Raw genomic sequence first — 117420 nt, 5'->3', positions numbered from 1 at the left:
AGATGGAAGAAATACTCTTTTAAGAATAAGAGTAATGTAAGAAAATCAACTCTATATGCTCTAAAATTTACCCAGATTTCATATTCAACAAGAAATCAATTTGCTTGATGTGGAAATTTATATCCAAAAGTGGTCCTTTTGGATTTGAAATTTGGGGAAATAATATGGAAATGCCACTTAGGCCTGTTTGTAAACTATCCAAATATTCGCTAAATTCTAATTCTTGTTCAATCGCCTTGGGAATCGAATTGCATTTGGTAAAGTTTTTGGTCCCTAACAAACTGTTCTCGAAAACAAATTGAGAGTAGAATCAAGAATAAAAAAAAAAAAATGATTCTTGTTCTAAAATCAGAAAAAGAATCAAACTTAACTATTCTTCTCTTTTCTTCTTCTTCTTCAATCGTGCGCCACCATCCGCCCCATCCACCACCGTTCGCCACCGTCCCGCCGCCGCGCCGCAGCTGGCAACCGGTCCGACGAGCTCGCTAGAGGCTCGTCCAGCTGGCGAGGTCCGGCGAGCTCGCCGAGGCAAGCCCAACCATCAACGAGGCTCGCCCAACCTCGTCGGTGGCCGGGCGGGCCTCGCCCGGCCCCAAGTGAGGTCAAGCTCGGCCACCGACGAGGGCCGCCGCCGAGGGTTGGCGACACTGAGGTGAGGGCCGGGCCGACAACCGGTCTGAAGAAGAAGAAGAAGAAGAATAGGAGAAAAAGGAAACAGAGAAAGAAAAAAAGGAAAAAAATAAGAGAAGACAAAATTATAAAATTATTTAAAAATTAAAAGATTTTAATTTTAACAAAATCAATGAAGACTGTACCAAATACAATTCTATTCCGTAATAAATTTTTTTGGATAGTTACAAAATGGCTTAAAATGTTTAAAATCGTTCTGGAACAAAATAAAAAAAAATAATTTCTAATCATAATCTACTCCCAAAACGTAATTGTTACCAAACGCACCCTTAGAATTACCAATGACAATTTTAGATGTGGACCTAATGGGGTAGACATGAGACATAAGTAAAAATGAGCGAGGGTGATTTTTTATGAGATAAAAAAGTTTATAATTGGGATTATACCTAAAATTTGAGACAAAAAAGGTTTAAGAAAAAGTTAGGACTGAAATTAAAGTTGTGGGGGGTGTTTAAGGTTATTGGGCCTTCAATTTTGATCCTTCTATTGACAAGTTTAAGATAACGGTTCTGTTTATTTGTTTGTTTTGTTTATTTTTTATTTTTGTAAAGGGAAGGATATATTGAGTTTTAATTAATTATATAAAATATTTGGCGCCAAAAAACTTTCACTCATAATGACAATACGTCATAACGAGTGGAAGGGAGCTGAAAAAAAAAAGGAAGCCAACCGCGAAATGTAGCAGCGAGTCAAAACAGAAAAAGAGAAGACGAACCGACAGGCAGAAAGAACAACAAAAGCAGCCTGCCCAGTGCCAACTAACGAGAGCCACCTTGCTCAAAAAAAAAAAAAAAAAAGACTAAAGAGAGCCACAGCAGCTCCAGACACAACAACAGCTAACCAGCACCAGAGCGGAGGAGCTAAAACACATTCAAGGTAACGGGTCCGTTTGTTTGGAGAAGAGTCATTTGAGAAATTATTCCACTTTTTTCAATATTCGGATGACAAAAAACTAATCAATTTACGAAACCATTTTTCATTAATTAGAAACAATAAACTTAGATTAGAGGAGAATGAGTCTCCTTTTAATAAGAAGAAAATTATTCTCCTTAAACCACCAAACAAATTGTGAAAAAAAATTAGTTAAAAAACCAAATAAATGAAAGCTAATTATTTTGTTCAAAAATGATTTTCATGGAAAATAATTTTTCATTGTAAAATTTTCATCTAAACAAAGGCACCCAAACTCCTAAATGTGTTACAATAGTTAAAATGTGGAGTTTTTGATGTCACAAAAGAAGTTTAGGATAAATATGTCACAATGCGTATAGTTTGAGTTTTTTGTGACCCTTTTTTTCCCCATAAATTTATGATCTTGAAGCGTAAAGATTTGAAATTCTTGTTTTATTTTTATTGTAATTAAGATTTCAAATTCTTTTGTTCTTTTATTGCAATTAATATTTAAGGGAAAATTTCAAATAAAAATTTGAAGTATCATTATTTTTTAAATAAAAGCTTGAAGTAAACATTTTTCCAAACAAGACCTTAAAGTGTCATTATTTTCTTAAATAAGGGAGTGAAGAAGATTTTATTTTAAATAATAATCTGAAATGGCTATACAAGTTTTAAAAAAGGGTATGACTTTCCATTTTTTTTTTTTTGAATAATTGTGACTTTCCAATTGGTCATAAGTATTTTCGTCATTTTTCTTTTTTGAATTTTTCATCCTTTTCTTTCTTTTTTTCTGGTATTTTCTTTATTCTTCGCTGGTGGCCGGTCTTAAGCAATGGCCAGCCATTGGTAGTGCTCAAGAGGGCTAGGATAGGGTTGCCCTTGCCAGTGCTCACCGAAAAGGAAAAAAAAAATTGAGAAGAGAACAAAGAAAAAAAAATTTAAAAATAAAATTATACTTTTGACAAAAATATCCTTGACTAACCAAAATATATAATCGAATCGGTGATCGGAGAGATTGGGCCCTTATTTGAAATTTAAATAGTTACTTAGGGTGTGCATGGAAACGTTTCGTTTCCTAACACTTCTGTACGGATTTTGTTCCCAGAACAAAAAAAGAATGTAAACGCGTTTGAACGCATTTACTTCTTTTTTGTTTTTGTTTCTGAACGAAATAAGAACAAAAAAAAAACAACAATTTGTTGTTTCTTGCTCCAAAAACAAAACGAAGGAAACGTTTCTTCTCTCTCTTCTTCTTTTTTCTTCTTTTTTTTCTTCTTTTTTCTTTCGCCGGTCGCCGCCGTCGAGGCTCGGCTCGCGGGATCCGGGCGAGCCCGAGCTCGCCTAGCCAAGGCGAGGCTCGGCCCGCCGATGATCCGGGCGAGCCCGAGCTCGCCCGGCCCAAGGCGAGGCTCGGCCGTCGCGGGCGTGGGCGAGCCCGAGCCTCGCCTTGGGCGGCGAGCTCGGCCTCGCCAGATCCGCGAGGCCGAGCTCGCCCTGGGGCGAGGCCGAGCGTCGCCCAACCACGGAGAGGCTCGGCCTCGCCGAGGGCCGGGCGAGCCTCGCCATGGTCCGGGCGAGGCCGCGCCGGTCGGCCGGTCGCCGCACGGAGGCCTGACCGGCCGAAAAGAAAAAAATAAAAAGAAAGGAAAAAATGAAAAATAAAATAAAAAATGTTTAAAAATTAAAAGAAACAAAAAAGAATAAAATTTACCAAACGTGTGTTTCGTTCATTTTTTATTCCCGACCAAACGTTACCAAACGCGTTCTTTTATTCAAAAATTGTTCCCCTAACAAAAACACTTTTTTTGTTTCTTCCCTAAAACAAAAAAAAAGAAACGTTACCATCTCGCACCCTTAAGATCTTTATTCAACACGATATTTAATTCAGATAAATGAGGGCATTTCAAGCCCTTATTTAAAATTTTCCCAAGATTTAAAGTTCTATTGCACAAACTTAAGAATCTTGAACTAATTTTAAGACGTGAATGATAATTATTTTGGCCAAAAATTGAATTATGTAACAAGAATAGATATTTTTTTATTTCTATTCTTGAATGAATTTTTGAGTAAAATACTTGTTTAATAACAACACAATTTTTTTTTTTTGAATAGAAATTTATTTAATAATAATATAAAATTTCTCCCTCTCGGATAACGAATGCATGGTGATCCCAAATAGTCAAGAAGTCCTCTAATTTGCTTGATAATTGCTATGGCTCTGCTCACCTCATAAGACGTCTTTTGAGGATGAGTCCCATCATATTAGTATGAGAGCCATTTCAAAGTGGATCCAGGTGCATGTTGATCTTTGTCCGCTGTGGCTAGTGACCGGTGATCCACGCTTGGCGGTGGAAAAATAAAATTATGTTATTGAATAGTTTTTGTTCGAAACTTATTTTTGGAATAGAAAAATAGTGGTCGCGCATAAATGGAATGGTTATTAGCTTTGTTATTATCCCGGCCGAGAAATTATCACGGTCACTTCTCGCGCTGCAAGCTTTTGTCCGGAAGAAATCATCAAATGGCTCGGAGTCGGCCACACCTCCAGGAGCCACTCTCACCACACGAACCACAGACCCTCTCGCATGGCACGATCCAAGAGCCAGAAAAAATCCAAAATGGCTTCGCTTCTTCTTCTCCAAGCAATCCCAAGTCCGAAAACGTACCAATTTCTCGACGTGGTCGAGCTTCCTTTTAGTCCCCAGTGCACCTCGCGTACATACAGAAGATCCCATGTCTTCTTCTTGGGCCGTGCTCCCTTCCGCAAGAACCGGCTTCGTGAACCCGGGTCGCCAGAGATCGTTGCTGCCCTCGAGAGTTCACGAGCAAAGTAATCTTGGGTCCTCCTCTGAATCTGCTGTGAATTTTTGGTTCGCCAAAAGTTTTTAGCTTTATGCGTGCTCGTGTCTTACGTATCTCGGGTTTCCCTTTTTCCGTGTTCCCTTGAAGGAGGCAGATGTCACTTGGGTAGGAGGAGCTTCACGTTCAGAGGAATCGTGGCGTCGGGGGTTACGATGGCAGGGTCGTCCCTATTGACTGAACCCGCCAAAGGTCAGTCGTTTGAGCTACATGTCATGGAGCTGATAAAAGATTTTTTTAGCTTAATTTGCGAATTTTACTTAAATACACGCGACTGTTGTGGCGAAGTCCACTTCTAATTCTTAAGATTGCTGGGGCGTTGTGTGGCGGATTCTCAGTGAGTGCCCATGTTGATCTGTTTGTTTGGTGGCCTGCTTTATTCTTTATCAATAAGAGCTCCGAGCGGGAAATTTGTGTTGTTGTTATTCGACTTTTTGCCTGTAATTGAATTTTAGTTAGATTATGCTCAAAGGTGGTTGTGTTGTTTATTTATCCTGTAGGAGCTGATAGGTTACCTTTTAAGCCGGAAGGGTACAACTACTGGACATGGCGAGGTCGTAAAATACATTACGTGGTGCAGGGGGAGGGGTTTCCGGTTGTTCTGATTCATGGGTTTGGTGCGTCAGCATATCATTGGAGGTTTGTCATACGACTTTATCTTCTGTAATTCCCCAGTTTTAATGTGGCCGCATGAATTAACTTTGCACGAGGAAATGGGAAATACTGGTTAATAGTTAGCTACCATAGGGCAATTCTCTTTAAAGTTGTTTTTTTATGACTCCTGCTGAGAAAAGAGAAGTGTTGGCAATATGAAAAAGGTTGTAGGAATTGGAGTTTCTTAAATACAATGTTAACCTGTGAGTTCTTCTAGAGAACCAGGTGAAGGAAGTCTGATAGGATGAGCTTTGTAGCTAGTGAAATAGAAATGATGATAGCTAGGAAACTCTCTGAACATATTTTCTTGGTTTGAGCAGTTTGAGTCTCCTGCAAAGAATCAGGTCTATTTCCAGTGAATGGGAATTCTGTTAGGGACTTAGGATATAACTTGTCAGAGAAGAAGATTGGTTTCACATCTTGCTAGGTCGGATGCCTTAGCGGTAGATTTTCCTTTTTACAATGTTTCGGAGTGGATCAGGAGCATTATGCACCAGGCGAGAAAGTTCACATACCCACTTGCATGGCCTTGCTTGGGTCTTTTCTTCAGTTGTCATAAGTGTCCGTCAACCCATTTGGGACCTCTCATAGTGCCAAGCCCATCTAAGAGGTTTCCTCTCTTTTTAACACAATCAAATACAGTATATTCTGCCGAGTCACTATCTAATATCACAAGCCTACAAAATTTGGCTTTACTATACTCACAACATTTGCTCTTAATTAGCCATTTCTGTTGCTACATTAGGACTAACGTGTTCATTCACTCATTTGAGAATGCGTGGATTTTCTGTCTGCATATATGTAGGTATAACATTCCTGAATTAGCTAAAAGCTACAAAGTCTATGCTCTAGACTTACTGGGATTTGGTTGGAGTGAGAAAGCACTGGTTGAATACGATGCAATGATATGGAAGGATCAAGTTGTTGATTTCCTGAAGGAGATAGTGAGGGGGCCTGCAGTTCTTGTTGGCAACAGGTATTAAAGATTGTAGTAATTGAATCTCCTCTGTTTTTAGCCAACAGGAACATATGTATTTGTACTGTCTATCTGTTGCTTTTACTGTGAATAAATAATTGATATGTCGTTTTGATAGAGAATTTTTTATTCGTATACTCCTGCTAATCTGATATGGAGTTTATCATCTCTGGATGTTGGTATCAGTAACAATGATAATAAAATGAATGAACCACTATGATGCATTGGGTCTTGAAGTTAAAGCACATGTGTATGAGATAAAAGGGCTATATGTTGAGTATGGACTGAAGATCACTCCAGAAGCCGGCCATACCCTTTTGTAGAATATTCCAGGATAAAACGAGTGACCTACCTCATTTTCTTACCCTCCTCTGCATTTCCCAACTGAGATGGATTGGTTGTAAGGTGGAGATTTCCCGTTATCTTGTTCTTTAGATTTTCAACCAGAGTTATTGGGCCAAAAAATACCATAACATTGTTATAAAGAAAGCTTTGTGAAAAGAATACAAAAATTTATGGATTGAAAATGGTTTACTAAACACATATTGGAAATCGACGAATTTGCAACTTGATTAATTGAAAAAACCTTTTGAGTAATATCTCCAGAACCAAACACAACTCAACTCTTGGCTCTCTCTCTCTCTCTCTCTCTCTCTCTCTAATGTGAAATCTTGATTAGTTCAGCCAAAAATGTCAGGTCTGCTTTCGACTTCTGTGGATTTATTTTAATTTTTTCCTCTTTCCTGATGAATTATTGCAACTCACAGTCAAAGACATGATGAGAAGCAGAAGATCTTCACCCCCCACCTCTCTTTTCTTTCAAGTAATGTTTCTGAAACTTGTATGTCTGATATAAGGTGACATGAGCCCCAATTAAAAAAGCCCAACTTCAGATATCTCGACTTTCAATGGATGCTTTGCATGAAATACTTTTCTATTGGCACATATGCTGTTTCATACAGTGAACTATGGGGCCCCATTCAAGAAAGCTTCTTAGTTCAGGCACATTTTAAAATGAAGTTCTCTGATTATTAAATTAGGCATCCATTGAAATGTTCAAAAGTTGGTTGAGGCCTTAATGGTGTGCTCTTTTAACCGTAGCTAATGTTTTAACTTTTGTTTGCTTCATCATCAGGAATACTGGATCCCTTCTTTGTACGTAACTAATGGGGTTTCTATCTTCATATGCACAGCAGTTATTTTTTAACACCAAACATGTTCACTTCTTTTTGACCTTCCACAATAACTTGTCTTATCACATAACGGTGAATTCTTGTAAATGTACAGCCTTGGAGGATTCACTGCTTTGGTATCTGCTGGGGAATTGTCTGAGCAAGTCGCTGGAGTAGTACTGCTCAACTCTGCAGGACAGTTTGGAGACCCTAGTGCTAAAGCCAAGAATTCTGAAGAAAGTCTCTTGCAGAAGGTTGTCGTGAAGCCACTGAAGGAGATTTTTCAGCGGATATTCCTTGGGTTTTTGTTCTGGCAAGCAAAGCAACCAGCTCGTATCCAATCTGTCTTGAAGAGTGTATGTTGCTCTCTCGCTCAATCTCCACTCTCACAAAGATTTGAATGGCTTAGGACCATATACCTGAGAGGCTGCATCACCTCCCAGCAAAGGGGAATGGCGAGATCTAGACTTGATCATGAGATGTGGGCTTTGGGTATCTAAAATTTGAAGAAATAATAATGGAGAGAGTAGGGATAAAATTGAAAAGAACTAACTGTTTCAGGCAAGTCAATGCCATAAGTTCTAGTTTTAGGTTCTGTTCAGGCTGCAGAAGCCAACAAAACAATATTCCATAAATTCCAGTTTTAGGACCATATATCTGAGAGGCCACATTACCTCCCAGCGAAGGGGAATGACGAGACCTAGACTTGATCATGAGATGTAGGTTTTGGGTATCTAAAGTTTTAATAATGGAGAGAGTAGGAAAAATATTGGAAAGAACTAACTGTTTCAGGCAAGTCAATGCCATAAATTCCAGTTTTAGGTTCTGTTCAGGCTGCAGAAGCCAACAAAACATTATGTCTGAATTAAGCTAACTACAGAATCTCCATGCCTTTAATTTCATAATCTTGATTAATTAAGACAGACTTCCTTATGCTTGTTAATGAGTGTCCCAGGGTACTTTTTGCAAATGCTTAAACACGAAACTTTCAATTTCCAGAACACTAATTTCATATAGTACAGAAGTAACAGTGCCTTGAAAACTGTAGATTTTTGTTATTTAAATCGCTTAAAAAGTGCCTCTGGATGCTCTTTAACAAAAATCCCTAGGAAAAACTGACAGGCTGAACTTGACTGGTGTTTTCTGATTATGTTTGTGGGCCGACTTAAGTTATGTGGCCACATTGTAATTTTACTTAAAGTACCTCAGGATTTGACTTTCAAGCTAACATAACGTGTCCCAATTGGTTGGTGCCTCTGAATCCCGAAAGGAGCAGATTGGGATTGCAACTGGTCATGCCAGCCTCTTTGCCGAGAACATGATAGTTGAATAAAACTCCACAAAAGAAAATCTTTTGAGCTGAGTGAACCTGAATGAGGATGAGCTATCTGGAGTTACTGAGTTTCAAAATTCCCTAAGTGGTTCAGACACTCTGCTCTGACCAGATGAGCAAAATATTAGATCCTCCATTGCGGAGGCAGGCTTGTCACGACAATTGGGTCAAGGCCTCTGATGGTGTCTAGAAAGGCTCTAGCTCTTCATGTCTAATAAGTGATTATCTTTTTCACTCTTAGACTCTATTCATGCTATGCTGATTATGCTATGGCCGCCCCATGATTCAGTTTTCTGCTTCTCCAGGTTTACATAGATTCCTCAAATGTAGATGACTATCTTGTCGAGTCTATAACTATGCCGGCAGCAGACCCGAATGCTGGAGAAGTTTACTACAGGTACAAATTGATGTTCCCTTCCTAACTTGATCTTCATAGGGTAGTCACATGGTCATGAATTCTTCAACTTGTTCCATATGATTCCCTTCAACTTGATCGGATATATGATATCCATCGGTATCCCAGTTTTCCTTTTTCTAAAGGTATTTTCCGTTTATGCTGAAGTGAAGAAATATATATAATGGGTGCAGATTAATGTCACGGTTCATGATGAATCAGACCAGATATACCCTGGACAGTATCTTGAGCAAACTCTCGTGCCCGCTGCTGTTAATTTGGGGTGATCTAGACCCATGGGTCGGTCCTGCCAAGGCCATTCGTATCAAGGAGTTCTACCCGAACACATCCTTAGTCAACCTTCAGGCGGGCCACTGCCCTCACGATGAAGTCCCGGAACTTGTCAACAAGGCATTACTCAATTGGTTGCCAACCATAGCTCCAAAGACCTCCCTTCCGGATTTGTAAATACAGATATTAATTTTTTCCTGCCAGCGCCACTGGCCCTGCTTCATATCTGAGGATTCAGCTACTACAGTGTAAATTCCATTTAAAGGCATTAATAAAAGTTTTGGCAGGTTAGGTTGGGAGCTCCTTCTACTTGGTAGAGGTCAATCACATGTTACTCTATAAGAAATTAGTTGCCGAATGATTAGCTTGCGCATCTGTCCGTCTCAACTACCAGTTTGTTTGACCTGTAATGTCGTCTAATACCTACAATCAGTATCCTCAAACGTTAGTGGGACAGGTCTGAGACAAGATAAGCCGAGCCCTTCCCCTGCCATCCCTATGCTAGACTAATGACTTGCTTGAGATTGGCTCGATATCTTTAGCTCGATTGAGTTCGAGTAGCTTGTTGAGTCGCATTCCAGTAGCCTGTTGAGTCAAATTCGAGTCTAAAGATACTTGACTTGATCGACTCACCAGCCCAATTGGGTATCTCATTCTATACACTTAAAAAAGATCTGACCCCAGCTGAGTATGGGTGCGTTTGGAATCAGCTTTGCAAGGGACTTTGGGCTTCTAAAGATACTTGAAATTCAAAGCTGAGTGTTTAACAATTTTAGAATTTTCATTAGGCCAAAGCTGGCCTTCCCAAGGCTGAAAGCCCAAGGCAGGTGAAGGGCGCCTTGGGCTTCGGCTTTCTCTATACAAGTGATCATCGTTCACTTTTTTTATTTTCTTCCAAAAATATCCTCGCCTACTCGATTTTTCCGGTTTTGCCCTCGTTGTTGTACTGTTCTCTTCTCCGCTGAAGGCCGACGGCGTGTTCCTCGAAGCCGAGTGAGTGGCCGCCGACGGCTCGACATGGTTGCGGTGGCCCACGGCCGACTCGCCGGAGTGGTGCGACCGCCGCCTTGTCTCTGGTTGGAGGCGATCGGCGTGGGTCGCGGCGAGGTCCTCTCGCGACCTCGCCGCCCCTGATCTTGGTCATGGCGGTTGCCGGAGGTCGCGCGACCTCGCCGCGACCCGATCCGGGCGGCACGGTCGCGTGACCCCGCCGACCTGGATCCGGGCCGCAAGGTCGCGGGGACCTCGCTGCCTCAGATCCGGGTCGCGCGGGGTCGCCGACGTCCGAGACCCTCGGCGATGGTTTTCGGTGGTCGCCCGACGTCCGGCGACCCTCTCGTGATGGTCTTCAATGGTCGCCCGACGTCCGGCGACCCTCGCCGTGGTCTTCAATGGTCGCCCGACGTCCGCGACCCTCGCCGGTGGTCTTCGGTGACGTCCGGCGGCCACTTGCCCTTCCCCATCTCCGCCCTTCCGATCAATTTTTATTTATTTTTCTTTTATAACTTTTTTTTATTACAAAGCACTTTGCAAATATAATTCCTCCAAACACCATTTTGTTTAAAGATACTTCAAATGGGCTTTCAAACTACAATTTTACCAAACACACTTTGCATTTTGAAAATACATTAAACTCAAAGGTCTTTGCATTTTGCTAAGGACTTTTCCCAAAAGCGTTCCCAAACGCACCCTATGTCGAGTATTTGCATTGAGTCGAGTGCGAGGGGGAAAATTAGTCCATCCAGCTCAAGTTGATTTTCGCACTTGGGGTTGAGCGCACTTGGAGTTGAGCTTAAGCCTTGCAATATGTCGGATTGACTTGAGCCACTGCACGCCTACATGTCATCACCAACCAAGAACTTTGAGAGATAAATGTAGTTATATGCAATAATTTCGGCAAAATACAGCTCAAATGCCAAAATTTGGCACGAGGAGACATTAAATGCTAAAACTTTGAAAAAGCACACTTACGTGCCACTTTCTTTGAAAATTGGGACACTTAAAGTGCCACCTCCGACGAACCTTTACGTGGAAATCTTACGTTATTTTTTATTATTTTTGCTTGACTACGTGGCTCACTCAAAACGAGCGACTCGTCTCAAACTCACCTAAAACCACTGGCAAAATAAAAATTAAAACTGGCTAAATAATTAATATAAAATTAATTAAATTTAAATTTAAATTTAAATTCTAAAAAATAAAAACTTAAAATTAGAAAAAAAAAGGGGGGGGGGGTCAAGGAGGCGGGGTTGAGCTCCTCGTTGGAAAGGCTGGGCGACAAAGGGGGAGGGTCGGCCGGGGTGGTCGGCCCCTAGTCGCAGCCCTTGCCGCCTCCTCGCCGTTGCCGGGAAGGATTGATGACGGTGGGGGGGAGCATTGGCCGGCGATGCCGGCTGATCGACGACAAGGGCCCGCGAGCCCTTGCCTAGATCTGGGGTAAGGGTCACGGCCCTTGCCGCCGGTCGGCCGGCGTCGCCGGCAACCTCGGCCGATGCTCCCCCTACCGTTGTTGGCCCTTCCCAGTGATGACGGGAGGCGATGAGGGCTCGGGCCCTCGCCCAGATTCGGTGCCCTCGCCGCCAATCGGCTAGGGGCCGGCCACCTTGGCCGACCCTCCCCCTCCGTTGCCGACCCTTCTCGGTGGCGGGCTGGGGAGGCGGTGGCGGTGAGGGCTCGGCCACCTCCTTCAGCCACCCTTTTTTTTTTTAAGAATATGATAAATAAATTTAAGTTTAAATTTAATTTAATTAATTTTTATATTGATTATTTACACATCGACACAAAATGATGTCGTTTTTGTATTTTCTTACCATGTTAGCGTGCAAAACAACGCCATTTTGCACTCACCTCCCCGGAAAATTGCCACGTCAGCAATTTGATTTAATTTTGGCTAAAGTGGCACTTACGTGATCTATTTTACTCCGATTTTGACACTTAAGTAGTGTACCTTTTTAAAATTTTGGCATTTAAATGTCCCTCCATGCCAAGTTTTGGCACTCCAGCTGTTCTTACCTCCAATAATTTCTTGCCCAGGAAGAATTTTATTTTCCATTGACTGAGAACTTGTTGCAGCAACAGCCTTAGGTTGACACTTCTAAAACGTGGTCATTCAAACAGTCTTCTTCTCCTTCGAAGCATCCCGTAATTTGAACGACAGGTGGATTCAAGCTAACATTCACCTAAAAAAAAATCGATGTCTTTTGTTTTCGAGGATTGCGTTTATTGATTTGCCATTAAAGAAAGACCTCAGCATGGTCCACACTAAATAATCTAGAGGCCTGACGTTAGAATATGCAAATGCAAAGATGGCGGAAAATGGCTTGAACCTGGACAATAAGTTAGAGGGGGTTCTGCGGATGGATCTTAGCTTCAAATTTGGTCTGGATTTGGAGTTGAAATCTGCTATATTCTCCCGCTGGAACATATAACAATTATCGACATTAAGAAAAAAAACATAAAAAAAGGTTGGACTGTGTCGGATGCATAGCAAATTTATTGGCGTGCGACGAGCGCCATAACTTTGGCCAAAGGGACACTTAAATGCCATAACTTAAAGCGCACACTTAAGCGCCATCTCCGGCGAAGTTGGCCGAAATCATATGTGGCATTAAATTATTAATATTTCGCCGATGTGTCTCGCCGAAGAAATGAGTCGGCTCGACCGGCCAAAACGACGTCGTTTTGACATCATTCGAATTTTATAATAATATATAAATTATTTAAATTAAATTTAAAATAAATTTATTTAAAACATTTTAAAAAAATTTAGAAACTTTAAACATTAAAAAAAGAATTACAAAATTACAAAAAATTTACAAATTTACAAAAAAATTAAAAAATTACTAAAAAATTTAAAAATTTACAAAAAAATTTAGAAAGTTACAAAAAAATTACAAAAAATTTAAAAATTTAGAAAAATTTAAAAATTTAGAAAAAAAATTTAAAAAATTTAAAAAAATAATTAAAATTTTAAAAATTTTAAAAATTTGAAAATTTTTTTAGAAAGTTACAAAATTTACAAAATTTATAAAAAAATTCACAAAATTTACATAAAATTTACAAAATTTACATAAAATTTACAAAATTTACAAAAATTCAAAAATTTACAAAAATTCAAAAATTTACAAACAATTTTAGAAAGTTACAAAAATTTAAAAAACTTACGAAATTTACAAAAATTTAAAAAATTTACAAAAATTTCAGCCCTCAACCGGCACCCTTTTCTTTTCTTTTTTAAAATTATTTTTTTGTAACTTTTTTAATTTTGCAAATGTTTTTAATTTTTAAAATTTTTAAATAAATTTATTTTTAAATTAAAATTAATTAATTTTCTAAAATTTTAAATTTTTTTAAATTTTCTAAAATTTTTGAATTTTTTTTTTTTTAAAATTTTAATTTCTTTTTAATTTCTTTTTAATTTTTAAATATTTTATCAATTTTTATAGAATTTTATAAATTTTTATAGAATTTTATAAATTTTTATAGAATTTTATAAATTTTTATAGAATTTTACAAAATTTTCTAATTTTTTTTTTAAAATTTTTAAAATTTTAAAATTTTTTTAATATTTTTAGTTTTTTGAAATTTTTGAAATTTTTAAAATTTAAAAATTTAAAAATTTTTAATATTTTATAAATATTTAAATAAATTTAGTTTTAAATTAATTTTTATTAAATTTTGGCCACATCGCATTAAAACGACGCCTGTTCCGCACTTGTTTCGCCGGAAAATCGACACGTCAGCATTTTGGCGGAATTTTGGCCTATTGCACTCAAGTGATCCATTTTACTCCGATTTTGGCACTTAAGCAATGTGTGTCCTCTGTCAGAAAGTATAATGCCCAAATTTATTGCATCCGAAGATTTGGTTGTTGTGCCGTGTCTTTTCCTTCTTTCTTTTGTCCTCATACAAGAATCTGCTGCTTCTGTTAATAACCTTTTGGTACAATATAAGAAGGGACATAGAGATGCTAAGTAAGGTAATTAGTGGAATTAGCTGCAGTGACAGAGATACTAACTAATGTCAGGTGGAGAAGTTTATAATTGTAGCATTGACCTGTGAAATCTTGGAGTAACCGGTGGGGAAAGTGAGCCGCAGCACGTGATAGTCAAGTTGCCTTAATAAACTATAAGGCGACAAAAATAATTTCCTAATTTAAGATCCACTCAATCAGGTCTATTAGCCTACATACATCTTCTGGGGAAAAAGCCCAGCCTGCAAGGTCAAGTTTTCATCTTCTTTCTTTAATTCTTGTGCCTTGAGAAAGTGCGATAAAAATGGCAGAGAAGAGCAGGATTTTGGTCATCGGAGGGACTGGATATATTGGCAAGTACCTGGTGGAGGCAAGTGCAAAAGCGGGTCACCCGACTTATGCACTGGTTAGAGAGAGCACGGCTTCTGATGTCGAGAAGTCGAAGCTCATCGAAAGCTTCAAGAGCTCGGGGTTTCGATAGTTTATGTATGACTCGTAAAACATTTTTGGAAAATAATCCTATTTGTTGTATTTCAACCACCTGGCGGCATAAGCTCACATTAAATTCTGTTCTATTTGACTTTCAGGGAGATATGTATGATCACAAGAGCTTAGTGACAGCAATCAAGCAAGTCGATGTGGTGATCTCGGCGGTGGCAAGAGCGCAGCTCGCAGATCAGGTTAAGATCATTGCAGCAATCAAAGAAGCCGGAAATATAAAGGCAAGTGACAGTATTTGACAGCTTTTGAAAATACTCATCGGAAAAATGGAATTGCTCTTTACCATCTTGTATTATGGAAGGTGTTGTTTATAATGCTCTTGGAAACTCTATTCAATATCTCAAACTATCCATTTTGTCACAACGTTTCCCATGAATCATTCCAAACGCGTTCATTTTGCATCGCAAAAATGTCGGAAAATAGAGATGTATACAGTGACAAAAGCTTCTGAAAATACAATCTTATAGTTGCACAACTACCATTCATAACTACCATCCATAATTGATATGGATATATTTTCCATTTTGTCATAGCATTAGCTTCTGCTCCATTGTCTAGAACTCTTTTTAGAGATGTTCATGAATTTTGCAGAGGTTCCTTCCTTCTGAATTTGGAGCCGACGTGGACTGTCACAATGCAGTTGAGCCAGCAGCGAGCCTTTTCGGGGTCAAAGCTAAGATCAGGAGAGCAATCGAGGCTGAAGGAATTCCTTTCACTTTTGTTGTATCCAATGGCTTTGCCGGACACTTTCTTACGACCTTGGGACAGATGGGTGCTAAAGCTCCTCCGAGGGACAAAATCACAATCATAGGTGATGGAAATCCGAAAGGTAATCGTTCTGAAGGCCAGCCCTCTGTCTTGTTCTTCATGTTGTAGTGATTAAGTACATTCACATTCCCAGAAGACCCTATGGATCCTCAGGCATAATCATTCACACCTCGGGAGACTTTGTGTGCTGTGGAGCAATTAATAATTTCAGTTGTCCTATAACTCATTAAACTTAAACTTTTGAGTGAAGATGAGTCCAGTGGATTCAGGTTCGCTCTTGGTATCTCTCATTGTGAAGCTGTTGAGCTTCTTCAGCGCATCCCACTATTATGCATATCTCAGCAGTGTAGACCTAGCAGATTTTGGAGGGATGTTTGCCTGAAACGCATCTAGTAGACTAAACCCATCATAGTTTAGAATACACATTAGATGTTTGCTGAGGTGTGAAATGCTATTGATCCCGAATTTTTATTCGCAAGTAGCCGCCTGATTGTTGTCGATTATAAGCAATGTCATCACTTGAACAGGGAACTATTTTGGTAGCTCTCGGTCTGATCTTAGCTCTATAATTGATCAATCATTGCTTTCAGGAGTGCGTGCTCAATCTGTGTTCCCTGTTCTATTTGTCAGTTGTTTTTGTCAAGGAGGAAGATATTGCCACATACACTATCAAGGCAGCGGATGACCCAAGAACTCTGAACAAGATCCTCTACATGAGACCGCCAGCGAATGTTCTGAGCTTCAACGAGATTGTTTCCCTCTGGGAGAGGAAGATCGGGACGACCCTGGAGAAAACATATCTCTTGGAAGATGAACTCCTCCAAAAGATCCAAGGTTGGTCGATACGCATAAACAGCATAAATAGAAAGCATATAAAAAGATATCAGCTTTCCTTTTCCTTTGATGGTTTCTTGGTTAATGCCCAATATTTACTCTCTTCTTTTCCCGAATTTTGACTGATGCAGAGTCTCCACTCCCCATCAACATCTTTTTGGCCATACGTCACTCAATCTTTGTGAAGGGAGATACCTCAAACTATGAGATAGATGCTTCGATTGGAGCAGAGGCTTCAGAACTTTATCCGGAAGTGAAATACACAACTGTGGATGAGCACCTCAATTTCTTTGCCTAGTTCCCTCGTGTGTAATTGTCACTTGCTATATATCTGAATCGCAGACCAGTCTCAACTCACATCTACTGAATGACTTTCCATGCACTTTTATAACAACTTCGCGCATCCACGTACCAAAAAATTTCTCGATTGATACTGGCAGGTCCTCCTTTTCCACTCGCTTGACATAGCTCGATGATTAAATAAACTATCATAGAGAGTTTGGGCAGTAAACGTACTGCAGAACGAATGAACTAACAGTTTCAGGATGCTCGACTTTTTAAAAATGAAAAAGCCATCAGAAGGTTGCTCTGCTCTTGCCAATCTTTTCAAGCAATGTATGAATCGGTTGAATCAGCAAGACTCGTGGTATTGCTGACGAATCATCAGGTATCGACAATACTTATTGCAGGCGTAGGTTATATCTTCATAAATAAATGAAAATTACTGTCAGGTCAGCCACACAGTAGAGTGCTCATGCAGTTGTTCTTCTGCGTTAAACAGAACCATGTTACATCGATTATCTCCATCTTAAAGTGACACGTTTTTGAGCCCTCACTTATCATCGAATTAGTCTTCTCTGGTTCTGACTTCGTCCTCTTGCCTAACTTTAATAGGAGAAGAAAAAATAAAGAAAAAGAAAACAGGTTGCCTAGTTCTATTGAGGGGTCACGGTTATAACAAGAGAGGGTCATTGTAAACTTTAATAATGTCATCATGACTATCATAATTTCTATAAAAAAATGTTACTTTCAAATATTTAAAACTGTTGAAATATTTAACAAAGAAAGTGTCTTGAAACCACTGGAGGAAATCTTTCAGCGGATCTTCCTCGGGTTTTTAGTTCTGGCAAGCAAAACAGCCGGTTCGTATCGAATCTGTCTTGAAGAGTGTGTGTTGCTCTCTCGCTCAATCTCCACTCTCACAAATATTTGAATGGCTTAGGACCATATATCTAAGAGGTGACATTACATCCCAGCAAAGATAAAAACGAGTCCTAGACTTGATCTTTAAATATAGGTTTTGAGCATTTAGAGTATGGATGACAACTATTATTGTCAGAAATTAATTTATGAAAGAAAAATGTTTTGAGCATTTAAAGTGCGGGTGATAACTATTATTGCTAGAAATTTATTTATGGAAGAAAAATGGATTTTTATATATCTAACTCTTAAATAAGTTTTTAAATAAAAATACGCGTTTGATAATGACACAAAATTTCCATTCTTAGAATAGAAATACGAAATTTCTTTCTTTCGATGGTGGCAGTGGCAACTAGAGATTGGCAACCAACAACCGATGACCAACAGTGGAAGCGGTCCACGACCGACAATTGACGGCTGTGGCGGCGGTGGGCGGCGACCAATGGTAGCGACAGCTGATGGTGAGGAGTGGCAACAATGGGCAGCGAACAATGGCCGACGATGACAAATGAGCAATGGACTAATAGCAATGACAAACAATGAAAAGAGTTTTTATTTTTCATTTATGTTCCATAAATCGAAAACTAAAAGTTTTTACTTCTAATTTTTATTTTAAATTTATTTATGGAGTAGAAATCTATTCCAGAAATAGAAAAACGAAATAATTTTACCAAACGGATTTCTATTTCAGAAACAAGTTTGGAATAGAGAAATTGTGATATTCGAAAATAGGTCCCTATTTCGAAATATATGAAATTGTTCACTTTACTCTAAACTAATCACTCACGAGCTAATTGATTTATTGGACAAGACCATATAAGGTTAAAACGCGAGAGACTAAAGAATTCGATCAAGAATAGACTACTCGACCATAAAAATCGACAATGATCAATACTACGTTGTATAAATCAATTAACAAATGGATATAAATCGATTCGATGAAAGTGTGTAGTCGATTCGTGTGACAATATGATTTTCCACTTCTGTTTTCAATTGAATAAGTCGGACTTTTCATCGACATGCCTATAATGCTATTCTCTAAGCCGATTACTCATGAGATAACTAGACTATTTTGGGAAGTCATTAAGGGATTTTAATGCAACAAGCTTGAGAATTCGATCAAGCATCGGTTGCTCGACCGTGTTAGTCTACAAGGGTCATTGCAGCGCGGTCGAAAATCTATCAGAGACTAGAAGTAGGTCGATTCAACTGAGGTATGTAATTAGACATGGGTGATTCCACCTAATTGCAAAAATTCTCGTCGATCGGTATTAAACTGATTTTTCTATCGTTTTGGTACCTTGTGCCCGTAAATGAAATCTCAAGATTTTTACGACAACCGAGAGTCACCAATGAGTTGAAGATGTACATTGTAGTTCGAAAATAATGACTACGAGTCAATTGCACCGAAAATTCCTAAAAACTACTCGGTAGTTTAGATCATGCTAAAATCGCGTCAGATTGAAATTAATCGCGAAATTTAATCCGATTTCAGAAATTGAGAATTCTACCATGTCACAATTAATTCTAAGAACATCGATGCATCCTCTCAAGACCTTTTGACGAATTTGAAATTTTGGTGGGAAATTCAAATTATCGTAGGCAAAGTGAAATTGGGAAATGCTGTAATGTAAAGGAATTATGGTCTTTAATGTGGAGCCTTTGGAGACGTGGGAGTTACCTCTACCCCTATTATTTTAACATCCTCAGAGTATTGGCATCTAGACCGACCCTCGCCTCCTCCTTTCCATAAGTGGAGGCCCCTTCATTGGCCTGGGGCCAGTTATACCACTTTCCTAGGTGGGTTCATACATATATGGTCGAGTTTTACAATAGTTCTTGTTGTACAAAGCATATGATTCGCTAGTGATGTTCAGACATGGAGATTGGCTATGCTACCAAACGTTATGTTTGTGCATGGTCACATACGAATATGCATTTTCATGTTTTGGATTTCTTCTACTCAACATAGCACATGACATTGACCTAAAGCCTATTAAAATAGGGAAAATTGTCTAAAAAGTTCTCAATCTATTGCAAAAAGTAAAAATGTTTAAAATTTAATTAGTAAAATTGAATAGTTTAAAATTGAATTGGCAAAAGTGCAATAAATGTGTGACTTTTAGAAAATTTTACCGCTAAAATGCACGTGTGAGTTGTGGATGTAGTGTGAAGTAATTAATATATCCTAATTCGCTCAAAACTTATTGACTTAAGCTTTTAAATGAAAGTGAGTCTAACAAATATGCTAACAGGCTCGGATTTCGACTTCCCCTTGGTGATTTTGGTGATCTTCCTCAGTAAAGGTGCGTTCCAAACAAAGGTCCCAACAGAAGTTAGACTTGATTGCATACATATGTTCAACAACCATTCATGGCATGATCTGCCTTGATATCCATCCTTATGTCCTGATCTGCCTCGACATGCATGACATATATGCTTACGTACTGACCTGCATTGATATCCATGCTTACGTAATGCTCATAAAATGTTACATATGGAAATCAAATGTTGCATTCTGCAAGCGAATTGCCTGGGCAGGTGATCCCGACAAAGTTACTATCGAGCTGATTTCTTAAGTAAGTCATCCCACAAACGAGTCGGAGAAATCTATAAACACGGTATAATATAGCCGACAAACATTTTGGGATTTCGTCTTCGGAGCCTTGCGGTACATCGGAAAGCACCTGGAGGCAAGTCGGAAAGCAAGATAACCCACTTTATGTTTCTATGAATCATAAAGTTTATACAAGAATCGAAAATTGATGCGACAGTAAGGGATGAACATGGTTTTAGGATAGAACCTAGAACCTGAAAACCGGACTAGTAGGAACCTATAGGTTCTGGGTTCTAAGTTATGTAAAGTATGTTTCAGATTTCAAAAAATGAAAAATCTATTTCGAATGTTAGGTTCTAAGCTCTTAATTGGAGGAATTTGGAACTTGAAACTCGGAACCAGTAACCCAAAACTTGTAATGTTTTTCTTGGTCCATATTTCTATATGATCCTCCAATATTTCATGTCATTCGATGATGAGTGTATAATTTGAAAGTATTAGTCTGAATTTTCATTTTATGACTAAGATTTTTACTTTATTAATGTTCATGTCTAAATATAAATTATGATTAGTGAATTGTAATCATTCAAATAATAATATAAGTGGAACTTAAGTAGACCCTGGAATCAGTGAAAGAATAGGTTCTAGGTTCTAGAGAATGTATGGTAAGTTCTAGATTTCAAAAAATAAAGAATCTATTCTAACGAGTAAGTTTCAAGTTCTAAATGAGACCCGTATGGAGCTCGGAATTCCTCACTCTTGTTGTAATTATGGTTAATGGATCAACAAAAGCTAATAAATAAATATACGTCTTTTCTATTCACGTATCTCTTTTGGATTCATGATTTCCTAAATTGTTCTATGCACGTATCTATTGAATTCATGAATTTCCTAGATTCATGTATCTTTTAGTTAATGTATTTATTGAGTTCACGAATCTCTTGAATTCACGTATCTCTGGATTCGTGAATCTCTTGATTCATGAATTTCGTGGATACATGCGTCTATTTAATTCATGTATCTCTTCTGTACATGAACTAAAAAGCTCTATATATAGATAGGAACATAGAGCTTCATGGGTGGTTTTTGGTTTTTTGGTTTTCCCTATTCGATTCCAAAAGGAGCTTTGATACCATTTTCTACTATTCTGATTTTTCTGGGTGTGCTGGTTCAATTGAACTGTTTGACTGAGTCCTGTTTGCATAGTGCTAATCCAAACAGATTCGAGATGTTGTATCTTGGGAAGCATGGTTCATGAATCTGCGGAAAACCTTTGGCAGGAACTAATCACCTCAAGGAGATTCGGATATCCGTACCTCACCTCCACTATTTTATGTTATATCTTATTTTCTTCTTCTCCAAGAGTTGTAAGTTTACATAAAAAGAAGAATATTATATAGCTGTTATCGTCTTTTTTATATTGATGTTCTGATTACAATAAACAATGTGTATTCTTTGGATTAATTTCCAACAACTCTTACTATCTATCTTGTGTTAGACAACCTTTTAATCAGAAGTTCTATTGAAGAAAGTAGTCATTGTAGTGATTTCGAGAATCCATGGAGAACCCGACAAGTTTTACGATAACTTAAGTGGGGGATCTGGGAAATACTCAAATGTTAGTGGGACAGGTTTGAGACAAAATGTGCTGTCCCAAACCCGTCCAGCTGCCATCTCTAGCTCAACTAATGACCTGCTGAGGATCGCCTCGATTTTTTTCGAGCTCGAGTCGAGTTGAATTTGAGTCTAAAGATATTTGATTCATCAACTAGCAGGTGTAATTGAGTATCTCATTTTTTATATAGATTTCGTTTTTAATTCCAGGGATAGATAATATTAAATAGACGTTTATTATTGCTTTTTTACATGCAATTACACTTTCATCCTTCAATATAATTTTTAACACTAACAAAAAGAGTGAATGTGAGTATTTTGACTTGAAGTCGAGTTCAATCGAGCTGGAAAAACTCAATTTCCTGAGTATTATATATTTAAAATTGAGTTGAGTTGCGTCGAACTTTGGTACAAAGAGCATTAGATAGAGTTGAGATTGAGCAGGAAAAAGAGTACTTGATCGAGCTTCGGTCAAGTTTCCATATTCGAGTACATGATTCGCATTAAGCTTGAGCCTAGCACTGTGTCGGTTCCACTTGATTCAATTGCACTCCTATATCTCAGCACCAAACAAGAGCATCCAGAGAGATAAATGTATAAATTTGCAGTTATTCTTGCCCAGGAAATCGAGACCATGCTTGGGTTGACACTTCAAAATTGTTTTCAATTTTTTTTTGAAATATTAACGAAAACCATTGCCAACCATTCTAAAAACTTAAGTTATTAAGTAAAGACATGATTTATTATTTAAATATTTAAATATTTAAATATTTTTTTCTTATATTTAGTTTAATCTTTTGGCATAGTGCTAAGCATAAAATATTCAACTGGGAAGGCAAATTGGGAATTATAAAAATTCGAACTTTTTAATAGCGGAGCATTAACCTCTGAAATCTCGCAGTGATTGGCTAAAAAGCGACCTGCTGCACATAATCCAAGCCTGCACAGTCAAGTTTTCATTAATAATTAAGTCGTCTAAATAAAATATAACGCGACAAAAGATTAGGTCAACTTCTCCTCTTTTAAAAGCTCCTCTCAGTCCGGCCTATTAGCCTACAACTCCTGGAAAAATCCTCCAAGCCTGCAGAGTCAAGTTCTCATCTTCTTTCTTGATTTCTTATGCCTTTAGAAAGTGTGATAAAAATGGCAGAGAAGAGCAAGATTTTGGTCATTGGGGGGACTGGATACATCGGCAAGTACCTGGTGGAGGCGAGTGCAAAAGCAGGTCATCCCACTTATGCATTGGTTAGAGAGAGCGCGGCTTCTGATGCCGAGAAGTCGAAGCTCATCGAAAGCTTCAAGAGCTTCGGGGTTTCAATAGTTCATGTATGACACGCAAAACATTTTTGGAAAGTAATACTCCTTGCTGTATTTCAACCACCTGGTGGCATAATCTCACTTTAGATTTGTGTTCTCTTCGACTTTGCAGGGAGATATCTATGATCACCAGAGCTTGGTGACGGCCATCAAGCAAGTTGATGTGGTGATCTCGGCAGTGGGAGCAGTGCAACTCGCCGATCAGGTTAAGATCATTGCAGCAATCAAAGAAGCTGGAAATATTAAGGCAAGTGACAATAGCTGATGGTTTTTTAACATATTGTCATTGAATAAAATGGAATTGCTGTTTACCTTCTTGTATTATAGAAGCTGTAGTCTATAATGGTCTATGTTTTGGAAATTCACGTCCGTTGTGTAAGCTATTCATTTTGTCGCAATTTTTCCCATGAATCATTCCTAGCGTGTTCATTTTGCACTGTATATATGTCAAAAAATGGAGATGGATACACTAACAAAAGCTTCTGAAAGTATAATTTCATAGTTGCACGACTCGTGTCCAAAATAGATATGGATATATTCTCCTTGTACTCCGGATAATGTCATTACATGAGGCTGTGTTCCCTTTTTTGGAACTCTTTCTAGAGATGTTCATGAATTCTGTAGAGGTTCCTTCCTTCGGAATTTGGTACCGATGTGGACCGTACCAATGCGGTCGAGCCAGCAGCGACCTTTTTCAGCACCAAAGCTAAGATCAGGAGAGCAATTGAGGCTGAAAGAATCCCTTTCACTTATGTTGTATCGAATGGCTTTGCGGGATACACTCTTCCATCCTTGGGACAGATGGGTGCTAAATCTCCTCCAAGGGATAAAATCACAATCATAGGTGACGGAAATCCGAAAGGTGATTGGTTTGAAGCCCTGACTTTTGTTTTATTCTTTGATTGTAGTGATTAAGTACATTCACATTCCCAGAAGACAACAACGATCCTCAGTCATAGTCAAACGCCCTCCAATGCATATTGAAAATGCTCTGAACTTGGGTTGGTTTCATGAGCAAAATTTAGATCAAGTAGATTTTGGGAAAAGTGCAAAAAAGTCATAAACCTTTTGCATTTATGTCAATTTAGTCCTAAACCCTTTTTAGATCTAATAGATTTCGGAAAGATGTTTGCCGATTTCGGAGAGATGTTTGTCAATTTAGTCCTAAATTTTTCTTGATTTTTGAAAAAAGTGCCAAAAAAGTCATAAACATTTTGCATTTATGCAAATTTAATCCTAAACCTTTTTTTAGTGCCAATTAAGTCATAAACATTTTTATGCTGTGCCAATTCAGTCATTTTCGACCAACTTTGGCTGGATTTTACTGACTCGAACGCCGGCCGGCTAACGTGGCTTGATTGGCCCTAACGTGACAATTTTTAATAATATTTTAAAATTTTAATAAAATTTTAATATTTTTATTTTCCTTTTTTAATTTTCTTTTTTTTTTCTCCTCTTTTCCTCTAGCCGATCACCGGACCTTGGCGACCGGCCAAAGGCGACGGCCGGCTAGGTCGAGGTCGACCTCGCCGACCACCTCACTAGTGGCCGCGAGGGCGGCCTCGCGCTGGGTGGCGAGGCTTGCCCTCGCTAGATTCGGCGAGGGCAAGCCGCCCGCCCGGCGCGAGGCCGCCCTCAAGGCCTAGGTGGCAAGGCTCGCCCTCGCCGAATTTGGCGAAGGTCGAGCCTCGCCCATGGCGGTAGGGCGAGCCTCGCTAGCTTAGTGCAACGCCAACTCGACAAGCCTCGCCGCCCGCGTGAGGCCGCCCTCGTGGCCACCACCGGCGAGGTGGCCAGGCGAGGTCGACCTTGACCTCGCCGACTGTCACCTTTGGCCGATCACGAGGTCCGGCGATTGGCTGGAGGAAGAAGATGAGAAGAAAAAAAGGAAAAAAAAAATAAGAAAAAAAAAAAATAAGAAAATTTCAAAAATATTAAAATATTATTAAAAGTTGTCACATCAACGTCGATTAGGCCACGTCAGCTGGCCGACATCCAATAACAAAATCTGGCCAAAATTGGCCGGAAATGACTAAATTGGCACAACATAAAAATGTTTAGGATTAAATTGGCACAGATACAAAATGTTTAGGACTTTTTTGGCACTTTTCCGGCAGATTTCGGAGAGATGTTTGCCTAGAATGCGTCTAATAGACTCAAACCGTGATAGTTTAGAATGCACATTAGATGTTATTTGTAGTGTGAAAATGCTAATCCTCTCAAGTATTTTTGTGAAGTGGCTGGGAATCATTGTATCATGTTGATTATAAGAAATGTCATCAGACAAGCAAGGAAACTATTTCGGTGTCTCATCTAAACTCTACGATTGATCTATTTCTCGATTATGCCAGACATGTTATAGTCGACTTTCAGAAAAGCCTGCTAAATCTGTGTGTACTGGTTCAACTCGTCAGTTATTTCGGTCAAGGAGGAAGATATTGCCACGTACACTATCAAGGCTCTGGATGACCCCAGAACTCTGAACAAGATCCTCTACCTGAGACCGCCGGCGAATGTTCTGAGCTTCAGCGAGATTGTTTCCCTCTGGGAGAAGAAGATCGGGACGACCTCGAGAAGACATATCTGTTGGAAGATGAGCTTCTCAAGAAGATACAAGGTGAGTGGATACCTGGAAGCAATTTAAACAGGAAACACATATAAAGATATCGGCTTTTCGTTGGATGGTTTCTTTGTTAAAGCCCAATTTTTACTTCTTCTTTATTTCCCTATTTTTGACTGTTGCAGAGTCTCCATTTCCCAGCAACATCCTTTTGAGCATAGCCCACGCAACCCTTGTGAAGGGAGAGTACACAAACTATGAGATAGATGCTTCGATCGGAGCAGAGGCTTCAGAGCTTTATCCGGAAGTGAAATACACAACCGTGGATGAGTACCTCAGTTTCTTTACCTAGTCCCCCTATGTTACTGTCTCTTGCTATATGTGTATCACAAACCAGTCTCGACTGGTGTGCCGAATAACTTGTCGTGCACTTTGATATTGACTTCGCGCATCGATGTACCAGAACCATTCCGTGTGTTCCATCAAATATGTAAATTGATACTCGCAGGTCATCCTTTTCCACTCATTTACCGTAGAATAAATCGAGTGAACTAATAACGACTTCAGGATGCTTGACTTTTGAATGGCGAAAAAACCATCAGAAGGGTTGCTCAGCTCTTGTTGATCTTTCCAAGCAATGTTTGAGTTCCATGGTTCGGCAAGACTTGAGCCGGCCCTAGCGAAGCATAAGTAAATGAAAGGATATTGTCAGGTCAGCGACATGGAAGAATGCTTATGCAGTTCATCCTCCGCATTGAATCAGTCGTCGCTAGTTCTAAGACTTCGTGCTCTCGCCTGACTTTGATGAAAATGAAAAAAGCTAAGAGACAAAAGGGTTGCCTGCTTCAATGGAGGGGTCACACTTACACCAAAAGAGGGTTTTTGCAAGCTTCGATGCAATGGTCACATTGTCGCGACCTAACCTCTTTTGGCCAATAGGTGAAATCAACCTAGGAGATTTGGCTAATAAATTAACTCTTCCGAGCCTATATCAATTCACAACTTAGGTCCATGTTCTTAACATATAAATCATTCGCCACTAATCAATTTAGTGTAAATCAATTAGACACCAAGTAAAACAATATATATTCTTACGAACTAGAGATTTCAATTAGAGAGACTTAATTACGCTAGATTTCTTGTACTGCTACAGTTCATCTGAAAATAGCACTTTTTATGTGCTGTTCCTCGAAGAATTGTGCATTAATTAAAACAAGAATGGGTCATTAGCGACTCCTTTTTCCTTCTTAATCAAATCCCATCTGAGCAGGGAGAGAGAGAGAGAGAGAATGAAATGATGAGAGATTTTTTCTACATGCATGAGTTCCACACTCATGCGCTCATCACTGCATGCTCGAAGCTTGAGGAAATGGCAACCTCGAGATTTTGTGACTTGAAAACATCTCGCGACCATGGCTGCCATGAGCTTCTCAGCTCAATAAGATCCCGTGGCCATGACCACAAGCTTGAGTGGACCAGGATAGATCTCTTGTGGAGTTTGAGAATGCCAAAGTCCTTGTAACTGATCAGAAGATTTCAGAAGACTCTTGTGATATATTATTTTCATGAAAAAAATGTTCAACACCGTCATTTTCATAAAAAAAAATGTTTGGCAGCAGCTTAAATCCATTTTATTATGGTGAGGTGACGCGGCATGATCGCACCTCGCCGCAGGTAGTGTTGGTTCTCTTGGCAAGGCTGCAAGGACGCCAAGGAAACTTTGACCAAATGACAAACTCTGCTAACTCCCAAACTCTTTGTCTGAATCTTGCAGGTCTTGTGACGATCATCTTTGATTTTCAAACTCCCTCTAAAACCCACGATCAAAGTTTTCACTGGTCTCTCCTTGATGGCTCCATGTCTATCAAGCCGCGTGTATGCGTCGTGAAGTCAAGAGGGAAGACCATTTGCACCCGTGAAGGTGTGCTGTTTGATGGGACTTGAAGAACAGGAGCATTACCATACACGTTTCCCCCTCTCTATTTCTTTGCGTATCACTCGCGAACGGTTGCGACAGAAAGTGCTCGGCGATCTTCAGCAAGGCAGCAACTTCTCAGCTTCGAAGGGCAGCAGCGATTGGCAGCGATTGGCAGCGAGGATTCTGATGACAGCGGTGAGGATCGGTGGAGGCACGGCCTTCAGGTGTTTGGCCATGAAGTACTCGGCCGCCGACTCTCTCTCTCCTCTTTTTCTTTTCTCACGTGTATCGCTCAATGTACTCTGAAATTACGATTTGCCGGCTTCTAATTAGTGAGGCATAACGCTCTATTTATAATGCAAACTAGGTTAACTTCAATATCCTAGGCTTAACTTAAGCCTTTTTCTAATTTGATGGGTTCTAATAACTTAAGGCTTGTCCCTAATTAAACTCTTGATGGGTTGAATTAAGTTCAAATTAGGCTAATTAAAGCCCTTCAAGCCTATGAATTTCGGCCACTATCTCCTCTAGGCTTAGCCAAATTTTCTCCTTCCGCGGACTCAATTTATCAAATTTTAAGCTCAAAACCATTAACCATCGGTCCAATACTAATGCAATTAATTAAAAAAAATATAAGCTGAACAATAAAAGCTCCTAAAACTATATGCTACACAATTTAATTTTAATGTTTTTGTTTAGGGGTTAAAAAATTAATTCATAATTTTCTATCTAATAAATGAATAATTGGGTTACTAAAATTTCAATGTCAACATAAACGACTAAGTTACAAAAAAAATCATGAAAATTGAGAAAGTTGTTGGTTTGGAAAACCATCATGTCCCACAATTCTTAATCAATTTACCATGAATAAATAGCATAAGAAATTATGTCTCGGTTTGACTCCGTGTACGAGATCCAACCTGATTGGAGATTATAGACCGACCTATGATGCAGGGACGATCCATTGTGTTTCAAGAAAAGTCCAACTTTGACCGTTAGAGGCGGAATACATATACACACAAACAGCAGAAGATTTATTTTTGCCCACAGATTTCACTTTTTGGCCGTGCAGTAGACGCTCCTTTCCTCTGAGTGTTTGTCCTTTGACCTCTTGAAGCCGCACAAAAGTTAAAAAAAAAACGCAGGACCTTTTGTCTTGGTCGTGTGCAACAGATAGTTTTGTTCATAGGTCGTCGAGGTTTACTAGCAGCACTTGCCATACGAAGTGTTAGGCGACATGGAGATGGCTACCAAACGTTTTGTCTGTGCATTGTTACATACGAATATGCACTTTCAATATGCTGAATTTCTTCTGCTCGACATAGCAAGTGATATTGACCTAAAGCCCCCAACAGAAGTAAGATTTGAATGCAGATATATTCAACAACCATTTATGCCCTGCTCTGCCTTGACATATATGCTTGTGTCACGGGCCGATCGATTGGGATTGTGACCGCGCGGCGACTCGAGCACTTTTGGATCAGATTGGATCGCCGAAGCACCTAAGCCAAACCTTGCTTGATCGAACGCTCACTCGCTCGTCTTACCTGGATCGTAGAAAGAAAAAGAATCTAGAGAAAAGAGCTTTGGAAAGATAAAAGCTTTGTATTGCGGAAGTAATGAATGCTTACAAATGAAGGAGGACACCCCTTCTTATGGTCGAGAGCCTCGGATTACAACCATTGATTTAGAATTCTATCGGCGGACGAGATCGCACCGCCTTAACTACCGACATAAATATTCAACTACCAGCTACTGACATAAATGAAGCTAGAGTCTTCTAGAAACTTCGGGGAGAAGGCTCGTTGGGAATCCGAGCGAGCACAGGAGATCTACCACGGACGAGTCATGATCGACTCAACCTCTCGGGTCAAACATTCTCCCCACTCAATCGAGCGACGTCTTTGCTCACAGCTTGATTTCTACGAGCACGGGCTTTGGCACGAGCTTTCTTGTTTCGACCTCGCTTGGTGCGGACACTCACGTACGAAGGACCGCAACCTTCAATGATGAACTCGGACTTGTCACGCGGCTCCATCTTCGGCTTGGACGGAGCATGCGGTGCGCACTCAACCTCGGTAAGAGCACTTGGATAGGCATGTCGTGTGTTGGAGTAGGATCCAACTCTACCTTTGGCTTTACCTTGGCCAGCTTGTTTAGTCGCTTCTCGGACTTCAAGTTCTTGTCGAGGCATCGGATCGTGGCGATGGTCTTGGTGTCGACCACCCCTTTGATCATGGGGATCGTCGTCGGGTATTGTGGGTCGAGGATCACGAGGCACTTGGTCCTCATGTCGATCATAGATCTTACACTATGGAAGAATTGAATACTAAGGATGAGATCATAATCATCGAGTGGGATTACCTCGAAATCCATCTTGACATTTACATCCGAAGTCAACTCTACGCCATGGACGCCTTCCGAGTTGATCGGCTTGAACGTCTTCCCAGTCGGCTCCACGTGAAGCTTCAAGGCCTTTGCAACCTCGGTCGACATGAACATGTTCGACGCGCCAGTGTCGACCAAAGCATAAAGCGTTCAGCCACACACTTCGACTTCCATGAAGAACATGTCTATATTCAGTGTGATTACTTTGGATGGTGATCGAGCTCAGACGGAGTTGATTGTCTTCATGTCTCCGAGTCGGATTTGCTGCCTCTCTTCTTTGGGCTCCTCCTCCACCTCTTCGATGGCCAGGAGGGCGTTGATTCGACCCCTCTTTGGGCACTTTTGGGTCTAGTGCGGACCTTTGCAAATAAAGCAAGGAGGGGGCGGAGGTTGATCGAACTTACTCGTGTAGTCTCTGGCCGATCCCTTTGGAAGGACGGCTTGAAGACCCTTCTCCCCACGTCTTGACTCGACCGCATTGATCGGGTGCGCCTCGGGGAGTGTTTCTTTCTTCATCTTCAGGTTGATCCGACCTCCTTGTTCGGTTGTTCCTTGGCTCAACTTTGGTAAGATCAACGAGAGACTCGGCCATACTTAGCGCTCTCGCAAGGCTACTCATGTCCCGCCGCTTTAGCTCAAGTTGTGCCCATGGCTTCAATCCATCTATGAACGCTTCGATAGCCTCCTCTTCGCTTAGGTTGCGAATTTGGAGTTTGAGCTCCATGAATTCCTTCACGTACTCTCGGATCGCGCCTCTTTGCTCGAGGTGATGGAGCATGCTACAAGCTTCTTGTTGAGTGAACTCGGGGAAAAGTAATCGCGGAACTCTCTCACGAACTCGTCCCATGTGTCCACGGGATCGGCGCCACGTCGAATCTCATCACACCTATTGCGCCACCACAGCATTGCCGTATCAGTAAAGAACATGGAAGCAGTTCGTATTTTGATTGACTTGTCTCGGATGTTGACGGTGCCGAAGTATTGCTCCATACATGGAAGCGGTTCGTGCCTTGATCGACTTGTCTCGGATGTTGACGGCGCCGAAGTATTGCTCCATGCTCCACATGAAGTTGTCCACCTCTTGGGCAGATCGGTTACCTTTGAACTCTTTGGGTTTCGGCACCTCAATTTTGGGCACCGCTTGAGTAGGCACCGCACCGTTCGTGATGCTTAGCTTGCATAGGGCGAGCTCGGTCTTGAGCTCTTGGATCTCCGCCTTCATGGCTTCAACCTCTTCCCTACACGGGCTTACCTCTTCGATCACTTGGACACGCTTGTTCAAACCATCGATCGATACTTCGAGAGCTTCGTCCTTGTCGAACAACGGAGCCATAGCTTAGTTGATGCCGGTCGTGAAGTTCTCACGGAGCGAGCCCTCAACCTCCATGATCCGGTCTCGCACATCGTCGAGACCTTCCATGAGTTCGAGCACGGCACTCCGAACCTTCCCGATCTTCTCATTGAATGTAGCCGCAACATCCATTGAGGTCTCCCTCTTCTTTGATCGGCCGCGGGTCTCTTTGACTTGCCCAGCCTCTCCAACTATAGCCACTTCTTGGCTTGACATTCTCTCGAATAGTTGGCGCTCTTCAATCTCTTGGAAACGGATCTCTCTTTAGCTCTGATACCACTTGTCACGGGCCGATCGATTGGGAGCGTGACTGTGCGGCGACTCGGGCACTTTTGGATCGGATTGGATCGCCGAAGCACCTAAGCCAAGCCTAACTTGATGGAGCGCTCACTCGCTCGCCTTACTCGGATCGTAGAGAGAGAAAGAATCTATTACTCGGATCGTAGAGAGAGAAAGAATCTAGAGAGAAGAGCTCTAGAAAGATAGAAGTTTTGTATTGCGGAAGTAGTTAATGCTTACAAATGAAGGAGGACACCCCTTCTTATAGTCGAGGGCCTCGGATTACAACTATTGATCTAGAATTCTATCGGCGGATGAGATTGCACCGCCTCAACTACCGACATAAATATTCAACTATCAGCTACCGACATAAATGAAGCTAGAGTTTTCTAGAAACTTCGGAGAGAAGGCTTGTTGGGAATCCGAGCGAGCACAGGAGGTCTACCACGGACAAGTCACGGTCGACTCCGGGGAACCTCTCAGGTCGACCTTCTTTCGGCCCGTGACACTTGCGTAATGCTCATAAAATAGCTTATTTCTAGAGATCAAACGTTTCATTACGTGAGCGACTAATCTGGAAAGGTGATCCCGACAAGTCATTCTTGAGCAATTTCTTAAGTATATGATACAACACACGAGTTGGAGAAATCTATGGACACAGTAATATAGCTAACGAACATTTCAAGATTTCCTCATTTTGAGCCTTGCGAGTTCGAGTTTATCATCTCTTCTCTTGAGTCTTGAGAAGGTGGTAACATGGCAGAGAAAAGCAAGATTCTGATCATTGGAGGGACCAGATACATCGGAAAGTACCTAGTGGAGGCAAGTCGGAAAGCCGGATACCCGATCTATGCATTGGTCAGGGAGAGCATGGCTTCTAATCCTGAGAAGTCGGAGCTGATAGAGAGATTCAAGAGCTCAGGAGTTTCACTGATCTTTGTATATGTGAAAGAGAATAATCATCAAATCCTCAAATGCCATTTTTTTTCCCACAGTTTTCTCACAAGAGAGAGCTTCTTCTGTTTGACATCGCAAGGAGATATCCATAATCACGAGAGTTTGGTCACGGCAATGAAGCAAGTTGATGTGGTGATCTCTGCGGTTGGACCAGGACAGCAATCTGATCAGTGATCATTGCAGCAATCAAAGAAGCTGGAAATATTAAGGTAAGTATTCGGTGTTCAGCCGAATTATAGAAATTCTTGCACAAAAAAGCACTGCATAGCCTTAGTCAATGACAGAAACATTTTCTCTGCGATGTACACTTAGTTGACATTGTTGTCCACAACTCTGATCTTATGAAATTCATGAGTGATCTAGAGGTTCCTTCCATCCGAATTTGGAGTCGATGTGGACCGAATCAATGTGGTTGAGCCAGCTGCAAGCCATTTCCGAATCAAAGCCAAGTTGAGGTGAGTGACCGAGGCTGAGGGAATCCCTTTCACTTATGTAGTGTCCCACGGGTTTGCCGGCTACTATCTTTCCAACTTGGGCCAAATGGGCACCAAAAGTCCCGCCGCGGGACAAAATCACCATCTTAGGTGATGGCAATACAAAGGTGATTTGAACAAGGTCTAAATATCCTTTCCCTCCTATATTTGTTTTCAGCTTTTTCTTAGTGATTAGCGCACATGTTCTCGAACTGCCTGACTCTTCCCTACGCTCATGTTTATCAGACAACATGTTGAGCTCAGGTCGGTTAACTTTTATATGATTGCAGACACCATCATCATAAGTTCAATTTCAGTAATGACAGCTAAGATGGTAGTGTTGTCATTCTATTTTACAGTCATTGTTCTCAAGAAAGAAGATATAGCTTCTTACACTATCAAAACAGTGGATGACCCAAGAACACTGAAGAAGATCCTCTACCTGAGTCCACCGGCTAATATCCTGACCTTCTGCGAGATCATTTCCCTCTGGGAGAGGAAGATCGGGAGCACCCTCGAGAAGACATACATTCTGGAAGACAAGCTTCTCAAGAACATCCATGGCAAGTTGGTAAAATCGAAAACATAACATTCACCAAGACGAATGCACGCCCTCTTGTTAATTACGTGGTTGAACCAGCTTTAGGGTTGATAGCTTCTTGACAGACACTCCGTGGTTTTTTGCGATGTCTCGTGCTTCAGAGTCTCCATTTCCAATGAACATCATTTTGTCGATCAGCCACTCCATGTTCGTGAAGGGGGATCATGCCGCAAATCATGAGATTGACGCTTCAATCGGAGCCGGGGCTTCAGAGCTCTATCCAGAAGTGAAATACACAACTGTAGATGAATACCTGAATCTCTGTGTAGTTGGGGGTCAAGAACTTCATTAGACCGTGCTCTACGTATGTTAAAGAACAGGGTCTGGGGTGAATAATGATATTTCATAGATTTGCCTATGATCTCGCGCCACCATATACGACAAGCCACAGTTCGGCTTCAATTAAACACGACGGTTTGTATCGTGACTAACCATCTAGGAACGTCTGAATTAGAATGACGAAATCACATTGCTATTCGTCAAACAGGTAGCCCAGCGAATAGGCAAGAACCAAGATATCTTCAGCAAAAGCATCGGTTGTCGACATTACTCGTCGCAGGTCGGGTTGCAACTGCACAACAATTGTAACGTGTTCCGAATTTTTTGTGAGAACTTCGACACCTCGATCGAATCTTCCATCCACAATCAGCATAGCCAAAGCTAGTTCTCCTGAGAACCACTTACTGGAACCGCCCTTGAATCCCGGTGAGGCGATGATTCATGTTCCGAGTCGCACAGTAAATCCTGAAACAAGAATGCGTCCGTGGTCATCTAGACCATCGTGGGCTAACAGGGACCAGTTCCTGCATCGAATCAGCACCGAATCTTCCCTTTCTTTGGCGGAGCGTAATTACAACTGAACTGTTATGAAATCTTTTCGAGCAAAAGAGTTGCTGTTCAGACGGTTCGGTTCTGACATGACAATAGAGAAACAAGACCAGGGTAGATAAGTTTGTAGTATCAATTGTCCTGCCTAGTTTGGGACTATGTAGTTGTACGATGAAGGTAAAATCATGGAGAACCTTTAAAAAGCCTAAAGAGCTAGACTTTAAAGCTGGACTCTAGCTACAAAGACGGTATGCTTCCTTGCCTATCCTTGGCATTTTGTAATTTAAGAATACTAGCGTTACTAGCAGACGTGTAGCCCATTAAGCCACTCGAATTATTTGGGAGTTACGGTACCAAGAATTAGTGGCTATCCTCGAGTTCTTGCAAATTCCTTGAAATCATCATAATTTGATTGCACTTACAATAAGTTTTCTTTATAATTCGTCAGTCGAAAATGATATCATTCAGTAATAGATTATTATCATGAAAGCCTCTATCCGATATATCTACAACAAATTTACTAGAAACTAACTTTTTAACTACTAAAAACCCATACTGATAATTTTGTGGTAGACTTATCTCAAACTAATTTTTTTAATCACAAAAAAAACCCAAACATTTGCGACAAATTTGTCATCCATCGATTTTTGTTAAATTGGATTAATACTACAAAAAATCACAAATTAGAAATGGGATGTAAAACCCCAAACCAGTACAGCCATCAACTATTATGTGTCACCCGGCTCAATAATTTGATTATAAAATTTAACGGAAAATAATTGAGGGTAAATTTATCACCGATATATTAGTTTAAGATTTGTTATGGTAAATTTGTTACAAGTATATTAATTTGAAGTTTTTTGTGGTATTAATCATTTGGTAATCATCTAACAACAATGTAATTTTCCTCAACATGCTGTCTCATAGCTTATAGTTCTCGTTCACATTGATTATACCTTTAATAATTGTAATTTACTCAAAATCAGAGAAAAATCGGGCTGTACTTATAGTCGACACTTTCTTATCTACATAATAATTCGACTATGTGCATAAAACAACCATGTTAATACGAGTGGTGGTGTGACGAGTTCCCTAAAATTTGTGTGGGGGATGGTACGTATACATTGTAAATTTACCTAAAGTCCCACTAAACAACAATTTGCTCTCAAGTTCTCGTTTTAACATTCGTTACTTCTCTCCAGAAATCATAAACATTGCGAATTTATTGAAAATTATTTGTTTCCATCGTTAGTAACTTATATCGACGACCACAATGATCATTTCTGTTAATATAAAACACCTTGAAATCTTTAAGAATGGTGTCCTACCGACACGTTGATTTCCATAAAATCTTTTTGTGATTTTTTTTTTTTTTTTTTTTGGAATAGGAATAAAATATGGAATTTTGAGGAAAAGCAAATTGTCACTTTTTGACTTTTCAAAAGTCTAGACAAAGATAATCCAACCCAATGGGTAATCATCTTTATTTTGAGGATATATTTACTTTTTAAAATAGCAAATATAGGAAAACTAATAATAAATAATAGGACATCGTGAACTTTTTTTAGTTTGTTTTTTAGGTCTGTACGAACTTTTCTTGGTCACTCAATAAATATCTCCTCGTTTGCCCGTTAACAAACTCCAAAAGTTAAAATTCCGACAAAAAAAAATCTAAAAGTGAAAATTCTTACCAAAAGATAAAAAGACAAAATGGCATCGAAAAAGTTAATTCCCGGCATATCCATTATCCGCCATGAGCTTAAACTCTACGCCACCGTTAGTCGCTCTCACCTGATTGCGCCTCCGCACACGTGTGCTTGCACCCATTGGGTCCTCCTCCTAGGAATTTCTCCACGGCACAGGGAAGCATAAATGACGTAATTAAGCGCAAATCTCAGTATTCTCTGTTCAGTATTATTCAATTCTTTCTCTTTTTTAATTTTTTTTTATCAAAAACCCACTCCCAGAAGTAACGGGATCGACGGCATATTCCTAACATATGGATCGGACTGCAATGACAATCTTATCAATTTCAATTAAAGAGTTATGACTCGATTAAGACATTAGATTAGAATGAAAAATCGGACTGATATCTTAAAAATCAACTATAATCAGCTAGTTCGATCTGATTTGAACAGTTCTTTCTACCCACTTTTATTAAGGTATACTTACTCAGGTGCGTAGATCCTCTTGGTATTCACATCCCATTTATTTATGTACGTACATATCTAACATTTTTCAAAGGTCCAGGTTCAATCAGGGCAGGATAATAATTTTCTTTCCCCCGGGAAAAGAGTTGCGATTCTCAAGGCCGCATAAAATCCCGACACATGGCCCCGAGCCCTCCACCGTCCGATCATAATCGCTTGCGTATCCAGCGGCCAGCATCCGGCGACGACCGACAGCTGAAAATGCTTTTACGGCTTATTTTTCTCTATCGAGAGAGAAATGGACACTCGTCCTGCTGCTTCAACATTCCGTTACGCGAAGCTTGTAACTCACTCTCCCTCTCTCCCTCTTCGGCTTGCATGCTCGCGTTAGGCTCTCGGATCGAAGAATAACCATCGCCGCCCGCGTCCGCCGTGAGTTCCCGCCTCCTCGCTTCTCCAACGGCGGCGCGCCGCCGCCCGCTTTCGTCTCCGTCCGTCGCGAGCGACGATCGATTCGTATTCCGGTTCGGCGAGTGTTGGGGGAGGGCGGGCGGGCGCGCGCGTCGATCTCGCTCGCGTGCTTTCGACGAGCGATGATTCCCTTCGTGCCGACCTCCGCTCGCCACCGACTTTCATGCGTTTTTTTTTTTTTTTTTGCTCTGCGTGTGCGTGTGTGGTTGCTGTTCTCTCTTTGACATGCTGGATTACTGTGCATGGCGATGAACTTGTTTTCTGCGCGTGAGTTTTCAGACGCTCTGCGCGTGCTTGCTGGTGATTTCGTTTATCTCGATCGCTGTTTGTAGGAGACGGTTCTGCTTTCTTCCTTGTGTTGATTCTGCCACGAGTAATCTGCATGTGGTATTGCGTTTTTTTTTTTTTTTTTTTGTTCTGCTTATTTTTTTTTCTTTTGCTGTGAGTAACCCGACTGTGCGCAGTTTTCACGGATATTGCAGAATCTGCACCGACTTCTTGCGTTTCCTTAGCTTTTGGAGTAGTTGGTTGGGCGCTGGGTAGTGATTTTGGTCTAGATTATGCTAGGCCTGTGGTTGGTTTTGATGAAGCATCTTAAATGGGAAAGCTTTTGGCTTCACAAGTATTCGCGAAATTGCATTTCGTGTTTTTGCTAACGGAATGAACCGGTCAACAGGGTTGCAAAGAATCTGCAAGGTGTAATTTCACCTAATGTTGATTCTGTCTCCTTTTAAGTGACTGTTCGGTTCGTCTGCATTGGGTTCTTACAGAGTTTACCATATGTAAAATGTATAAGATTAATCATTCTCTGTAGAGTAGATGCTCTTTTGGTTGTCTGCAATTTTAAAAATTAACCGATCAGCTTGGTTTGGAAGCATGTTGATGTACCTGATTTTTGTTTATGTTTCTTCAAGCTGTTTCAAAAGCCAAGATATGGCCAACTCTGGTAAAGGAGCAAGTGGGAAGCATTCAGCATTTCATGGCATTGCCCTGAATGAAAGGATTCTGACCTCAATGACTCGACGATCTGTAGCTGCTCACCCGTGGCATGACCTGGAAATCGGTATCTCTCTGAGCCTTTGGTCCTTTACTATATCGTGAACCACTTATCAGTTTTGAACGTCCAATGCTTACGTAGTTTGTCATTAGTAATAATTTTAACTCTCTATTTTCAAGTCCTGATGTTACAGTTTATTCGCTATTTGAATTGCAGGACCAGGTGCTCCAGCAGTTTTTAATTGTGTAAGTTTGGAGGAACCATCTCTCTCATGTGGATTGTAGCCATCATTTTCTAAACCATGTGAATCTCAAGAGCTCTGTCGTTGTGCAGAGTATATGGAAAACTGACAGTGTCCCTTTGTGGATTGTAATCTGCATATGATTATTTGTCTCAGCATTACATCTGCTATTTTGCTTTCTTCTTTCACCATATACATGTTGAACCCTTTGTATAGGTCGTTGAGATTAGCAAAGGTAGCAAGGTGAAGTACGAGCTTGACAAAACCACTGGTCTTATAAAGGTCCTTCCTTTTCACTGTCTGCTCCACTTGTTACAGTTTGTTCTCAGGCTTAGCAAATTTGCTTATCATGTTGCCTAGGAGTTGTACTCTATGTAACTTGCCTCATAAGTTCATTGGGTACAATATGTGGTACCATTTCTTCATTAGGGCAGGAAGATCTTTTAAAATAGATGGTGGAAGTACTGCACTTATAATGACGATGATTATCTAATTTGTTAATTAAAACAAGACGTTGAATTGAGGATTGAAGGCTCTCCTTTAGTCATGTGATCCTTAAAATAAAGTTGCATATGATGTGATTGTCACATTTGCGGAGATAGTCATCAATGGATGTCTTGCATGGAGAAAGGTTGTCCTTGATCTTTCATTTTATCGATGTCAATAGTTAATTAGCAAGCGCTAATGAGTGAAGAGAAATCTCTTTGAATCGAGGTCATGTTATTTAATCCTTAGAGAGTCAAACAACATTTGTTGGACATATCCTCTATTCTACCTGCACTTAGCTGTAGGACCACCTTGTAGATGTAGAATTTGGCCCGCTTGGGTGCAATATGTGTAATATTTCCAGTTGACATGGAAGAGCAGTGTGACTGATGCTTAAGTAAGGACAGGTTGATCGTGTTCTCTACTCTTCAGTGGTTTACCCGCACAACTATGGTTTCATCCCGCGTACAATTTGCGAAGATAGTGATCCCATGGACGTATTGGTACTGATGCAGGTAGATTATCTTTGAACACAATATTTTAATCACTTTCAAAGCTTTCTACTTCAGCTTCTTTAATCATATGAGGAATTTCGATGCTTCTTCTTACAGGAGCCCATCTTGCCTGGTTCATTCCTCCGTGCTCGGGCTATTGGATTAATGCCAATGATCGATCAGGTAATGGCTTAGTTTTAGATACATTCTGTTGCTGACGCGGTACACAATTACAAAAGCCAGAGAGGAAACGTGAGAGGAAAATTTAAATTTCATCTCTAAAATGGTGAGACCACTGAACTATATCCATCTGGCAATAATTTTGAGGTCTTATACATTGCAACGGTCTGATTCTTTTTGCAGGGTGAAAAGGATGACAAGATTATTGCTGTTTGTGCTGATGATCCTGAGTTTCGCCATTACACGGACATTAAGCAGCTTCCTCCTCATCGCCTTGCTGAGATCCGGCGTTTTTTTGAGGACTGTATCCTTTACGACAATTCAGTTCTTGAACTTTGCTTATTAGGAAGTTGTAATAGCCAGTATAATCTACTATGTCAAATTCAGTCACTTAGCTTGCTCCGTCACACTATCAAAACAACTTAGTGAACCAAATTTTTGCAGTATTTGTGAAGATGCTATAGCTATAGTTACTATTTCTTCAAGAATTCACTGTCCAGACTAATACCTTGCTGAGAGATACATGATTCCTTTACTAGTTGCGGTTGACAGACAAGAAGAATGAGAACAAGGTGGTTAACGTTGAGGACTTTCTGCCAGCTGAGTCTGCCATTGATGCCATCAAGTACTCCATGTGAGCGTTCTTCTCTCTTTAAGTGGTTTCAGATGAGTTTCTTTGGTATACTTGGGTACAGCATGCGAAGAGTCTTTTAGTCTGTTTAGGAACTAACTTGATTTTCTTTACTTTATTATCTCTTCAAATTATGGTTCCCAGGAATTGACTTATCATGTCATGTTTTTCCATAAATTGTGTCCATTTATCTTGGTAACCTTATCTGCAGGGACTTGTATGCATCTTACATTGTCGAAAGCTTGAGGCAGTGAGGAAGATGGGACGAGAGGATCAATGTTGTGTTGGGTAGTTATGGTTGAGGCCAATAGACTCCTTGCTGAATGCCCTTCTTGGCAAGTTTTAGCATTTCGAGTAAAGTTAGTCAACTCTTCTTATTCTTCTTCTGAACAGTCCTGATGCTGTAGTTTCAGCCTTTGGCATCTATCTACTCTCTAAATACTACAAGTAAAGAATCATGAGAACGACAAATTAAATTGTTCATAAGCCCATGATCGAGCATGTATCACAACCTATAAGTACAATATATCGTGGTTTCATTATATCAGTACAGATGAGTTCTACGGTCGCGAATTGTGCTTATTTCACTGGGCCGATTTGCTTTGGTAGCTACACCCTCGCTGTTTTTGCTTAGTTCACTTGGTCATGCTCTCCCGAGGACAAATCGCACTTGCTTGTCTATCTGTTTCTTTCCTTTCCATGTATAGGATAGTTGTTTTGGCCAAAACGGAGGGTGGACAGTTTGACCTAGGAAATACCCGAATCTTTTCTATTACTAAATGGGCTATTTGACTGAGCGGAAGTGTCATTATTGAAATTGTAAAGGACTGGGCTTTGATCTTAAGTACGGAATGGCGTGATATCGATACCATAAACTTTGTTTTCAAAAACAACTTTACATGTCCTGCAAGACCCTCGAATCGAATCCACCATCAATGAACTTTTCCGGAGTTTCTTCCTGGAGACTGAAGACCCTGTCATCTCTCGGCTAATTATTCCGCAGAGACTCCATTAGGTCTCGAGCTTTTTGTCCCTCCGGGACCCGCGGTGACCAAACGGATGGAGCACCAAAATGGCAGAGCAGAGTCTTTAAGAAAAGCTCTGTTGGGGAAGCACGAAGTGGGGGAGGCTGTTGGGCCAGGGCACTTTCACTGGTGTTTCTCTGCATTTGCTCTATATATTCAAATTCTTGCAAATGTAATTCGTCTTGACTACGTTTTTAAGCTATATTATGCACTTGAAAGAGCAGTAACAAATTAATTTTACTAGCGGGACAATCTAAAAATCGATCGAATAAAATTTCGCTTGATGCTTAATGTGATATCCCTACATAATTATGCTGTTTTTGATCCCATGACGGTTGTGAAATATTTGCTTTCACTCCCTTGAAAGTTCCTAGCATTTCGAACTTGTTTTGCCCCGGATCTTTTGTTCATTTTCTTTTTCTTGATTGGATTGTTTTACCCGAATTACCCATTGACAACTTGTGAGAGATTTCGAGTGGATATTACAGGTTATGTATGAAAAAAGAGCAATACTACATTTATTAATTTTGATTCACAAAATTAGTTTATTAAGTGATTTGTTAGACTCAACTTAAATTTTAAATAAGTGGTTATATTCAATAACTAATAGCAGCTTGATATATTATTTAGTAAATTAATTTTGCAAATCAGCATTAAAACTAGCCTTCTTCATAAAGAAGAAGAAGAAGAAGACACTGCTGTAATAGTAAGCTGGGATGATTAAGAATAGAAGCAACACATCATCTTTCCTTGTAGTTTTTTTTTTTTTTTCACTAAGTAGAAAATTGTGATTTTTCTCTAAGCAAAATGGTAGAAAAGGAGTATTGCAAGCCAGCCACACCTTGAGTTTCCACAAGAGTTTCAAGTTTGCAGTGAATATGTTCGATCTGAATCATAATTATAATAAATTTTTAGCAAACTTGTCGTCGTTGCACCATTAGATGCAAGTCAAGGTAAAAAGTCGAATTCATCACGTGCTCAATGTACAAGCCACCTCTATGCCATAGGCGAATTGGGATTTTATAACTCAGGTTAAAAGGACTCATAATCAACCAACCCTATCAAAATTGACCAGTACTCAATGTAGAAAATGTACCTATGTCACCAAAAATATCACTAAAGTCGGCCGCGGTCGCAACTCCACCAGGCCGACACGTGGCACAGGACGATAGGCCGTCTCCGCAGATAAAACGCGAACTTTATGCCTCGTCAGCGACGTCGCGGCCCCCTCTCCCTCTTCCCTTTCTCTCTCCTCCATTTCCTCGGTACCAACAACAGTCTCTCTCTCTCTCTCTCTCTCTCTCTCGCAGCTCGGAAAACGCCGCCGTCGCGAGCCGCCGGCGCCGCCGCTCAGCGATCCTCGATCGGAGGCCGGGGACGGAGAGGATGGGCACGCTGGGGAAAGCGATCTACTCCGTCGGGTTCTGGATCCGGGAGACCGGCCAAGCCCTCGATCGCCTCGGGTGCCGATTGCAGGGGAGCTACTACTTCCAGGAACAATGTACGTCTCTCTACCCATCGTTCCGCGCGGATATCTTTCGTTATTAGCTCTGTTCGGTGCGGAGGCGATTGGAAACGAGGATCGGTGGAGGAATTTGGGGATTCCGGAGGTGTGGTGTTGGTGGTGATATTGTTGGATTGATGGAGTGATGATTGTTTGCGGTGCTTTTTCGGGCGGCGAGTGATTGATTGAGGTTTACGAGAGTGGTTTTGCCGTCGGTTTGATGGTGCAGAGGTGAAAAAATGAGATTTTAGGTGGATCCCGCTATGAAAACCGCCCTGTTCAGTTAGTCAAGCGATGGAGGCTGGTGTAGGGTTTTGTAAATTGTTGGAAGCATGGGGTTTTCCTCTATATTCTTTCGAACTTGACTTTAGTTGGACTACAATTTGACCGCAATTGCCTACTGGAATTTATCGCAAGACATAAGGCATTAAATGGGTACTATAACAGTGAGCTTCCGTGATAGTAATTTCTTGGTGAATTCATAATTATCGTGAGCATCATGTTAATCTTCTATATTCCACAAAAAAAATGAGAGTTACTTCCAAATCAGTTGTAGAACAGTTGATATACAGCCCTCTCTCTCTCTCTCTCTCTCTCTCTCTCTCTCTCTCTCTCTCTCTCTCTCTAGTAGGTTGTACATAGTTTGCTCAATTGGCTCAAAGGCACAATGTTTCTCATCTATGCATGAATGGAAGTAGTATTATGTCCAAAAAACCTGATTGCTTCAAAGGGGAAAATCTCTCTTTTGAATGGTTGAAATTACTGATGCCATTAGACATGTTTTAGCTAGAGAAACTACAGATACTTATCTACAGTTTGGTTTCTCGGAACCTGGACAAAGCATTTTTGGGGGAATTTTAGTTAGCTATGGAGTGAAACTTACGATTTTTCGTTCCATACCAAAATCTGTTGATGACTTGAGGGGGAAAAAAAAGCCATAGCCCCTCAAGGATATGTTTGAAGAATCTGTAGGTACCTTGTATCCCTATTCTCTACAAGGTGACCAACCTCTTTTTGGTCATGATTTAGCTGAGTGATATTGTTACTACAAGCAATTTAATGAAGAGGGGTCTTGGCTGTACCGGGTCAATCTTGGTTCAAGCTATGAGGAGAGTGGCTTATCACTTGTTGACTTCTTGTCTTCTACTATTATTAATGCCAGAAAAACGACATTTCCTCATACTTTGCAGTCAAATTTTTTTGCACCTGATATTCCATCCTTTATTGAGTTTAATTCTGCAATTTGTCTTCTAGTTGTGCTATTAGCTAAATATAGACTGCCTTCAATGCATTTTTGTTACTGTATCATGTCATGCTTCAAATGCTCAAAGTTTCAGTTGGTCATGTGATAAATGCATAATTGTGCTCGCGCTTGTGCGTGTGTGCATTAAAGAAACTGCATGATCTCCTTAATAATCTTTGGAGGAGACAATTGTTTGAATTCGTTAGTGTCTTGGATATGATGAGGTTTTTAACTTGAACAACTCCACGGAGAAGTGTCTGGTATTGTCAATTTGAATTTCTTGTTTGAAATATGAGGGAATATGTCAACTATTCAAGGCTGCCTTGCTATGTAATGTGGCTAGCAACATTGGCTATTTGCTTGACACAAACCAATGTTTGTATAATGGGGGGAAGATATGTCAAGCACAATCTTGCTGTGATGGGAGTGAGGGAGGAATTTACATACTGGCACATGTTACCTGGTATAATGTGCAATTATAGAGCCAAAATAACTGTGAGGGCACTGAAATGCATCGTTTAAGGTGGTGCATTCTTTCTGTTCTTAAATTTATTTGAATCTACTTTTACATTCACACTTCTGATTTTTGTTTTTTTTATTTGGGCGCTTGCTAGGACATTCTACAATACCTTCTAAACTGTTTTGGTCCTGAAAATTAACAATGGATCTTTAGTGAAGACATAGATTAAAATAAAAAAGAGAACAGTGGATCCAAATGGTTGCTATTTTAGCTTTGTATTTCATATGTTGGCTGTATAAGAATTGGATTTCAGTCTTATACATTTACAAAGGTGAGAGGTGAGAGAGGACATTCTGTTCTTATCTTTCTTTTCTCCTTGTCCTTTTTTCCAATCACATAAAAGGTTCCATATAAATTATACCAATAGGTGTAAAAGGGCCTTCTTGCTGCCATCATTGCCTTTTTCTTGTTTTCAATTTTCATTCTCTGAAAAAACTGGTATTATAGTGCACATTAGTTTGCATAACATAGAACGTTCTCACTAGACCTGAACTGCTTAGGCTCTATTTGGTAGTCCAGACAAGGGCCAAAAATAGGATATGTGCTTAGTGGCATACTTTGGACTGGACAGACCTGGATTTGGTCAAATAAATTCGGAATAAACTATTCCGGGTTTAGGGGTGGGATAAAATTATCGCACCTAGATTGGATGACAAATTTTTCTTTTAATAACAAAAATGCGAAAAAAGAAGCATAATCATGTTAAGGAATGAACAGTGGTGCCACCATGGGGGCACCACTCACAACCACTATGCATTGGTCACCAGAGATTCTCTCTTTCTCTCTCTCTCTCTCTCTCTCTCTCTCTCGTGTCCAAATATGACCACCACAGACCACCATTGTAACATCACATGTGGTGGCCGCACCCCAAAGCCCCCCCTCCCTTCTCTCGGGGTGATGGTCACCCTCTTCATGGTAGATTTGGGTTTTTCCCCTTTTAAAGTTATTGAGATAATTTTCTTTTTTATTTATCCAATCCTAATCTAGAAAAACTGAATACAGTATTATATTCAGTTGCCCACTGAATGAGATATAGGATATAGCAAAACTTTTTTCAGATTCCTGATGTTATCCTATGTTATAATGATCCTTGTCCTGCCAACCAAACACAACATCCGTGGTTCTTTATATGATATGAAAACAGAAAAATTATAGGTGCTTTTCTTTTTAACTAATCTATCTTCTTTGTACAGTATCAAGGCATCGGACGCTCATGAACGTATTTGACAAAGCTCCTGTAATTGACAAAGATGTATTTGTGGCCCCAAGTGCATCCATCATTGGTGACATTCAGATTGGCAGAGGTTCCTCCATTTGGTATGGGTGTGTTTTGAGGGGTAAGCTGTGCCACATTGAATTTGATGATCCCTATCAAAACATTATATACTGGATGCTACTGCAATGAGGGGATGCTCTTTCTTCCGTTTATGCAATCAAGAAGTATGAGCTAATGAGTAAATTGTTGGTAGTATTTTGAACTTTCTACCACGTATTAACCAAAACAATACACATCATAAGTAACATCCTGTCTGTATTGTGCTTATCTGTTAGTTTATCAATGGCTAACAGTGTCATTATGGGTGAGATCATTTCCATGAGATCCAAGACGGATTCTGAGTTTGGTATAGATTTGTGCTTTTATAACTTATTTGTTTGCGTCTTGTCCGTATCTGCATTTGGGCTTATCTGAGGTAATTGTAGTGCCAGTGAAGAATCCATCTTGTGCTAAGTCTTAACTGTCAAGACCTTCTATATTTGCTTTTGGTTTCCTCAGCCTTGCTACTGGAACAGAGAACCATTCTATATCTAGATGCTGCTGGATCTTCTACAAGAATGAATTATTATCTGTATATATATAATCTCTTAAGAAGTTCGTCTTGTAACACGAATTGGAATTGAGAAGGAACTTGACCCTTGCAACCTGTTCTGATATTGAAAGATCTTTTTGCTGATTTATGTTCTGACATTTCTGTGTATAGGTGATGTAAACAACATTAGCATCGGAGCAGGGACCAATATACAAGACAACTCTCTTGTTCATGTGGCAAAATCAAACTTAAGTGGCAAGGTTTTGCCAACTATTATCGGAGATAATGTTACTGTAGGTGTGTCACCATTTGTTTATTCCAAACTATAATCAAATTGAATATCCAGTTGCATTATGTATATGTCATTGTGTTGATTTAGTTTGCCTTCTTCAGGTCATAGTGCTGTTTTACATGGATGTACTGTTGAGGACGAGGCATTTGTTGGTATGGGTGCCACTCTTCTTGATGGAGTCTATGTTGAGAAGCATGCCATGGTTGCTGCTGGAGCCCTTGTAAGGCAGAATACAAGAGTTCCTTGTGGAGAGGTTTGTAATATTAAGCCTGCTGATTTTTCCCCTAAAATTTGTAAATTGCTGATTTGATTGTAAATTTGAAATCCTCATTCTATCCTTTTCATGTATGTTGATGTTTTTGCTGGCATTCTTCTCCTCATCATTATCCTCCTTATGTTATGGTGCACCATTGTCGTTATTACTGATGTTTGCTAAGATTTGGATCTTTCATCTATTTTGAGTACTATAATTTGATCAACATTACACAGTTGACGTTTACAGCCAGATTTTAATCTGTCAATATGGTCAACCTTCACATGGTAATCTCTGAGGCTGACAGTGATTTTACTTTGCTCGGTTTACATTTTACCCAAAAGAAACAATGAGAAAAAAAGAAAAAAATAAACTGGATGGTGTATGAGATATAGATATTGAATTGACGAGCTGATGACCAGTGCTTTTGGTTGAGGGCAATTGCATCTGCCTGCTCTGAACCTGGCTGAAGGGAAATAGAATAATCTGGAATGAATTGCTTGTGATTTCCAACATCTCTTTTGTAGCTCGTTGCTTGCCTTCCACTATGGTGTCACTCGACTCCTAACTGCTTTACATTTTTTGACTAAAACAACTGAATCACAGGTATGGGGAGGGAATCCAGCCAAGTTCCTGAGGAAGCTCACGGAAGAAGAGATGGCTTTCATATCACAGTCAGCTGTAAATTACTCCAACTTGGCTCAGGTCCATGCCGCTGAAAATGCAAAGAGCTTTGATGAGATTGAGTTTGAGAAGGTGCTCCGCAAAAAGTTTGCTCGCCGTGATGAGGAGTATGACTCTATGCTGGGTGTTGTTCGGGAAACACCTCCAGAGCTTATCCTTCCAGATAATATTTTACAAGATAAATTGCAGAAGGCAACTTGATTACCGTCATGCTGAAGGTAATTATCTCCAGTTGAAATTTGATTTCAGAGGTATGCTGTCATCTGAAGATTAAGCGACTACACAGTTGATATCCAATAATATTTGTGGCTGGATAAGAATTCAAAGCACGATGCCTACGTGGCGTCTGGTCCTGCTTAATTTTTGAGGTCAAGCGGGCACTCATTTAACATTGACTTGGAGTGACTGTTCCTCCGATTACACGTTCAGGTATTCCACCAGATGTTTTCTAAATCTGTGTCGGACTTGTTTTCCATATGTTCTTTCATTAATAAAGAAGGTACTATTATTCCATGAAACCGACAAGTTCTAGGAAGTCGGTCATCATACTTTGCCTCGCTGATTGAATGTTGATGTTTGTGGTATAAGTTCAGGAACCTTCTTAGATCATCCTTGCGCTGGTTTAGTTTAATTCATCCAAGAATCAAAGTACTTGTCCCAAAACACTCCTAAAGACCGTGTGAGCGGTGACCGACCCAATTGACATGATAAATAAACTAGTTTTTTGTTACTCTAGTGGTTTGCAATGTCACGGAGCAGACTTTGGGAGGTTATCGGATATCTGTGGCCACTGGCCCGATATATATCGGGGTAATTCGTGACTGGTGAAATCACTGAGAACTAGTGCAGAGCTGTTGAAGTCCAGGCGATGCGATTTGGGCTGGTCATGAATTTCCTAGTATCCACGAAAGATTCCCCTGAAATCAGCGCCTGAACCGAATGTTGCTTTGTCAAACTTTCTAGCAGAAATCGTGAATCTCATTTAAGCAATTGAGGATGGTACCATTTTTTTTTTTTTTTTGGTCGAATCGAGGATGGTACCAAACACAAGAGAAGATTTTGTACTCTTCCATCAAGTATCATCTGTCTCCACGAATGGTTCTCCTGTTTTTCGCTTTGATTTTGCCTGATACGACGGTTCTCGAGAATCTCTTGATTCATTCATGGCTTAAGCAAAACGCATATGGCTTGTTTTTCGTGATGCCATGCTTATAGTAGCTAGTAAAGAAAGGTTTCCTGGATTCATGGGCATGGCGCCCACATTGCATATATATAGTCTCATTCATCAGGATGTGATATCATCAAGCAAGAGGCATTGGCTAGCCGTGCACTTACAATGGTTCGGTAAACTGTTGGAAGCAGAGAAATCAAGGCGCCAATTGAGGAAGAAATGAGAGCATCTGCTCTACTTTTTAAACGGCGTGCGCTTGTGACCTCACTGCAATCGACATCGGCCACCTCGAGAAATTTGCTGCGGTTCAACGGAAACGAGAGTTGAATGGTCGAATCCCAGAAGAAAATGAAAGTTTGATTGCTTGAAAAGTCGTTTTGAAAGATTAGAAACTTAAAATGGGTAAGTCATCAGTCGTGAGTTTGCAGACTAGGGATGTAATTAACCGAACAAAAAAGTTAAAATAAAATACTTTCTATGCTTTTAAATTGAAGAAATAATTTTATTAAAAAAAATAAATCAAATAGCTTGCCCGTCTTTTCGCAATAAGGTTGGAGGAAAACGATCAACCTAGTGAAATTCAGGAAAATTGCCTAAAAAATCTAAAATTTTAAATTATGCTAGTTAAATCTTAAACTTTTTATATTTTGCCAATTTAACTTAGCTTGCTAATTTTAGCTTGAAATCATTAAAATGACATGGGCCGTTTATGTGACATGGGAGGTGGCATTAATATGGACAAAATTTTCATAATATTTTAATATTTTTTAAAATTTTATTTAGTCTCCTTTTTTTTCCTTTCATTTTTCCTCTAGCCAAGTCGCCTTGGCAACTAGCTAGTGGCAAGGCCTAGTGAGGCCGAAGCTCGCCCCTATCAACCTTTAGCGAGGCTCGCCATTGGCGTTGGGTGAGATTGACCTTGTTGACCCTTGCCTTTGGTTGATCGTTGGTTATAGTCGAGGCTCAGTGACTAGCTAGAGGAAGAAGGGAAGGAAAAGAAAAAAAAAAATCAAAAAAAAATTATTTAAAATTATCAATGCCAGTGCCAATGGCACCATGTAGAACAATTAACATCCACGTCATGACTTTCAATCAAAATTATTTGGATGCACTCGATTAACAAAATATAAAAATATTTATGACTCATTTGGCATAATTAAAAGATTTAGGACTACATCGACAAAAACGTAATAAGTTTAGGGTTTTTTGGATAATTTTCCTGAATCAATCAATATTGCGGTTTGGATAAAACTCCATGTAAACTTTAGCAAAGAATTGGTTGACGGGAATATTTGACTATAATCTTTCTCTCAAAAATTCACTTCGACAACAACATTTGAAGTAAAAAAACATAGGTTAGACCCGTGTGGTACAAGTGCAGGAGTTCCAAGCGAACGCACGGCATGTCACGATTTGGCCAATGATTCAAAAGAATGTGACAGCATATCTGTCTTTGGTCGATGACTGACTCATGTACTCTCTTCAGGATCAATTTAAGTTGTGCGATTTTTGCTAGCCGAATAAGCTATCGAGATTTATTTATTTATTTATTGTAGGATAAAACCGCACTCCATTGTAGGACTCGCGAGTTTCGCAAGTAATCTTCTGTTACAATTCTGCAAGTTTTGTTTTCTGATCTGTAGCGTCATATCGATATCGCCCCTTCTTGCTTCAGTTTCTTGAGTTCAGCATCGACTCACCTGTAAACCTCCAGATTTCTTGCTAAGGAGAGTCTCTGATCCTATTAGCCACGAACAAAGCTCGACAACTTCAGTAAACATCCAAATCGAAGTGCCTTCCACACCTGAAATAGAAACACTGCGCCGAGTACCGCGCGGATGAACAGGTTGTTGAACATACCTAATGACATTTCACACGGGATGGTTACCAGAACTGAAGCAAATCCATGACTTTCGTATGATGCTCACTTGAGTATCAAAACTTTTTTTTTCGCTTACTTAAGCGTTGCATCAAAGTAAAATTGCTAATTTCAAAAAATCATCCCACGTGAATTTTTTTTTTCTTTGTTTTTTTCTTTTGCTGACTAGTGTCACCGGTTACTCTTGCCCTCAGTTGCAAAGGCCTTGGGCAAGGGCACAAAGGCTCTCACCTAATCTGAGCAAGGCGATGTTGCCCACAGCTGCCTACAGCTGGCAAGAGCCTTTGCAACCAAATTTGGGCGAGGGGTCCTCACCCAGGGCCTTCAAGGCCAGATCTAGATGAGGCAACCCCCTACCATTGGGTGAGGGTTTCACCCTTGACAACCCTAAAAAGGGGAAAAATAGGAAAATTACAAAATTAAAAATATTTTTAAAAAATTGTACATGTCAATGCCTACAAAGCCATGTAAGATGACCGGAATCCAAGTTGGATTTTCTGACAATGCGAATCGCCAATGGTACCCAAGTGATCGATTTTCAAATTTGCGATACTTAAGAGAGCGAAAACAAATTATGATACTCAAGTGAGTGTCGTACAAAAGTTATCTCCTTCCGATTAGGGTGCGATGGATATGCCGCTCTCTACAAAAGCCTGATCCAATAAAGGCATAAGTTTAATAGGGGCCTGCAAAAGGCATAAATAATCCCGACGCATGGTCCGATTTACGAGCGAGATGACCCCCAGCTCTAGAAGAATTTTTCAAGATCGTTAGTTCACTGGCGAAACGGACGGAGGACTAAACAAATCGCTTCTTCATTTGAATCGTTCAAGAAACAGGAAGGCGTGAGAAGGTTGAGAATGCTTCTCGGCCTGTAAAATACGAATTTAAAAACGCAACTTTGCGTACCTAACACTTGCTATTTTATGCGGCCAACGTCACATTTCTGCCCCAACACATCACACCACCGTTCTATATTCACATCTGCCTTTTGACCTTTCACTACTCATCTTTATATAATTAGAAGGCCTGTGTCTAAATCAAATCAATCTGGAGCACTGAAAGCAAAACCAGGAATCGAGTCGAGCCATGTTCAGAGCTTTCAGCACCAGAAAAGGCCACGGCAGATACGAGAAGTTAGGCCATGAGTCTGCCGCGCCTCCTGTGGAAGCCGCAGAACTGAAAAGGACTACGAGTTTGCCCGCCGGAAGGTTCGGTTCGTCTTCGGGCCCGACGCCGCAGGTAGCCTTTCCGGCCGATCCCCAGGGGAAGCCTCCCAAGAAGGTCAACAAGAGTCACCCCCTGTTTGGTCTCTTCGACGCTCGCCGCAAGAAGAAGACCACGGCGAGGCCCGATCTAGCCAGGTATCTTGAATATGTGAAGGAGGGCGGGTCGTGGGATGCGAACTTGGATAAGCCCGTGATGCATTATAGCTGAAAGGGGTTTGGTAGATTTGAGAATCTAGGAGAGCTTCATTGAAAAGCAAGCTCCTTTTCTATCTTCTCTGAAGGGTAAATTCAATGTGAATAGTCTAGTTGATTACCATGACCAAGTAGGCTTTACAAAGTCATCATAAACATCAGAAACACGATATTGCACATGTACTTTTTCGGTTTTCTGGGATGTAATAGGCAGGATCGATTCTTGTCCTGCTAGACCCTGCCGGATATTTCCGATTTGTAGTGATTTGAGGGGCTTCATACCCCACCTGTCTTGATACTTCAGATCTTAGGAATGGGGAAGTTATCTGTGCGGTGGATTCAAGGTCTCTTTCAAGAATCACGAGCTCAGGAAATGCAGGTCCTTTGATTTGGCAAGCCAAAAGGAGAGTAATTTGTCTCTTGGGATCACGGACGTTGTCCAAAAGAGATTCACCATGCATGAAACTATCTGCAGTGACTCGACATCTCAATCATATACCGTTTTCTTTCAGGGATCCGTTCATGATCTTTCATATGTATTGTCATTCTTCTGTTATTTTTTCATTCTTTGGTCATGTATGCTGAGCCCCATGGTCTCGGGCTTGGCTACAAGCGCTGGGGTCCTGGCTCCGGGAGACGAGGCCTCGACCGTGGCACCTAGTGCCGGAGCTTGGTCTTCCGGGTCAGGAACCTAGCCCTCGAGGTCCCAACCTCTGCCCTAGGGTCTCGAACCCCACTCTCGCCCGGGCCCAACCCCCCGGGTTCATATGTTGATGCCCGAGTGTCGAGTGTCTCGGCTTCGGGCGCCCGGCACTAAGATCCCGGGTTGCCAGAAGCGATGGAACGAAGTAATATAAATTGGGTTTTTCATGTCTTGAATGATCCAATTCCACATCCAACCAAACAACAACCCGAGGGAATGGCTAGTGGCTTAATTAAAAAAGAGAAAAAATAAAATAAATGATTTCTGAACATTGATTCAATATACAATGTGATTTTTAAAATTTTAATTTATTCAATGCGATCTCTTAATTTTATCTCAATATATATTGTCATCTCTGAAACTTTAAAATTGTTCAATATAACCCTTGAACGTTTGGTAAATATTCAATTTAGTCCCTAAATTATATAATACTGAATATATACCAAAAGTTCAAGAAGTATATTAAAAAAATTTAAAAATTAAAGGACGGCATTACATCTTCCATATATCATATTAAGAGAACCATGTTGTTCATGAAAATTGTGTTATTATCTCTAGAAAAGAAGGCCAAAGTCCAGCATGGCAAGGAACCACTCAGGACAGGCAGAGGTCCATTCTTTATTTTGAAAATGTTTTCTGTTTTGTCGTTTTTACGAAAGTGTCGAAGAAAGAAGAAATTATAGGAGATGATTACAAATGGACGGTGAGGTGATACTCCCAGATCTGAATAAGCTTTTTCCAGCTTAAGTGGATCCGAAGTCAACAATAGCGACCTGGGCATTGACCTTTTTTTCTTTTTATGCAATGATACCTACCCCAAATAAGAATATGCGAAACAAATGGTTAGGTAATTTCTGTATACTTCGCAATCACGCATACATAAAATACTTATAGATTTTACAATATAACTATTTAAGATAACAATATATTGCTATACAAATTACAATCAACTAAGGATATGTAACACAATAATCAATCTGATATGTATGGAGATATAGGAAAAATAAGAAAAATCTCCTATATATCTTTTAATTTTATCTAATAATACCCATCGTTTTGTTCTTTTTCCTACATCATGGTTAGTAAAGGTAAATAAATTAACTTCAGAAATTGTTCAAAATACTGACCGTGTTGGCAATATAGTTCGACGCTGTGCTCAACCATCTTGGTTTCTTCTCGTCGGTTTCTTTGATTGATAAAAAATTTGATTGGGCTAAGCGGGCCTGGGAGAACTCCAAAGAGAAAATTGTTTGCATAGACCACACATTTTGTCCTTTAGGTCGCTATCCTCCTTGTTGAATAATAAGAAAATTGTGTGGAATGATAGTTTGTGATTCAGCTTCATCATTACAAAGCTTCAATCTGTCCATTTTCCCTTCACATAAGTTGAAAGTACAAACTAATTGGAAACAGTAATAGAATTTAAATTTTTTTTTTTTAAAAAAACTAATATTTATACTAAAATAGACTCTTGAACATGTATTTCTTTCACAAATAAAAGTCTAAAACTTTGGTAAATGAACATAATAGAGGACAATTTTCCTAAATATGTAAATATCTCTCAAAATTCATAATTTAAAGTAGCGGTGAACATGATTCTAGGGTAGAACCAAATTGGTAACTAGTGGAAACAGTTTGGTTCTAGGTTCCATTGTACCTTGGCCCAGTTCACGGTTTCAATTTTTAGGAATCGTCGGTCGCTAGTTCGACCTCGCCTCGGGAGAATTGGACCAAGAATGAGAAACCAAACTGAGGAAATTAAGAAAACCCTAAAAGAAAGTCTTTTGTTTTTCCTCATAAGAACTTAGATGTGCTTAATTCTTACCCAAAAAAAAAAAAAACTTAGATGTGCTTAACTATAGAGGGATCCATACTAATCTTTACAGCAATCTATAAGAATCAATGCGCGTGAGGTCATTGTATTTGAAATAGGGGTTACTTTTAGGGAGAGGTCTAATTCTCTACTAACAGTCACTTAAAAAGTTCAAAAAAAGGAGTTAGACTAAGATCTAACATAAAAGGTTTTAAGATATTAGTGACTACATAAAGAGACATTAAAGTTTTATCACACTAATATTTCAAGACCATTTGATCTATTCTAGTTTCATATCTTGAAAACAAACATATAACATTGATGTCTTGTTGGAATTCACATTATTTTATGTCATTAATAGACTGAGATAAATTACCCTTCAATATGTTATGGTGAAAATACGCAATGACGAGTATCATGCTATAACAAAATTTCACATCACACTTAATTTATTAAAGGTAGATTTGTTGTGCCCATTAAGATAGATTGGAATCCATGGACCTTATGCTCTGTAGGATCGTAAATATGGTGATTAATATGGTGATGATCTTCATTGGAGATTGGTGATCCCATGTTAATATGTATGGCAATAATTTAGATTTTAATCTCTCACTTGCTTTAATAATATGAAAGCCTTCCATTTATATATTGTTATTGTTGTGTACATGTGAAGTTAATGTATCAAGATAACATGTCGACGATGGAGGTGGAGGTACATGAAGAGATGAGACTCTGATCACATGAGAGGGATGTAGATGATTGAGGATTAAAATTCTATAATTTAGGTTTTATGTTATGTGTTTTTAAATTTTATTGTTTATATAATTTTATGTGTTCATCTTTTATGGATTTTTTTTCTACTAACAAATGAGAAATGTTCATTTTTGTTATTGTATTTATTTTCATTTTGCTTAACTAAAAAAATGAAAAAAAAAAATTGAACCTATTAAACCTCGGAACCGATCTTGGAACCTATGACAGGATAGGAGATCGGTTTGAGATTTCAAGGTATGCAGAGTTCAAAAAAAAAAAAAGGAGGAACCTACTCTACCAGGTAAGTTCCATGCGGTACTTGTAAGAGACCTGAAAATGTTCATCCCTAATTCAAAAGATCATTTAATGTGATATTGATATATAAGCAACGTAAAATGATAAATTAATGAGACTTAACTTTGGGGAAGTTCTGTTGAGGAATTAGGTGCAAAGCTCGCTTGAGGATTTTTTCTAGATTATTAATAAGAATTTAAACCTTATTGCGTAGATTATAATTACATGCACACCTTATTTAAATCCTTGTCCCATTTTTTATAGGAATATCCATATATTATCCTGTCTAAATATATTCAATCAAGAGACGTGCAGACTCTGCTCGTTTAATACCGTCAACGAAAACAACACTAATTAATGACGACGACAATAGTAATCATAGTATAAAAAATTGCTGAACGACCTTTCAAAAAAGTATGATGAAAATAATATGAAAAGCAAAAATTCTACTTATGTCATTAAAAGCATCAGACAAAATGGGATGTCTGTACCGAATATGTGCAAAGTAAGTTTCGTTACGCTATATACACAATGGCACTGGAAAATTGCACGATTGGTCTCAACCCTATTTCGTTACATTCGATTGAGTCGCAAATTCATTAAATTAAACCAATTTAATCCTAAATCTTTAAAGAAAAATGCAATCGAAGTCCTCTCAATCTAGTCTCGACTAATTATCTGACGTGGGAGTCCAGTTAATTGCCAACTACCCTACATGCATCAACAAAGTATGACGTGGACTGATATTTAACGAAATGAGATGTTTTTGCTTAGCCGAATGGTGTTATTTCTCGCTCTTGGTCGAGCAACTAGAGCCCAAAATCAGCCCCAATACCCAAATCAATCCTTCTTTATGCCCTAAAGGCGTGAATAGTAATCAATCTATTCTGAAAATCAACTTTTTGCCAGAAATAAAATTTTTATTTTTATTTTCCGAACAAATTTCTGACCAAAAAATCGCATTTAATAATGATACAAAAATTATGTTCTCACAACAAAAATTCATTTGATAACGATGCAAAACAAGCGCTTAGCAGCGGCGGGTAAGTGATCGGCTAGTAATGAGGGCTAACAATGAAAATACTTTTTATTTTTTATTTCTATTCTAGAAATAGAATAATATAAAATTTTTACTTCTCATATTCGTTCTAAATCTATTTCTAACTAAAAATTTATTCTATAATTAAAAAAATGAAATTACGTTATCAAATGGATTTTTATTCCAAATTTGTAAGAAAAAAAAAAAGTAAAATAGAATTGTTATTATGTGAATCCTAATTTGTTGAGAAACCAAATTTCGATAATGGGGAGAAATTAGCAAAGTCGTCGTAATCGATGACAGTGATTCCTCTAGCTGACGACAATAATTTATGCTTTAACCACTTTGTGCGGCCTGAAATTTCCTCGTAGAAACAGTAAGTACGAAGGAGAATCGGTAAAGAAATCTTAACTGCCGAGATACAACCTTAAACTGTCCAAAAGTCAACCTTCGATCATGCGTCATAGAGGTTGATTCCATATTTTAGAATTCTCTTGCCTCTTTGTCAACATTAGCAGGTACATCATTAAATATGGATGTGTTTAAGGATCTTTGCCTTGACTATCATCCAATTGAAAAAAACAAAAACAAAAAAAAACAGAGTAAAAATCTCGCCCATCAATCGAAAAAATCTTTAATTTTTATGCATTGCAATATTCGGATAAAAATTATGAGAAACATACAAAAAGTTACGGCCTGTTACCATCCAAAAGTCCGTCCCTAAAAAATTCATAAAATTGTCCCACGGCAGCATCCAAGACAAGTTGCCCGCGACATTAGACATGGCCTTTTTCACGTTTTCTTCCCACCCAAAAAGTCGTACCTTCATCCCCCTTTTTTTCTCTCGAAAATTATTATGTGACCGGAATTAAGTACTCGTTATTTTCAATTTCCGCCACAAACTTTTGATAAGCGTGTGAACTGTGTACGTCCACTTTAATCACGTGTTGATTAATTTAATTGAATTTGGGCAGATGAGTTGGGCGATTGGACCTCAACATTGAAAATTAAAAAGGTTTAGTTGAAGGGTCGTAGGCATGTGGGTGTTAGACAAAGCTTTTTCTTCTTTTTGTTCTTTAGACAAAGCGTTGAATTTGCAAGAAATCTCTGCATGCGTCTAAGTTCTCCTTTGTTCATGATTGGGAGCTGAAATGGTTACGAAAAAACGGCATGGATGATCCCTGAATTTTGGTTTGATGTTTGAAGAATTTGGAGAAATGCTTAATTGTCCAAATTAGAGTTTATATTTGGGGCAAAGCATGTAGACTACGTCATATAGACTATTCATACTAATTGAGCATGCCAGTGAGTCTCATCGATCGAAGATATTGATAAAATATGACCACATTGAATTCTGGCTATCCAAATATGAGTTTGCAATTAAGTGATCAAAGTGACACTTAAGTGAGAAAAAAAAAAAGACTTTTGATTTTAAAGTGAGTATTGTACGAAATTTTTTGCAGTTATAATATCCTTATACTTGGCTATATGTATTCAATCAAGAAACATGCAAACTCAGACTTTTAACACCGTTGATGATAACAACACCAATAGTGATGATGACAACAATAATCATAGTATAAAAAAAATGCGGAACGAACTTTCGAAAAATAATGATGACAATAATATCATAAGCAAATATTCTACTTATATCATTATATTCATTGGACAAAATGGGATGTCTACACCGAATATGTGCAAAACTAAGTTTCATTGTGACACCGAAAAATTACACCATCAATTGTAAACCTATTGTGCCGAATTTGATCGAGTTGCAAACCTTTAAATCGGACCAATTTAATCCTAAATCTTTGAGGAAAAGTGTAATAAAATCATCTTAGTCTAGTCTTACCCAATTATCTGATGTGGGAGTCTAATTATCGCTAACTATCCCGCGTGTAACAGCGAGAGCATGTCGTGAATTGATATTTAATGAAACGGCACGTTTTTCTTAGCTGAACAGCGTTATTTCTCGGTCATGGTCGAGCAACTAGAGCCCGAAACCAGCCCCAAATGCCCCAAATCCGCAAATCAATCCTTCTTGGCACCCTATTTTTCAGAGAAACCTATTTTAACCGTGACATCAAAATCCATGAATACATTAGCAAAGCAATCAATGACAATGATTCGTCCAATCGACGCTAGTTGTTTATACTTTTACTATTGCGGCCTGAAAATTCCTCTATAAACAGCAAAGACAAGCTAAAACGGGGAAGAAGACATCATAACTGCCGAGCATCGCCTCTAACCGTTCGAAAGTCAACTTAGGATCATGCATCAGAGATGTCGATACCATATTATAGAATTCTCTAGCCTCTTTGTTAACATTGGCAGGGCAGGTACATCATTAAATATGGACGTGTTTAAGGAGCTTTGGAGAACGATTCCTCACTCCCTTGACAATCATCTAATAAAAAAGAGACTAATAATCTCGCCCATCGATAGTAGTTTTTTTTATTTATTTAATTTTATGATGTTTAACATAAAAATTATGAGAAACATATAAAAATTATGACCTGTTAGGGTGCGCATGGATTTGTTTCTCGTTCTTTTTTGTTCCCTGGGAACGAAAAAAAAAGTGTTTGTTAGGAGGAGCAGTTTTGAACAAAAGAACACGTTTGGTAACGTTTGGTCGGGAATAAAAATGAACGAAACACGTTTGGTAAATTTTATTATTTTTTGTTTCTTTTAATTTTTTAAACATTTTTTTTATTTTTTATTTTTCCTTTCTTTTTATTTTTCTTTTCTTCGGCCGGTCGCCGGAGGCCGGCGACCGGCCGACGGGGGCGGCCTCGCCCGGCCACGGCGAGGCCGAGCCGGCCGTGGTTGGGCGAGGCCGAGCCTCGACGGCCGGTCGCCGGCCGGCTGCCGGCCGGTCGCCGACCATGGTCGAGGCGGCGGCGACAAAAAATGAAAAAGAAGAAAAAAAGAAGAGAAGAAGAAGAGAGAGAAGAGTGATTTTTGTTCTTTTGTTCCTTCCGGTAAGTGTTTCTTTCGGGAGAAACAACTTTTTTTGTTTCTTTTTTTCTGTTTCTATTTCGTTCCCGAAAACAAAAAAAAAAAAAAAAGCAACCAAACGCGTTTACATTCCTTTTTGTTCCCCGGGAACACTTTCCGTACAGAAGTGTGCCGGAAACACTTTTTGGAGTGTTTCCATGCACACCCTTACTATCCAAAGGTCCGCTCTTAAAAAAAATTCCTAAAATTATCTTATTGAATGTAGGGCAACACTAAGCGCACGCTGTTTATGACGTTAGACATTTGCCTTTTTGACATTTTCTTCCCGACTTAAAAAGTCGTACCTTCATCCCCTTTTTTATCCTATCGAAAATTATTATGTGGACGGAATCATGCACTCGTTAAATTCCATTTCCACCACATGTTTTTGATCCGTACGCTAATTGTGTATGGCTTTAATGGCGTGTTGCTTAATTTTGGACCTTGACGTTCACATTGAAAATTCAAAAAGGTTTGGTTGAAGTGTCAAAGGCACGTGGTTGTTGGACAAAGCTTTTTTTTTTTTTTTGTGTTCTTTAGACGAAGCGTTGAATTTGCAAGAAACGTGCGCGTTCGTCTAAGTTCTCCATCATTCACGATCGGGAGCTGAAATGGGTAGGGAAAAAGGACATTAGTAGTCCCTTAATTTTGACTCAATGTGCATTATCGTCCATGAATTTTTAATTTATTCAATATAGTTCATGAATGTCGTCCACAAACTTTTCTTTTATTAAATACGATTCCTAAACTTTTAGTACACGATCAAGTTAGTTCCTAGACTACATAAAAATGTTCGATGTTATAATTTATGAGATTAAATTGAATATGTATCAAAAGCTCAAACATTGCACATTAAATTAAAGTTTGTGAATTTAATTTTTTTTTAAGGATAACATTGTAGATTAAATTAAAGCTCAAGTAAAATTTGCGTCATTATCCTCAATGGGAAGTCGTGAACATGTAGTGTGCAAATCAAGGAAAATAAGTCTGAATGGAAAATGGGGACTGGAATATAAGGGCATTTCGTGAAGGGAGGGACGTGCAAAACTCCAAAGACTATTATCTGTTGATTTAATTTCAATTCCAGTCTATGTATTTTGTGTCAATGTAATCTCATAGCACTTAGATTCACATATTTGTCACCTCTTTCAAGCTCCATTCGAGCACTTTCTACTCAAGTGTAGAGGTTGCGGAGCAATCCCAATCGCTCTGCAATCATCTAAGGGTCGGATCGTCTCGATTCTCATTGAGTTTCGTCACCATCTCTTCTAGCATGCTTGCGGAGGTTGATGTTTCTTAGTAGTACAATGACAAAAAGACAATAAAATATGTGCTAGATTAAATTTGGATCATCGAAAACGAGGACCTTATATAGGTCCCACATGAATTTCATTAAATTTAATGATCTAATTCCTAAAAAAAAATTCCATGAGAGGAAAAATAAAAATTATCCATAGAGTGAACTAGATTGTCAACCTTGAATTCCCTCGTCAGTGTATAGAAATTTCAAAATACAGAAATAAAAAAAAATTCAAACTATTCTCACTTTAATTAGACACGAGAGGCAATCATCTACGATTGAAGTTTCCTAATCAACAATTGGCAAAACTACAAAGAACATGAGAGCACTTTATTGAAAGGGAAAGGATGAGACAGCAATTACTATTCCGGTATCAAATTAAGAAACTGAATATTCAGTTAGGCTAAATTAAATTAGTATTGGAAACTGAAAAAAGAAAAGAAAAAGAGTCAAGTCTAAATTATATTTGGTCGAACTAAAAATAAATATTTGACAAAAAAAAAGGAACTAAAAATAAACCGGATGGGCAAAACTTGAGTTGCTAAGGCCCCCTGTTTGGCAACGTGCCAAAACAGTGATGATTCGATTTTTGTTTCCTGCACCGCCGGGACGAGAATCGCGTTTGGTAAAATTTTTGTTCCCAAGAACAAATTTGTTCCCAGAATCAGTTTGGGAGTAGATTTGAGAATAAAAAAAAAGTTGATTCTGCGTCCGAGAATCAAAAAAAGAATCAACACAATAAAACTCTTCTTCTTTCCTTCTGCCATCCCGTGACCGTCGCCCGTCGCCGTGCTCGCCGCCCCTCCGCCGCCGGCCGCCGGTTCGCGAGCTCGCCCGGCCGGGCGAGGTCCGCGAGCTCACCCGCCCGGCGAAGCCCGCCGTCCACCGGTGAGGCTCGGCCCAGCTCGCCCGGCCCGCCGTGGCTCGGCCGACGAGGGCCGGCCTGAGGGCCGGCGACGCTCTAGTGAGGTCGCGGCCCTTGTCCGCCGGTCACTGGTCCGGCGACCCGGCCACAAGAAGAAGAAGAAAAATAGGAGAAAAAGGAAAAAAAAAAAGGAAAAGGTAAAAAGGTTTTTTTTTTAAAAAAAAGAGAGTAAAAAGTAGAAAAAATTATTTAAAAATTTTAAAAATAATTTGGACAGAATCAATTAATATGTTATCAAACACAATTCTATTCCGAATCAGAAATTTTAGACGATTCCAAACACGTTTTACTCGAGAATCGGTTCAGGAACGAATAAAAATAATCATTTCTTGTCGAATTAGTTCCGGGGAACGAGAATCGTTACCAAACGCACCCTAAGCTGAACTGAAAACTAAAGGAAATATTCAGTCTTGAGCACAAATTGATGTGTAGCCCCACAAAGAATCGAAATTGAAATTAAATCAAACACTAATTCCAACATATCAAGAAAGGAACCGAACTTTCGAATTAAATTCTAGACCGAGTTAAATTTGGAATGAGGAATCCAATGTATGTTCGTAGTGAATGCAAGTAAAATCGAGCTAAACACCACAACTGCAAAATGAAAAAAAAGAAAAGAAAAAAGAAGCGAATCTTATAACAGGAATTAAACTAAACTTCTAAAATGATAAAGTTTTATTGTTTTCCAAGCTGATAATAATCAAAGAAATTCCCAATTTAAAAAGTTTACCGTAGGTTCGACATATCAAGATTGTCCATTGTATAGTATATGCCATAAAAAAAAAGGACTTAAGTCTATTTGGTCAAAATTGCAAAGGATTACAATAATTCATTATCATTTTTTTTATCAATCTAATTCTTTTAAGCTACTATGAAAATGAGCATTTTCTTACAAGATTCCCCCCTAGGGCACAACATGCTGAGGACATTTAGTTGCGATTGTACCGAGTCAGCTTTGATTGAGCGATCCACGTTAAGAAACTTGAAATCGAGTTCGCCAATCTAGTCGACTAGCCATAACATGTTATCAATGGGAGACATATGACTAAATAACACCACACGCTCTTTTCGAAGGTAGATCGGCACGTCGTATTCTCCTCTCACAAATGATAGTACATGCGAGTAAAGACATTAATGAGTGTTTAGAAATCTAGATTTATTTCGCCTGATCGAAGTTTTTTTATTTATTTAATTTTAGTCGGTCCTCCTCTAATCTTACTCTAATATTCACTTTCAGACTTTTGCTTTGTCTCATTATAGGGCATGAGAGTTAAAACCCACTTCTGAAATGAAATCATCCCCACTTTAATCTCCTCTGAAAAGATGGCCCTCACCTTCCCCTTCCAAGTTGGAAGTTAAGGGCGCGTTTGGTTGTGTTTGTTTAAAATTGTTCCAGGAAGAAATAGAAAAAAGTGTTTACATTAGGGAACAATTTTTGAACAAAAATACGCGTTTGGTAAACTTGTTCCGGGAATAAAAATAAAACAGAAAACATGTTTGGTAAATTTGGATAATTTTTTATTTCTTTTATTTTTTCTATTTTTTTCTTATTTTTCCTTTTTTTTTTTTTTTTTTCATTTTTTTCTTCTTTTGGGCTCGGCCGTCACGCCAAGGCCTTGGCCGGCGACCGTGCGGCGAGGGGCCGAGCTCGCCCGGCGGGGGCGGGCGCGGCCTCGCCGGGCCACCGCCCGGCGAGGCCGAGGCTCGCCGGCCACCGCCAGGCGAGGCCGAGGCTCGCCGGCCGTTGGGCGGCTCGGCCTCGCCGCTGGGCGAGCTCGAGGCCGGATCCGGGCGAGATCGAGCTCGCCCGGAGCCGGCGCGAGGTCGGCCTCGCCTTGATCCGGCGAGGCCGAGCTCGCCCGGCGGGCGGGCGAGGCCGGCCTCGCGGATCTCGGGCGAGATCGAGCTCACCCGGGCCGGCGTGAGGTCGGCCTCGCCATGGCCGGGCGAGCTCGAGCTCGCCCGATCCGGCGAGGCCGACCTCGCCCGGCCGGCGAGCCTCGGCCTCGCCGTGGTGGGCGAGGCCGCCGACCCTCGTCGGTCTGGGTCGCCATGAAGCCATGAGGCCGCACGAGCGGCCAAAAGAAAGAAGAACAAGAAAATAAGAGAAAAAAAGAAAAAGAAAAAAAAAAAAGTGTTTCTCATTTGTGTTAAAAGAAACACAAAATTTGTGTTTCGTTTACCGTTTCTTTTTTTTTTTGTTCAAAGGAACAAAAAAAACAAAAACGCACACAAACGCGTTTCTGTTCCTTTTTTGTTCCCAGGAACAAAAAAACAGAAATTTCTGTTCCTGGGAACAGAAACACCGGTCAGCCAAACAGGCCCTAATTGGGGGAACAAAAGAGATTTTTTTTTTTAATATTTCTTATTTCATTTTCCCTAACGTCAGCACTAACGCCGGAATTAGCAATTTTCAAAGCCTATATAGCGGAAGCTACCCCGTGACGACACGTGGCGCGACACGCCTCGAAAAGCCCCTGTCACGTATTGCTCTCGCCCGGTGCGAAACCCTAGCCGCCGCTGCTTTGCTGCTGGCCATTCATTTGTTGCCTGTCTGTCTGCCTACCATCGTCGATGATTCTGGAAAGAAAATAAAAAAAAAAAAAGAGGGAAAAATTGGAAGGACCGTGGAGAGAGAGGGCGCCAAGGAAGCATCCGGGGGTGGGGCCCGGCCAGGGTCCGGTCACATCGAAACTTTTGGGAGGGAGGTGGGGAAGGCGAGGGAGAGGAAAGATTCTCCCCTTTGACGAGGCAAAAAGCGTATCAAGACCGCCGCTCTGGAATCACCGAAGCGGCGTCGTAATGGAGGCCAGGAGAGGAAAGCCCCTCTCCATCTATCTTCGTATCCTCTCTTTTGCTACTTCCACGCGCGCCTCTCGTCGAGCGGTTTCCCCATATTGCCCCCCCTCCCCCGCCCCAACTAATCGCTCTCTCGCCCTTGAAAAGTCCATGTTGCCCCCCAAAACCCGGGGGGAGGGATATAAAAAGATTTGCGGAAATACTCGGCTCGTACTTATCGGATGTGAATGCAAAGTATACGTGTTGCTGAGAATCTCGTAATTTAAATGATCCTATATTGAAGAGTTTTTTTTTTATTTGCAATATCAATGATGACGTGAGCTCGTAATGACATTATTTTAGGTTCTATTACAATAATGCGGAACCTCTTTATACTAACTTAAGAAGAATGGCGGTGTATGGAGGTTTCGTTATCTCGTACCTTAATACTTTCTATCTCGTACATTAACCATAGAGGGTGACACGCAGCTTTGATTAGACAAATTGGAGCAACTCGAAATTAGTAGACTTGGATGGAAATTACTACAAGTTTGTAAAAAAATAAAAAAGCGAAATATAAAAGTCGTTGGAATGGATGAATAAAGAGGTATGAGTGGAGCCCCATCCATGCACGTTGTTTGCATTGTTGTTGGCAAATGACTCGCCGTACTCGACAATCGAAACGACTAAAATACATTTCATAGGATGATAATGATAGTATGAGTATGTCATTATTTTGATAAATGAGACATCAAATAATTCGATCATTTTGCAAAACTAACATTTTAGAAAATATTTGCATTAACATTCGGGAATATGCCAATGTTGTTAGGTATTACTGTCGTTGTCATCATTTCTTTCGGCGTCCCAAAGTCGAATTTATCTTCCCCCCACCCCGGGAAAAAAAAGGGGGGGCGCAAGGAAGAAATTAAGAAAACACGGAAAAGATACAGGGGCATATTCGACTTTTCGCAGTGGACACGGTCCCCAGCTCCGAGCGGAGAGCGGTGGTGGCGAGGAGGTCGAGGAGCAGCAAAATGCAGCTGGTGAAATTTAAAAAAAAAAAAAAAAATAAAAAAAAAAGAATACGGAAATATTAAATAAGAAAAGGAAAGGAAAATGATCGGGTGGCGTTTGAATCGCTTTGCGTGGGGAAGAGGCAGACGGGAGGTAGACGAATTTATATTTTTGCCTGCTGGGGAATCCCCGAAGGTGGACATGGATTCTTCGTCCCTTCCCCTCCCTCCCCTCCCTCCCCTCCCCCTCTGAAACGCCACCCCGCCCCCTTCCCCCTTCTCTCTCTCTCCGTCCGCCTCCTTCCCTTTGAGCCGCCGCCCGTCGCTCGCCGGCTAGGGTTTCTCCGGGATCGCCGCCGCGAGGTTAGGGCCCGCCGCGGTTTCCGCGCATCTGGGGTTCGGTGTTTTTTTGTGCGTCGTCGTTGTCGCCGGTCGGATTCGGGACGTCGCGTGTCGATGCGGCTCGCGTCGTTGGGTAGGTGCTGCCCGGCCGGGTCCCGCGCGTGCTTCGGCCGAGGAGCTTGGAGGCGCCCCCGGAAATGCTCCGGCGGCGGCTCTCCGGATCGAGAGCCGGATGTCTTTCTCTCCCCGTCTCCTCCTCCTCCTCCCTCGGCCGAATTGACGAGCGTCGCCGTCGTGTTTCGTGCTTCTGGTTCTTGCTAGCTTTGAGTTCGCTTATTAAAAGGGAAAAAAGAAGAAATATTCTGAGGGTTGATTTGGTCCTGCGTTCGTTGGGCTGGCGAGTCGGATTTATTGGATTTTTTTTTTTTTTTTTTTGCAGCGAGATTGAATTTTTGAATTGTGTTCGTTTGTGGCCGTTAAATTTTCCTTCCTTTGTCTCCGGTTGCTTGATTCGACCGGGTTTCCCATGTTTTTGGAATACCGATGTGGCCTGTCTTGTCGATGTGTTTGGGTGGATTCGTTTATTCGTAGGCCTATGTGGTTTGAAAATCTGTGATTCTTGCTTAGTTGATTGGTTTATGCAAAATTCCAAGCTCGAGTCTTTTTCTGGAGGTTAATCGGAGAATCTCTTAGAACGTTTTTCTCTTGGAAATAAGATGGGATGGGAAATTGGGGAATGCTAAGAAGAGGGTTTATTTGCTTTTCTATTTAATGTTTTGTACGCATGGCGTTTTTAGTCGTTTTGGTATGTTTTTACGCTGTCTAAAAGGTCTAATTTTGTGCTTTGTTTCCCAGAGCCATGCCAACTTTTACTGCAATAGCTTTGGATAGGCTATTGGAACCCAGAACGTCCAGAACGGCCGATAAATCTGTTAATAGCCCCATGCCTGTTCCTAAGTTGAAGCCTCCTAGGCCTGAGCCAGTGCCTAGTGCGAAGCTGGAGAGGAGGAGAAGTACCTCGGTCATGGAGAGGAAAGTTCAGCGGCCTCAAATGACTCCGGCGCTCTATGCGACTCCAGAGAGTACCCCGGTTCCGGATTCACCGTCCTCGTTCCCTCCGTCCCCCTACATCATCAATCACAAGAGACGCGGCCCACATCTTGTGAAGAGCTTGTCCGAGGATGACGTTTCTGCTAGAAAGAAGAGCATGGACGAAGCAAACACCAATTCAACCGTAACTGAAGTGAAAAGTGAGGAGATTGCTTCTGTGGGGGATCTCCCTGTAACGTTTACACTATCTAATACGGTTGAAGACGAACATGTGAATGGTATTGATGATGTGTGTGAGGTTGGGAGCAGTGACAGGTCTGCGAGTAGTGCTCTGGAAGTTGGGACTAGCAATTTGAATAATGGCTTGGTGGGGGAAACTGATACGCTTGTTCCTGTTCCAATGACTCCCGAAAGAGAGGTTGATAGTGAAGATTTTTATGATCCTCAGGAAGCAATGAGTTGTACTAGTAACACTGAGGGAGAGGACAATGGCACCGCGGAACGGTCTGTGAAGTTCACCACGCCAATGGGAGAGTTCTTTGATGCATGGGAAGGTATTTAAGATCTTTTGTTTTCCTATAGCATGTTCCATTTAATTTCTGGAATCTTGCTCTTGTTGTCTGGGTGTTTTATACTAGGTTTTTGTTTTTACTACAGCAAGCATTACTAAGAAACAGATGGTTTTACATATTATGCAGATGGTTAAGAAACAGATCTGTAACCATAGCATTACTAAGTTGTGGGTCTCTATAATTATAATTTTCACACTTATCATATATGAGAATCCCCTTTCCTGAAATTTACGTTGGTTAAGAAAGGCTTATGTGCATCCAACAGAACTATCCTCTGATGGTGGGGCACAATCTTCACTGCGTGATCTTGAAGAGGAATTGCGAGGGATCAGATTAAGTTTATTAATGGAGATTGAGAAGCGGAAGCAAGCAGAAGAAACCCTGAGCAATGTGCAAAGCAATTGGCAGAAAATTCGACAACAGCTATCACTGGCTGGTCTTACCCTTCCTGCAGATCTAACTTTGGAGTCTGACCAACTGAGTGTGGAGGCTGCAGAACAGCTGAATCAGCAAGTTCAACTTGCTCGTTTTGTTGCTGAAGCCATTGGAAGGGGCATGGCCAAGGCTGAAGCAGAGACAGAAATGGAAGCTCAGCTTGAGGTTAAGAACTTTGAGATTTCACGATTGTGGGATCGACTGCATTATTATGAGGCTGTAAATCATGAGATGTCTCAGAGGAACCAAGAAGCTGTTGGTGAGTTTCTGAACCTAGCCCTTCTGGCCTTTTGCTATTTGGCCCATTCTGTATGCTGCAGAGCTCATTTCACTCTTTGTTCTCATTTGCTGTATAATCCGTCATTATCAGTATATTTGCTTATCATTTCTCTTTAGACAATTTAATATCCTTCTCCTGCTCATTGTGGTAGAATACTGGATTGCTTTGTTTGCCTTCTTGTAGATGTTATACGTCGGATTAGGCTTGAACTAGGCACCCCTATACATTTTCTTGGGAGGGCAAGAAATGGTTCACTGCTGGGCTTTGGAGTGTTATGAATTTGAGTGAATCCACTGTTGAACTGCCCGATCCTATTTTGAAATTACTGGTTAATTCCTGCTATCTACCCTGATTGCAGCAGTCGGATCTATTTGTGAGGATTGTCATTTCTCTCAGGAAAATAATCTCCATATTTTCTTCCCCCAATAATTTTACTTTACCTTGATCGGTGGCTGTATTTGGTTGCATGATGTTTTAACACTTGGTTTCCTGATTTGGGAAATGAAAACATCCCTTGTACTTGGTGATGTAGTTTTTATCCATTATCCGTCCACTCACTTAGAAGAAGCATATCCATGCTTTGACAACATTCTTGTCAAGATTCTGAGGTCTCTTGGCAACTTGTCGTCATTGTCCTTTGTATTCAGCCAACATGGGTTTGGGTTTTGTATGCCAATTCTTTTTTGAAGTTCTCATTCATTGGATTGTTTATCAAGGTCATCATGGAAAGACTTTCAATTTTAACCTCTCCTATTGTTTGTCTTTGCAGAGACTGCTAGACGACTAAGGCAACAGAGGAAGAGGAGGCAGAGATGGGTGTGGGGTTCGATAGCTGTCGCCTTATCGCTCGGTGCTTCGGCATTAGCATGGTCATACCTCCCATCCGGCAACGGATCACGCAGCGATGATAATCAGGCGAGCAAAAGCAGCAACGACACCGAGTGAGGCAGGCATTCTTCCTGCAGAGTCTACTGAGATGGGCTCTGTCATTGGAGGAAAATGATAATAAGAAGGGCCAGTGCTGCCTTGTTGAAATTAATCATGTTCTCCTAGTAAGTGCGCAAGGCATGCCGCACAATATTAGTTCTGACAAAATAATATGCCAAGCTGCGATGTTGCAGCTAATCCAGAGGTTGATATACCGAGTCTGTATATTTGTTGGAAATGCATGATTGTTTTGCTTTAGCTTTTCCTGGCCTCTGGTGCCCGATTTGCGAGTTCCCGTGGACTTTGGAGGAGCTGAAGACAAGCTTTTTTCTTGAGCCTCCATGGATGGCGATTTTGTAGCAGTAAGACATCTGAGGCAAAGTTGTTTCGACAAGTTTTACGAACAGATTGATGTTTCATTGTGTAGAACAAAATATGAGTATTGGAAGTGGGATGTGATGCGGCGGAACAGTAACACTAATGTCACGATGTGTACTGAACTGACTCTCAATTGTTATATTCATTGCAAATTAATTTTTTTATTACAAAAAAATTATAAACTGATGTACCACTGCCCGTGTCATTTAATGATTTGGAATATTTCGTCATACGAAAATTAGTTTGGGAGAAATTAGGTATAGATGCATGTGTTTCTGATTCTCTGTGACTTAGTTCTTTTGGAGGAAATGTGGTGCGAGAGAGGAGTGATTGGTTGCCGGTTGCCGGTTCGGTCTGGTGTCACTCAAGAATTGAGAATCAGACCGGGAGAACTGGTTCTCAATTTTTGGGACTGTGGATTGGATTGGTTGGTCCTGGAATTGGGAGCTGGACTGGTCCGGTCCAATATGGTCCAGTTTGATTTGGTCCAGTTTCAATGGACCAAATCACTTTTTGTCATTACGTTGAAATATATATACACTCAGTCCCTTAGTTTTTTTAGATCAAGAGCTCTCTTTAATCAAAATTTACGTAGAACGTGATACTCTTTGAAAGGTGTTGATGTCGAGCAAGAAGGAAAGGCATCAATGTTGAGGCTTGAGCGACTCGATTGGAGCGAGGCGCGTGGGAGTAAAAAAACGTTGGCGTCCGATGGATGTTGAGGAAAGGAGACTACGCGTGCAAGGGAGAGCATGCTGCTCTAGAAAGGACGAGAGACAGAGAGAGAGAGATTCAAAGGGAGATCCAAAGGGAGATCCTTTTGTCAATTTCAGTAGGCTTGAAAATAAAATAAAAGAAGGTGAGTAAAAAGAGAGGACGTCAGATAGCGTAGCTTCCCTTTTCCTTCTTCTCCGATTAGGGGACTCTGCCGTAAGGTGCGCTAGGAGCTGCAGTGGGCATTTCACTCCACCTTTCACTCACTTGAGGCGCGGGTGACTACTTTACCAACCTACCCGACGATAGTTGAAGCATACAAGTATGCCCCGACGTAGAATCTACCTTTCCTACCGTGATGCCTAATAATTTCCTATCAATCTTTGTTTTCATGATAGAGAGAGAATACAGAGGATAACGTGGGATTTCTTACCCAGGGGCGGATCTTTCACCTGTTTCCTCCTTGAGCCTTTTAAGGATTTGCTCAAGTTCAATCATTTGTTAGTTTCAATAGGCTCGAAAATAAAATAAAAGAATAGGAGTAAAAAAGAGGACATCTGATAGCTTCCTTTTTCCTTCTTCTTTGATTAGGGGAGCGGTTGCACGACAAGTCATGTCTCGTTCTGGGATTTCTTTCTTTCCCCGTAAAAGATATTGAGCATGTAACACTTTTGATTTTCCTTTTCTCAAACTTCATTTTGCTCGAGACATCATAGTAATAGAGTTGTTCAAAAATTATAAAAAACAAAAAAAGTTATAGATGGTCAATTTAGTTCCCATCCACCAATTCCAAAAATAGGAACACGAGATTGGACCAGGACCCCTTACAATCACTTAGAATCGGTCGGTCCGAGCGATTCCTATCGACACCCTTTTGGGAGTGTCGACTTGTGAGCTAGCTCAATTTTTCAGTAATCAAATCTTTGATTAAGGTGGTGTCCAAAAATTAGAAATCACCCATGTCTGTTACATAAATCTCTAATCAACTAATATAGCTTGCAAAAAAAATCTTATTTTCATACGTGGAAATTAGTTAAGCACACCGTGCCGTCCGGCCCCAAAACGGTGCGTTTCAATCGAAGCGCTCCGATGGAAAAACGAAAAACGAGAAAGCGAGCTTGCGCCGCGCATGGGCACGTTATCCAGACAGAACAGAAAACTCCGCGGGAGAATGAAGAGTAGACCGGCGCGCGACTAGCGATGGCCGGAGCTCCGGCGATGGAGCTGTCTTCTCTGCGCCCTCTCTCCAACCTCTCTCCTCACTCCTGCTTCGCCGCCGCCGGCAGCTCCCTCTTCGCCACTCGCGGGAGCGCCCCCGCGGTGTCCCGGACCGGGTGCCGGTTCCGGGCCCCGAGGGCCGCCGGCGCCGGCCACCGGGGCCTCGCTCTGGAGCGGCGGCGGCGGCAGTTCTGGGTCGACGAGCGGGAGAGCGGCGCCGAGGAAGGCCGGGGAGAACCGAGCTCCTATTCTGCGGATGACGATGACGATGACGACGATGACGACGACGAGGCTCCGTTGTTGTCGTTGAGCGAGAAGCCGGACCGGAGCGTGGCGCTGCTCGATGATTACGAGATGGAGGAGCTCGATTATGCTTCCAACCCGGATCATAGAAGCGGTACGTGGCTTGTTCATCGATTCGAAGTTCCCAACGGCTAGCGTTGGGGGGTGGGTTGGGTTTTAAGTTGCATCAGTTCAGTGGTTTGTGCCCTGTATGCCTCTGTCTCCTGAATATAAGCATGAATGGTTGAATTTCAGCTTATTCTGTTGTCTCTTTCGTTGCGTAATTCGATTAAATTTGATCGGGTAGATTATACAATCTCGTCCTGATGGAAGTTCTCCAGGAAATGTGTCCTCTATCCTGAAAAAGTGGTCACATTTTACGAAACGGATGTGGGTTTTTGATTAATTGCTCAAATTTCTCCTAGTATCAAACTGTAGAGCATTTGAGAGAGTATAATACATGCTGGAGCGAAAGAGGTCACATTTTACGAAAGCAATTGATTGACATGATTATTATTTGAAGTTGAAAATGTTATGACCTCTCATGTTTTGTTCCACCGCCACATGCAATTGACATGTGCTGGACCCCCACTCCACGCCATAGTTTTTCCTTGGCCTTGGCCTGGTGTGTGTTAGTTGTTCTAATATGATGAGCTATCAAATGCAGGATATGTGGCTGTTCTAGGAAAGCCTAATGTTGGGAAGAGTACAATTGCGAATCAAATGATAGGCCAGAAGTTGTCAATAGTTACAGATAAGCCGCAAACCACAAGGCATCGCATTCTTGGTATATGTTCAGGCCCAGAGTATCAGGTACGATGAGCATTGTGTTTTGAGTAAGATTTTTTAGTTATGATCTTCCTAGATAGGACTGAAGCAGTAAGTGGTTGTGTTAAGAGTTAACGCTATAAACAGAAGGCATAAGGGGAAAACCCTAGTATCGTCTAATGCAACAGACTATCTACAATGGGACTTTTATGGTTGAATTATAGCTTGACAGTGTCTTGTGTAGATTTGCTGAGTAAACTTGGTATGCTCATTGATTTGTAATCCCTTCATTTGAGCATTCCCTTCCTCATATTGTCTATTCTTATTGTGTATATGATGTGAGGCTTAATCTCCCGTTTATCTATCTTGAGTTATTATAATCCTTCATTCACTAGAGATGAAATTGTCAGTAATAGGTTTGGATTCCTCTATTTTTCTTTCTTTGTTTTTGACATTATATGATCACCTAAGTTCATTACTCCGGAGACTTTTAGAGTGAGCATTTTCTGTTCCCTTGGTGACACTCATATGGGAATACTTTTTCATGTCCAGACAGACCATGCTAATGAAAATGCAACCTTATATAATACTACGAATCTGGGAGATTTCATGTTGAAAGACAATTGATTTGAATATGGTAATGTGCTACAGCAAATATATGAGTTCTTCTGTTTAGTATTTCCACAACAAGCATCTCTCCTTCCCCCTAATCTTCAACTATTCTTGCAGATGATACTTTATGATACTCCTGGTGTAATTGAGAAGAAGATGCACAAATTGGACTCCATGATGATGAGTAATGTTCGAAGTGCTGCTATAAATGCGGATTGTGTATTAGTTCTCGTGGATGCATGTAAAGTACCTGAGAAAGTATGCATATGTTCTAGAGAATGATTTGCATATCTTGGTTTCCCTCATCAGATTTATATGAATTTTGCTTATGTAGATTGACGAAGTATTAGAAGAAGGTATCCGGGACCTGAAAAATAAGGTGCCAACTCTGCTAGTAATGAATAAGAAGGATCTGATCAAACCTGGTGAAATTGCGAAGAAGCTCCAGGTTGGAATTTCTTACAGTTACAGGCATGACTGCATAGACATTCATTAGATTGGACTCCTGCTGTCACTGTGAAAAACATTATAAGAAAGTAGATGGGGCGACTTATTTACTTTGCCAAATGTGATTTTGCTCCTTGTGCTTTCCCTTTGGTTTTAATTTCTTGGGAATTCGGATTTTGTCCTTGAGCCCTGGAAGCTCTTATACCTCACTCAGAATATCAGTTTTCAACAATCGTCTATTGTTGATTGTGATTGCATTCACGAGGTTAAATTTCTGCATGTACATGTCATTTCATACTAGCATATAGTCAGTTGTGAGGCCAATTTTTCTGTATCAATTTATTATCTCCTAGATATCGTGTGTTGTATCCTCTGGTTCATCTCCTGAAGGTGTTTAACTATACTTGCAGTGGTATGAGAAATTTACAGACGTGGATGATGTTATACCTGTGAGCGCCAAATATGGTCATGGTGTGGAAGATGTCAAGGACTGGATTTTATCCAAACTTCCTCTGGGGCCGGCTTATTATCCCAAGGCATGTACCGGGCTCCTTCTTCAATATATTTTGCTGTTCCAGACTGCTACTGATAGTATATATCTATGTTAATGCTAGATGTATCGTTTGCTAAAAGCATTGTAATACAAATAGTGAATCTCCAAATGATTTTTGGTAATCTACAAACTAAAATGAAGAGAAGAGGCTTCATTTCATAATTTCTTTTCTTATCATCTCTTATGCTATACGGAGTAAACAAAATTTAAATTGCTGGAGTGTTCAAACTCCACACCTGAATCAGAGTGGTTCTCATAAGATGCTTCTGTTGGAGATCTGTGAGCAAGTGTCCTCAATCAATCTGAGTTTGACAGAAACTCTAGATCAAGTAGTCGAAGGATCAGCCAGGAACTGTAGCTTAGGTCCATCCAGTAGTTTCTTCATTTCTTGATGTTATGGTTGAGTCAGCAATTGTTGGCAGGAAATGAGGGTGAATCTTTTCTTCTCATTCTAGTGTGACTGGCTACCTTTATGCAGTTTTGCTCTATATCGTGCCACATCCTTTGAGAGATTCTAATAGTCAAAATATGCATGACATATATCCATTGGTTAGCAGTGGCGGAGTAGCAAGTTATGATTCAGGATAGGAGGCTGAGGCCAGACGTGTTGTATATGTTTTGGCAGTTTATTTTCTTGAGGAGCATAACATTGTAAAGCTCAGAACTTTACAAGATTATCTATTACTGAAACTTCTTATTCCAGTCCTACATAATAGAATCTTCCTTTCTAATTGCCATCTTGCAGAGGTATCGTCCTTCTAGATGAACCCATCTAGAAACAGTCACGTTGGGGCTTTAGGAAAGTCTTGCTCTTGCTGATGAGGAGTTTAACTGTGTTTTCCTTTGTTCTTTCAGGACATTGTTAGTGAGCATCCAGAAAGATTCTTTGTGGCCGAAATAGTTAGAGAGAAGATTTTCATGCAATACCGCAATGAAGTTCCTTATGCTAGTCAGGTATAAATATACAATCTTAACTATATCTCCTGCTTTCTGTCTCTGTCTTCCCTCACTCTTGAGTTTTGAGTAAAAGTGTTGGGATTCGCATAATAATTTACTCTTTGGTTTTTGGCTTTTGAATACTCAAGGTTAATGTGGTGAGCTACAAAACCAGGCCAAATGCTAAAGATTTTATACAAGTGGAGATTGTTGTAGAGAAGAACTCACAGAAGATCATCATGATTGGAAAAGTAAGCTGTGGATCTTGCTTATGTAAGAGAAGAAATAAGAAAGATAGGAGAAGAGGAGAAAATGAACATTTTTTTCCCCATGTATTTATCGATTGTTTCTGCATGATAGTTTATGGACTGCACCATGAGCGTCTGCTCCTGTCATCTGGAGCTACATGGGTGTGCTTTCTAGGGTGAGATAGCTCCATGCTGCATTGAGATTGTGAAACTAACAGGGCATGGACAAGCATAGAAAAGAGAAGAGCAGGACGTGCCTTAGCATGAGCAATTGTGGCTTGTTTGCTAATTTTGAGTTTTAGGAGCCTCCAAAGTCCAACATAAACGATTACGTTGAGAATACTGGGCCTTTGTGCTGCAGGAGGGCTCATGATTATAATAATTTTATTCCTGAGATTTGCATGAACAGCATCTGCATGCATGGCTTGTAAATCTTTCACTATATCAGTACCCTTTTTTAGCTTTGGTTATGGAAAGTGTGGAGGGGCTACTCAAGTTTTTGCTTCTGATGTCGTTAACAGTTGCATATTTTTATCCTTTATTCCGGTATAAAACCCTAGACACTTATTGCATAATCTGACTGACTAAGGTTGTTCTGTCAACTATCAACTGCTATTTGGGGACATATTCCAACCTTGTTGGTCTTGTCTTCCTCCTTGAGCAGATGCTTTGAGGGAGGACCAACATTTTCCTGTCATTTTTTCAAAGGCTACACTTTCAATTCTGTATTTTCATGCATCATGTGGCATGCTGCAGTTTGGCTTTATTTCTTGGTATTTCAAGAACAATTGTTATATACTTTGCTGTTAGCCCTTGCATTTTGAATAACTAGTTCTCCTTTGTTGCCTGCAACATATAAAAGAATTTCAGGGGATTGAAAACATAAGTTTGGATGATGGAGATGGAAAAGATAGATGTTCTACGTATAGTTTTGCCTGCTTTTTCTGTTGGCTCATGCATAGGTCTGTATAAACTGGTTAATGTATCTTTGCATATATTTTGCAGCAAGGGAGGGCTCTCAAGCTACTTGCTACTGCTGCTCGGCTTGATATTGAAGATTTCTTGCAGAAGAAAGTATATCTTGAGGTGCCTAATTACTCTCTACTTTTTCTGTAGCCCTACATTTTCTAGTAAAAAAAATTGTTGTATATGTAATGAACTTGTCTATCTTGTTTGTTACAATTTCTCTTTCTAATTAATAGCAGCTAAGGTAGGCTATTCCGGGTTTTATATGATGGGTAGTTACTTTCAGAACATACATTTACTTGCACCAGTATTGAAATGAGAACATGCATTGAGCCTAGCTGTGTGACAGATTGAGGTGAAGGTGACAGAGAATTGGCGGCAAGACGAAGGACTTCTCAAGTACTATGGTTATGGGGGACAGATTCGAGCACTATGATATAAATTTCTTCAGCATTGTTCTCAGCCCAACGTGCTACTTTAGAGGTCGTGTCACTGGGAAGTCTCTCCAGCTGATGATCAAGCTAATTCTCACCTTGTCCTTTGTGGATAAACGAGCGCCCATCTCCATCTTCTTGGTAGCCAATCTTTGTTGATTTTCTAAGCAAATTTTGTTTTCAAAGTCCAAGTTTGTCTAAAATAGTTGATTGTGCCTCGATTTGCCTGCCTTCTTTAGAAAATAATGCATTGTTTTCGATAGATTTATTTGATTTCTTTCTTAGAAAAGCTTGCAGTTGACTGACTGGTTTGCAGTTGTGTGCTTCATCTCGGAAGGGCGAGGATGCAGAGAAGAAGCATTTCAGTATCGAACTTGCAGGTTTTCGCTTTGTATCAATAATTTCGAGCTAATTATGTTCTTTTGCGAAGTAGTTTTGGCAAGATTGGGTGAGGCTAAAGAACATGGAAGGTTTGCAAATGTTGAATTCTTCATTGCAATTTGCTTGGACGAAACATCAAGCTAAGGTTGGCAGCATCGAACAACATTGATTTCATAGAGTTGGTTCATCAAAACCAATACTTACAAATATATTGAAAACCCACTTTTTTTGGGTCAAAATTTTGAAAGCTCAATTGCCTATCGACTTTTGCTTTCTTCAAAAGAAGATAAAAGGTGAAAAAGGACCGCAATTTGATCCGCGATTTTGGGCGTGACTTCGCCACTCATGTCCATTCATATTGGAGTACTCTTCTTTTCTTCCCATTCTTTTGGCCCTTTCCTACAGTCGCAACGAAACGCATTGCGTGATGGACATACCATGTAAAAATATGACAAGGTGGAGCCAATCGATCTTCAATATTCGTGTGTTGTGAATCTCGTTTCACAGGATACTGTTATGCCTTCCGTTCTCACTTTCTCGATTAGCTTGTTATATCACGATTCTTGCATAAAATACGTTCTCATAATCGAGGGCCTTGTACAGTATGGCTTGCGGTTCCCTAGGTTAAAGCGATTATTTCAACATAAAAAAAAAAAAAACACCTCACGAGCCGACAGGCAAATCGAATCAATCGTAGTAATATCTCGCGAATTGGTGTACCGACACAGTCAAAATCCATTTGAGGGCGTAACCCTAGTGAAGCAATCCACCAAACGACGAAGGGTCGGTCCCGAACGAACCTAACGTTATTAGGACAGGGGGATGTGAGTTAGGGGGCAGAGACACATGCGCTTGTGGTACAAAGGATCTTCACAAAGAAATTCGTGGGGGCATCGCCATCATCAATTGAAAGCGGACATGGCTGCGTGTGAAGCTGTAGGGCACCTTCGCTTTTTGGATGCTTTCTTCTGCTCTCCTGCCGCGGATGACCATCGGGAGCAGTCGCCCTAATCTTCATCCGCAGATAAAAGCGCCGCTTCGAGGGTGGGTCAGTGGACGAGTGGGGACACGAAGGAAGGAAGCGACAAAAGGAAAAGGGTAAAAAAGCGTAAAGGGTAAAGGGAAACGAATAGCGTGATTTCGCCCCTATTTTTCCGTCCTCTTTTGTTTCATATTAGGACAGTGCCCCGACCCGTGTCATGATTTCAGTTTAGTGCGAGCAATGCTTCCGTGAACCGGGTGCGCATGAGCCCGTTGAAGCATGCCGACGGCTTAGGGCTTATAAACGTACCAACCATTCAAGGACTTTTCAGATTGTGCTGCCCTCTTTTCCTTCGAGTGAATCACGACCTTGGCTCACCAACAAGAAGTAAAAGTGTGCTGGTGATGATTGAGGGAATAATGACACTCGTTTGAGCATCTTAATCTTTTTTTGACTATTCGAGTTTTATAATTTTTGAAAACCATTTATTTTTAGTGTCATAATTTTCAATCGATCACTTAACTTCCAAAACATTTTTATAAACATTTACCTAAGTACCGAAAATTTGACATGACATAGCATTTATGATAAATGTTTTTAAAAAGTTATTTGACACTTAAATAATCGAAAAAAAAAGTTATGATATTCAAATAAGTATTGTACTTAAATTATGGCACCTATAGTAATTTTTTCCTATTGATTGAGTAGTCAAACATCAGGATCATTTACCTCACAAAGTGTCCATTGGAGGGAGTAGATTTCGATCTAGAGTACTTTAGTGTCGGCACGAATGCCGTCCTCCTCACAGTATTAAAGAGATGAACTTAGTCTGATAATGGATACTGATCCGGAACTTCCCTTAAGCTTACTCCAGGGAAAAAGCACTTAAGAGGTGGGCTTTCCACTAGCACAGTTATAATGCCTGAAGGGCTTTAAATTCTTGAATTGCAAAGCTCCAGATGAAAACTACAGCTCCATTACTAGTCGGTCGGTCAGTTTAGTAGCTAGTCACTTTACTGTAGCCGGTGTCCCCATACAGGCTCAAACGGACAAGAGGCATCAGAGATCTGCACCATAGATTTGCACCCTATCTACAGCACCAATTAAAAGACAAATCTCGCTCATCCCCAGATTCAGTTCATGCCATGCAAATTATGCAATAAAGAGACGGCTCCTTTAAAGCCTCCCTCCTTAACCATTCTCAACTGCATCCCCTGCTTTCTCAGATACCCTCCACCACTCTTTTTCTCTCTCCCCTTCCTGCTTCACCACTCTCCATCACTTATAGTTGCATGAGCCTCAGGGAGGGAAAGAAGGCCTAGAAGAAAATAAGAAAGAATGAAGCATTTTGCTCTGCCTCTGCTCATCGCCATTGTCATCCACCAGGCTTGTTTCCATGCCCGCCTGGTGGAAGCAGGCGATGGGTTCGTGAGGGCCAGAGGGATACACTTCATGCTGAACGGGAGCCCTTACTATGCCAACGGCTTCAATGCTTACTGGCTGATGTACATGGCCTCTGACCCTTCTCAGAGGCACCAGGTCTCGGCTGCATTCAGGGAGGCCTCGAGCCATGGCCTCACGGTGGCCAGGACCTGGGCCTTCAGCGACGGTGGCTATAGGCCTCTTCAGTACTCCCCTGGTTCCTACAATGAACAGATGTTTCAGGTGATTTAATTAGTTCTCACAACGATTCTTCATGAATTTGGGACTGTGGGTCTTCCAAATGTCTTGGATTTTGTGAGAACAAGATACTGATCTGTCTAAAGCAAACCACTTTCTTGGTACCCTGACGTCTGGGTTCTTGTTTTTTCTCTGCCTCTCTCTCTCTCTCTCTCTCAAGGGCTTGGATTTTGTGATAGCTGAAGCCCGAAGGTATGGGATCAAGCTCATACTGAGCTTAGTGAATGACTATGAGAACTTTGGAGGGAAGAAGCAGTATGTTAATTGGGCCAGGAGTAGAGGGCAGTACTTGACGTCTGATGATGATTTCTTCAGGAACCCTGTTGTCAAAGGTTTTTACAAGAATCATGTCAAGGTAAAGCAAAGGATGCATCAATCATTATTTTTTATTTTTTTCCCTTTACTTTTTAGTTTCTTTTGTCTCATTATGTCTCAGATCTTTCCTTGCGAATCATGGCTAAGGAATTGTGAGCATGAAATGGTGCTATTCTTTCTAATTCAAGCAATCTTGTTTCTGCAGACTGTTCTTTATAGACATAACAGGTTCACTGGAGTACTCTACAAGGATGATCCGACAATCATGGCTTGGGAGCTCATGAATGAGCCTAGATGCACATCAGATACTTCAGGAAGAACCATTCAGGTCACAAATGAAATATGGTCTAACTAGATCTTTTATAGTCCTTGAAGCAATGTAACTGTTCTAATCGTATAAATGGATTCGGATATACTGACCAAAAAAAAAAAAATGGATTCGGATATAAATCTCCTGGAAATGCATTAAAGGCTTATTTGCGGAGTTTAGGTCCTTCTTTCTCTGTTTATCATCTCTAATTAGCCTTCAATGAATTTCTCCTGGCGTGCACACATTCATTGAATTCACATGTATTTGTCCATGCTCGTTCTGCATCGACAGCGATGACTTCTCTTCAAAAATAAAAACTTCATGACGGTGCCAGTTCAGAAACTTAAAGTTCACATGTCAACCTGCCATTATCTACTTTTGTGCTATCACCATCACGAGTCGATCCCTGCATGAATGGTATGGATGATAGTTAAGTAGAAAAGAAAGGGAGAGATTCTGTTAAATGTAGTTACTGAGTAATGATTGCCAAACCTTCTTGGTTTCCTTTGCAAAAAATCTGAAGCTGATACCTAATCGTTGGTGCTTGGCTAACAGGCTTGGATAACGGAGATGGCTTCTTTCGTGAAATCAATAGACCGGAATCACTTGCTCGAAGTGGGTCTAGAAGGATTTTATGGACAGTCAACTCCTCAGAGGAAGAGACTTAATCCCGGCTTCGATATTGGAACTGACTTCATTGCAAACAATCGAATTCCTGGGATTGACTTTGCCACCGCCCACTCGTATCCTGACCAATGGTAACTCTTCTCTCCACTGTGAATGTATTGCTTAAATTAGCTCAGACTTGCTGTTCTTAAGCTGGGAAGATGAAGATTGTAGACTAGGAATTTCTATAAGCCCTAGGATCTTGATTTTTGTCAGTATCCACCGGTCTGGAAGGACAATTAGTGTAGAGTATAACAGGTACTAGTGAACTTAGTTATCCTTAAGATCTTCATCATGCTACCTCTTCTGGCCTAAGAGACCTCTTTACCAATCAATGTAAAAAGCAGTAAAGTGAGATTCAAATTATATTAAGTTCCAACATCATTTCATGAACACAAAATCATTTCACTCATAGTTTCATAACAGCTGATTTGCTCAACATTTGTTGATTAACTCCTTGTGGGATGAGCAGGGTGTCGAGTTCGAATGATCAGTACCAGCTATCCTTCTTGAACACCTGGCTCAACACCCACATCCAAGATGCTCAGTACATCCTGAGGAAGCCGATACTCCTGACCGAGTTTGGGAAATCACAGAAGGACCACGGTTTCAGCACTTACCAGAGAGACCAGCTCTTCAACATGGTCTACTACAAGGTGTATGCGTCAGCTAAAAGAGGTGGGGCAGCCGCGGGAAGCCTGTTCTGGCAGCTTCTAACTGAAGGCATGGACTCTTTCCGAGATGGTTATGAGGTTGTCCTCAACCAGAGCCCCTCAACTGCGAACATCATCGCGTATCAGTCCCACAAGTTGTATCAGATTCGAAAGATCTTTGCGAGGATGAGAAACGTCGACAGATGGAAAAGAGCACGGGCTGCACGTAACAGGGGAAGGCCAATTGGGAATTGAGGACACGCATTTTAGTAAAACACTACGCAGGTTTCTAAAAAATTTAGAGAGTTACTGATAACAATGAAGTTATGTTTGGGAGTGGGCAACCTCTCTTTAGTGATGAGTTGGTTCCTCGTCCAGGAGGGTAAGCTAAAATTAAGAAGCATAAATGTGTGATCTTTATAGGTTTCTGCTCATGTTAAGGGCATCATCCACCACCATCTGAGAAGCTGCTGTATGGAAGCTTAACCAGCGACAGTGATTTTATATGGTTTCAAATCAGTTTATTTCCACATCATGTGTTACAATCTTCATGTTGCTGCAAGATCACTTACCGAAAGGTTACGAATAAACCAGCGCTTTACAATGCCGACGGCATTTGGTCCGATAAGCTGATCAAACTAATGAATCTGTCAGATCAGCTGCGAGACCTATGTAAGCTTAGAGGTTCTCTCATCGAATGTTCATGTGCTTCACCTCGGAAATCATGTGGCGACCGTTGGCTAAAGGACACGATTAACCAGTAATAATGTCTGTCTAGGTGAAAGTATCGCAAATAACCTATCATCCACGAAAGAGATGGAAGCCATGTTAGAAAAAGCACAAAAAAACCGTGAGAAACGATTATTTCCAAGAACATTATATTAATATTTATAATCTCTCGAGGGACTGATTCAATCATTCTAAAAATTATTGTATTCTATCGCATTTTGTCATATTTCATAGACTATTTCAAAGATTTTGAAAGACCAAGATTTGTCTTTTCATGGTCCAACAACGACCAATCCCCCCAAAAACCAGATCCTCGGACTATAGTTTTTTTTTTTTTTTTTTTCTTTTGGGTGGAGAACCTCGGACTCCTCGGACTATAGCATGGAGGAGAGAGAAGATTCTGTCTTTGTTTTTGGTTTTCATGGGCCAGATTTGCTTGGGCTGTGCTTCGGCCTCTCAGCTTTTTCTTCCCTTTTTAGCAGATGACAGGCCGAATGTGATCAAGGGGCCTCCCGCTCTCATTCATCGTTTGTCAGCCACCTTACGAATCGTCTCTGTTTTCCGTGTTCCATACAAGATCTCCATGGCTCGATAAACATGGAGGTAAACATGGGTCACCGCTTGCACCTTCAATCTTAGGACCCAGTAAGAAAGAAGGGGAAGCAGAAACTTCGACTCTATGGAAACGCGTGGCTGTTTTGTATGTATAAGACGATGAACTCGCTGGGCAGGCCTCGTGCTTGGAGGCTGTTTTCAAGCTCGAGCATGGCGCGCGCTGATCACGGACACCTTCCGTTTCGAGGGACGATGCCAGATTACTGTCCCGCTGAGCCCAACGTCGCAGGTCGTCCGAATATGCTTGAGGCGAACTCGCGATTGAAAGAGCTGGTGAAGCTCGGTCAGTTGAGCAATGCTCGCAGGATGTTCGACAGTATGCCTCACCGGGACGAGATCTCGTGGACCACGATGGTTTCCGGGTACGTCGCTGCCAGGAACGCCGGCGAGGCTCTGCGCTTGTTCTTGAATATGTGGGTCGCGCCGGGACTCAAAATGGACCCTTTCATCCTCAGTCTCGCGCTCAAGGCCTGTGGGCTCGACGTGAATCTGAATCTTGGCGAGTCATTACATGGGTATGCTGTGAAAACGGGACTGGTGAACTCTGTTTTTGTGGGCAGTACCCTTTTGGACATGTATACTAAAACGGGCAGAACCGAGCTAGGTTGTTGGGTCTTCGATGAGATGCCACTGAGAAATGTTGTTTCTTGGACCGCCATCATCACTGGACTAGTTCGTAGTGGTAATTGTTGGGAGGGGTTGTCGTACTTCTCCAAAATGTGGAGATCGAAGGTGCAATGTGATACATATACGTTTGCCATTGCGCTGAAGGCATGTGCTGATTTGGGTGCTTTGGACCATGGGAGAGAGATACACACTCACACTGTTAAGAAAGGATTTGATGAAACCTCATTTGTTGCCAATACCCTTGCGACAATGTATAATAAGTGTGGAAAGTTGGATTATGGATTGCGATTGTTTGAAAGGATGCCAACACAAGATGTGGTTTCTTGGACCACAATAATTACTACATACATTCAGATGGGTCAGGAGGAATCTGCAATCAGATCTTTTCTCAACATGCGAGAATCGGATGCTAGTCCTAATGAATACACATTTGCTGCAGTTATATCTGGTTGTGCCAATCTTACCAGAATTGACTGGGGCGAACAATTGCATGCCCATGTTCTATGCATAGGTCTTTTCAGTTTTCTGTCAGTGGCAAACTCCATTGTGACTATGTACTCTAAGTGTGGACAGTTGACTTTGGCTTCAATGGTTTTTAATGAAATGAAAATGAGGGATGTGGTTTCATGGAGCACATTGATTGCGGGGTATTCAAATGGAGGATGTGGTGAGGAAGCTTTTGAGCTTCTATCACTAATGAGAAGAGAAGGACCAAAGCCAACTGAGTTTGCTCTTGCGAGCATCCTGAGTGTGTGTGGAAGTATGGCCAGCCTTGATTCAGGAAAGCAGCTGCATGCTCATGTCCTTCTGATTGGTTTAGAACATACGCCTATGATACAAAGTGCTCTAATTAACATGTATGGCAAATGCGGGAGTGTGAAAGAAGCATCACAAATCTTTGATGTGGCAACAAACAATGATATTGTTTCTTGGACAGCAATGATAAATGGATATGCCGAACATGGATACAGCCATGAAGCAATTGATTTATTTGAGAAGCTGCCAGCAGTGGGCTTGAGACCGGACCCTATAACCTACATTGGTGTTCTTACGGCCTGTAGCCATGCCGGGCTGGTTGATCTTGCATTTCATTATTTTGATACGATGAATGTGAAGCACCAGATCATTCCTACAAAGGAACACTATGGCTGCATGATTGATCTCCTTTGTCGTGCTGGTCGCCTAAATGAGGCAGAGAACATTATTAAAACGATGCCATTCAAACGAGATGATGTTGTTTGGTCAACTTTGTTGAGAGCTTGCAGAGTCCAGGGTGACGTTGACCGTGGAAGGCACGCTGCTGAGCAAATTCTTGAGTCAGATCCACATTGTGCTGGAACTCACATTACATTGGCTAACATATATTCTGCCCAAGGGAGATGGAGGGAAGCAGCAGATATAAGGAAGACGATGAAGTCTATGGGAGTAATTAAGGAACCTGGATGGTCTTGGATCAAGGTGAAAGATCGTGTATCTACATTTGTAGCTGGTGACAGGACTCATCTAGAGTGTGAAGAAATATACAACACATTGGATTTCTTGGGTCTGGACGAAATTGATTTCAATGATATGGATATTTTTCTGGATGATGTTGGAGATTGAAGAAGCAATGCTTCATCTTTCATAACAGCTGAAGTCAGCTCCATTTATGTTGACTGGCTAGATCTTGTCATGACACAGATTTGTGGGGAAACCATTGCTGGTCATGAGTAACAACTCACAATGACAGGGAATATACTAGTTGTTCCCTGTGAAAGAATCATTTTGGAGACTTCTCAAAGTTCGAAGCAGTTCAAGGTCATCAAATTATCCACTACCAAAAGTCTTCAAAGCATCCCTGCGGGTCTTCTGGTTTTCAGGAGGGGATTGCTATCTTAAAGGGGAGCCGCAACAGTGTGAGAAGATGACGGTTCTCCCCTTTGTCGCCTACTAACTATGCTGGAGATTTGTCAAATAGTATTCTGGCATCCACATTGCTCATTAGACGGTAAAAGTTTTTGCACATTGACGACGGTTCATATGTTCATATGTTCCTTGATGCTGAGATTGTGATCTTTGTTCAAGGATGCCTCTCGATAAACTAAGGTTTAGAAGTTGAAGCAGAATGATTGTCTTTCAGACTTAAGGGCTTAAAGGAAATTTTTCTCCCCTCAACTGGGTTGATTCTATTAAATGGAATTCACATAGGATCAGCTTTCCTGAGGAAGTTCATGATAATGAATGTGATTTCTTTTCCAATTGAGTTGAAGAATAACTTTATGAAGGCTGGCTGTAGAAGTTATAGATATCTTGTAATTTAAAGGGAGGCACTTTTTGTTTCTTATTGATATTCGGATGTTCTGATCATAGAAGGCTGAAGAGGCATATTTTATCTTTTTATACTTGATCATTGTAAGAGGGTCCATAGTGTTGATCAATTTCCAGAATGGATCTGTTTCTGCATTATTTTTCACCTTTAAACTCCATGGGTCTTTTGTTTGGTATACAACTTGTTGAAAACAAAAAGCTTACAAAAGCTGTGCTGGAACTTGATGGTTTTGGATTATGGTGAAGCACTGTGTGCACATTTGTAGCTGTTGACAGGTCTTGTTTAGGAGTGAAAAACTATGCGATGTTCTGAACTTTCTTTGTTTGGGCGAAACAACTTTCGAGGGTGCGGTTTCCCTCATGCTTGATGTTGAGGACCGAAACGGATCATCCTTTCACTGTTCCATTTTGTATTTTTCTTCATCAGTCTCATTAGTTACCAGAGTTGGCAGCAGAAAAGGCATGACCGGAAAAAAGCTGATGTTGCCCAGTATTGGTCTCAGGCAACAGGTATGTGGAAGGTGATTTTGTATGGTTGTCTTGTTCCTGGAAGAATGGATAATTTACTGATTGATGTCACTTAAAACACATAGATCTGATCGAAATAGATATGAGAAAAAAGAAGATGCATTATGCATGGTCATCTTCTTCCAGAAAAATGCACGATATACAATGGATGACATTGGTTAAGCTTCATGGTTGCAATCAAATTGCAGCTCGAAAAATCTGTTGGTTACTGCCGGTAGACAATTTTCCTACGTGTTCCCATGCTGGATTAATAAACTTGCGTTAAAGTCTCCATACATTTGCTTTCTGTTTGCAGCAGTAGAAATGTGGATGAATTCAGCATCTTAAAACCTTTAACCATTGTCAAGCTCAACTGCATTTGCTGATTTGAGTACAATCATTCTTTTCTCTTCTCTGCTTTACAATTCTCCAGCATTTAGTATTGAGAGGTCTTCAGAAGCAATTTAAAGGATGAAGCATTTTGCATTGCCTTTTCTCTTAGCTATATTTATATGTCAAGCTTGTTTACTTGTCCAGGTAGAAGCAGGTGATGGTTTTGTAGGGATCAGAGGTATTAATTTGATGCTGAATGGAACCGCTGCTTGTGCCAGCGGCTTCAATGCCTATTGGTTGATGTACACAGCTTCTGACCCTTCAGACATATAAATATGCAGCTGCATAAGTGAAGCTTCATGCCATGGCCTCACTGTTGCTATAACATGGGCTTTCACTGACGGTGGTTACAAACCTCTACAGCACTCTTCTGGTTCCTACTGGATAGGTGTTTTCAGGTAATTCGCCGTCAGAGTATTTCGTGAAAATTTTTTATGTCTTCAAATCACCTAAAATATTTCTAAGCACAAGATACTGATTATCTGCTCCACTCCATGTTCAGAAGGATTGGGTGAAAAATGAAATAATTTTAGAAAAAGAGAACTTCTGTATCTTTTGGAACTGAAAGTTCACTCCATTTCAGTTGAGTTCAGTATATGGTGAGAGTGGTAGATAAATAACTCTGCAATTTACAAAAAGTTAGGAAATCCTTCATTTTTTTTGGTTTTTCTAGTTGAGGAAGCAGCCTCTTTGAAAAATCAGGGTAAAGGTGCGTACGTCAACCTCTCCCCACTTCCCAAGAACCTATGCGCCAGGGCGTGCTAAGCAGTCTTATGATGGCAGAGTATTGCTTTGTTTCTGTTTGCTGATTATTTCACTCTTGAGCACTGGCTCGACCCGCATTCAAGATGCCTGGCACATCCTCAGGAAGCCGTCAGGCCTGAGTCCTGGTCAAGTTAGTCAATCCTGGAGTGACCTGGTTTCAGCACTCACCTGAGACATCAGCTCTTCAACACAGTACACTACCAGGTACTTGGGCTACAAGAGGCAGAGTGGCTACAGGAAGCTCACTCTGGCAACTTTTAATTGATTGTCTCTACCCAAGCCAGTTATGAAATGAACCTGAGCCAGAGCCCTTCAAGTGCAAGTTTCATTATATATTAGCCCAATAGCTGTATCAGATGTGTAAGCTTCGAGCTAGGTGAGAAATATTGAGGACTTGAGGAGAGCACTGGCTGCATGTGGTAGGGGAAAGCGTGCTGGAAGCTGAAAACGCTGGGTCTATGCAGGAAGTTACAGGGTTTCATGTAAATATGAAGAGTTGACGACGGTATATATCTTGGAAAGAGGTGACCCCTCTCTCTGATTAGCTGTTTTCAACCCTTAGGGTAGCTGAAAATAGTATAAATTGATGATGTTCATAAGGTTCTGTTCTTGTCGACGGCTTTGAAATCTGTAAGCTGTCTGTTGCGAAGCTGTTTGCAGTTTCATATTGGTTTATTTCCGCATAAACTGATCTCCTTTGGATAAATCGGAGCTTTATGATGTCAATGAGGCTACAAGATGATTCGTTCACTTCCATCAACGGCTGAGTTTTCATTAGGCAACAATTCCAGGGTTGCTCATTGATTAATTATGGTGTCGTTTTCCCCTTCCGAGATAGGAAAGCGTTTGTGATGGGAAGGGGATGCGACGAAGTTCTACAGTTCAAGCCCTCATTTCGACAAATCTTGTCAAGGGGGAATAAAGGGGAAAGGCTTCGAAAGTTGCTTTTCAACTTCATCCTATTTTGGGTCCCCAATAAAAAAAAAAAAAAATTTCGTCCTATTCATTCCGTTGAAGACTTTATGTCCATGCCATCCTATACAAATCGGTTACTTGGCCTGTACATGCTGTTGAGAGATAAGAAAACTGAACTAAATGTTTGGTTAGGTTGATTAGGTTGATGTCATCTGAAGCTATCTATTTATAATAAAAGCAGGGGATCAAAATTATAATATCACGCATATTGCCGGCATAGATAAAATAATAAAAGAAATTGATACATATGCCCCAATCGGCCAAGTACTCTCAACCTCCTCAAGTTAATGTATAGATTCACGCATGCCCAACTTGACTAAAATGGGATGAAATGATTAACGGGTAATTCTTTAGTGAACACATCAGTAAGTTGATCACTGGAATGAATAAATGGCATACAAATTAATTCACTCTTCAACTTTTCCTTGATAAAGTGCCTGTAAATCTACACATAGTTCTTATGGTCATGCTATAAAAGATTGTGAGCAACACTAATGGCAGCCTTGTTATCACAATATAGCATTAGAGGAATAGGTACACATACACCAAGATCTTCAAGGAATTCATTAAGCCATAATAGCTCACCAACTCCCGACTTTGCTTCAGCACTAGATTGAGCAACCACATTCTACTTTTTGTTGCGTCAAATCACAATATTTCCTCCTAATAAAGATATCAGAAATAGACTTCTGATTAGAAGATTTAACCCAATCAACATATGTATTGGTTTCAACTTTTAAGCCATCAAGAGGAGACAAAAAAAATTCCTTTTGCTAGAAGCATACTTAAAATATCAAAGTGCTCGAAAAACAACATCCATATGAGTAGAGTATGAATTATCCATAGAATGACTCACTGGACTTATAGCAAAAAACAACAGGGCGTGGGACAAATAAATCAACTTGCCCACTAAACTATTGATAACGACCCTTATTTACTAAATCATCATTTTTTTTTCTTGAAAACGAGTATTGGCCTCAATAAGCGTATTAGAAGGATGACATCTCAATAACCCAACCTCTATCAAATGATCAAACACATACTTCCTTTGGGATAGAAATATACATTTTGAAAATCTAGCAACTTCAGTCCCAATAGAGTATTGAAGCTTCCAAAATCCTTTATCTTGAACTCTTGTCCAAGAAACTTCAAAGCATGCATCTCATCCATAGTACCATGGCCCCACTAGTCGCGAGTGAGGCCACCTTCTCCCTCTGCTAGCTAGGCCATGGTGAGATGGCCTTGCCTACAGCAGGTTGCCTACAACTCACTCGAGGCTGAGTGAGGGCTGCAACCGAGTAAGGGCTTCGTGGCCCTCTCATAATGGCTGGTGAGATTTGATGATCTCATCAGCCATAATGATTAAAAAAATAGAAAAGAAGAAAAAGAGGAGAAGAAAAGAAAAAAATTGATTCAAAATTAAAAAAAAAAATGAAAAAAAAATTACTAAAAATGTCCAAGTTAATACTAGATGTGCCACATAGGACAACCATAGTTTATATTGGCAATTTTCGATCAAAATTGATAAGATGAATCGAATTAGTATTAATTGAAAATGTTTAGGATTAAATTAGTTCAATTGAAAAGTTTAAAACTAAATTGGTATCAAAGTAATAAATATAAGATTTTTTGGGTACTTTTTCTGATGCACGCTCGAGAAAACATACTATTGCACTTTTCTTGAACTTGAAATGCCATTGGAAATTTCAGAGCGTATAAAGCGCCGCATAGCAAGGCAAAAGGGTCATGTGTGAGGAGGAATCAACTTTACAAATAAATGGATGCAATTCGAGACAAAGGGAATCTGAGGTACATATGCCGTTCTCTAGTCAGTGATCTATTCTGACGAACGCATGACGGGGGGAAATACCGATTTGATGCCCTTTAATTCTTTTTCCTTTACGAACTAAAAGGCTCACATCGTGCTAATTCATGTGCAGCTTATTCCCCCTCCTCCTCTTCTGGTCCATCTGCCTCTGCATCATCCAGGATAATGGATTCCCCTTGAAAACGTGGGAGATGTCGATCACGCCTTTTGAGCGAAGTGAACCAGCACCGCGTAATCGAAATGAATTCTAGGACTAGGAAAGACATGGATTAAGATTCGATGAGAGTCCCATAATCAAGTCTCTCCACTGTACCTTCACGAGCTCTTTACAGGCAAGAAAGTGGGCGCTCGCGTTATCTCCTTACGAAGAAAGATTGCTGCTCCGAATCAGCAAGCCACTCCCTCGAAAAGGGGTCGTCGGGCTGGAGATCAAGTGAAATTGGTTTTCATCTTCCATCATTGCTTGAATCAAGGGCAACTTTGCGTTATCTTTTTACACAGTGTTTTAGGATTCCACAGCTGCAATGTTTTTCCACCACTAAGTTTCCTGCCCCCGCTTTTCAACCCTTTTTTGGCCTCCATTGTGGCTTTGCTTTTTCCCCTCTCCTCCCTAATGCTTTTGAGATAAGCTAATCTATACAAGGCATGCGAATGCAAAGTGTATCCTTTTGAAACAGTTCGACTGAATGAGAGAGAGAGGGAGAGGGAGCAGGGAATAAAGCAGGAGATGCAGAATTTATGGGGGGAAATGGAGCCCATGGACCCATCTTTTTTTCTGAACTATAGTGGGAACTTGGGGGAGAGATTTTTGTGTGTTATGTGCCCCTCGTTTGCAAAGTGGATAATGGGGTGAGTCATGAGTGCTTTTGCCTTTCTCTGTAACAAGGATTCCTCTCGGGTTCTTCCATGTTTTCCCCTTCTTTTTCTTTCCTCTCCTTTTTGGCATCAAGAGGAGGTCAATGATGAGACTAAGGCAGGAGCTCATCCGGTGTCCGCGATCTTGTCGATAAGAGACATGACATATATGGGTTTTTAAGTCTAGAATTTTGGTCGAATTTTAGTCTAGAATTACGAGGCTAAAACTTGCGAATGACGAGGGAAACATAATTCATTTGACGGTGCTGACGTTGTTGAAAAAATTATCTTTGCTAATATTAGAATGCTCGGCTCTTTTGTGGATTGATTTTATATGGTTCAGTGATTGTGATGATTGGTATAAGTCTTTTTCATAGCTAATGTAAGACAGTTTTTTTTTTTTTTTTCAAAAATTTTCTCATGCGCACTCGATGTATATGAGCTTAGCATATATATCCTCCTGATTTAACATTCCACATGTACAAGGTTCATATGACAAGGGAAACATTATTTGTGGTTCTTGATATTTAACGGTGCTGACATTGTTGGGGAAAGTTAACTCTGCTAACATTAGAACGCTGGGCTCTTATGATTGGTGTACGTTTTTTTTCATAGCTAATGTAAGACTTTTTTTTTTTCAAAAATTTTCTCATGCGCACTAGATGCATGTGAGCTTAGCACATATATTTTCCTGATTTAACATTCCCCATGTACAAGGTTCATAGGTAGAGAAAATGACACAAACGGTTTATAGACTTCGACTCAATGTATAATGTAATCCCTCAACTTTTAATTGTTCAATATGGTTATTGAACTTTACATCCATGTGCAATATAATTTATGAACTTTTAGTATATTCAATGCGGTCCTTGAATTTATGCTACACGTTCAATTTAGTCTCTGTATTTTTTTGAAATTAATTAGATCCATGAACTTAAATTAACAGAATGATAATATTGAACATTATTGTATAGAACATATTTCAAAAAGTTCAAGGATTATGCTGAATCATGTGCTGGGTGCAAGTTATTATTTTACCATTTATGGAGGAAAAAAAAAAGAAAAGGGAAAAGGAAGAAAAAAATGCCAAAAAGAAAGAAAGATGATATAATTAGTCATGTAAGTCTTCGAAAGGCTTATAAAAGAGCACCACCTTGTCTCGCAGAGACAAAAAGGCCTAAAAGCTTTTCTTCCAAGCTTCCCCTTCTCCTTCTCCTTCTCTCTCTCTCTCTCTCTCTCTCTCTCTCTCTCTCTCTCTCTCTCTCTCTCTCTACAGAGTCCATGGACACCGCCGGCTCCGACCGCAAGCCGGAGAAGCAGACGACTGGCCTCTCCAGCTACTTCCGCTTCAATGTGGTGCTGACGGCCTTCCGGTTGCTCGAGGTCGGGTTGGCTCTCTTCTTCCTCCTCCGCGTCTCCGCCCGCGTCCCGTTCGCCTTGAAGCTATCATGCGAGTACTCTTGCCTCCTCCTCGGCTTCATGGCGCGGCCGTTGTTCGTCTTCATCCTCTGCAACGTCATCATCGCCGCCCTCCTGACCAAGCCCGGCCGGTTCTGCGCCCGCAGGCCGCCGGCCGATGACGACGGCGGCGGCGCGGCCGAGGAGCTCTACGAGGAGATCGTCAAGATCAGCGAGAGCCGGGCCAGGCCCGTGCTTCCCCTGTTTCGCGAGGCGGAGGAGGTCGTGTACGAGGACAAGGAGATCATCAGCGAAGTCAGCACGGGCGCCCGAGCTGGAGGAGGCGGCGTTGGCGCCGTCGACTTTGAGGAAGAGGTTGCCGAGGAGGAGGACGAGGAGGAGGACGAGGAGTGCCGCGGGGGTCGCTGGCCGCCGCAGGCCGAGAAGAGGCCGAGGACGGCGAGATCCAGCGGGGACTCGTGGGAGAGCTCGCGCGCCGACTACAACGGCGGCGGCTGCGGCGGCGATGACGACGAGGAGCTGAGCAACGAGGAGTTCCAGCGGGCGATAGACGCATTCATCGCGAAGCAGCTGAGGTTCCGGCAGGAGGAGAGCTTGGCCATCGTGCTGCAGAGCCACTGAACGGGCGCCAAAACTGGTTTTCAAATCCTGTTGAATAGTGTAGAGAGAGAGAGAGAGAGGTCAGGAAGTTGCCGATGGCGAATGGCGAATCTTGTTTTTCCAGTTATAATGCCCATGTGTACAGTCAAAGATATCAAGAGCTGATGAGTTTTAGAGACTTGCTCAGTTCCCTTCCTTTTCTTACACTCTATTTCCTCCCTCCCTCTCGTCTTTGAATTTTCTTTTTTACTTACTTTTCAGAAGCATACGATTCCCTCCCTCCCTCTCTCTCTCTCCTGCTTCTTCTTTTTCTTCTGGTGGGGGATTAGAATAATGTGGGGGAAGAGCAATGGCAGGGACTGCAGTGCCGTCAAATCGCTCGGCATTCGGCGCTGAAACCTTTGGAGAGCCCCCTCTGAATCGAAAGCGTGAGGAAGCAGAAGCAGAAGGAGAAGCAGCCGCAGCAGCAGCAGCAGCAGCCAGCAGCGGTCATTTCGTCGGTCAGAAATAATTCACGGACGCATATATATTACTTATATCCGTAATCTCAAGGCCTGCGTTTGCCTCTTTCCAGTAAAAGGGCGAGTAAAATATTAAGCAAGCAATGCCTTTCATAATTCATGAGTGACTGGCTGATGGTTTTTGGTTTCATCCAATGGGTTTCTTTTTCAAAGGAGAGAAATCATTCCGGACCTATAATGGACCGCCAATGTCACAACCTTCGTACCCTTTTCTTTTTTGTACTTTTAACATTGCCATTAGTCGCACGAGTGTTGCAATTCTTAAATAACATTTGGTTCAGTGTTATGACTTTTTAATTGATCATTTGATCAATATCACTTTTTTAAATATGAGGTTCGCCACCAATGTCTTTTGATTTTGATGTGATTTCGAGTTTTCCAACACTCGAGTGGTTGATTGAGAAAATCATGACTCGAGTGATCGATTAAGAAAACGATGGCATCAAAACGAGCGTATGTACAAAAGGGTTGAGTGAGACCAAGGGTTGAGTGAGACCGTTCGTCAAAATGAAATAATTTGCATCTTGACGGTACAAAGAAGCTTTAATACTATAAATTTAACTTTTTTTATTTATTTATTTCGCCCTATACCCTCCATAGGTAGTGGAGCCGATGCAAGCTACATTTCTGCATTTAATTCCTAGAGGGTCGTCGTAGATGCAGACCAATTTTGTTATTATGCAAATGCTACATTGAACACCAATTATTTTGCCAGGCTAACATGTAGCATCCCTAGCTTTGTCTGGCCATATGTACTCTCAAGACAATCATATCATCTTATCAAAATTATATTTTCGAAAAAATGTCAAATTACTTACATACTTGCGCAAGCACTTTGTCGCATTAGCCACGACATCATTTATCTAGCTCATTCCCATATTGCCAATCACCTAGCTAACATTTTGCACCTTTTTGTTAGGCATATAGATGGAAATTTGATTCTAGAGTTTTATTATTATCAAATACATTACATGTCTTGTACCACATTTCATCTTAATTACGTGGAAATATCTTTATTTGTAATGATGGCATATGATTAATCAATGTAGATCAGTTGATTATATGTTAAATATCGTGAGAAATTTACTTAAAACATGTGGTACAAGAGAAGTTTCCTCTAATGGGTGTTCCCAAGGCGACATCATTAACCTCTTGTCCTTGGGCTAGGGCTTTCTTTTCAATGATTAGGACTAAAAATCAAGATCTCATTTTTAGGTTAGGACATGAATCATGATCAAAAAGTCTAAGAAACCACACCTACTTCTCTCTCCTTCTTCTCGAAAATGACGGGGTTGATCTTTTACAATGAGCCCTAGAGAAAATAGAATGAGAAACAACCATAAACTTTTTTAGGACATTAGGACCACTTTTCAAATTAATTTCTTTGTTGTCATCTTTAATGTGCCACTTTGATCTGTCCTCAGTTGAAAGCAAACTCCAACAAAAAGTCACTTTTGCTTTTTTTTTTTTTTTTTCACCATCGTTCTAACGGAGCAGATTCTTCAAGAGTTCTTTAGATTTTTTTATTTATTTATTATAATATAGAGTGCACAACCTCTTTTAGCATGCTAATGACACTTTTCTTGCTCTTCTGTCATTAACATTGGGGCGTCATCATTACTTCCACCACCGATAATCGCGGGTTGGGCCGGTTATTTGATCTAATGAGGGATTCTTATGCAGTTCCTCTCCACTTTGCCTCTTTTTTTTTTTTAATAATTATTTTTATTACTATTTTTCTTATTTTATTCTTGCTTGGACAAAATTTTAGGATTAATACCACAAAAAATTATAAATTAATACATTTGTGACAAATTTAGTCAAAACTAATTTTTCTCTACCAAAAACTTTAAACTGGTGCACCTATAATAAATTTACCCAAACTAATTTACGACTAAAAAAATCTAAACTCGTATGTTTATGACAAATTTATCTAAGTTAGTTTTTGTTAAATTGGATTAATATACCAAAAAAAAAAAAAAAATTCACATATTGCCACACTTGTGACAAACTAGGTAAAACCTTAAACTTGTATAATCGTCATTGTCATGTATCATTTAACTTAATAATTTGACAATAAAATTTGATTAAAATTAAAGCAGGGTAAATTTATTATATATGTATTTATTTGATTTTTTTGTGATAAAAAAATTAATTATTGTAAATTTATCACATATGTATCAATTTAGAGCTTTTCATAATATTAACCTAAAATTATAACATATTTCACATACTGTAATGAGTTTTCTCCATAAAATAGGTTAGTTTTTTTAACAGTGACAGAAATAAAGCTCTTCTATCTTGTCATGTGTGATTCCTAAGTTCTTTAAGGAGATTTCATAAAATTTAGGGATATGTCGGCATCGGTTCCTGTAATCTTTTGGAAATTCGAAAATTATATATTTGTTATTTTTGTGAAAAATCGTAAATGTGCTTTTCTAATAATCTTTTTGTTGGTTTTTTTTTTTTTCGCCGGATTGCTCACATGCACAACCTAAATTTAGGCTCCGTTCGTTTCATGAAAAATAATTTCCGGAAAAATGTTTTCCGGATTTTCCGGCGTTTATTTCACAGAAAATGAATTCCTTAGGAAAAATGTTTTTCATGAAAGAAGAAAGGTATTCTAAATTAGGGGAAAATGTTTTTCACTTTTGAAAAGTGGAAAACATTTTTCTCACTTGATCTCTCTTATTTCACTCCTCTATAAATCCTCACTTCCTCATTCCCTTTCTTCTTCTTATTTTTTTAATTTCTTTTTCTTTTTTAATTTGAATTATTTTTAATTTCCTTTTTCTTTTCTATTTCATTTTTTTCTTTGTTTCCCATTTTCTTCTTTCTTGGCTAGTCGTCGGCCGTTGCTAGGCGAATCTCTAGCTCGTTGATCTCAAGCTTGCACTTTGCACTCTTGCTTATCCTTTTCTTTATTTACTCTACATTACTCAAGTAAAGGGTTTTACGGCTGCATTTGGTTTAGCATAAATGCAAATGCTGAAAGCCCAAAGCTATTTGGGGAAATGCAATTGCGTTTAGTAAATTTTTTTTGCAAATGGATTTTGAGTTGAATGTGCGTTTGGTAAAAAAAGACTTTCGCAATAGGTTTTGATGGGTATAATATATGTATTTTTTTTTTTTTTGAAAATTGAATTAAACCCTTCGCCGGATCGGCGAAGGGCTACGGTTGTCAAAGAGCCCAACCTCAGGCGACCTCAGCCGACGGCAGCCGACGCCAGATTTGGCTCGTTGGCGGCCATAGCCCTTCGCCGGTCTAGTGAAAGGCTGCCTCCTTTTTCAATTAAAAATAATAATAATCAGGGGCAAAGTCGAAAATATGAAGAATTAGTGAGGGTACTTTTGGAAGGGAAAAAATAATTTCAGCATTCGGCGGAATGTTGAAAGCCTAAAGCTAGTCCATACTATTTGGGTTTTCAGCATTTTGAAGGTAAGTTGAAAGTTGAAAGTCGGTTTCAAAATTAAACCAAATGGTCCAAAGATTTCTCCAAAGGGCTTTCAGGCCTGAAAGCCCTCAAATCTTGAATCAAACGCAGATACTTTGCTTTTTTTCTTTTGTTTATTAGATAACAAAAGACGCAATGATAGGAGAATAGACCACTCAACTAGAAGATTCTCATTTGAGTTGTACATACTTTGCTTCTTTTCCCTTTTGCTTTTTTTAAAAATCCATATGAATATTTTTTAGAGTAGATGGGCGTTTGACGATATGAGGGAACAAAAATATGAAGTAAGTTTGCCCGGATTTAAAGGCAACTTCATATTTGATGGATTTATAGGTTGGTAAGTGATGCATGCCTAAGTGGTGAAGTCTTAGAAAATATTTTCCTTACTGAACATCGGAAATTTTTTTTTTCGAAACATTTTCAAGTTTTAGCTGAACACTAGAAAATATTGAAGAAAATGACTTATGAGAAAATATTTTCTGGAAATTGCTTTTTTTTTGTGAAACGAACGAACCCTTAATTTAAGAAAAAAAGGTTTAAATTAGGTTTTTGACTGGCTTGATGCTCTAGCGTATGATAATATGAACCAAACCCGGTGACCAACTGTTATCCGATTGCTCAGGCCTGGACTGATTCTTTTCAAGCTTGGCAAAGGCATGGTCGGACTTCAGGCCTTCTTTTTTCTCGGGCAAATCCAGGCCATCGATCATGAGTAGGTTTGCTTAAATAGATTGAACTGGCTCGAAGTATTTTTTTTTTAAAGTACGAATAGAAAAAAAAATTATCTAGACATCGTAATAAAATTATAAACCAGTTGAAATACATCATTAAATATGAAATGATTTTTGACTGATTTGATGTTCCAACATTATCATGATAAGAACCATATCGAATGTTCAATCGTAATTTGATCAAACGGCTAGTTCAATCTGATTTAAAATTGATTTACCCTACACTGAGCAAACCTGGAAAGGCATGGTTGGGTTTTGGACTGTTTTTCTTTTAATTTTTTCCTGAGAGAGTCCAAAAAAAAAAAACTGGAGAAATTCTTTCCATTTGTATGAGTTTAGTTTGACAAACGCGTGTATTGAAATTGATCTAGCTATCATAGTCTGTTGTAACGTAATCTTAATATAATTGAAAAAACAGAGAAATTATTTCCTTTGGTATGAGTTTAGTTTGACAAATACATGTATCTGTTTTGCGAGCGTCCATAGTTCCCAATTAAATACGGTTCCCAGTTACGTCTCTCTTATTTTCTTCCACCAAGAACCTTCTTGGCTTCTTGGATGCTCTTACTTTGGGTGTTGTGATCAATGGATTTCGGTCGAAACTATGCAAGTTATTTTCCCAAATGCTGAATTTCTAATGGCAACCTCTTCATCAAAATAGACTCTGGAGAGACCTACTCTCCATTAGTCTAGATCATAGCAAAAAGGGCGCAGACAAAATTGAAATAAACTTCCCACCTTTACTATCAAGATAGGTCCCTCCCAAAGATTAATTCTAAGAATGAACCTCTCCCAATTTTTTTTTTTTGTGTGCATATTATATTTCTTATTGCCACATTATACCTAAAGATCGTCTAGTCCTCGTCACAAAATCTGTCGAAATAACGTTTAAAGATTTATATGATCTTTGTGTTTTTAGAAATAAGGGTTAATACCACAAAAAATCATAAATCAATATATTTGCGATAAATTTATCATAAACTAATTTTTTGGCCACAAAAAACCCAAAACCGATATATTTATGATAAATTTACCATCTATTAGTTTCCATCAAATTAGATTCGTATCACGGAAAACCACAAATTGATATACCTATGACAAACGGAGGTAAAACCCCAAATTAGTATATCCATCAATTGCCACATGTCATCAAATTTAGTAATTTGACAGTAAAATTTAACCAAAATTAATTGAGTATAAATTTGTTATAGGTGTACTATTTTTAGAGTTTTTGGTTGTAAAAAATATTAATTTATGGTAAATTTGTTACAGATATACTAGTTTGGGTTTTTATTTATTTTTTATTTTTTTATTTTATGGTATTAACCCTAGAAATAATCAATCAAAAAGAATCAATCTGAACAAGAAGTTGAATACATTCAACCTCTAAGCTTTTAATTGCTGATTTGTTACCTTGCAAATTTAATCTCTCTAATTAGGTCTAGATTTAAATTAATAAATTTAATTATTATTTATAGTAAATACAACAACATCATACCAAAAATAGAAAAAAAAGGTTAATACCATAAAAAGATCTTATAATTAATGCATGAGCAACCTGTCAATACTTTCACAATATTTCATTTCTTTTCTGCTTTAACCAACATAGATATAGTAAAGTGACAATGAGAAGTATTCTGAGAAGACCGAAAACGATGACGATGGTAAGTTTCAACTTATGGACTCCTCTGCTACTTTTGGCATTTTGAGATACACACTTAGGAAGCGTAAATTTAGGCAATCCTCCATAGGGCCTTTAATTCCTAAAAATTGTGGGCCTTCCAAATGATTGTAAGATAGATTCAGCTTTTCCAAAAAACCAAAATGCCTCTAAGAACTTTGGATTTCACCAAAGGAACTGTTGTTGGAAAGAGCTAATTCCTTTGGTGAAACATTGAGGAATTAGCTCTTGTCGTAGAAAAATCACTGATGTATATTGCAAGCGTCCCACCCAATCTATTGCTATGTGCCACCAATGCCATTTAGTTAGCGGCATCGGTTAGGGAGTAAGGAAAGCTCAAATCATCGTCATTAGACCCTCCACTCCCGGGATAATTGTAGAGTAAGCCTTCTCTGAAAGTGTTCATTGTAGAAAAGAAAGGTTCAATTCATGTCTATTTGGGAACACCAAAGCCTATGTTAATCCAGTTTAATGGAAGTAAAGTGGAGCCTAAACTAGCATCCTCACCTGCTCAAGGTTATATAAATTCACCAATGAAGGGACTTTCTTAGAGAGCTCATTGCTCGAAAGTTGGAGCACTTTTAGATTTTTGGAATTGGATACTGACGAAGGAATTGATCCAACAAAGTGCTTATAAGCAATGCTAAGAAAATGAAGGTCCGAGAAAGTGAATCCTATATTTATAGGAAGATTGTCGTGAATTTGGTTAAAAGATAAGTCGAATGCAATCAATGAAGACAAGTTGAAGCCTGAAGGTGAAATGCCACTTGAAAGCCAGTTGAATCCCGAGTGGAGTACTTGTAGCTTGGTTAGTCGACCTAGAGATTGGGGAATAATCCCACTCAAACTGTTGTCGGAAAAATATATTCCTTCCAAAGATGATAAGTTATGGATGAAGAGACGCTACTAGTTAATTGGTTTATATTGAAGCTGATAAAATTAACATTTGACAAGGAGCCTAGCTGCATTGGACTCCCTCCAATTAACTGATTGTATGTAAGGTGGAGAACCACAAGATTTGAGTACCTTGATATATTCTTGGGGATCTCGCCCGTTAGTGAATTCATGGATAACCACAAGATTTGGAGCCAATGCAATTGGCCAATTTGTGGTTCAAGGCCGAACCTATTGTTTTGGAGCCGTAGTTCTCTCAACAAGCTAAGGTTCCCAATGTGAAGAGAAATGATTCCCGATAGTTCTTGGGAATTGAGGTTTAGTATTGTGACTTTGTGGCATCGATGACTACATATTGCCCCCAGCCATCGGCAGAAGTTGGTGCTGTTGTTCCATGAGTGAAGTAACTCAAGAGGGTCACTAGTCATTTCAGTCTTGAAAGCAAGCAACTACACCAAAGCACAACTCGAGAAGGGCGACAAAAAGAATACAAGAACAACGGAATTCTGTACAATTGAGACGCGAGTGTCCCATTTTACAAGCATAAATTGGGTATTAATTCGCTAAGGGAAGACAAGAAGGAATGAGTGAAGTGCTATGTATTGGTTGAGCAGCGTAAGCTACATATTGAACGCCCTCACAGACAATAACTTATATGGAAGCTGTGTTGACCCTACAATAGTTCTTTCCGATAGATGTTGGACCCACAAAATCGGTTTGAAGTACGAGGCAGCTTAAGATGGCCTCTTAAGGCTATAATTCTTGCACCAGTATTTCCACCTTTCTTTTTTCCAATCTGAAAGCCCAAAAGACGTGCTTGGGCTCCCATTGGCAATATTCGTTTAATGTCAACAAAACCTCTTTGTGAAAGGATTATAATATGTTGATCTTAGTAACCATTGGACACTCCATACACATTATTTTCCACGTACTCATCGTGAATTTGAACCCAAATCGCTCCTCTGTGATTAGGGATCTTTACGTGCTTATTCCGCTCAACATCCAAGACAAAAAAATTGACTGTTTCATGCTCTAATTAGGATGGTTGACAATTCCTATCATCAAATCTAGTATTAGTTATTTTTGTCATTTCGCATTGATTGAAATATTTTTCAATTAAATATCAGTGACAGTGTGTTAATTTGAATCATCATATAAATTAGCTCCATGGTGTCATATAGGATTCTTCTCGATAAATCTCTAACTTGTTCAAGCTCATCCTTATTATGATTTGCCACCTTTACCTCTGTTAGTGTGACAATTTGTGGAAAGAGTGATTTGATGATCGCAAAATCATTCTAGCAGTGCCTTATTTAAGTTAAAAAAGAAGCAGGAGGAGGATTAAGACAAAAGTTGATGATCATCGGAAGTTCTACCAATTGCGATTACCTTGCTCATATGATAAACATAGGAAAGAAAGATTACGTTAAAACTCTTAAACCCTTTTTACGAAATGCAATCAACTACTAAATATTTTCAAAAAGCTATGCAGTGCGATTATTGGCGGTAGTTCCCAATCACCATATGTGGGGCAGCGTGGGGCACGTCCTCCGGGGACAGCGTGATAGAAAATATTTTCATTAATTTTTTTTGAATTTTATTAATGTATTTGATAAATTTTTAACAAAATAATGAATTATTCTGCTGTAAACTTATTCATATTCTCTAATTAAAAAAATCACAATCCCATGAGGTTAATTCTACCTGTCTATATTGATACACACACACACACACTATAAGAGTGTAGCAAATTATAGTAGGTTATATGATATAATAATTAAATCTTAATATATAACTTGTAATTAAGATGAGGTGAGATTAATAGCGACCCGCCCATCCCCATGAATTGCTCGCACTTCAATCTGTACATTTTATTATGATTTTCCAATTTTGTAACACACATTAAATTTACTTAATTATCGTCAACAACATTGTCGCGACCTAAATTTTGGGTGTGAACCACTTAGGGTTTGGCTAATGGATTTTAAGCCTAGACTTAACTCGGGCTCTTCCAAGCCCATACCAATTCGCGACTTAATGTTCAGGTTTTTAACATGCAAATGAGTTTTATTTAGGAGTCGCTACTAATCTATTCTTGGTGGGTCGATTAGAAACCCAAGTAAAATAATGGGAGGATTATTTTACTTCTACGAACCAGAGACTTTGGGTACGGGGACTTGGTTACACTAGATTTCTCTAATGCCTTTTCGGTACCATTCTTTTATTTTCAAAAATGTTTTTGCAGGCAGCTTAAATTAATTTTAAATCTATTTTTCTAACATGTGAGGTGATCATGCGGGTGCGCAATCCACCAATTTAACACCCAGATAAATAATGACTAAATTGCAAAACTTACCTCGAAGTAACGAAAGCATCTGCAATGTTAAATTAAAATCCACATCAACAACCCTAGATATGGTTTCTAATTAACACGCAATTTTTTTGTTTTCACTTAATTAATGAAAATCATGCGATATGCAATGCAATATTAACTAAATGACCTAATTCTAATGACGTGCAATTTCTAATTAAATGGACCTAGCAACAATCACTAAATGGCATGCATTTCATGAATCTAATCCTAATGATATGCACATGATTTTTATTTTCTTAATAAGCATGCAATCTACCCTAGTATGCAATAACGTGCAAAGAATGCCCTAACTCTAAGTTTTTTTTTTCCCATTTTCATGAAATTCGAAATTAAAGAAATGCAACAATTACTAGATCACGTGCATTCCATGAAACTAATCCTACACGACATACGCATGATTTTTTTTGTATTTTTTTTTTATAAAAATCGTAATTAAAATTGCTAAAAAATTGAAATCTAACTAAAGCGAGACATTATCTATTTTAAGTTAGGAAATAGACCAATCTGAATCCTATCTTAACTTAGAAATTTATCTTGACATGCAATCTAATTCCAAGATATTATCTAACCTAGATATCATCTAAACATGCATTCTAATATAACCAGAAAAGAATCTAACTATTCTATCATGCAATTCTATATAGGAAATCAATTCTAATCTACATGATATGCAAATGCATTTTTTTTTGTACTTTTGGGATAAATAAAGCAATTAAAAGATAAGCACCAAATCATTCACGGTCATCAAAGATATTATCCATCGTTTGAATTTGAAACTTGACTATTTCGCTAATAAAATCGATAAATTGATCTTAAGCCTTAAAGATCAAGATATCAATTTTATTCTCGCATGATCAATAATTCCATCTAAAGCTTTATAGGTGGAATCAAATATTATATGCGGTTGCGAATTAGGAAATAAATCATAATTGAAAGTTATGTCTATCACCCATGGATATGAACACTGGATATTAATAGACACATATTAGGCAATAAAATACCGAAATCAAATTTGGATAAAATAATTACCTAATATTGCAAGAATTATTGCCACATTCGAGCTTGACGGAATCGGCTTGACAGATGACCGGGAATAGCTTGTGGGTGAGGCTCGGCACAACAAATGGGTCTCGGGTCGGCGCACGCCATGGCAAGGATGGCGGGGCTTGGGGGAACTCACTTGGTGCGACAATATGGCGAAGGACTAGCACGGCAACTGATGAGGACGTCACTGGAAATTTGGCAATAAATTTTTTTTTTTTTGGGTCGAAACTACCAATATATTAGATTAAACAGGAACACAACCAGAAGCTAAAGCATCACTATATACAATATCCTGCAAAATGAAAGGAGGGAATATATTCCAGTTGCGGGCCGGGCCTTGATTTCGGTGGGCTTTTGCAGCCCAATCAGCAGCTGCATTTGCTTCTCTGTGACAATGCTGAAGTGAGAGATTAGGGCATCGAGTGAGCAAATCTTCAAGTTCAGTGAAGAGGTGGCGCTCCGTCCATGGCGGCGTCTTCTTCTCCGCGAAAATCTCCACCAACAGCAGGCAGTTCGACTCCATGAAAAGGCGCTCCAGATTAAGCGCCTGCTGGATTAGATGTTGGATCGACAGAATGAGGGCGTAAATCTCTGCCTGGAAGGCCGATTGTGTTGGAGAGCTTCGAGTAAAAACATTAGTAAGTATTCCTTTAAAATTCCTGGAAATATACGCCATTGATCCTTCCGCACTCCCTGAATGAAAAGTCCCATCAATGTTACATTTGATGCTACCTTTTGTAGGAGGTGTCCATCGTCGATCTGGGCTCAAAGCTGATTTTTGATGACCCTGCGCAGATGGGTCGACAATCATCAAGATCCGACTCTGAGTTAGGGTGTTCTCGACAGCTTGGATTGGGTCTGGATTCTGCTGCCTTAAGATTGCATTATTTTGCTGGCACCAGATCTCCCACAGCAAATCGACGAGCACCTCAAAAACAGGGGAAGCCTTGGAATTAGTAGCCTTGGCTGCAACCCACGCATCAAAACATTGCACAGTGGTAAGTGAGATCCGAACCCTAATCTCAGTATGAGTCCAGATGTCACTAGTCCATGTGCAATAGAAAAAGAGGTGTTTAATAGTCTCGGGTACGTTTTGGTTGCAAAGGCTACAAATAGGGGTAGGGGAGATATGTCTGTGAAAAAGGTTTGCTTTTGTGGCAAGGGTGTCTTGACTAGCTAATCACATAAAAACACGTATTTTAGGAGCAGTTTTCATATGCCATATTTTCCTCCATAGCTTAACAGGATTTTGATAAGAGGTTGAGGCTATAATGTGTTGGGTATGTTGGGTTGAAGACACATAATGGTAACAACTTTTTACTGAGTAAACGCCTAATGAAGTAGCAGTCCAAACCAATTGGTCATTAAGAAGTGAAGGATTAATAGGGAGTTTTAAAATCTCTTCACTAACCTGGACATCAAAGAGGTTATAAATAAGATTGGAATTCCATGTGGTATGAGATGAATCAATTAGATCAGCGACTACAACTGGTTCACCCTAAGCTGCTGTTCCTCTTAATTTACCAATTGGAAGCCAAATGTCTTCTCTGATATTAATCTTGGAGCCATCCCCAACTAACCATCGAAGTCTAGGAAGAATGGTTTCTCTTCCCTTTAATAGACTCTGCCAACTCCATGAAGGACGATAGCTTAATTACGCACTTTGAAAAGAAGAATTCCTGAAATACAAGCCTTTGAAAAGCTGACTCCATATAGCAGTAGGTTGTTGAAAAAGACGCCGAGCTTGCTTACCAAGCATTGCCTTATTGAAATTAATAAGATCTCGGAATCCCATTCCCCCAGAGTCTTTTGATAGTTTTAAATCTGTCCAATTTCGCCAATGAATCCCTGACTTGCTATTGTTATTGCTCCACCAGAATGCTGATATCTTCCTTTCTATTAATTTGCAGAGTGACAGGGGCAGCTTGAAGATGGACATGGCATACTGAGGTAATGCCTGAATTACTGACTTCAGCAGAATTTCCTTGCCACTTTTTGATAAGAGTCTTTCCTTCCAGCCAGCTAATTTAGCAATTTACTTTGGCCAGAATCCAGGAAAACATCTCTCGTTTCAAGCGACCCCAGTCTGAGGGGATTCCTAGGTACTTCCCATAACGACTTACCACAGGTATTCTAAGTTCTCTTGCTAAATTGTTTTGTAAAGTCAACAGGCAATTTTTGCTGAAAAACAGACCAGATTTGTTCCTATTGATGAGCTGACCCGTAGCTAGACAATACTGGTTTAGAATATTTGCAAAATTTTGGCATTCAGAAACTGTGGCTTTTAGGAAGAAAACTGAGTCATCAACGAAGAACAGATGGGACAAAATAGGACAGGCTCTATTGAATTTAATTCCCTGTAGTTGACCCATATCCACAGCTTGAGTAATGAGAATTGATAGAACATTGGCAAGAAGAATGAAAATATATGGAGAGAGGGGGTCACCATGTCGAATGCCTCTAGTAGGTTGAAAATAAGAGAGCTATTCCCCATTAAAACGAACACTGAAAGAGGTCGTTGTGATGCAAGCCATGACCAAAGTAACCCATCTGTCATTAAAACCCAACTGCTACAAGTAAGCTTTGAGGAAATCCCACTCAACCCTGTCATACGCTTTCTGCATATCAGTTTTTAGAAGAAGATTGAATCGTTTCTTGCATGTTCTCACTTTAAACTGATGTAGCACTTCTTGCACCACCATTATGTTATCTTGGATCTGCCTGTCACTAACAAAACCTGCTTGTTCTTTAGATATCAAGCTAGGAAGCCAAGGTTTAAGTCTGTTAGCCATAACTTTTGAAATGATCTTATAAGCAAAATTACAAAGACTTATGGGACGGTACTGATCAATGCTTTCTGGATGATGAACCTTAGGAACTAGTGCAATTATTGTTCTGTTCAAACTAGGAGGCATATTACCTGAAGTGAAGAAATCTTGAACTGTTTTAATGACATTTGCTTTGATGATATTCCAGTGATGCTGAAAGAAAAGGCCGTTAAGGCCATTTGGCCCTAGAGCCTTGGAAGCACCCAGCTGAAAAGTAGCCTGGTATACCTCCTCTTATGTTACCACTTTTAGCAATTGTTCATTCATTTATGTTGTTACCACTTCAAGACATTGTTGTAAAAAGGGGCCAAAGTCATGATATCCCACTGACCGGTATAATTGAGAAAAGAAACCCAAAGTCATCGCCTTTAGCTGTTCTAGCTCCCTTATCCAGTTCTGATTTTCATCCTTAAGCATACATATTCTGTTTCATTGTCTTCTTTGCACTGTACTGGCATGAAATTTTTTTGAATTTTTATCTCTCCACTTCAGCCAGTTAATACGTGAACGCATAGCCCATAACTGCTCCTTTTGATGCCAAAATTTTTGAATTTCCTCTCGGATGGAATTGGCCAACTCCTTATCGTTATTTTGATAGAATTTTCTGTTGGTGATTGTCTGTAGTTGGTGCTGTAAATGAAGTATGCGTAGATGGCCATTGCTAAACTGAGATTTACTCCAGCTTGCTAACTTGTGAGAAACTGCCTGCAGTTTAGAGACCAGAGAGGTAATACTGCTTTGCCAGGAATTTTGAATTACTGATTTGCACTCTTAATCTTGACTCCAGAAAGCTTCATAATTGAAAGTCTTTATTCGCTTGACAGGTTGAGAAGAAGTGTTCAGCAGAACAGGACAGTGATTCGAGCCTATTAGTGGAAGCGCTAGCACTTCTGCAGAAGGATACGACAACCGCCACTCCAAAGAGCAGAAAACTCGATCTACTTTCTCCTTTACTAGGTCATCCCTATTCTATTATTAGACTAGGTAAATTCACACCCTTTAATTTCCAACTCTAGTAAAGAACAATCACTAATCATAGCTCGAAAGGATGCCATACGAGAGTAAATAGTTGGTCTTTTTACTATTTTCTCCCAGGGGAAAAGAAAGTCATTGAAATCCCCCACACACAACCAAGGTAAGGAATTTGCTGCACAGATGTCTCTGATAGTATCCCAAAACTCCTGCCTAGCTTGATAAGTTGAAGGGGCATGTAGACATGTTAAATGCATAGAAGCAGCAGCACCAGTATCAAAGTAGATGAGATCTAAATAATTCTCCTCCGAATGCAACAGAGTAATATCAAAAAGGTCAGTACAAAATACAGCGAGTCCACCAGCCAAGCCTACTGGATCCCTTAAAAAGGAGTGAGTGAAATGAAACTGACACTGTAATCTCTTTACAACTTACTCTACATTATTAGTTTCCATTAAGAACACTATATCGGGCTTTTTAGAGGCTAAAACAGCCTTAAGGGCTTGGATTGTCAGGGGATTGCCCAACCCCTGACAATTCCAGCTTAGTAGTTTCATTTGAGATGCGGTGGCTGTTGAGGGCCAGCCGCCAATACCCAATGTGTAGGTTCTTCTGCCGCAAACACAGGAGTACCCAAGAGCTGAGTCTCATCCAAATCTGAAGAGTAGCCCACTCGAGTTTCATACGGGGAGTATCTCTTATGTTTCTTACCTGATCCCACAGCAGTGATCGTTCGAGGGAGTTTTGGTTTCTTTTGTTTAGGGATCTCTAATGAAGGATGCTGAATACTCTTCAACTTGGCTCTTGTAGGTACCAGGTTAGTAGTTCGCATAATTGGATTGACTGGGTCCATCCGAGAGGAGGAACCTAAGGGGATAACAGGGGTTGAAGCAGGAGCCTCTGAGACAGGAACTATAGGAGGCAGAGCTGGAATAGGCAATCGCATAATTGCATGGCTAGGGGGTTTCAGGTACGGCCTCATCCATATGCTCTATATGATCTGGAGGGTTATAAAAAGCATCCCAATATGGGCTAAGCTGTCTGACCTCAACTCTAAACCACGGGCCATAAGCCATTTTCGATAAACCTTCAAATTGAGCTTCCTCGTAAGGATATTCTGTACATGTTGCTGTATAATGGCCTAGCTTTTCACAGGAATAACAGAAATGTGATAGATGTTCATAGCGAAAATCCAGCCATAAAGTCTTTCCTTCTGTACGAATTAGCTTTCCTAATCGTAAATGTTCTTTCAGGTCCAATTCAATTCGATCCCTCCCAGAAGTATCTGGTTTCACTTCAAGAACTCGACCCACCTGCTGAACAGCCCTGCGGAGAAGTTGTTATGTATTCCACTCCAGAGGTAAGCCTATGACATGTACCCATAATGCACATTTAGAGAAATCATAACAATGTAGAGGTGTATTGGGTTGCCAAGGATGCAGATGGACCAAATGGCCTGAGAACAACCAAGGACTCCTAGCTAATATTCTCTGTTTTTCCATTTCTGATCGAAATTTAACTATATACAGACCACCGGTGCTAGGAGAGATCTCAATTTGATCAACATGCCACACTCGCTTCATAGTAATTTGAAATGTAGGAAGATTTACAGCAGGATTAGTGAAGATGTTACCCACCAGGATGAGGCGACACTCCTTGAGCTTGTTAGAGGAAGGTACGCCATCCCAAACCTCCAGTTCTTGTTCCGAGCATAAACATCCCAGATGTTGACACAGCGCAGCAATGTGCGAGGGGCTATCACTCTCATCGGTAGCCATAGTAAACCTTCAAGTCACAGAAAACGTACAACTGACCGAAGCCCATGGCAGAAACGTTCGCCTTTGGATTGCATGTCAAATGTCAAAGATCGAAGACGTACTCCACTGTACCATCAAAATCAGAAACAATTGGAGAAGATCAGGACCAAGCGGACATAGGAAAAGTGAAGAAAAAAGCTTCGATGAAACCAGAGAGGGCTGGAACCTTCACATGCAAGTCAAGCGGAAGAAACAGGTGAATACGATGAAGAAAAAACAGGTGAAAGCTGAGACTCTACGGAGAAGTGGGATGGGAATTCAACCAGAAAGTGAAGTTCAGAGAGAGGACGGAGGAGAAGAAGGAAAGGTAGAGGATGACAGTGAAGAACTCGAGCATTTCGCGAGAGAGAGCTCTAACATAGACGAAAGAATTTCGCGAGAGAGAGCTCTCTCGCCATTCAGGTTTCATAACCTAGTCCTTCATTTTACTTGGCAATAAATTTGAATCAACGAGATTTGATATTTGTTCCTTGATCACTCTCCGTGAAGCCTTTTGGGATTTGTTAATACTCAAATGTGGGGTCTCTCCTTGGGGTTTTCTACAATGATGAGGATGTGGGCAGAACCTGAAAAAAAGAATTAAGAAAAAAATATTAGTGGACTGCAAATATGTGATATTGATGAAGGATCGGCTTCCCCTTTCTTGTCTTTTTTGCAAAAAGCTTCCTCTGTCTCTCTCGCCTTGGACCACTCCAAACAAAGAGCACCGCTTCAAAGGCTTCTCTTTTTTCTATGCTTTTGGTTGCTCTCTTTTCCTCTCTGGATCGTCTCTCAAGAAGTGATTACGCGCCAATCGTGAATCTTTCGATGAAGTCGACCCAGACCAGCCACGAAATTTTGATCTCACTGTGTCGGTGATTGAACTTTGCTGAGGATTGCTCGCTGGACTAAGAACTCGCCTGGAATTGCTGAGCATCGGGCTCATGACACGTCTGGACAGCAGCTTCGTCGTCAAGTTTGGAGTGATGCTGGCGGAGCACGGCGGTGCGTTGGTGGAAGAAGAACTGAAGGCTGGAACAGCAGGCCAGAAATTGTTGGGCACCGGTAATTGCAGGAGCAACGTGGAAGTGGAAGTATGGCAGCAACAATGATGACTAATGGATCGCAGTGATAGAGCAATCCCAGAGATGGGACCGAAAGAGCCGATCTCGTCTCTCAACGTGGCCGTGTATTCAATATCTGTGGCCCCCCAAAACCCTACGCAAAAAACTAACTTATTTATAGGCCAAGGATTAGGGTTTTAATTTTTTCCAAATTCACATCCATAAAGATTCTTTTTCCAAACGCAATATTTGTTTTTTCACCTATCCAAAAAATTCATCATATTCTGGAAAATTTCAAATTCCTATTTTCACAAGATAATTTCTAATCATAAAAAACTTGGGCCAATTTGCTCAATTCGTGGGTTTAGTTCGGTCTATCAATTTAAAGCTAAAAACCACTAATTTAAACCCATATGCTATCGGTCCAATAAATGCAAAAATGCAAATGCACCTAAATCTATATGATATGCAATTAATTAATTAACTGATATTTTTTTTAGGAGTTAAAATTAATCCCTAATTTTTTAATACGATAAATGAATAAATGGGTCGCCAAAATTTAGGTGTCAACAAACATACACAAAAATAACGTAGCTAAAAAAATTTGCTTAAATCAAGCCAAGTATGTACAGATTCTTTAGGACCAAAATGACTCGGCACCAACCCAAGGCACCCCACGCAATCGACGATGGGTCTAGCTCATGACTACACGCAGTTGTGTCGAAATACACAATTAAACATCAATCATGCGAAATCCAACCGCTGCTATTTAATTAATTTAATTCACTGGGTGATCATATTTAAAATGAAGACAATCGATCGCGGGGAAGAGGTAATTTGATGCACTCAGCAAGGAGCTTTAAACGTAGATCCTTATGTTTAGCTTATAAATTAAATTGTGCAATAATTACAGTTGATTAGCAATGCTCTTCTAAAATAAAAGTTGCTTATAAAATTAATTGTTCCGAGTAATTTGAAGGGTAGAAGCACTTATCAATGCAAAGTATATGTAATAATCTTTGAAATGATGGAATAACTTTCGTATCACCATTCTAAGTTGTATAGAGCAAACATGTCGATTCCATTCAACGTGGAGGATCTTTAAGGAAAGTACCTACTTTTTTTTTTTTGGTCAAAAGAAAATTGTATTAATCGTTTGAAACGAAATATAAATAGTGTATATATTTCATAGCAAAGTAAATTGAAATAGAGCAAAGTTTGCAAAATAAAACCAAATCCAGATAACAAAGTGGATTAATAGAGCACCAATAAAAGTAAGGACACACTTGTTCCATAAGAACAAATCTATGAAGCAAAATATTTGGTGACCGATCACTGAATCTCGTATTTTTATTAGTGATGAGCATAAGATAGAAATGTTTTCTCCAATAACTACGGCATTGCTAGTTTGCGGTGCACACTTAGGTCTGGCTTCCTATACATTATTGTTGTATGGAAACAATGGAAACAACAAAAACAGGTTGCGTGAAACATATAGACACTTGAGAGAGCTTATCTACATGATTTAGTGAGATGCCAAAGCTCTTATGATTACCATTGAAACTAGAGGAAGAGGACTTGCGCATGGATATAGCACTAGGGCATTAAATCCCAAAAACATATTTATTAAGCTCCCAAGTCTAGATCGAAAGAGAGAATAGCTCATAGATTTAGAACTAGATTGAGAGAGTTTGTACTCTCAGATTTGAAATTCAATCGGAAAAAGAGATCTCCCACATCTAGATCTAGAGTGAAGAATAAATAAGAAAAGAAGAAATATACACAAATAAAATCAACAAGAGAGAGACTAGTTCAACCCTCTTCCATGCCGGAAGTTGACGAACGACGGAGAGAGGAGAGGGAGTGTAGCGGAAGAGACAGCAAGGAAGGCACCTAATTTGAAACCTCTTAATCCATGATCTTAAGGTGTTCTATTCATGGTCTTACTTACCTATTAGAGCACATTTCTCAAAAAAATTACAAATAAAAAAATTCATTTAGTTATCTCAGAAGTTATATTATAGAAGTTGGAGATTGCAAATTATATTTATCAAGAAAATTGACCCGACATATGTGATAAGCAGCAAAACAGGTTTTTCTGGAAGTGGTATTTTACTGTGCATTTGGTTGCGACGCAACCGAGTGGTGTTTGACTGCAGATGTCGTTGGACTTGAATCGGGTTACTTCTCGGGTTCTAGTAATGCATGATGATTCTATTGCTTTCTCAAACATTACATTTCAATTGTTAGCAGATGACTATGTTAGCAGAAGGCCGATCTAGAGTGGAAAATGCGGTCAGTTTTGCTAATTGGGTTCTGAAGCTGATCGATTGTCGTGATTTGTCATCTGTTATTCAACTGTATATGTGATTTATCGAACCTTTGTTATGCTGGAGAAGAAGTTTGTATCGTGGTGAGTTTTGGCTTATGAAATCTTCATTCAAGCTTACAAAAAAACGGAAGAAGGAATGCAAAAGAGCCGAAGAAAAATAGAGAGCGAGGTTTCATGCAGAAGCAGTTGGAGCTTCAAGAGATTCCTAATTCGTGATGCAAGAGTACTGAGCAGTGAGTACAGCACAAAGCACAAAGCACAATGCACAAAGCAAAAACTAGTTCCTAGGTTCTGGGTCTCTTATACTACCAGACAATTCATCGATCCGGTCTAGTGGAACCACATAATTGATGGCTGCGATGGACCCGATCCGTCGAGGCAAGTGCTTGCCCTCGGTACTACAGTGCAGTCATGATTTCGTGAGAGCCAAGAGGAAAGTGACAGGCCTAATTTCTTCTCTGGCCGCTTCTTCATCTAGAACTCGTGCATAATTCTCAAACAGGCTGTCCACAATTCCTTCACCAAAGTGGTGAGAGATCATGGACTCTTGGACGGCCCTGACCGTGGTCGCCACTGCTGTTCCGTAGCTTTCCCCATCTTTCTCCTCCCTCTCAAGTTCAAACATCTCGAAGCGATCCAATCGGAACGACCCCTCTCTCTCGATCTCGTGCTCCATTTCATCCTTGGAAGGCGCATAGAAGTGCACATCATAGGAATCCAGCTTCTCTTCTTCCACTTCCCCCTGAAAGAATCAAGAAAAAATTGAGCTTGTCGAAAAACATGCATTATTCCCGTCCAAAATCGCAACCAAGCACAGAGACTCTTTTTCTAAACTTTTAATGGGCAAAATTATTTGTATTCATAACTACTTTGGATAAGTCAAATATTACACATGGCAACGCAGGATGTGGACGTAATCACGTCATTCAGACAACAAGAGGCGGAAAAAACGGACGGCCTAACAAACCAAACCATTCTTTAGAAAAAGTTTAAGCCATTACAAAACGGGCGAACCATGTAATTTCATACCGTATTACTTGACATTAGAAAAATAAATAAATTTAGAGCTCGAGGATCCCTTGGGAATTGAGGTTACCTTTGCAACTAACATGGAGACGCTTCTTGCGAGAAGCTCCCAGAAGAAAGAGTTGCCTCTATCAAAATGGTGTGGGCCCCTCCTGCCCAGCAAGATCAGCACCATTCTGCCTCCAGGCACCAGCTCTTCAGATCTCAAGCGGAGGAATGATGTGAAGTCCTCTTGGAACTGCCGCAAGTAAGCCTCGGCTACAAAGGGAGGGCTGGACTCAGAGATGTAGATAGTGCCCTTGTTGATTGGTTCTCTGTTCTCACGATAGAGTGCTGGAGGGACCTGAAGAAAAAGACAAGGGAGTTAGCCAGTTTGTGAGGCTGAGTCCATCTGCGATTGGTCAACTTCGACATGCCTCATATTGATCTGATGATATGATGTTTTTTCATCATTTGCTGATAGTGAGTTAAGTACATTATGCCTTTAATATCCTAATAATGCCAATTTGAAGCTACATAAAGATACAATTTGGGCTACCAAGCCCACAAGTGTGTTCATTTCTTTCCGGGTGGTCCTTTTCATCCTTTAATTTGGTATAATTCTTCCGCTGAGTGGTTCATGTGTCTCAGCTCAATCAAGATGTAATGCTGCAAAATTCAAGATTCTCCTTGAAATAGTGTCAAAATGGGTGTTGTGACAAGTGAGGCTCTCACCAGTGACCCAAACAGGGCAAAAAAAAAAAAAAAAAAAAAAAAAAAAAAGTGAGGGTGGGATAGAATCTTGTTACCCTTGACAGCCAGTGCAAACTGTAGGATGAATAGACAAAGTGCAAGCATTTGTTGGGAAAAAGCCTCCCATAAAAGGACCCAGGATGAGCTGCCATGTACAGAGGAGGATGACATAGCCCGCCCTCTCTCCTTCTTGCCTCCCTGAGCTCTCTGTGGAAATCTGGCAAGGCCTTGAAGATGGAGTTGAAGTCATTGGTGGGGAGGTCATTGAGGTAGACCCTGAACTCTGGGGTTGGACTCGTGACCCTGTGGCTTGTCCCTTCCACTACCTCAATCACATCCCTGATGAGGGACAGTGTGTTGGGTCCTGAGGAACACCCCAAGTCAGCTATTCCAATGCTCTCTGGCATGAGACTCAGGTACACTTGTTGGACCGCTTCCATGGCTATGCTCTTCACCATATCAGATGCCTTCTTCTGTGGAGAGAGAAAGAGAGAGAGTCAGGAAAGTGAATGAAATCAAATCGTGAGGCATGAAAAAAGTTTCCTGTTTTGCGAGAGAGAGAGAGAGAGACCTGAAGGGAAGAGTTCTTGGCATAGCTAGTGTTGCCAACACCTCCTGTCATGTGAAAGACCTTCTCCACATCCATGATCTGGCTGGGCAACCGAACAAAGAAAAAGTTCCTTCTCTTTGATTATCTGAAGAGAGCTTGAAGAATATATGGTGTCTTATGCGCTTGCCCTCTGTACAGAGACAGAGAGAGTAGTCGCAATGAGGCAGCCTTTTTCACTTTTTTTTTAAATATATCTACTTGGTTATCATGGTAGTTCAAGATGCATTTAAACTCTAATGTCATGATGATTTTCGATGTTGATAGTAACTTATTGGCAGGGGACCTCGAATGAGCCCTCTCTCTGATTCTTAAGGATGGACCCTGTAAAATTAATGGTCCATTAGTGGGCAGCTCAATACACTTTTGTTACCATGATTAATGCACGACTTTGCTTTTGTGGGCTTCTTTTTCAGTTGTCAGCTTGGTTTGAGAAAGTAGAAGCTCTGTACAAGTGAAGATCCGAGAGATTCTAAAAGCTTGCGATTCTAAAAGCTTGCGGGACATGTCGGCTGGCTTCATGGACAAAGTGGCCATCTTCAGCTTTGATTACTGTAGCATGTCAGTGAGGATACCATGTACCTTCTCTATCGCAGGCCCACACTTATCTTCAAAATATCATAGAGCGTTTAATTAGAAAATTCGAGTCGATAGAGTTTAGGAGAGCTCGTGCAAGGTCGAATAGATTGTTTTGGCGCGTGGTGTGGAGCTATCGGGTACGGGGAACTTGTCCTGTCCCAATTTGTTAGACACTCGAACCGGGGGAAGAAAAAGCAATTATAATTTGGAGGGTCTAATCGAAAAGCAGAGCGTGAAGCTAGCGCATGCAGAAAACTAGTGCATTATCGCCCATTATCTTCCTTTTGACAAATCGCCAAAATTCTGTGGCGTTTGCACAGTGCCATTCACTACCCCGAAGAATATGGGACAACTGAACTTTGTCCCATCTTTCTTCTTTTGACTTGAAGCCATTGGCCAATAGGGTGGTGGTGCGTTCAATTAGCTCCGTAGCAAATGCTTCCTGTCTTGTGCTGAAATAGGAGGTCTCATCATTGCTCCCACTCGGCGTGGGGATGCTATTTTTTGAGTCCATCAAATCAACGGTTACCTTGGCATGGGGAAAAGAATCTAACTCAGGATAAGAGGGGGACTCGCCGTCCACACAGAAAAATAACAATTTTTTTATTTTATTTTATTATAACCGATAAGCGACGGAATTGGACAATAATCATAGAATTTGATCAACAACTAAAGTCATTGATGAAAAAGCCAGTCAACAATTTGAAGAGCATCGATAGCCCACCAAGGAGGTCATCGACAGTGAGCAATTGACACAAAAATGTAACTACTTAATAGTTATGTCTATCGTTGCTATTTTAGAATTTTGTAACTTCTCATAAACAAGCATAGTTGTAACTTCTTGTAACCACAAATAGGATTAAGAAGTTATTGTTTTGAATAAAGGATTATGAACTTATATTTTCAAATTCAATATACTTGTAACCATCGATTGTGGGCTATTAATATAGCAATTTTACTCTTTGTAAAAATCTCCTAATCAATCACAAAAGTCAATGTTCTTTGTAACTTGGGATCTATATCTTAATTTTCCGCAATTTAAATAGTGGGCCACACCTCCACTTTTCGTTTCTTTAAATTATTTGTCAATTTTATGTCCAAAATCAAGTAAAGATCTTTCGTATTCTTTGTCAATTTATTTATCCATTCATTAATACTTCGGAAGATACTTCGTCAGCATCTTTTAGTAAAATATTTTTTTGGTATGCCTAGTGGGATGCATTGATTCGAGGAGACTATAGTGACAAGAACCGAATTCAACAAGAGTTCAATAATGCTGCCAGTAACGATAATCTAGCACCACAATCAGGTGATGAAGTTGCCGCGCGCTTCAACTCTTCAAGTTTTCAACTGTTAACCAAGCAGCAAAAGAAAGACGACGCCAATGGGCAGACCTTCCCTGATGTCTCATTGTTGCAACAAATCCCCATATGTTGGCTGCCATGAAGAGGTTATTTGAAGAGTTAGCAGAATGATATGGCCAACTACATTGTGAGTCACACCTTCTATGTAATCAAGCCTCGTCATAATGCTGTGAATGTTGTTCTCTTGAGGTTCGGATCGTCC

General features: G+C 40.1%; 13 protein-coding genes and 1 pseudogene across 20 annotated transcripts; 12 read left to right on the top strand and 2 right to left on the bottom strand.

The window, feature by feature from the left end:
* Positions 1-4072: 4072 nt before the first annotated feature.
* LOC104419725 (pheophytinase, chloroplastic) lies at positions 4073-9567 on the top strand. Its single transcript, XM_010031476.3, has 7 exons — positions 4073-4414; positions 4534-4635; positions 4944-5082; positions 5903-6073; positions 7361-7601; positions 8884-8975; positions 9167-9567. Exons 1-7 carry the CDS (start codon positions 4318-4320, stop codon positions 9438-9440), a joined length of 1116 nt encoding a protein of 371 aa, XP_010029778.3. The 5' UTR covers positions 4073-4317; the 3' UTR covers positions 9441-9567.
* A 4867-nt stretch (positions 9568-14434) lies between these two features.
* On the top strand, positions 14435-16695 carry LOC104419724 (eugenol synthase 2). Its single transcript, XM_010031474.3, is given in 6 exon segments — positions 14435-14699; positions 14702-14721; positions 14823-14957; positions 15328-15565; positions 16135-16338; positions 16470-16695. Coding segments are annotated over 6 exon segments (924 nt in total). The 5' UTR covers positions 14435-14539; the 3' UTR covers positions 16637-16695.
* Positions 16696-22780: 6085 nt separating this feature from the next.
* LOC104419723 (phenylcoumaran benzylic ether reductase Pyrc5) lies at positions 22781-26089 on the top strand. The gene is given in 6 exon segments (XM_010031473.3): positions 22781-23035; positions 23139-23273; positions 23651-23888; positions 25441-25587; positions 25590-25643; positions 25772-26089. Coding segments are annotated over 6 exon segments (948 nt in total). The 5' UTR covers positions 22781-22828; the 3' UTR covers positions 25939-26089.
* Positions 26090-32278: 6189 nt separating this feature from the next.
* On the top strand, positions 32279-33845 carry LOC104420796 (annotated as a pseudogene).
* A 2899-nt stretch (positions 33846-36744) lies between these two features.
* Positions 36745-40594, top strand: LOC104419721 (soluble inorganic pyrophosphatase PPA1). 3 transcript variants are annotated; one of them, XM_010031472.3, is made up of 9 exons: positions 36745-36874; positions 37917-38065; positions 38216-38244; positions 38457-38522; positions 39134-39241; positions 39338-39403; positions 39584-39704; positions 39953-40034; positions 40243-40594. In XM_010031472.3, the coding sequence occupies exons 2-9, from the start codon at positions 37936-37938 to the stop codon at positions 40283-40285; spliced, it is 645 nt and encodes a 214-aa protein (XP_010029774.2). In that variant the 5' UTR covers positions 36745-36874; positions 37917-37935; the 3' UTR covers positions 40286-40594. The 3 variants fall into 3 exon arrangements, with proteins under 3 accessions (XP_010029774.2, XP_010029772.2, XP_039158185.1); XM_010031470.3 differs by having other exon boundaries at positions 36812-36963; XM_039302251.1 differs by having other exon boundaries at positions 36830-36963; positions 37929-38065.
* A 1693-nt stretch (positions 40595-42287) lies between these two features.
* Positions 42288-47906, top strand: LOC104419720 (gamma carbonic anhydrase 1, mitochondrial). Its single transcript, XM_010031468.3, has 5 exons — positions 42288-42557; positions 45517-45660; positions 46303-46428; positions 46525-46676; positions 47283-47906. Exons 1-5 carry the CDS (start codon positions 42443-42445, stop codon positions 47559-47561), a joined length of 816 nt encoding a protein of 271 aa, XP_010029770.1. The 5' UTR covers positions 42288-42442; the 3' UTR covers positions 47562-47906.
* Positions 47907-51399: 3493 nt separating this feature from the next.
* On the top strand, positions 51400-52342 carry LOC104419719. Its single transcript, XM_010031467.3, has one exon. The coding sequence runs from the start codon at positions 51500-51502 to the stop codon at positions 51845-51847; it is 348 nt and encodes a 115-aa protein (XP_010029769.2). The 5' UTR covers positions 51400-51499; the 3' UTR covers positions 51848-52342.
* Positions 52343-65613: 13271 nt separating this feature from the next.
* Positions 65614-69536, top strand: LOC104419718. The gene is made up of 4 exons (XM_010031466.3): positions 65614-65812; positions 66647-67395; positions 67679-68107; positions 68898-69536. Exons 2-4 carry the CDS (start codon positions 66651-66653, stop codon positions 69071-69073), a joined length of 1350 nt encoding a protein of 449 aa, XP_010029768.1. The 5' UTR covers positions 65614-65812; positions 66647-66650; the 3' UTR covers positions 69074-69536.
* Positions 69537-71265: 1729 nt separating this feature from the next.
* Positions 71266-77166, top strand: LOC104419717 (GTPase ERA-like, chloroplastic). Of its 4 annotated transcripts, none has more exons than XR_720845.3 (10): positions 71266-71762; positions 72315-72460; positions 73145-73285; positions 73362-73475; positions 73885-74010; positions 74883-74981; positions 75113-75214; positions 76217-76297; positions 76527-76752; positions 76949-77166. XR_720845.3 is itself a non-coding variant. In XM_010031465.3 (9 exons), exons 1-9 carry the CDS (start codon positions 71348-71350, stop codon positions 76611-76613), a joined length of 1311 nt encoding a protein of 436 aa, XP_010029767.2. In that variant the 5' UTR covers positions 71266-71347; the 3' UTR covers positions 76614-77166. The 4 variants fall into 4 exon arrangements, 1 of the variants encoding a protein (XP_010029767.2); XR_720843.3 differs by having other exon boundaries at positions 76928-77166; XR_720844.3 differs by having other exon boundaries at positions 76909-77166.
* A 1829-nt stretch (positions 77167-78995) lies between these two features.
* LOC104419716 (mannan endo-1,4-beta-mannosidase 7) lies at positions 78996-82133 on the top strand. The gene is made up of 5 exons (XM_010031463.3): positions 78996-79639; positions 79815-80009; positions 80175-80297; positions 80835-81037; positions 81418-82133. The coding sequence occupies exons 1-5, from the start codon at positions 79313-79315 to the stop codon at positions 81851-81853; spliced, it is 1284 nt and encodes a 427-aa protein (XP_010029765.2). The 5' UTR covers positions 78996-79312; the 3' UTR covers positions 81854-82133.
* Positions 82134-82842: 709 nt separating this feature from the next.
* Positions 82843-88273, top strand: LOC104419715 (putative pentatricopeptide repeat-containing protein At3g47840). 3 transcript variants are annotated; one of them, XR_005546688.1, is made up of 3 exons: positions 82843-85556; positions 86304-86386; positions 86921-88273. XR_005546688.1 is itself a non-coding variant. In XM_039302660.1 (1 exon), exon 1 carries the CDS (start codon positions 83030-83032, stop codon positions 85169-85171), a length of 2142 nt encoding a protein of 713 aa, XP_039158594.1. In that variant the 5' UTR covers positions 82843-83029; the 3' UTR covers positions 85172-85890. The 3 variants fall into 3 exon arrangements, 1 of the variants encoding a protein (XP_039158594.1); XR_005546687.1 differs by having other exon boundaries at positions 86304-88273; XM_039302660.1 differs by lacking the exons at positions 86304-86386; positions 86921-88273 and having other exon boundaries at positions 82843-85890.
* A 4119-nt stretch (positions 88274-92392) lies between these two features.
* LOC104419712 lies at positions 92393-93966 on the top strand. Its single transcript, XM_010031460.3, has one exon. The coding sequence runs from the start codon at positions 92481-92483 to the stop codon at positions 93237-93239; it is 759 nt and encodes a 252-aa protein (XP_010029762.1). The 5' UTR covers positions 92393-92480; the 3' UTR covers positions 93240-93966.
* Positions 93967-104162: 10196 nt separating this feature from the next.
* On the bottom strand, positions 104163-105713 carry LOC104420795. The gene is made up of 2 exons (XM_010032576.1): positions 105671-105713; positions 104163-104884 (listed from the first exon to the last, which is right to left on the bottom strand). The coding sequence occupies exons 1-2, from the start codon at positions 105711-105713 to the stop codon at positions 104163-104165; spliced, it is 765 nt and encodes a 254-aa protein (XP_010030878.1).
* Positions 105714-113080: 7367 nt separating this feature from the next.
* LOC104419711 (S-adenosyl-L-methionine:benzoic acid/salicylic acid carboxyl methyltransferase 3) lies at positions 113081-115444 on the bottom strand. The gene is made up of 4 exons (XM_010031459.3): positions 115240-115444; positions 114725-115141; positions 114007-114279; positions 113081-113652 (listed from the first exon to the last, which is right to left on the bottom strand). The coding sequence occupies exons 1-4, from the start codon at positions 115312-115314 to the stop codon at positions 113320-113322; spliced, it is 1098 nt and encodes a 365-aa protein (XP_010029761.1). The 5' UTR covers positions 115315-115444; the 3' UTR covers positions 113081-113319.
* Positions 115445-117420: the final 1976 nt, after the last annotated feature.

This window comes from Eucalyptus grandis, chromosome 9 (genome assembly GCF_016545825.1).
Source record: "Eucalyptus grandis isolate ANBG69807.140 chromosome 9, ASM1654582v1, whole genome shotgun sequence".
NCBI classification, from domain to species: Eukaryota; Viridiplantae; Streptophyta; class Magnoliopsida; order Myrtales; family Myrtaceae; genus Eucalyptus; species Eucalyptus grandis.
Note: the sequence above shows the minus strand (reverse complement) of the source record. Positions and strands in the feature narration are given on the sequence as shown.

Excerpts from the sequence above, each read along its gene's own strand:
- LOC104419725 (XM_010031476.3), top strand. The coding sequence starts at position 4,318 with ATGTCTTCTTCTTGGGCCGTGCTCCCTTCCGCAAGAACCGGCTTCGTG. Across the intron at positions 4,415-4,533 it reads CTCGAGAGTTCACGAGCAAA|GAGGCAGATGTCACTTGGGT; the intron begins GTAATCTTGGGT and ends GTTCCCTTGAAG. Across the intron at positions 6,074-7,360 it reads GCAGTTCTTGTTGGCAACAG|CCTTGGAGGATTCACTGCTT; the intron begins GTATTAAAGATT and ends GTAAATGTACAG.
- LOC104419721 (XM_010031472.3), top strand. The coding sequence starts at position 37,936 with ATGGCCAACTCTGGTAAAGGAGCAAGTGGGAAGCATTCAGCATTTCAT. Across the intron at positions 39,705-39,952 it reads CCGGCGTTTTTTTGAGGACT|ACAAGAAGAATGAGAACAAG; the intron begins GTATCCTTTACG and ends TGCGGTTGACAG. Across the intron at positions 40,035-40,242 it reads GATGCCATCAAGTACTCCAT|GGACTTGTATGCATCTTACA; the intron begins GTGAGCGTTCTT and ends CCTTATCTGCAG.
- LOC104419720 (XM_010031468.3), top strand. The coding sequence starts at position 42,443 with ATGGGCACGCTGGGGAAAGCGATCTACTCCGTCGGGTTCTGGATCCGG. Across the intron at positions 42,558-45,516 it reads CTACTACTTCCAGGAACAAT|TATCAAGGCATCGGACGCTC; the intron begins GTACGTCTCTCT and ends TTCTTTGTACAG. Across the intron at positions 46,677-47,282 it reads CAAGAGTTCCTTGTGGAGAG|GTATGGGGAGGGAATCCAGC; the intron begins GTTTGTAATATT and ends ACTGAATCACAG.
- LOC104419719 (XM_010031467.3), top strand. The coding sequence starts at position 51,500 with ATGTTCAGAGCTTTCAGCACCAGAAAAGGCCACGGCAGATACGAGAAG.
- LOC104419718 (XM_010031466.3), top strand. The coding sequence starts at position 66,651 with ATGCCAACTTTTACTGCAATAGCTTTGGATAGGCTATTGGAACCCAGA. Across the intron at positions 67,396-67,678 it reads GTTCTTTGATGCATGGGAAG|AACTATCCTCTGATGGTGGG; the intron begins GTATTTAAGATC and ends TGCATCCAACAG. Across the intron at positions 68,108-68,897 it reads GAGGAACCAAGAAGCTGTTG|AGACTGCTAGACGACTAAGG; the intron begins GTGAGTTTCTGA and ends TTGTCTTTGCAG.
- LOC104419717 (XM_010031465.3), top strand. The coding sequence starts at position 71,348 with ATGGCCGGAGCTCCGGCGATGGAGCTGTCTTCTCTGCGCCCTCTCTCC. Across the intron at positions 73,476-73,884 it reads AAATTGCGAAGAAGCTCCAG|TGGTATGAGAAATTTACAGA; the intron begins GTTGGAATTTCT and ends CTATACTTGCAG. Across the intron at positions 74,011-74,882 it reads GGCCGGCTTATTATCCCAAG|GACATTGTTAGTGAGCATCC; the intron begins GCATGTACCGGG and ends TTGTTCTTTCAG.
- LOC104419716 (XM_010031463.3), top strand. The coding sequence starts at position 79,313 with ATGAAGCATTTTGCTCTGCCTCTGCTCATCGCCATTGTCATCCACCAG. Across the intron at positions 80,010-80,174 it reads TTTACAAGAATCATGTCAAG|ACTGTTCTTTATAGACATAA; the intron begins GTAAAGCAAAGG and ends TTGTTTCTGCAG. Across the intron at positions 81,038-81,417 it reads CACTCGTATCCTGACCAATG|GGTGTCGAGTTCGAATGATC; the intron begins GTAACTCTTCTC and ends TGGGATGAGCAG.
- LOC104419715 (XM_039302660.1), top strand. The coding sequence starts at position 83,030 with ATGTATAAGACGATGAACTCGCTGGGCAGGCCTCGTGCTTGGAGGCTG.
- LOC104419712 (XM_010031460.3), top strand. The coding sequence starts at position 92,481 with ATGGACACCGCCGGCTCCGACCGCAAGCCGGAGAAGCAGACGACTGGC.
- LOC104420795 (XM_010032576.1), bottom strand. The coding sequence starts at position 105,713 with ATGGGATTCCGAGATCTTATTAATTTCAATAAGGCAATGCTTG. Across the intron at positions 104,885-105,670 it reads TTTCAATAAGGCAATGCTTG|CCAAGGCTACTAATTCCAAG; the intron begins GTAAGCAAGCTC and ends CGTGGGTTGCAG.
- LOC104419711 (XM_010031459.3), bottom strand. The coding sequence starts at position 115,314 with ATGGATGTGGAGAAGGTCTTTCACATGACAGGAGGTGTTGGCAACACT. Across the intron at positions 114,280-114,724 it reads GTTTGCACTGGCTGTCAAGG|GTCCCTCCAGCACTCTATCG; the intron begins GTAACAAGATTC and ends CTTTTTCTTCAG. Across the intron at positions 113,653-114,006 it reads TCTCCATGTTAGTTGCAAAG|GGGGAAGTGGAAGAAGAGAA; the intron begins GTAACCTCAATT and ends TGATTCTTTCAG.